Source organism: Mustela lutreola, chromosome 1, assembly GCF_030435805.1.
Source record: "Mustela lutreola isolate mMusLut2 chromosome 1, mMusLut2.pri, whole genome shotgun sequence".
Lineage (NCBI taxonomy): Eukaryota > Metazoa > Chordata > Mammalia > Carnivora > Mustelidae > Mustela > Mustela lutreola.
This window is the reverse complement of record NC_081290.1, coordinates 116,287,803-116,431,981: the sequence shown is the minus strand read 5'-3', so window position 1 is coordinate 116,431,981 and position 144,179 is coordinate 116,287,803.

The window sequence follows — 144,179 nt, the reverse complement described above, 5'->3', positions numbered from 1 at the left end:
CAACCCAAAGCAATCTACACATTTAATGAAACCCTTATCAAAATACCAACTGTAATATGCTATGGTGAGTGCTGTGAAGTGTGTAAACCTAGCGATTCACAGACCTGTACCCCTGGGGCTAATAATACATTATATGTTAATTTAAAAAATTTAAAAAAATACCAAGAGCATCCTAAACAAGAGCTAGAACAAGCAATCCTAAAAACTGTATGCAACCACAAAAGACTCTGAATAGCCAAAGCAACCTTGAAAAAGGAAAGCAGAACTAGAGACATCCCAATTCTGGACCTCAAATTGTATTACAAAACTATAGTAATCAAAACATTATGGTATTAGCACAAAGGCAGGCACAGAGATAAATGGAACAGAATAGAAAACCCAGAAACAAACCCACAACTATAGGTCATTTAATCTTTGACAAAGCAGGAAAGAATATCCACTGGGAAAAAGAGTCTCTTCAACAAATGGTGTTGGGAAAACTGGACAGTGACATGCAAAAGAATGAAATTGGACCATTTTATTACACCAAACACGAAAATAAATTCAAAATGGATTATAGAGTTAAATGTGAGACAGGAAACCATCAAAATTCTAGAGGACAAAACAGGCAGTAACCTCTTTAACATCACTTAAAGCAACTTCTTACTAGATACATCTCCAGAGGCAAGAGAAACAAAAACAAAAATGAATTATTGGGACTTCATTAAGTTAAAAAGCTTCTGCATAGTGAAGGACACAATCAGCAAAACTACAAGACAACCTGTGGGAAGGAAGGAGATATTTGCAAATGACATATCCAGTGTAGGACTAGTATCCAAAATGTATAAAGAACTTATCCAACTCAACACCCCCCAAATGAATAATCTAATTAAAAAATGGGCAGAAGGGGGCGCCTGGGTGGCTCAGTGGGTTAAGCCGCTGCCTTCGGCTCAGGTCATGATCTCAGGGTCCTGGGATCGAGTCCCGCATCGGGCTCTCTGCTCAGCGGGGAGCCTGCTTCCTCCTCTCTCTCTCTGCCTGCCTCTCTGCCTACTTGTGATTTCTCTCTGTCAAATAAATAAATAAAATCTTTAAAAAAAAAAAAATGGGCAGAAGACATGAACAGCCCCATTTTGCTAAAAAAGACCTACAGGTGGCCAATAGAACATGAAAAGATGCTCAATATCAGTGATCATCAGGAAAATACAAATCGAAACTACAATGAGATGGAATGCCTGGGGGACTCAGTTAGTTAAGTGTCTGCCTTCAGTTCAGGTCATGATCCCAGGGTCCTGGCAACAAGTTCCACGGCAGGCTTCTTGTTCAGTGGGGAGCCTGCTCCTCCCTCTGCCTGCTGCTCACCTTGCTTGTGCTCTCCCTTGCTCTCCCCCTCTCTCTGACAAATAAATAAATGATTAAAAAAAAAACTATAGTGAGGTATTACCTCATACCTGTCATAATGGGTAAAATTAACAACACAGGAAGCAACAGATGTTGGTGAGAATGTGGAGAAAGGGGAACCCTCTTGCACTATTGGTGGGAATGCAAACTGGTACAACCATTGTGGGAAACAGTATGGAGTTTCCTCAAAAAGTTCAAAATAGAAATACCATATGACTCAGCAATTGCACTACTATTTACTCAAGGGATACAAAAATACTGATTTAGAGGGATACGCACACTTGGATGTTTATAGCAGCATTATCTACAATAGCCAGATTATGGAAACAGCTCAAATGTGCATTGACTAATGAATGCATAAAGAAGAAGTGGTGCACACACACATACACAGAACACACACTGGAATGTTACTCGTCATAAAAAAGAATGAAATCTTGCCATTTGCAATGACATGGTGGTGCTAGAGGGTATTATGCTAAGTGAAATATATCAGAGAAAGACAGACACCATATGATTGCATTCATATACAGAATTAAAGAAACAAAACAAATGAGCAAAGGGGGAAAAAAAAGGGAAAGAAAGAGGCAAACAAAGAAACAGACTCTTCAACTATAGAGAACAAAGTGACGGTTACCAGAGGGGAGATGGTTGGGGAGATGGGTAAAACAGGTGATGGGGATTAAGGAGTGCACTTTGTGTAATGAGCACGGGTACTGTATGGAAGTGTTGAATCACTGTATTATACACCTGAAACTAACATTACACTGAATGTTAACCAACTGGAATTTAATAAGACTTAAAAAAAATCACATATCACCTTATAGGATACAGTTGAAAGCACATTGTTACTTTAAATAATACTTTAAATATAATATATAATATATATAATATAGTATGTATTATATAATATATTATATATAATAATATAATATAAATAAAATATAATAATACTTTAAATATAAAAATATTTATATTTTTATTTATATATTTATTCATTCACTCATTCATTCATTTATTTATTTTTAAAGATTTTATCTATTTAAGAGGGAGAAAGAGGGAGAAAGAGGGAGAAAGAGGGAGAAAGAGCACAAGCAGGGGGAAGGGGCAGAGGGGAAGGGACAAGCAGACTCCCTGCTGAGCACGAAGCCAAACATGGTGTTAAATCCCAAGACCCTGAGATCATGACCTGAGAGAAAGGCAGATGCTTAACTGACTTAAGCCATGCAGGTGCCCAACATTGTCACTTTTATAATATTCCTCCAAAATGAGTGTAATCTGAGTACAAGAAAAACACAATTCAATCCCAAATATAGAGACATTTTATAAAATAACTTCAAATTCTTCAGAAATGTTGAGTGCCGCCTCCTGCGGGCGCACGGGAGAAGAATGAAGCACAAACAAGTCAGATGGAAGAGAATGGGAGCAGGGGGCGCCAGCAGAAAAGGCTGTCGCCCCAGACAACTCCTCAGTCTCCTATTTATTAGAAAGTGGGTAACAACCAACAAAGAAACCAGAGTAGATTACACATTGACCATGAGTCTTGTAGATACGGAAGAAGAAAGAAAGGCGGAATATGTCTGGTCACGTAGTACATGACCTATAGTGAGCAAGCCCAAACTAAAGGATTACCTAACTGCTGATGCTCTCCGGGGAAGGGGAGAGAACACAAAAACGAAGCAGGCGGCGTTCTGCCCTGAGTGAGCCAGGCACCCCCTGCTGCTCGGCCTCAAGGTCGTCTACCGTCCTTCCCCCTGAGACCTGTTGGCAGTATGTGTTTTTCTTAAAGCTATATCTAAGCATGCTTGGTAACTAGTATAATTTCTCATAGGTTATATCTTAAGCAGTACGTTGTTCTGAGGGACTATTACAGTTGAGGACATGAAAGGCAAGAAAAATCTGAAGAACTTCAGTAAACTGAAGAAGATAAAAAGAGGCATCGCCAAATGGAATATATTCTGAACTGAATTCATTTGCTATGAAGTACGTTATTTGAACAATAGGTGACATTTGACTGAGGTCTGAGGATTAGATTGTAGTCGTGTCAATGTCAGATAAATTCCATTATTAGTGATTGTATTGTGGTTGAAAAATGCCCCCTTTTTTGCGGAAAATACACACTAAGTATTCAGATGTGATGTGGCATCAGGTTGGCCATTTATTCCAGAATGTTTGGTAATAATATTACTCTTAGTATTGAACATTTTATGTGATTTCAACTTACTATAAATTGAGTAAAAAAGTGCAAATTGTGATGAAAAGTCTTTGGTGATTTTATTCAGGGGTGATATGATGTTCCTTACTTTTGAAAAGAAACATCAAGCCTGCTGTGTAGATGGCAGGGTTAGGGATAGAGAGGAGGAAGGTATTAAAAAAAAAGAAACAAACTGAGATGGCATTTTAATAATTTAAAGGAAGATAGCCGAACTAGGGATACACAGAGTTGCTGGTAAGCATCAAGTATATTTCAGTTAACTTTTAGAATAATGATCTACAAAATTTGCTGGATGTGCAGTATGGAAGACAAAGATGACTTCAGAGTTAGACAAAGGTTCTTAGACTCAGATGCATTGATTGCCTTTAGTCTATTCATTTTCCCCCAGCTTGTACTATTGCTCATATGTCTTAAAGGTGCGGTAACACTGCAACAATATTCTGAAACTAATTTAAATCACTGAGAGGGGTGCCTGGGTGGCTCAGTGGGTTAAGCCTCTGCCTTCGGCTCAGGTCATGATCCCAGGATCCTGGGATCAAGCCCCATCCGGGCTTTCTGCTCGGTAGGGAGCCTGTTTCCACCCCCCTCCCCCACCTGCCTCTCTGCCTACTTGTGATCTCTGTCTGTAAATAAATAAATCCAATCTTAAAAAAAAAAAAAAAAAGATGTTTAAATCACTGAGAAATAAATTAGTCATGAGTTATAGAACTATGGTGTTTACAAAAGCCTCAATGAAGAAATTACTGTTTATATTTTATCAACAAGAATGTGAGAAGACATTTGGCATAGTGATTGGAGTAAGTAAGAAATGTAATTTTGGACAAGTTGCTTAAACTCTAGAAGAAATTCAATGTTCTCATATGTAAACTGAGGTATTATATCTACTTTATAAAGTTGTATAAGGATTCTCTGATAATGTAAAGTGGTTAGGACTGAGCTGAACATAGTTGTAGTTACTATTAGTGACAGTAGTGGTAGAAGTTGCATTGTGTCCTATATCCAAAGACTGAATAGATTCTCTCTTTAGTTTGAGGTAAATATTAGGTTTAAAAATATGTGGAAGGAATGTGGAAGAAACATAGTAATTGCTATCAAGGATTATCTTTGAAATTTATGACAATGGTTAATCATGTTTTCAAATCTCTTAAATTATGCACATTTCTCATTGTGTCTTATATTTAAAGGATGAAAAAAAATTTTTTAGATCTTAATACTATGTTAGTCCAGGAAAATTGTCTTTAATTATATCAGTGTGTCTAATAATTTAGATACAAGCATTTGGTACGATATTCACTCTAGATAGGTGAATGTTCCTCTTGCTTAGAATAGAACGTACTTCTTTTAGGCATTCCTTCCCGATCCAATTTGTATTCTCTATTTACTATGCCTAATCATTATGCTAAGGCTCGTTTGAAAACAGTTGTTCTTAATTGTAAAATTGAACTGCGCCCCATTAAGCTCTTGCCTAGCTGCTTTTGAGATCCTTGGTGGTTTGCGGTGTGGGGATGCATCCGCATTTTCTCTCTGCCAGTTCTTTTATCTTTTCTCTCTAATGCTATCCCTTCAGTGTTTTGGCTGCTAAGTGGTTCTAACGTATGCCTGATACAATTTTCTAATGATGGATGCCTTGTTCTCACTACTGATCTGTCAGCGGGAATGCCACCTGTGTCTGAGAATCTGGGACCAGAAGGGTTGTGTATTTTACTGAAGCAAGAGGGAAAATGTAGAATTAAATAGAAAGAAGCATTCCTGTCTGTCCATGAACTTCTGATATCAAATTTTGCACCAACTATAATGTAAAGAGAAAAACAGTAGGAATTATGTGGGCTTTATAAATTAATCCACAAAGAGATTGAAATCTTTTTGACTGTTTTTACAAAAATTACAGTATTTCAACTTTTTATATGGATGCATGTACATTTATTTATTCAATATTTGTGAATGCCTGCTCTGTGCCAAGCATTTGTTCAGGTGCTAGGGATAATGTGGATATAGTCTCACTGTCATAGAACCTAGAGTATACTTTGCAGCAAAAATTTTACCCCAGATTCAAAAATACCAAGTTGTTTTATTGTGATATTAGAACTATTGCTGTTACCCAAATTCTTGTTAAAACTGGGTAAAATTCTTGCTACCTGTATAACCTTTGTAAATTACTTAGCCATTGTGAATTCAATAATGACAAATAAAAAACCGTGTGCGCTGGTCCACCCTACCAAATAAACACTGAATCCTAGGCAGACCTCTAGATGTCCACAGGCTTTTATGAAAAGGGGAGGGGCCCTGTGAATAAATCTGATCCAAGAGTCAACGTGCACAATCAAGGCAGTGTGAAGCTTGAAGGCTGGGTTTATAATTTGGGTTTCACAAACTCCATTTAAAGGCTGGGTTTATAATTTGGGTTTCACAAACTCCATTTATATGATACCAAAATAAGTGCAGCAATGAAAGCACATGGTCCTTAAAATCCACTGAGGTCAGGAACTCAAGTTTCTAAACCTGATTTTGGGCTTTACACTAATTCTGTTTCTTGGGGTTGGATATCATGCCATCTCTACCCTCTGAACCAACCACATTGTTACAGATTCTTTCTTGCAGAAGCTGTTTACCACGGCACCTATTAGCTTGTCTCACATAGTAGCCTTCCGATTTCCATGGAGATGCCAGAGAGGGTTTGTTTGAGTTATAAACAAGACCTTTCTAGGACTCAGCTGGATCTTGTATTTGGGTTCACTAGGAGTCTTTGGGGTCAGGAAAGAGAACAGAAATTCTACTCTTTTATTGTTTGCCTTACAACTGTCAGCAAAAGAAAACCAGAGGTATCAAAGAAAAGTGTGCAACAAGATAGGAATCAATCAGGAATCCTATATAAGTTTCGTTTTAGTCAAATTATCCTATCCATCTTAACAATATATTAAAGAATAGTTGTCTTCAGTTCCATAATCTTCATTCCCATGGAGATAAAAGTGTCCATTTATGTATCTAATTAAGCCACAGTACATTTTGTATGTGTGTTTTGATTGTACATTTTGTATTTTTTGTCATTTGAGATTAAATAACAAGTAAAACTATATTCCAGCATGCTGAGATATTCCTGAGCATTCAGTTCATTTCAGTACCTTTCCTCTATAAAGAGATTGTCACTCAATTAAAGTGGTTCCTACCCACCTCTATTACTCCTGAATAAACTATCCTGTTTTATACCCTCAAGTCCTCTAATTCCTGTTGAAATGATCTTATTTCTCTATTTGTTTATTGTTCATTTTCCTTAACAGTTTTCACTAGAGAAGTTACTTGTCTTTCATTAGAACAACTGTGGTAAGAACAGTGCCTAAAAGGCAGTGTACTTACTATTTTAAATGAATAGTCAGTTTTTAAATAAAATGAGACTATCTGGTTTAAACATGATTGTTTTCCAAAGAAAGTGAGAAATTTCTTTACCTACCATTTGCTTTAAAGAAGGCTTATTAGAGAGAGAGAGAAAAAATATGCATAAAAATAATTATTTTATTAATTTTAAAATGTGTTTTTATTTCAATCATTTCAGTTAAATCCTAGTTTATTTGCAATTTAATTAACCAAGATGTTCAGTTAGGTAGAACTTCATATATATATGAAGTTATATATATATATAAAATGGTTATTTAAATTCACAATGGAAGGACTGGGAAATCACAAGATCCTGAAATATTTTCTTGCCTACAGAAAATGAAAAATTATTTAATACAGTTTTAGAGGTAAGAGGAGTATTGAAATTTTTCATCATTGGTTATCAGCAACCCATTTATATATGAAGGGTACTCAGTGTCCTTTAAATAGAATATTTAATTGGTACATCCAATTTATTATGGTAAAATATAACAGTGCCTCATATTTGGTAAGCCTTGTTAAAAATGACCAATTTTCTAACATCATTGTTATTCCAGCACTAAAATATCAGACCACTTTGAACTAGGTCATCACAGCTGACAAATAGTATTTGTATTTATATTTCCCTTGAAAAACCCCATTGACAGTGATAAGGGAAATGTGACTCTAAAAAAGATATTATAAAAAAGGATGTTGTATGTTTATTAAATAGTTTAGCTAGGCAAAGCCCAAGAGAAATCTATGCAATTTTTAAGTTCTTCTGATAAATCACAAGCACAGGTGGTCATTATTCTCCTGCAGATTTCCCGAGATGCTAGAACTCTCTGAGGACCTGTAAACTACTTAATTCTTCTACCCCTAAGCCTTCAAATATAACTTCATCTGTCCCTTTCCATTTAATAATAAAATTGGCCTGTATTTTGAATCCCCTCATCTCTCTTGCAACGAATTTTTCATCTTGGGTTAGTAACTTTCTCTTGAGTCCAAGCCATTCCCTGATTCTTTGCTCAAACACTTCAATGAGATCCACACCTAAGCTTCTCAATTGATGTGACTCTTCAGACCTGCTAGTGTTCAAGGGAACCTTCCACGTCTGCCATCTCCAGGCCTGTCTCTGACTGTTGGCTCTGCTTTGAGTTTATCTCAGTGAGCACATAAGGTTTTCTATGAGCAACATGATGTGATTAAGTAGGGAAACACTAATTTTACCTGATGTCTTGACTATATGGATCCTATTGTCGTTTTTTATGTTCCAGACAGGTTTTTTCCCTTTAGTACTCTTCCCTAAACACATGAAAGAGTACATCCCTGTATTATTTTCCCTGTTGCTTTTTCAAAGTGCTTTTTTACACGCTGTAATTAAATACAAATATGTTAGTTTATTCACTTGTCTGTCTCACCAGTGAATGAATGAAAGGGGCAAATATACACATTTGATATGCTTCACTTTCATCTCTTATTTTTCACCTTCTTACTGTTTGGAACATATACAATATTGTTATGAAAAAGAGAAAAAGAGATATTACAAGGCAGGATTGAAGAAGTATGACTAAAAGTTGATCAACATAATTTTTATAAAATCTTAATATATGAGAAGTTAATATGTTATCACTGTTGGGCCTTGTAGAAATTTCATTCAACTGTTGGGTCTATCTCTCATTTTCGTATATGTAACATTCCTTCCCCTCTTTTCTGAAGACAAAACCCTTCTGTTCCTTTGGGATACTGCACTCTTGCCCTCCAGATAAAAATGTGAACTATCTTGCTTCACTTGTATTACCATGAATGAGCAAGGTTCATTCCTCAGATTATTGAACTTTGAGATCTGTGAATGATCTAGGACTGACAGGTACACTAAGCAGACCCAATTACAATCCTTTTCTTAGCGATTGGCATGATGTCAGCACTAAATACTTTATAAGCCTTAAGCTACCACAGGTCATTTTGCCACCACAAGAACACCTAAGAATTCAGCAAACACAGGGTAAAAATATGAGTTGTGCAAGGAAAAACTGCTCCAAATGACCTCTTTCCAACTCCATATCCAATCTAAGCCTAAATATTCCTAGACTTTTCAGTTATATAAATCAATCATATTAGCTTAACAAGGTTTCTTAAATGTATTCCAATGATTGCTCAAAACCCATCTCAAAAGTATGATTTTTGATCAAATATAATTATCACCAAAGCCAGTATGAATCCCGTGTCACAGATGATCTCTTCATTGGCCAATTTTTTAGGGCAATTGAAAGCAAATGGTAAATGTTTACACATTGACATTCAATAGTAATATTTACTCTTTTGATGAAAAGGGAAAATAAGAATGATCTATAAGGGCATCTGGGTGGCTCAGTGGGTTAAAGCCTCTGTCTTCGGCTCAGGTCATGATCCCAGGGTTCTGGGATCGAGCCCCGCATAGAGCTCTCTGCTCAGTGGGGAGGCTGCTTCCTCCTCTCTCTCTCTCTCTGCCTGCCTCTCTGCCTACTTGTGATCTCTGTCTGTCAAATAAATAAATAAAAATCTTAAAAAAAAAAAAAAGAATGATCCATGAGAATTTTACCTCAGTGACATCAGCTTAGGACAAGAGATTTCTGTTGATAGCATGTTATTTTTATCAGGACTGCTACTTCTAAAATAATATATTTATAAAAATTGTGGAGAATATACATTTCCATCAACCAGAATCCATTAATTTTAGTCACAAGCCTATGGTTGCCAGCATTAGTATTTGTCATGCATGTCTGTCTTATAGGAAGAAATTCATATGTAGAGCCAATTCCCATACTTTCGCTTGACCAATGTTTTCATTTGTTAATAACTTAACTTTTAAGCCAAAAGAACCTTTATTAACATGTAAACTTAGCCAGAAGACTGTATATAAATTGTTAGTTATTACTATAAATGATTATTCCAGTTAAGCCTGGGATAGTTCTTTTTTTTTGTTTATTTGTTTGTTTGTTTTTAAAAGATTTTATTATTTATTTGACAAAGAGATCACAGTAGGCAGAGAGAGAGAGAGAGGGAGGAGGAAGCAGGCTCTCTGCCAAGCAGAGAACCCGATGCAAGCAGAGAACCCGATGCAGGGCTCGATCACAGGACCCTGGGATCATGGCCCGAGCTAAAGGCAGAGGCTTTAACCCACTGAGCCACCCAGGCGCCCCAAGCCTGGGATAGTTCTGATTGAGGTGAGAGTGGTAGATTAAGAGTTTGGCTTTTTATACGTCTTCACCCCTATGCCACTTTTGGGAAGTGCAAAGGTCTAATGAAGCTGTTTGAAATCCACTGGGATTTTTTAAAATGTGGATCAAAGTGAAAAGGTGACAAGTAGATTAGTATTGCACCAAGGTAGTATATTTTTTTATCATCATCACATCTTTTGTTAAAGATTGTCTGTTTAATGTCATAAATCTAGGGACATATCTTTTATTTGTTTTGTTTGTTTTTCCATGAACAGTTGCCTGTGGAAATGTATGCTTGTTTCTTGCATGCTGGTCTGCTCACTGAAAAGGTGGCAATGACCTGACAGATCTGACATGGCATTTATTTTGCCTGAGTGATCACATAGGTAATGGAACATTAACAATTTGATTCTTATGATTAGGTGATTAACAAGAATAATTTCTTAGAAAATACTGTTTGCTAAGAGCAAGAATACAATAGAGGTTTAGAAGAGTTGCCTTATGTGCCAAAACAGAGTAATAATTCAGAAACATCCAAAATAAATGAAGTGAACTGGAATAGCATATGAAAATTCCTATTGGAAAGTAGTTTCCTGTTGGGTTAAGCAATGTGTTAGTATCACAGATGCCATAGCATGTCTCTCTGTTTTGTTTTCGGTCTACTTCACATTACCCCACAAGCAGTCTCCCTAAAGAATATGCTGGAGATAAAAAGACATTGAAGAAATTATGCTTTAGATCAGAGTATTCAGTGCCTGGGATGCTCTATATCTGCTAGTGGCCCTGATCAATAATAGAAGAGGGGCTAATTTGGCAAGAAATTTGGTGTTTCTTCTACAGATCTACAGTTTCCATTCTTTTATAACAACCCATGCAGATATGAAGCACCTGGGTGTTGATTATTATAAATGCTAACTAGGTGAGTTATCATCACTCCCTTATCATAAACCATGTTCCCACATAAGCTTCAATATCTTTCTGGGCTCTCTGTTTCATTGATTCTTATATCTATACCTCCAGCAATACTATAATGTTTGAATTATAAAACAGATAAGATAAATGAAACAGTTGTAGGTCAACCTGATAGACCTTAACCTGCATACTGGTTTACACAGCACAGTGCAGCTTAAGTAAATTTAAATTTATGCAAAGAAATAATTACATACTATTTATAAATAAACATATATAATTAAATAAGTCATTCTCAAAGTATGGTCCAAGAACTCTTGGAACTTTCATGATCTTTTTCAGAGGTCTGAGAAACCCTTCCTTTCCCATCTTCGTATCTATGCCAGAACAGATTTTCTTCATGTAGGGGCACCCTCAATGGGTTAAAGCCTCTGCCTTCGGCTCAGGTCATGATCTCAGGGCCCTGGGATCAAGCCCTGCCTTGGGCCCTCTGCTCAGCAGGGAGCCTGCCCCCCGCCCCGCCTGCCTCTCTGCCTACTGGTGATCTGTCTGTCAAATAAATAAAATCTTAAAAAAAAAAAAATGTCTTCATGTATTTCAAATAAGTCCTCATATCTCTGTAGATTTAATACAGAAACAGATATGGATCCTGCTTTCTTCCATCTAGCCGACCTTAAAAAATGCTTTCAAAAAGGTTTAAAAAACTACTCAGCACTATTTTCTTCTCTTGAAAAATTTATTTTTCATGATGATGCTACTCATGATAACAAGTCATGAATTCATTCATTTATTTAAGATCTATTAATAAATACACTTTCTAAATTTTTTAAAAAGATTTTATTTATTTATTTGAGAGAAAGAGAGTATAAGAAGGGGGGTGGTCAGAGGGAGAAGCAGACTCCCTGCCATGCAGGGAGGCCAATGCGGGACTCTATCCCGGGACTCCAGGATCATGACCTGAGCTGAAGGCAGTTGCTTAACCAACTTAGCCACCCAGGCGCCCATAAACTTTCTCAATTTTAATTTCTAGTGTGATGACTATAAATAACTAACATAAAGTAAATTTTGGGGGGTTCCTTAGTAATCTTAAATGAGTAAAGAGGTCCTGGGAGCAAAGCATATGAGAACTGCTGAGTTAAAAAATAAAAATGTAGAGGGCGCCTGGGTGGCTCAGTGGGTTAAGCCGCTGCCTTCCGCTCAGGTCATGATCTCAGGGTCCTGGGATCGAGCCCCACATCGGGCTCTCTGCTCAGCAGGGAGCCTGCTTCCCTCTCTCTCTCTCTGCCTGCTTCTCTATCTACTTGTGATTTCTCTCTGTCAAATAAATAAATAAAATCTTTAAAAAAAATAAAAATAAAAATGTAGATGTGAAGGATACACACCAAAATCTCTGATAATGATATATATATTTTTTTCTTTAGAAGGGAGAGAATTATGGGTACTGGGAAGGAAAATAAAAGGGAAAACTCAACTTTATCAATTTTGTTCCATTTCTTTATGAAAAAATTAAAGATACAGTGACAAAATACAAATATTTGCTATTCCAACTCATTTTGGGGGAAATTTGCTCTATTATTTTCTTGACTGTTTAGTTTGTTTTTCTTTTGTAAAATTGGTATGAGGAATAGTTCCTTTCTCTAAAGTACTCATGACTCACATGGTATATATTCTTGTCAATATTCTTTTTCTCAAACACTGTGTAGATCATCCACATGTTCCTAGTGCATGTGTGTCTGGGAGTAAATGGTTCCAGGGATCATAGCACTACAGCCAAAGGTAACCAATGATGATCTGTGTTCACAAGTCAACATTCTTTCCTTTTTGTTTCTTTTTTTTTTTCCTTTTTGTTTCTTCATATTAATAATATGTTTCCTGTTTAAAGACTACTCTGTTTTAAAATAAGAAGCCCTCAGAAATATCCAATATTAAAGCAACATAAATTACTTTTCAAATAAAAATCACATTTTATTTTCTGGTGCAGCATTCTGAAAAGATGTGAACAAAGTTTATTTTTTAGTAGCCTAGCAATAGCATGTTGGTTTGAGTGAGATAATTTTTATCTAGAATATTATTTGTATTTCAGGCAATGAAACTATATCAGGAATCAAACTTTTATATATATATATACATATACATGTGTGTGTGTGTGTGTGTGTGTGTGTGTGTGTGTGTATATTTGGATAGTGTCTTCATGAATGTATTTTTACAAAGCTTATGATATTGTCTGATTCTGAAACATTTCAGAGTGGAGGATTAGCCATATAATACCCTTTGTTTTGGTTACATAGGAAAAAATATCTAACCAGGAGAATGTTAATAGGGCGAGAGCCCAGGTTCTTTTCTCAGGTCTTCCTCCAATGAAAACTTGTTTTTGTCAAATCTCTTAAGTTGGAAGAATCACAAAGGTACTCTAACTAGCTCATACAGGAAGGACCTACAGTAAAGATTCAGTAGGGTAATCTCAGTAAACATAGAAAATGAGGTAGGCCTCATGGAACTAGGACCTGAAAATGGAAATTAAGAAAAAAGAAGTTGATTATATTTCTCTTTCTAGAGATTCAACTGCCTTTTGGCCTCTTCCTCTCTCTCTGTCTGACTCATTGTCTCCTCTCAAGACCACCTTCCTCTACTTGTTCACAACATGAAATTTTTTTATTTCACATGGCTTTGACACCCATGTTCCTTACATTAGCTTTGACCAGATATGTTTGGTCCATTTAAGAGTAAGGTGACTGGTATTGTTGGGTGGCTCCTATTCTTACCATGAATCATTGTATAAGAAAATAGCCAATCTCTAAAGTCATTGGCAACCAATGTAGATACCTATGGAGAAGGACATATTGGACTCTACCCGGTTAACTTAGTTGGATGTTCTCATTAGATACTATAGTTATTTCCCCAAAGTTCTCAGCCACCTAATTTGGGACTCTTTTTTTTTTTTTTTTTTCTCCCTTCTGTCCACCAAACAACTTCTAACATTCTCTCCAGTTTTCAGATCTCAGCATAGACAAAACTTCTGTTTCCTTCAAATTGCATATCACACACACACATACACACACACAGAGACATAGTAAAATTAATATTGACCATGCATTATTCTTCAAGCATGTCATCCTACAATAGAGGCCAAAAAGCTGATCTTGGTTCACTTTGTCAGTTATTTTCACAGAAGGTATTTATCACTTAATTCCATTTTGTTGAAGAGATGGTACTTTGGGATGAATGTATGCTATGGATGAGCTTCACTGGAGGAAAAAAACAGGACCTCAGTATAGGGTCAGTATATAAAGCATGTAGGAGAAATTGAGTGTGGCTGGAAATGATCTGATATATTCAAGGCAGATATAAGAACTTGGGTAAGTAAATTCACATCTCAAAGGATTTAAGCTATCCCCTGTGATAACTTAGAATCTTAAAATTCTGTAAGATAAAAATGTATAAATATATGTAATAACATCATTTTATTTTACATAGCATCTTATATAATCTGTCAAATCAATGTCAATTTTTTAGTAATTATATTTTTAGTGTTTTTAGTAATTTTTTAGTAATTTCTATTTTTTAACTATTTTCACATCATAATACAGTTATTTCTTTCAACATCTCAGTAATCATAACATAAAGTCAATTCATTTTTATTATATATAAGAAATAAGCTTTTGCTATCTTACTAACATTTCTTTAGATAAATGTTTATGAATTTCTTTTTTTTTTTTTAAGATTTTATTTATTTATTTGACAGAGAGAGAAATCACAAGTAGGCGGAGAGTCAGGCAGAGAGAGAGAGAAGCAGGCTCCCGCTGAGTAAAGAGCCCGATGCGGGGCTCGATCCCAGGACACTGAGATCATGACCTGAGCGGAAGGCAGCGGCTTAATCCACTGAGCCACCCAGGCGCCCCTGTTTATGAATTTCTTTGCTGAAAAGTCTAAGTATTGGAGTGCAACTCCTTTGTTTGGCTGACCATCATCTGTAACTGGCAATCTCTGTCTCCATTCCTAGAACACATAGACAGTATTGATCAAACCACATATTTACTAAACAAATTTATAATATCAAAGACTCCAAATGATAGGTTATATGCATTTTCTGAATACAATTAATATTTGAGTAGTATCAGTGAAATGAAAAATCCCTAAGCATGAATTGCAAAATAAAATTCAATAATATGTTTATCAGGTAATAAAAATATAATAACTTCATCCTTTCCTTATTATTATAATATTTTATTAGGTCAAATATCTATAGTTTAAACTTATCTTGAAAGTAATTACTATCTTTTTTATCAGGTATTTTAGTCATAAACTTAAAATTGAGGTAAAAAATATTCAAGTTCACCATCAATCATTGTATATATAGAAATCACCAAGTCATATACAACCGTTTAACTTACTGTACATAGGCTATAATGGTAGAAACTGACTATCAACAAACAGCTAGAGCACAATACAGTAAGTATATGGTCAGAGATACACATTATTTATAAGAGCAAATTTGGAATAAACACACTGTTTTTTTTTTTTTTTAAAGATTTTATTTATTTATTTGACAGAGAGAGAAATCACAAGTAGGCCGAGGCAGGAAGAGAGAGAGGGGGAAGCAGGCTCCTACTGAGCAGAGAGCCCAAGTGGGGCTCGATCCCAGGACTCCGAGATCGTGACCCAACCCGAAGGTAGAGGCTCAACCACTGAGCCACCCAGGCACCCCATAAACACACTGTTTATTAATAAAACTTTGTCTACCACCAGGCTCACCAGGTGGTGGGTATTATGAAGGGCATGTATTGCATGGAGCACTGGGTGTGGTACATAAACAATGAATTCTGGAACACTGAAAAGAAACAAAATCTTTAAAAAATTGTCCAAGTAGGGAATTATCAAAGAAATTACAAATGAGTTATTATACTTCACTGTAACTAAATATTCTGGATCTATTCAATATGTCTCCTAAATTGTGTACTATGAAGAAAATGCATACAATAAAGTTATGAAGAAAAGACAAAATAAGTTAAGACTATATTATCTCCGTCACACACACATGTATATAAACAGAGAGTGAATAAAGATGTGGGGGAGGGAAGGCATAGCAGCTTTTGTGGGCTGGCTGTTGAGATCCTGGAGGAGCACAGAATACTGCTCCACTAGGCTCCAGAAATAAGGCAGCAGATGCATGAAGAAGCACAGAGCAGTGAGGGGTGTCACTACAGACTGGCTGAGAGCATAATACCAGCTTTGATTCCAAATGCGTGGATCTTGCTCCTCTGGAGTTCAGCTGTTAATTACCATCCCTGAATTCTATAAAACCTCCCTGAATTATTAAAATGCTCCCCTTAAAAAATGTTCCCCTTTTACGTAAACTGGTTGCATTTATTTACTATTACTTGTAGTCAAAAGACCTTTAACTGAAGTAAAATTTTTAATTAAGTAGATAAAGAATGGAAATCAATAGTTGTTTCGGAGCTTATATGCTTGTACTACAACTTTTGATGCCCAAGAGTAGCTTGCAGATAATTTTGCTTAATAACCTCAAACAACTCTTCTATCATAATATTTATAGTGCTATCAAGTGCAGGGAGTACATTTCTAAATTCAACTTGAAAGCCAGACTGCTACTTTTCAGCTTCTAAGAAGATTGACCTTATAGAAGAAACGACCTTGAATTGAAGAACACATTCCTTGAGCATGCTGTCCAGTAGAAATTTCTGTGATGATGGAAATCTTCATTCTGTTATGTGCAGTGTGGTAGTTGGTAAACATAGGTAATTAGTGAGAATTTGAAAGGTATCTACTGTGATTGGGGAACTAATTTTTAAATTTTATTTAATTTTAATGAATGTAAAAGCAAATAGCAAATAGCTGCATATGGCTAGCTTATGTCAGACAGCATAACCTTTGAGTGTACCTAGGAAAATAGAAATATGATTAATGCTATATTAGTGTCAAAATCTCAAATCTCTCTTATATTCTTGTGCACATTGGCTGTCCCCTTGTATATGATATTTTTAGCAGATACATTACAAATAGAATCTTTAAAATAATGTCTTTTTTTCCTTAGCTTATCATATATCTAAAAATATGGAAAACTTAAAAGAAATCCAGAGTAGGGTTCCTACTTCAAATAATAGTCCTATTAAACAAAACAAAACAAAAGATAGAGGGAAAAAAAAACACAAGCAAGTGGGAAACAGCAAAAGCATATTAAATAAGCAATAGATAACAAGTGCCTACTATTTTCTAAGAAAGTAGTGATTGTTTAGAAAATCACATAAATTTTGAAAACGTGTCTGAAAAGCACTTTGTGGCTAGAAAACCATTGCAGTCAAATATAACTCATAAACATTGTTAGACAGTATTTCTGATCTTCAGTTAGTTAAGAAAGGACTTAGAATAAATAAAACAAATCATAATTATAGCTTATGATAGGAGAAATTGGATGAGATTTAAAAACCAGTTGTGTGCTATAATAATTCTAAAGGAGGAAATATCACTCTGGCACAAGTGGACTAGAAAAGTATAAACAAAATTTAGGTGAGACCTAGATGATTGGCAATGTGAAAAAAAGAGTGTGTCCAGAAGGGTAAATGTAGTAGAGAATGGCTAGTGAGTAGATCTATAAGGCTATGCAGGTGCAGTGGTAGAAATGTTGCAGAAGGAGTGCAGATACTTACTGGATGGACTGAGGAGCACTGAGGAATTTAGCCTTTATTGCAAAAGTGATATATGTCCCAGAAAGTGTTACACTTAACACATGGATCTACGGTTGTCCATTTAACACATGTAAACATGACTAGCATCTCTATATGGGTTTCTTAAGAATTTTTTCTTCAACCCAGGCAGACATACTCCATTCTATAAATATCTATAAATAATAAAGTTGATTCATTTAAAAATAAAATATTTATTGACTATAAAAAATTAATGACCAAGCTACTTTTTTAATAACTAAAAAATGCTTTCCAAACAATTTTCATATTTGAAACCTGAAATGCAGCCACTTGAGATTTTGGTTAAATTTGTTTTTTGTTTAGTTTAGTTTAGTTTAGTTTTGTTTTGGTGTAAGGTGGGGTTCAGATATTTGAGCTGTTCCTGAAAATAAATTTTTTACTAAATTTGAGAGAAAAAGCAAACAAAAACCTTATCTGGCTTAGAAAGCAAATGATCTAAAACATTGGGAGTTAACAATGGTCCAGATTCACTCACATCAGTCTACATTTATCTTTGGTGATGCTTATATACATTCAGCTAAATGGTAGTTTAATACAAAAGCATGCAGAAGTACAAACAGAAGAGCAAAATCAAATTGTAAGTACACCAGGAGGCAAAAAGATAATGCCCATGTTTTAGTGTTCATTCTAAGATAAGTCTGTGACTAAACAGTAAAAACCAAAAGGGTTTTTCATGTTCTTCTTAAACTTGTCCAGTTGAAGTTGTATGATATTTAAAATATTTTGTGTCTGCATTATCCATAGCTACTAATCACTGGTGACTGTTGAACATTTGAAATGTGACTAGTGTGACTGAGAGACTGAATTTTTAATTTTATTTAAATTTAATTAACTTAAATTTAAATAGTATAGTTATACATTTTTTCTACATTAACAGCCAATTCCTGTCACATAAGCCAAAAATATCAAGAATTAGAAAATCTGAAAGGCCAAATATAAGGTTTTAAATTAGTAGCATCATATTCCCTATACCCAATAGTATATTCCCCTTTAATTGTGTCCCCATCTATGCTAAAATAGTTTGGGCATTAAATATAGAGAATATTTCCCATCTAAACTCCTAGCCCATTTTTCCGATTGTAACATTCTTAAAACAATTTAGATCCTTCAAACTATAAGGAGAGACTATAAGGAGAAAGCAAATTTAACAATAGACTTGATGTTGACTCTCAGAATTAAGAATTAAACATATCTTTATCAGACAAATATTAGAAGAGGTAATGTCAGATATTTGCATTTATCCATTGAGTTCTATTTGGCTACCACTAGAAGGCTTCCTTCTTAAAAATGTTTATGTTAACACAGAATATTTTTAAGCACCTATAAAATTTCTTAACATTATTTGTAAAAATAACAATGTTTTTGGAAGTTCATTTCATGATAAGATAGAAGTCTTAAAACAAGATGTTATCAAGACAGGATTTTATCTTGAGGAAAGAGATATAAACACACATGTTGATCCTTGAACAACACGGGTTTGAAATGTGTGGGTCCACTTACACATGGATCTTTGTTCAATATAGTAAAGTACTGTAAATGTATTTTCTCTTTCTTATAATTTTTAAATAACATTTCTTTAGCTTGATTTTAAGAATACAATATAGAATATATATATAAAACACAAAAAATGTGTGTCCATTGACTGTTGATGTTACCAGGAAGGCTTCTGGTAAACAGTGGACTTCTAATAATTAAGTTTTTGGGGTGTCAAATATTATACATGGATTTTTAACTGTACAGGGGGTTGGCACCTCTGAATCCTGTGCTGTTCAAGGGCCAACAGCATATTTTAAAATTAAAAAAAAAAAAAACAAACCTCCGGTGTAATCATAATGGATATACACCTAGGTTTTTTTCTTTTATTTAGAAATAAATAAAAAAAACACCAAAGGTTTACTTGGTCAAGAGGATAAATGAAATACTCAGTTTTTAAAATGTGTTCTGACATAGATAACATTTTAGTTAAATACTGGCAAGAACCCAGGCTAGAAGACACAAGTTCTGAACCCTCTTTCATTGACATGTATGGTTATTGGTGGCTAGTTTTAAATCTCTTGTGCATTCATGTGCAGGTTTTATAGTCAGAATATAGTTTAAATCCTAATCCTGATACTTTTAATCTGCATGATATTGGGTACATTGTGTTACATTGTATACTCAGAGAAAAATTTTGAATGAGATTGGAAGGAGCCATGAATAAGTAATTATTTTGGCAGAGTCTAAGAACCTGACTGTTTGAGGTTTAGACACTGATACTGCAAGCACAGAGCAAAAAAGAGATAATATATAGTCCAGATAAGGGAAGTGGAGATAATTTGTAACATGGCAGACGAAAAATATAAGCAGGAAAAAAATCACTAAAGTGAATGAATAAGGAGAGTAAAAGAATAAATGAAAATAGATAATAGGAGATACATTAAAGAAGTGACCAAGGAAAAGATGCACGGCAGGAAATAATGGTGTCTCAGAAACAGGTGTCACAAAACATATGGCAGGGTGGACTAGTTAATTTGAAAGAATTAATCTATATATATTAATATAAGTTAATATATATCAGTGTATATTAATATGTATTGGTACTAAGTTTGAATTTTCGATGTAGTTATTTTTGTGACAGCTATGGTAAATCCTTGGAATTTGCAAAAGAGAAAAATTAAGTTTTAAAAATCTTAAACTAAAATAAAAAATGTTATCCCAGCCATTTAAACTAAAGATTATGTTATTGAATACAAATAGGTCAGATTACTACACTATTTAGTATTTGGGGGTTGAGCAGAGGGTGATGTGAATGATTAGATCTAAGTATATCTGAGCTATACTACTAATAGAATGCTCCTTATTAGGGTCATCAATGATAAATAATTTTGTAGTATAGTGATTAAGGGCAAGGATGCACTCTGAAATAAGACCTCAAATATGACTAACACTGGCTCTGTGACTTTAAACAATTCAATGTATTTTTTCTTCCCCTTGTTACTACTGTCAAGTAGTCAGATAAATCTAAGTACATATGAATTGCACATCGGAGCTCACTTTAAATAAAATAAATGGTGCGGTCCAACAGTTTGGAGCGTTACCTACTCTAGATCATGACTATCTCAGTTGGGAATATCACTTCAACAGTTCTAGTCATGTGACATTGAGCAAGTATGTCTCAGCCTCAGCTACATCTTCTGTAAAATGGTAATAATAATCATAATACACAGAGTTAGCACACAAATATGAGGATAAAATGAGATAATCCACATAACGCTTTTGCTAAAGTGCCTGGTATGCCTGCATACTCAAAATTTACTCCCTATAGTTTTACAGATTATAACTTATAAATTATATAGTGACCCATTATTTTATTTTTGTAGGCATAAGTTCCATTTCATATGGAACCTCAACTTACTAATGGGCTGTTTTCTATAATTAATTTTTAGTTATTTATCTAAAACATAAATAAATGCTAGTTTTATGTAGTAGTTCACAGTTTTTATGACCATAAAAGAGTTGCAAATACCTATAATTTAAACAGTGGATAATATTTAATAAATGAAGAAACCAGCAGATTCATCAACAAATAGAGTAAACAATGACACTTCGTGATTTCTCCTAACTGGAGTCTACTTATTAACTCAGAGAAGCACTTGAAAACATTTATTTGTAAGTGTGTGTGTGTCCTGGTTTTAATAGTGTTTTGTTATGTATGTCCATGAAGACAAAATTTCTGTTTTGCAAAAGAAAACTACTTCATAAAATATTTAGTTAAATGACAGACTCTCAAAATAGTGTCTACAAAATTGTTTGCTTTATAAAAATATACCATATATTTAGTCAATTTTGAGAATTAATCCCAAATTGATGCTAACTCCCTAGATCAGTTGGTTAAGGATTATGTATTTTACAGTGGGATCAATTTGAATAAGACAGGTTGTATACATAAGCAGAAAAAAAATAGCAAGAGAATATGTAGAGTCATCATTTATTTGTTCTATTTTAGTATATATTTCAGCCAGTCAGCATTTTCTTCTGGGTAGGCAGTTCTGTGATATTTTTCATTATTATTATTATTATTTTCTTTTTTCTTTTTTTTTTCCATGTCTGTCCCTAACCAGATTCGCTCAATTCTAGAGAACTTTCCACCTCCTTCTCCCATAATTAAAGGATCCCTATACTGAATAGGGAAAGGAACAGAATATACTTGGAGAAAATAGAAATATTGTCACAATTTGAGTAAATTTAGTTGGAGAATCCTCCACTTGGTTTCTTTAAGTAAGGTATAATTTTAAATAGCATAATTAGCCTTTATTATTGTAAACTAACACTTTTTAAAAAATAGATATTTTTAAAAAATTCCTATTTTTTTAAAAGCAAACACCTGTTTCTTTGGTTAAAAAAAACAGGTTTCCAGGATTGTTTACAAAAGAAACACACACACATATATAGACTAAAAATTCAAGTATTTTCAGCTTCTTACATAAAGTATACCAATATTAAATTTTACATAAGCATAGTTAATCTGACTAAATGTAACAATCTGAAAATAAATATTTTTTAAAGAAATATAATTCATTGTTTTTAAATACATTCTTTTGGAGGTTTATCCGCAGTGTAGATCATATATATAGTCTGTTAAACAGCAAAAAGCATGAGATATTTTTACATTTATATTACAAAAAATATTTTCATCTTTACTACTAGCAGCTTGGCCTATAGAAACCCTTTCTTTTTTTTTTTTATTTATTGTAAATTGAATAAAGATAGAATCAATCCCCTTTACCTCATAGCCAAAAAATAAGAAAAAATAAATACAAATATGTGGGAAAAAAAGTTGATATGTATCAATGAACCAAAACAAATGATGAACAGGTAAGAAATGCCTTGACAATAAAATGGGGTTTATGAAGATACTGTTAAGCTGGGCTGGGATGCTGACTTTAGCGAAAAGTAGCAAAGTACAGTTCTTTAATGTTTCTTCCAAGTCTTAGGCAGGAAAGATAACATTCCTTTATCTGGAATGTCAGGAAGCTGAACAGGGTAGCTTTGAGAGCTTTCTATAACCGATTTAGTAGCAAGACGCCTAGTGGAATAGACTAGTGATAAGACATGTTGAGTTACTGTTGGTATGGCAGACACACAACGTCTGCAGTGTCAGCAACATGCAGCTGCTCATCTCTGATGGCTGAGTAAAAATAAATGTTAAAAGAACATGTTCACACACAAAGCCCTGTGCTACCTGAAGCTTCAGAGTGAACTAGCTTCCTAGTTTATTGCTAATGACCACTACAACCCTGGCCTTAGCACCTCTCTCAAAGAAACAAAATAAAAGCATGCAAAAGAGAGCTCAAATAATGAATCATAAATACATTACTTCTATATACTTGTTTTTAAGTCCTGGAATTTAAAAAAGTAAGTAAATAACATAGAGAACTCTTTTGAGCATCTGGGGAAAATTTTCCAGTCATTTGAGTGTACAAAAATTATGTTAGTCTCAAACTTCTTCCTAATGGCATTCAGTTTTAGAATTTTGAGGGTCAACTACAAATTCCTAAAAGTTTGATCTGGTTATTTTATGCACAGCCAAACATTCATTCAAGTACTAAAGCAACAAACAAAAGTTTTCAAACATTCAAAAATGCAAACAGATACTTCCCATGAGCGGATAAGAAAGTTCTAGAGAATAAACTTCAGTCAGCCAAGTGATGGGGAAAGAAACTACACCAAACAAATCATAAAATGATTGGATCCTTTAAGTATAGAGCAGGAATTATAATAAATATGTGATTATAGAGTACTCATAAACACATGAATTCTTAAGTGAAATAAATCATATAGCTTATACTTATAGGATAAGGGAAGTAGAGATAGTTCTTTTTCTATAGTCAGAATAAACAAAATATTAGCTATAAGGCAAACACTGAGAAAAATTATTATGTCTAAAGGCAAATGGTTAATGGATATAGAACAGTGTAGAATAATTGGAAATACACTGACACTAATTGAAAATATCCTAATTGCTCATTATATTGATTAAAAAATTACTTCTTAAGAAAAAGAATTGTAGGGGTGCCTGGGTAGCTCAGTCAGTTAAGAGTTTGCCTTCAGCTCAGGTCATGTTCCTGGGGTCCTGGGATAGAACACCATATCGGGCTCCCTGCTCAGTGGGGAGCTTGCTTCTCCCTGTCCCTCTGCCCCTCCCCCTACATGTTCTCTCTCTCCCAAATAAATAAAATCTTAAAAAAGAAAAAAAGCAGCATTGTAAAATAATGGCCAAAACCAAAAGTATATATGTATAATTTTCAATTTTATATATATATGCCTATATATGTACGCATATGAAAGAGAGAGGTAGAGAGATGAGCAAGGAATGAATATGCTTGAGAAATACCTTAAAAAATACAGTATATAGAGAGGTATGACAGCAGAGTAGTAGAGGGTCTTAGATTTCCCTCATTCCTCAAACACAGGTAAAAATCAAATCATTCTGAATACCCAAGGATCTGAGGGCTGACAGAACAAAATGTCCAACTAGAGGGTGAGAAAGGGCCACATCACAGAAGGTGCAGCTTTTCTAGGGCAAGTGTACCTGAGAACCAGAGCAGTGGGCCCCTCCCCTAGAAGACCAGCACAAACCCCCCATATACAACAGGTATATTGACCATACAGTTTTGCAAAGATTCACCTTCAATGGAAATAGCATCAGGTTTCTTTTAACATGCAAACAAGCAGAGCTAGTTAAAAGTCATCACACTCTGGCCAAGGTCCAAACAGTCCCACTTCAGGCAAGGAAAAACTTTGCAGAGGACTGACCTGAAAGGATAGCCAAACACAGCAGCAGAGCACACACAGCATACACCAGAGGCACTTCTTGAAGCTCAAGGCCCTGAACAGCGTATGGCATCCTCTTTATAAAGCCATTACTCTCAGGAGCAAGAAACATAACAGGCTTTCCTAACACATAGAAGGCAGAGACCTACACAAAATGCCAAGATGGAAGAATTCATCCCAAAAGAAGGAATAAGATAAAGTCATGGCCCAGATCTAATAGAAATAAGGTGTAAGTAATATGCTCGATCCAGAGCTTAAAGCAACAATCATAAGGACATTAGCTGGGCTTGAGAAAAGTGTAAAAGACACTTATTGGAGGGACTTACTTACTGTTGGATCAAAATAGAAAAATGCTATAATGGAGATGTGAAACCAACTGGATATACTGGCCACAGGTATGGAAGAAGCAGAGGAACAAATAAGTTACATGAAAGATAAAATTATGTAAAATGATGAAATTGAAAAGAAGAGGGAAAGAAAAGTCACAAATGTAGACTTAGGGAACACAGTGATTCTATAAAGCATGTTAACATTCATATCATAGGAGTCCCAGAAGAAGAGAGGGAAAAGGGGCAGAAGTTTTATCTGAGAAAATTATATAACTGAAAACTTCCCTAATCTGGGGAAGGAAATAGACCTCCGAATACAGGAGGCACAGAAAACTCTCATCAAAATCACCAACAGCAGGCCAACACCAAGACACATCATAGTTAAGGTTGTGTGTGTGTGTGTGTGTGTGTGTGTGTGTGTGAGAGAGAGAGAGAGAGAGAGAGAGAGAGAGAGAGAAATAATAAAAGCAGCAAGAGAAAAGAAGATCCTAACATACAAGAGAAGACAAATCAGGTTAGCAGCAGATCTCTCCACAGAAACTTGCAGGCCAGCAGAGAGTGGCATATTATATTCAAAGTGCCAAATGGGAAAATATGCCACCAAGAATACTCTGTCCAGCAAGGCTGACATTCAGAATAGAAGTAGAGATAAACAGTTTTCCAGAAAAACAAAATTGAAGGAGTTTGTAAACACTAAACCAGCTGGCAAGAAATATTAACGAAGACTCTTTGAGTGGAAGAGAAAGACCAAAAACAACAAAGATTAAATAGAAGGGAACAGACAAAATCTCCAGAAACAGTGACTTACAAATAACACAACAACACTGACGTCATATCTGTCAATAATGACTCTGAATGTAAATGGACTAAACACTCTAATCAAAAGACATAGTGTATCAGAGTGGATTAAAAAAACAAGACCCCTGGTGATTCACAGACCTGTACCCCTGGGGATAAAAATATATGTTTATAAAAAATAAAAAATTAAAAAAAAAAAACAAGACCCATCTGTATGCTCCCTACAAAGGACTCATTTTAGACCTACAGACACTTGCAGATTGAAAGTGAGGGGATAGGAAATAATTTATCATGCTAATGGACATTCAAAGAAAGCTGGAGTAGCCATACTTATGCCAAACTAGATTTTAAAGCAAAGACTATAACAAGAGATGAGGAAGGGCACTATATCATAATGAAGAAATCTATCCAACAAGATTGAACAATTGTTAATATTTATGCCCCCAGCTTTGGAGCACCCAAATATATAAATCAATTAATAACAAACATAAAGTCATTGATAACAATACAATAATAGTAGGGGACTTGAACACCCCACTCACAGCAGTGGACAGATCATCTAAACAGAAAATCAACAAGGAAACAATGGCTTTGAATGACACACTGGACCAGATAGACTTAACAGATATATTCAGAACAGTACATCCTAAAGCAGCAGAACACACTTTCTATTCAAGTGCACATAGGATAGTCTCCAGAGAAAATAATTTACTGGGTCACAAATCAGGCCTAAGCAAGTCCAAAAAGATTGGGATCATACCTTGCATATTTTCTAACCACAATTGTATGAAACCACAGGAAAAAAAAAAATTGGGGAAGACCCCAAATACATGGAGATTAAAGAACATCCTACTAAAGAATGAATGGGTTAATCAAGAAATTAAAGATGAAATAAAACAATACATGGAAAAACTTATAATGAAAACACAACAGCCCAATACCTTTGGGATGTAGCAAAAGCAGTCATAAGAGGGAAGCATGTAGTAATATAGACCTATGTCAAGAAACAAGAAAAATCATATATACAACTAATAGTAAACCTAAAGAAACTGGAAAAAGAATAGCAAATGAACCCTAAAGCCAGCAGAAGAAGGGAAGTAATAAGATTAAAGTAGAAATAAATGATATGAAACAAAAATACCAGTAGAAAAGATTGATGAAATCAGAAGATAGCTCTTGAAAGAATTAATAAAATTGATCAGCCCCTAGCCAGACTTATCAAAAAGAAAAGAGAAAGGACCCAAATAAATAAAATCACAAATGAGAAAGGACAGATCACAACCAACATCACAGAAATACAATTTTAAGTTAATACTATGAAGAATTATATGTCAACAAATTAAACAATCCAGAAGAAATGGATGAATTTCTAGAAACATGTATACTACCAATACTGAAACAGAAAGGAGTAGAAAATTTGAACAGATTGACCAGCAAAGAAATTGATTCAGGATCAAAAATCTCCCAACAAACAAAAGTCCAGGACCAGATGGCTTCCCAGGGGAATTCTATCAAACATTTAAATAGTGAGTACCTGTTCTTAAAGAATTCCAAAAAATGGAAATGGAAGGAAGACTTCTAACTTCATTCTATGAGGCAAGCATTATCTTGATTCCAAAACCAGAGAAAGACCCAAAAAGAGAGAATTACAAGCCAATATTTCTGATGAACATGGATGCAGAAGTTCTCAACAAAACACTAGCAATACATTAAAAGAATCGTTTACTATGAACAAATAGGATTTATTTCTAGGCTGCAAGGGTGGTTCAAAATTTGCAAATCAGTCAATATGATACACCACATTAATGAAAGAAAGGCTAAGACACATAAGATCCCCTCAATAGAAGCACAAAGCACAGCACCCATTCTTTAAAATCTTTTTTTTTTTAAGATTTTATTTATTTATCAGAGAGAGAGAGGGGGAGAGAGAGAGAGCACAGGCAGACAGAATGGCAGGCAGAGGCAGAGGGAGAAGCAGGCTCCCTGCTGAGCAAGGAGCCTGACGTGGGACTTGATCCCAGGACGCTGGGATCATGACCTGAGCCGAAGGCAGCTGCTTAACCAACTGAGCCACCCAGGTGTCCCAGCACCCATTCTTAATAAAAACCTTCAACACACTAGGGATAGTGGAAACATATCTCAACATCAAAAAGGATATATATGAAAGACCCATAGCTAATATAATCCTCAGTGGGGAGAACTGAGAGCTTTTCCTCTATGGTCAAGAACAAGACAGAATGTCCACTCTCTAAAAATAATCCTGGAAGTCCTAGTCTCAGCAATCAGAAAATTAAAAGAAATAAAAGATGTCCAAATCCACAAGGAAGAAGTCAAACTTTCATCACAGATGACATAATACTCTATGTATAAAATCTGAAAGACTCCACCAAAAAATTACTAGCACTGATACACGAATTCAGCAAAGTAGCAGGATACAAGGTCAACATACAGAAATCTGTTGCATTTCTATTCACCAATAGTGAAGCAGCAGAAAGAGAAATGAAGGAGTTGATACCATTTACAATTGTATCAAAAAACTATAAGGTACCTAGGAATAAACCTAACCAAAGAGGTAAAACCTCTGTTCTCTGGGAACTATAAAGCATGGATGAAAGAAATTGAAGAGGACACAAAGGAATGGGAAAACATCCCATGCTCATGGATTGGAAGAGCAAATATTGTTAAAATGTCAATAGTACTGAAAGCAATCTACACATTAAATACAATACCTATCAAAGGAACACTAGCATTTTTCACAGATCTAGAACAAAAAATCCTAAGATTTGTCTGGAACCACAAAGGACCCCAAATAGTCAAAGCAACCTTGAAAAAGAAAAACAAAGCTGGAGGCATCACAATTCCAGACTTCAAGTTATATTACAAAGCTGTAGTCATCAAGACAGTATGGTACTGGCACAAAAGCACACATAGATGAATGGAGCAGAATAGAAAACACAGAAATGAACCAAAAGTATATGGTCAACTAATTTTCAACAAGGAAGGAAAGACTATCCAATGGAAAAAGGACAGTCTCTTCAATAAATAATGTTGGGAAAACTGGAGAGAAACATCCAAAAAAAATGAAATTGGACCAGTTTATTATACCAGACACAAAAATAAATTCAAAATGGATTATAGACATAAATGTGAGAGAGGAAACCATCAATATCCTAGAGAAGAATACAGGCAGTAACCTATTTGAAATCAGCCATACCAGCTTCTTACTAGATAGGCCTTCAGAGGCAAAGGAAACAAAAGCAAAACTAAACTATTGGGAATTGATGAAGATAAAAAGCTTCTGCACAGCAAAGAAAACAATCATCAAAACCAAAAGGCAACCTTTGAAATGGGAGATGATAGTTGCAAATGACATATTTGATAAAGGCTTCATATGCAAAATCTATAAAGAACTTTTCTAAATCCACACCCGAAAACCAAATAATCCAATTAAAAATGGCAGAAGACATGAATAGACATTTTTCCAAAGAAGACATGCAAATGGTTCATGGACACATGAAAAGATGCTCAGTATCACTCATCAGGAAATACAAATCAAAACTACAAATAGTTATCATCTCACACCTGTCAGAATGGCTAAAATTAACAACAGAGGTGTTGGTGAGGCTGTGGGGAAAGGGGAACCCTCTTACACTGTTGGTGGGATTGCAACCCAGTATGGCCACTGTGGAAAACAGTGTGGAGGTTCCTCAAAAAGTTAAAAACAGAACCGCCCTATTACAGAGCAATTGCACTACTAGGTATTTACCCAAAGAATACAAAAATACTAATTCAAAGAGATAAATGCATCCTGATGTTTATAGCACCATTATCAACAGTGGCTAAATGATGGAAAGAACCCAAATGTCAATTTGGGTTCAGCTGATGAATGGATAAAGAAGATGTGGGGTATATATATATATGGTGAACATTACTCAGCCATCAAAAGGAATGAAACCTTGCCATTTGCAATGACATAGATGGAAATATAGTATATTATGCTACACAAAATATCAGTTAGAGAAAGAGAAATACCATATGATTTCACTCATATGTGGAATTTAAGAAATGGAACACATATACATAGGGGGAAAATGAGATGGGCAAACCATAAAACAGATTGTTAACTATAGAAAACAAACTGAGGGTTGCTGGAGGGCACATTGGTGCAGGGATGGGCTAGATGGGTACTGAGTATTAAGGAGGGCACTTGTGATGAGCACTGGATGTTGTATATAAGTGATGAATCACTAAATTCTACTCTTGAAACCAATATTACACTATATGTTAACTAACTAGAATTTAAATAAAAAGTTCTAATAAAAGAAGAACAAAACAAAATAAATACATTATTATTTACATTAAAAAATGAAAAGAAAATACAGGATACATATAGGTTATTCACTTGTGTGACCTGGTGAGGGGTGGAGAAGTTGTTGTAGATGAAACTTATTGTGGGAGAAGGATAAATGACAGAGGATGCCATCAAAAAGGGGAAAAAAAAGATTAAGATTGCAAAGATTGCCTGCAGGGATCTTTTGTATGACACAATCCAATTTATGATATCATGCAAAGTTTTATAAATCTGCATTTAATTATTAAAATCCTAATGATAACTGGGTAGTCAAAGTTATGACAAGCTAGTAAGACCAAACAAACAAAAAAGCCAGGTCTTCTTACTTCAATATCAGATACTCTTTAATTTAGAACAAATGTCCCAACATGGATGGAACTAGAGTGTATCATGCTTAGCAAAATAAGTCAAGCAGAGAAAGACAACTATCATATGATCTCCCTGATATGAGGAAGTGGTGATGCAACATGGGGGCTTAAGTGGGTAGGAGAAGAATAAATGAAACAAGATGGGATTGGGAGGGAGACAGACCATAAGTGACTCTTAATCTTACAAAACAAACTGAGGGTTGCTGGGGGGAGGGGGGTTGGGAGAAGGGGGGGTGGGTTTATGGACATTGGGGAGGGTATGTGCTTTGGTGAGTGCTGATTCACAGACCTGTACCCCTGGAGATAAAAATACATGTTTATAAAAAATAAAAAATTAAAACAAACAAACAAACTAACGAATTTTTTCCCTTAAAAAAAAAAATGAATCTTAAGTATGTCAAAAGTTAGCTAACCTCTCTTATAATTAAAAACAAAATGACAGTTAAGTTGAGAGACAAATATAATTTTAGCTCAGATTATTGAACACTAAAAAGTTTGATAATTCACTGTTTTGGCAGAAATATGGGAAATTTTTATGGAACTTCGGATTGGTATAACTTCTATAGAGGATAATTTAATAAAATCTTTCAAAATTAAGAATGTGCCACCCTTCAACTCAGCAATTCTACTTCTAAGAACTTACCCATCAGGTACAGCTTTACACCTGTGAAATAATGTATGTATAAAAATGTTTAGTGTAGTGTTTGCAATAGAAGGAATTTGGAAACAATCTCAGTGTCCACTGACAGAGGGATAGTTCAATAAATTATATTAACATCCATATAGTAGAATGCCCTGCATTCTTAGACCAAATCAGATGGGTCATATGTAGTGATATGGAACTATCTCTGAGACATATTAACTGAAAAATGTGCAGAAAAATGTGTAATATAATATCATTTTGGCAGAAAGCAAATATTAATAATACAAATATGTTTGTAATAGCCAGTTGCTCTGGGACCCATATAGCTAGGAAATCAGAGTAGGAAGGAAGCCCATTTTTCATGGTATATATTTTATAACAACTGAATTTTATATCATGAATATTTATTAACTTAAATAAGATGATGAATGTATATGTATAAAATTTACAAGAAGAGTTCTCGAAGTATTAACAGTGGCAAGCTCTGGAGAGTGGAACTCTTTGCTACTTAGGGTTCAGGGGATTGGAAAGAGACACTTTTTGGTTACTGTATATCCTGTTGTGTTTGAATTTTCAAAATTAGGGACACGTTTTTCTTTTATGAAAGAAAGAAGGAAGGCAGGCAGGCCGGCAATGAATTATCCTACTTCAAAACAGTGAGACCAAACTTCTCTTCTTCAAGAAACCAAACTTTTGAATGTGCCTAATTTGTGCTCACTAGTTGATCAAGCCCTCTCAGGCCGTCTTTCTTAAAGAAAACAACACTATCTTATTTTATGAATTATGTTATCTTAAAAATAACACCTTTGGAAGGTGAAATGAAAGACATAATGAACTAATAATTTGCAGAAAGCATCCTCACTATAGGACGTCTTGCTGGAATTCAAAAAGGATTGCTGAGCATGGATTTTATTCATGTTATTCAATAGAATGTATTCTTCAAGTCTCTCAAGCACAAAACCTAATGTCTAATTTAAACAAGTTTGTGTAAAATGCTGATTCGGTCATTATCAGAATACACTATCAAATGCTATTAAGCTTTTTCTCTTTGCTAACTTTCCCTTTTACTAATGTGAAACATTGGAAAATACTGTCTAATAGAAAGGTTGATAATTTGAACCTCAGCTTTTCACTCAAGTACTGAAATCAAAGTCCAGCTTATAACCTAAAGAAAGGAAAACTGTAAACATATATTCTGGTCTCAACAGATGGTCTGTTTAACCTATGAATTTAGTTTAATTGTCAGCAAGTATCATTTAATGTACATTTTAAGATTGTTTTTTTTTGTTTGTTTTAACCTTCTTCTGTTAGATGCAACATCTGACCTCTACAAATGAATTTTAAAAAATACATCCTCAAAAATACCTTGTAACTTAGTGCAATACATTTTACACTCACATGTTCAAAATAAACTGTCAGTGCCTACATTTTGAGTTTATCACTTTCTACTATCAGGCATTCAATGAACTTTTCTAAGAATGCAAATATATTATGTTTTCTCATTTTATATTCCTAAAAAGTATTTTCTAACAGTAGACAAGAAATACAAACATTGGAGACACTATTTAAGAAAGCAATAGGAGAATGGAAATTCCAAAGAAAATGGGCAATACCTGTAATTTTCAATTATGTAAAAATCCACCTGTCAGAAGTACCTTGAGAATTTCAGCTTAATATTAGTTCTCCAGTCAGGTCTCTGTTCACTCCAATCTCATTCTCCTTCTTCTATTGACTATGATAAACAAGAATTGTAAACCTTTAAAATTCAATCTCACCATTCAACATTTACTCTGATTCTAATTTAATTCTTTAAAGCTACCCATCAGTTTGCTTTTTTTTCCTTCTTCTGCCATTGCTCTAATAGATGTTTCAATTAAAAATAAATCCTGCTCATAGCTCAATTAGAGGTTAACTAACAAAACCCAACACTCTTAACCCCAGAACAGAGTTTGTAGAATGACCTAAAAGTCAGAAATAGTTATATTTTAGAAGAGGTAGGCTGGATTTTATCTAATTAGCATAAACTAAATTTGAACACTGTAAAATAATTTGTGGAATATGAGACTACACACACAGTTATGCAGGCATAACATGTACTTTTTGCCATTTATAGGTCCATATGGAATTTTGAGAGTTTACGGGAAGCAAATTTAAATATTTTAGTGATATTATGAGTATATCTAATCTCTCTTCTGCCATTCCATCCTTCAAATCTGTGAAAACTTTAAATGTTTTTACCTTGCATTTTCCGTTTTAAAATCTGGCTGTTCCCAGTTCCTCCAAAATCCAGTTGACATGGCTTCTAGATTTTTTATTATGTATCTGAAAAATTATCATGTAATTAATCAGTGTTCCAGTGAAATTATGGCAAAAGGCATTCAACAATCATTAGTGGTATCATTAGTTCACAATTTTGTGGAGTGAGGGTAAAATCTTTTGAGAAGTAACATAGACTTGAGGCTAAGAGCACAAACTCTGGAGTCAGATTGACAGGCTTTGAATTTCAGTTCCATCATTTTCTGTTTCCTTAACAAAATGGAAAAACAAAGAAACAAAAATAATGCTTTTCTCATAGAGTGATGTAAAAATTGAGTGACTTGACATGAATCAAGTACTTAGAATAGTATTTAGTGCCTAACAAGCAGTATATTAGCCTTTATTTTATCCTTTGTCTTGGTGTTTTATCTTTAAAATCTAGGCTAAAATCATAGTTGTTTACCTCCTGTTTGAAGGGAGGTATACACTCAAATTCATATTGACTAAGGATACATTTATAAGAAAAAAGCTAAAATTTTTAGCATATTTTTATGTGAGTTACTGGTAAGCCAGGACTCTTACGTAAGAGCTCTTGAAAGTGCACTGAAATTGTGTGTAATTCTTGATGTACTCGGAAGGAATGCAACACTTTGGATCTGCATTCACTTGGAATCTTTCTGGTATTTTTGTTCCAGCCTAAGTTTGATAACTAAACATTCTTGAAATTGAGGAAAAATATGGAACAGACTAAGTTTTATTTGATCTTATTTGTCTACCACTGTTCTAGCTTTGTGATAGATTGGATTTAAATTGGGACAAATATCAACGTATCTATTTATAGTTTAAAGTAAAGGTTCATGTCCTGTACTTCTCCAAAGTAGGGCAGCCTCATTTTTTCTTAATAGGAGACTGGCCTGATGTTGAAACTCTATTGAGGTTATTTGGGAGTAATCAGGTCAAATAGTAGAAGACATTCTTTTGAACTCTGCATGAGTGTTTATTCATTTGTGATTTGGTAATATTTAATTATAAGAAATAAATATAACTCCATTTTCCCTAAGTGTAGAATGATCAGAAATATTGGGAGATTGTTTCACGTGCTGCTAGAGCAAAATAAAGTTGCATTTTATGATGGATGAGTAATAATTACTATTCAAAGGAAGATGAAAAGTTGCCATGGCAATAATTGTCTTCGTTAAGTGAGTTAAACACATTTTAAATGGCATATTAAACCAAGAATCAAAACTTTTAAAGTGGGCTGAATATGTTCTCTAAATGATGTGTAGAGGTGATGAGAATTGACGCAGTTGCTCCCAAAGTAACGTGCAATCTCACGTTACTCACAAATATCCCACATGCAGAATTACCATATTTCATCTAATTTCTACTTTGCCTAAGTGGTTACTGTCATCAATCATATCCTCATCCTCTATAAAAAATGACTTTCACCTGGTAACTTTGTAGGTAAATGTTAGCCTGTCTCTCCCTATAATTTCTCTTTCCTTCTGTCTCTTGCCACTATCCCTTTATTATTATTGTTTTTTTACTATCATTTTGTCTTCTCCTATTTTACCATTTCTTGTTTAATCAGTTATACCTCAGGAAATTTGCTTCATACATGAAGATAAAATCTGTTCAAGAGGCAAACTTTTTCTTTGTCAAAATCTTGAAGTAGACCGTGGCACTAGCATGTGGATTGTTTTCATTGAGGAAGCTAAAGTGATATAATTATCTAAAATGGAAATGTCAGTCTCTGGCATTCAGTACTAGACTTCTAGAGTTATTTTAAACATTATGGTGTGCATAAAAATCACTTTGAGAACAGGTTACAATGCAACTACCCTAAGTGACTTGGGTTCTAGCAATTTGGGAAGATCTGGCAATCTTTATTCTAAACAAGATATCACTTGTCATCAATCATATCCTCATCCTCTACTAAAAAAACTGGGTGGGGAAATGTTATCCTGTTACACAGGTAGCTCTGGACCTAAGGAAAAGTGGCCTGAGAAAACCAAGACTTTGATCTAGCTCTAGCTGGAGTAGCTGGCCGTCACATGGAATAACCACCAAGGAAATGCAGAGACTATGCAAGAGCAGGGTCTTTGGGCACGAGGGTAGTGTGACTCTGATTCTTTAAACTCTTGGATCTTTATTGATTAGGATTATTCAGCAGTTGAGTCAGAAAGTTGGGAAACTGAGGTCATTGTAGTTCTGGAAATTGCTCCATATGTTTCATAGACTCTCAGTCGGCTTGTACACAGAAATTTGCTGAGTAAGCTATTTTTGATCTAAGGAGGTTGGGGTGATGGAAGTTTCCATCCTTACAATTACGTAAGTTTTTCACCCTTAATAACAAGATTGTTACACAATAGAAAAATGAAGCTTCTGAAGAGAACACTCCAACTGATGAGTTTAGTGAAATCCCAACTTAGTGCATTTCCTGGCACAAAGTCTGGATGTCTTTTCAGCAATATACATGATATATCTTTCCCTGAATAGCTGGACAATATAGAACATTTAAGAATGTGCTTTTTAGGACGCCTGGGTGGCTCAGTGGGTTAAGCCACTGCCTTCGGCTCAGGTCATGATCTCAGGGTCCTGGGATCGAGTCCCACATCGAGCTCTCTGCTCAGCAGGGAGCCTGCTTCCCTCTATCTCTCTCTCTGCCTGCTTCTCTGTCTACTTGTGATCTCTTTCTGTCAAATAAATAAATAAAATCTTAAAAAAAAAAAAAGAATGTGCTTTTCAGGAGGCTGACATGAGTCACCATTGATGTGAACCAACAATGAATCCGAAGTATTTGTAATTCAGCCTATAATTAATTTCTTGGAAGACAAAGGGGTAGAGTGCTTTCATGGGGTTCTTTGTTGAGGGATATAGATTCTGCCTGAAGATGCTTTCATGTGAGTATGAGAATTAGGACAAGTCTTATAAGTTGAAAATAAGAAGACAGTCAAGAAGGAAATAAGGTTTGATTTATCTGGGTGAAAAGCAAGGCAACTACTAGCATATCATAACAAAATAGGGACTTAAAATACAGTGTCTAAAAATGAAATAAAATATTTCCAGAATCCCAAAAGTCAGGTTGTCAGCATAAAGCCAGCAATCACAATATAGAAGTGAACCTGGTAACCTATAGTTTGTCTGAAAAGTTATTTGTATTTCTTTCTGACTTTAACGAATATTGACCAGGTATGCACACTTCTGAGCCTACATGTGTAAAAGGAAAAAATAACAGATTTTGCACAGGAAAAGAACAGTGCCAATAACTGTTTTTATGCTTAGTAGGGTAAGGGTAAGAGAGAACATGGGAAGTTGAGTAGATCTGTATACTGACATATGTGTCAAATTAAAACGGGTTCATTTAGGGAGACAAACCATAAGTGACTCTTAATCCACAAAACAAACTGAGGGTTGCTGGGGGGAGGGGGTTTGGGAGAAGGGGGGTGGGGTTATGGACATTGGGGAGGGTATGTGCTATGGTGAGTGCTGTGAAATGTGTAAACCTGATGATTCACAGACTTGTACTTCTGGGGATAAAAATACATTATATGTATAAAAAAATAAAAAATAAATAAAACATATTCATTTAATAAAAAATTAAAATTATAGGGGTATAGCAAAGGCTTACTTGGAAAATTGCCTTAATAGAGTCTCATTGTCCCATACAAATCTTCCAGTTTGTAAGGATTCTTAGCTCTGTCATACTCTTCTCTACAGAAAAGCTGAGTGTATAACTGAGTGTATAACTGAGTCTCAATAAGAAGAAGTAATTGGTTAAAATTGGGTGAAATTAAAGGCTAGTACTTTGTACTACAAAAAACTCACGACTCCATCTCCACTGCAGGGATATAATTGCAAAATAAACTAGAATCATCTTGTCAGCTACCCTGGAGCCCTTCCCTGTCACTGGTATTCTTATGTGATTTCCTTTTTTCTAGTTTCCAGTCAGGTATTCTTTTTGGAATATCGGCATGTAATAGATTTTTTTTTTTTTCTTTTCCAGGAGTCATTCTTCTCACTTTTTAGATTGGATTCATTAGGGAACTTGTTTCAGATTTGGTTGTTCTGGTGAGAGGACCAGAGACAATGTTCTGAGAAATGCTACCCTAAGGATTTCTGTAGATAATTAATCTTATCCACAATATGTGATTTTACAACTTGAAGTCTGAGATTTGTCAACATGTCTCTGAAGGCTGTCCTGCCAGTGAAATTAAAAGAAAAAAAATGACATTTACTCATGGATAAGAATGGCTTAAATGAAGCCAGAACTTCAAAGTTTAAACAAACTACCTGATTACTTTTGTCTGCAGACAAGTAAAAAATTCAAGTCAATCAAATACCTTCTCTCCGGCTATGAACATAGGGTATATTTAATCGTTAGCTTGGAACTGTGTTAATATCATTAAGTCAGCTTTACAATTTGGGGACTAATCTTATAAACCATTGAGTTCAAAGCATTTCTCTTACAGGAGAGGGAACTAGTTGATTTTCCCATAGTGACAGACCTGGGTTATCAGACCTGGGTTTGAATCCAAACCTCATGATATTTAACTGTGTCATTTTTCAAATGTGGCACATTAAGGAGCCAGAGGGGAAAATTTAGAAAATGCAAAACTATTGTCAGAGCTAAATGTAGTTTTAAATTGACACAACATCAGAGGTTTGCAATGACCCATTTTTTAAGAAAATTTCAGCATGGGCAATACTAAATGTATTTTTATATCTAATTTTTTTAGGAATCTTGTTCTCAGAAACAATTATAGTATATTTCACTTAAGACAGAGAATTTACAAACATGAATAAATGGTAAAATGACTAAGGGAAACTAAAAGTTGTTATATATTAGATTGAGTTATTTGAGTTTTATAGGAATTATTATATTTACTGAAATCCTATATTAAAAAATTGCAGAAATTAATCCAAAAATAACTTACCTACATGTTGCTTATTTATCTGTGATGTTTAATAAGTCAATTAAAATTATTTACTGAGTGTTTACAAAGTATTATACTGTATGTTTTGGGAATAGGTATTTTGAGCCCAAGGAAGTGGGATAGTATATTTCAAATTATATTCCTACCTAATATATTATAGCGCCTCAGTATATATTTATTTAATGAATGCTTATATAAAGTTATAGGGTGCACTCCCTAGTTTTTAAAGTTTATTCTGTAAGTTATAAAGAGATATATATGTAAAGAAAATGTATACAAATTTTTAAATTTTAAAAGTCAATATATGATACTTGTTGAGAAAAATAGACAATAGTGAATATAGAAGTTCAAAGAGTTGGGGCACCTGGGTGGCTCAGTCACTTATGTGGTCTACTCTTGATTTTTGGCTCTGGTCCTGACCTCAGGGTCCTGGGATCAAACCCAATCTTGGGCTTCCTGCTCAGCAGGGAGTCTGCTTGGGATTCTCTCTCTTCTTCCCTGTCTGCCTCTCTCCCACCACTCATGGATATGCTCTTTCTCTCTGACTTTCTAAAATAAATAACTGAAATCTTAAAAAAATTTTTTTTAAAGGGACCAACTACATTTGAAATAATTTTCATACAATCAAAAAATACCTCTTGAACATGTATTATTGCTGGGCACTCTCTGAGGGATAAGGACAATTAAAATGGACAAGGAGCTTCTCTTGCATAGTGTTGTAGCCACAACTCAGAGATGACCCAGTGAGTCTCTTGAGTGTGAGTGAGACCTGTGAATATGATGTGAGATCAGTCCCATGATTGGGTTACTAATCACTCGACTGTGAGGTAATCTAAAGGAAGCTTATTCTGGACGGTCTTCACCTAGTAAGAAACCCTGAGGTCCTTGGTTAAACTGGATGACATTCAAAGAATGAGAATATCTGTGGCCTCTAGTTTCTGAGAAGGTCCTCAGGCAACAGATAGTAAGTCTTCTGACTGCAAAGAAATGAATTTTTCCAAAAATTTAAGGAAGCTTGGAAGTCTACAGCTGCAGATGTACCAGCTGACACCTTGATTTCAGCCTTAGGAGACTCTGAACAAAGAATTCAGACTCTTGGCCCACAGAATCTGCAAGATGACAACATTTTAAATTTTTTTTAAAAGGTTTTTATTTTATTTATTTATTTTAGAGAGGGGGGAGAGAGGGAGGGGCTGAGAGAGAAAGAGAGGGAGAGAATCTTAAGCGGGCTCCATGCTGGCATGGAGCCCCACTCGGCCTCCATCTCGCCTCTGGCTCCATCTCTATCCTGAGGTCATAACCTGAGCTGAAATCAAAAGTTGAGTGCTTCATTGATGGAGCCACCCAGGCACCTCAATAGCATTCTTTTTAAGTTGCTCAAATTGTAGCAATTAGTTTCAAAGGAATCAAAATCTAATAGGCACTTTTGCTGCCTTCTCTGTGTCTTTCCCTTTCTCTGTGTTGTTTTTATTATTCAATTTGAAATCATCAAATGAGAGCATCTACTTGTTTGTCCAATAATGGTTCAATACTGAGTACTATTAATGGGCCCCTCTACGTATGCCATTTCAAAATCTGGTTAAGCATACCCCATTATTTATTTATTTATTTTTAGATTTTACTGATTTATTTGAGAGAGAGACAGAGACAGAAAGAAAGCACAAGTTGGGGGAGTAGCAGAGGGAAAGGGAGAAGCAGACTCCCCACTGAATTGGGAGCCCAATGCGGAGTGCAGTCCTATGACTCTAGGATCATGACCTCAGCTGAAGGCAGATACTTAACCAACGGAGCCACCCAGGCACCCCTACCACATGATTAATAATAACAGCACTTATTGAATACTTACTACATGTTAGATACTGTTGGAACCGTGGTTTTTTTTTTTAATATATTGACTTAACTAATCATCACAAACATTATAATTAACCTCCACTTTATTGATGAGGCAACTGAAACAAAGAGAAGTTAAGTAATACTCCCAAGGTCGGGTCACTTTCTAGTAAGTGGCAAACCCAGGTTTGAAAATCCAGGCAGGAGGGCTTTACAGTGTGTGAGTTTAATTTTACATTTTGCCTCTCCTGTTTTATTAGAGAATGTTATTTGAACAAATCCTAGCCACCTTTAGGTATGTCATTTTGTGAAGTCAAAAGCCCTTTAAGTTTTCTGGTAAGTGGCAAAGGTTGCTGAGGAATTTTCTCACTACTTAGGGAATATTTTATAAGCCTCAAATTGATAATAATTCTGAGAAGCAATACCTACAGTAAAAATGACAGCTCTTAGCAAAGCTTTAGAGATGCAGGTAGAAATCACTGCTTCTGAAAATGTGTGTTTATAATTGAGTATTATTAAAAATAATAAGATCTTAAATTCTGAATGAGCATCATTTAAAATGTCACATAGGAAGAAATTCTTCCTTCCAACAAGAAGAAAATTATTCAAAATTAAGATGGAATAGCATTTCACCAGATTTTCAATTTGGGAAATTTTTTCATAAGTAAAATCTAATATTAATACATATGCAATTCATTATTGCTCTTATTTTAGAACTTTCTAATATGTCATTATGTAATATTGTCATCTGTCTTGCAACCATGGTTTCCTATTCTAAAGCACATCACTGACTATAAATTAATGAACATAAAAAATCAATTTGTAAAGAGAGAACACACACAGAGAATAATTTTTGCTAATATTATCTTCATGATAGCATATCAATTTGATCATAATAAAGCAGTGTGGCCTTGTCACTGAGTTAGAAAATATTTGGAGAGTATTGATTTTTTCTCTCTCTGCTAATAGTTAATGTAATGCACCTGTTCTAGAATGGCAGTACACTTAAATCTCTACTTATAAAATACCTTTCCTTTATTTTTGGTATAATTACTATTTTAACTGTACATATTTTCTTACTGGTTTTAATTTAATCCCTCTAATATGTTGCTGTATTTTGCTTTTTTTATTTTATTTAAACATTTATGCTCCTTATACATTTTAAAATGGGGTAGGAATTAACTCAAGTATATATATATATATATATATATGCATAAAATATATATTTTATATAAATATATAAAATGTATTGAAGCTCTAAAATGTGTTAGATATTGTGCTAGGCAATTGATAAATTTTAATAAAAATAAATTATTGATAGCATCATGGAGATTTTAGTCTAGAAGAAAACTCTGTATGTATGGAGGTTATATATATACGCAGGAAGTGTATGTTTGTATGCCATTATATATCTTCATAAGTGATACAATGGAAAAGAACCAATTTGATTTTAAAAGTATTAATACAGGGAAACTACTTTAGATTAAATAGTGGGTCATTAGAGTAGATTTTCAGCCAAAGGTAAAATTTAGGATGAGAAGAATCATTTGAAAAGCAGAGAAATGTGTTTGAAACAGAAGAAATGGAAGGTATCAAAATTCTGAAGGTATCAAGAAATTCTTGATATTTAGAAAAGTGTCCAGTGAGGTTGATTGAAGTGTAGTAGTGACCAAGCTAGTGAATACCAGGAAACTGATCTGGAGAGGGAAGCAAGCTCCTTTCACAGAGAACTCAGTGTACCTTCCTGTTACATAACATAAGGTTTTGGATATTTTCTTTTTAATACTGCAGAAGACAAACACTAAAATAACTTCAAGTTGGTCATCTAGCCAATAATTGTCTTCATCTGGGTATACTTTTAAAATTCAGTTTTCAAGGTTCTATACAAACCTTGCACTTTTCACAAAAATTAACTTGAAGTGGATTATATATTCCAATATATATTCCAATGTAAGAGAACTTTAAAATTTCTAGAAGTAAACATATGGGAAAATCTGTATGACCTAAGACCTTAGGTTTGCTGAGGAGTTGCAGATAAAACACTGAAAGGGTGGTTTGTGGGAGAAAAAAATGATATTTATTAAAATTTAAAACTTCTCTGCATAAAATACTAATAAGATAAAAATACAACTTGCAGACTGGGAGAAAATATTTGCAAAACACTTATCTGATAAAATATTTATATCCAAAGTATACCCAAAGTCTTTAAACTTAATAGTAAGAAAACAAACAACCCAATTGAAAAATAGGCAACATGTTTGAAGACACTTCATCAAAGAAGATATGCTAATGGCCAGTAAACATATGGAAAGGCACTCATCCTCATTTGGCATGAGGGCAATGCAAATTCAACAACAGTGGCAAACTTCTGTGCACCTATTAGGATGGCTGTGTTCCAGAACTTGATAATAAAAATTGTTGACAAAGTTGTGGAGGTTAACAATTCTGAAAAACAGAATTAAACAATTGGGTAAATGGATGGATAAAGATGAAAGCCAGGAATCTCACTACTGGAATAGGAGCTAACAGAGGAGGAAAAGGGGGTTCTGAAATGATCCATGTAGTAATGGATTAGAGTTGGAAACACAGGTCTGAATTCATGGTTAGCCAAATGGCTTACTCTATATCCATGTGTTTGCTTGTTTCATCAGCAAAGAAGAGGACCCAAGAGCAGCAACACTCTGACAAGTAGTCCTAGAGCACAGGTCTTGGTTTCTAACAGAGTTCCCAGTAAAAGGAAGCAGGTTTTCTGGGCATTATAGCTGATTCTAGGACTGAGGAAGGAACTCTCTAAGAGAAATCTGGAACATTTGTATTGTAGCACCAGAAGAAAGGACGTTCTCAGAAAACAACAACAAAACAAAAGCACACATTAATGGGAGTGTGTCCAAAGGGCACAGTAGCCAACTGAAAGAACCCCCAGTGGCAGTGCTGGAGCAATTTGAACAATAAAATACACAAAGTAGCATTGGCTTATAACTCAACATATAAAGCAAAGTGAATAAGTGAATAAGTGAATACTTTAAGAAACAAACAAATAGGGGGACAGCTCCGTGAAGAAGAGTTCCAAATAATTATTGTAGCCACTCCTCCCACAAAAAGGTGTGGTATAATCCCTGCACCTTGGGTTTAAATGTGGGCTGTAATAGGGACTTTCTCCTAAAAAAGCTCAGTCAAGAAAGGAGGGAGAAAAGATTCACTTTCCAGTGGAAGAACTGGAAAACAGAGCCTCAGGCAGGTGACGAAGGTCAACATCCAAAGTGGTAAGTCACATTTTATAGTTTGGACCCTTGTATATGAGGTGATGAGACTGGTTCTTCACCTCTATGGTTTTTCTCCAAGAAACCCATAACCTCAGTCTAATCATGAAAACATTACACAAATCCCAACTAAGATACAATCCACAATACACCTGATTAGTCCTCCTCAAAACTATCAAAGTCATTAAAAAACAAGGGATATCTGAGAAACTGCCACAGCTGAAGAGGAGCCTAAAGAGACATGATGACTATGTGTACTGTGGCATCCTGGATAAGATCTTGGAACAACAACAACAAAAAGACATTAGGGTGAAAACTAAAGAAGAATAAACTGGAGTGTGTTAATCATGTATCGATACTGGTTTACTAATTGTTACAAATATACTAAAGTAAGATGTCAGTAATGGGGCAATCTGGCAAATGGGAGTTCCGTATTATCTTCATGGCTCTTTTGTAAATCTAAAACTATCCTAAAATCAAAATTTCTTTAAAAATATCTCTGTGCTTAATGAACATAAAAAGATTTCTACACATATTCATTCCCTGACCTGCTCTAGGATAGGATGCTTTTTGTATCTTCTCTTTTGCCCTTGCTTCTGATTACCCTGTAGAATTTATTTTATCTTGCTTTTTTTTTTTTTTTACTCTGTAGAATTTTAAAAGTTGTATTGAATTTAATTAATTACAGTTTCAATCACATAAACTAAGTTGAACCTAACTTCAAAAACTTTTCTATAAGTCCAAAACTATTCTAAAACAAAATGTTTATCTTAGTTCATGATTGTAGTTTTATATTTTTTTTTCCAAATTTGAAAACTAAAGCTGGTTGACATTTTACGCCATTTCCACAATTTAGGTATCACATGTTTTGGAAGACTATGATAGTACCATGACTGTAGCCAGGAAAATAAAATGTCTTTTCCTTTTCTCTTTTTCTCATGAGGTTGTGGAATTTGTGGCTAAAAAAAGAAAATACATTTGACTTTAATCTTAGAAAGTCTCAAAGTACAAAAGCTGGCAAAACCCCAGAGGTGTAAGGTTTACTTTCTGTGGCCATTTCTTGAAAGTTGGCTTTTTAGGACACTGGCCTTCAATATTGTCCCACGTTCTGTTTCTAAAGGTGTATTGTCTTTATTTTACCTCACATTTAACAGTGTAATAAAACTTATCAGATCCGTCAGAATATTCTAGGTTTTGTGTTCCAGACTTTTACTTAAGTTGTTCCTTCAGTCTGAAGCCTCTCTTTTCCTCAGTTTTCATCTTTGCCAGAAAGTCTTTCCTGAGTCCTAGGGTTATAAATTTTTCTGCTGTCTTGGTAGTTTCCATATAACCAACATTCATTAAGTAAGCAAATATTTATTGAGCTTTGACTGAGTATCAGTTACTTAATATGCTGGGTTCATGGCTTCTCAGTTGGAACTGTCATCTCTGTATGTGATTTGGTGAGTGCTGTGAAGTGTGTAAACCTGGTGATTCACAGACCTGGGGATAAAAATATATGTATATAAAAAATATATGTTTATAAAAAATAAAAAAAAAAAAAAAAAAAAAAAAAAAAAAAAACCAAAAAAAAAAAAAAAAAAAAAAAAAAAAGAGAACATGTCCTATTAATCTTACCCCTCTGGACTTGGCAGAGTTCTTGGCATATAGTATGTGTTCTGGGGGAAAAAAAAGAAAAAGAAAAAGAAAAAAGAAATTGTAATTCTAAATGCAAACCTGTTCTCGGGAAATGCAAGATTTTCAAAAGTGAATTTTTGGGGGGGATTTATTCATTTTTGTGATTATCTGACACATAATTTTCTCTCAGACTATGATTTTCCTTAAACTCCTAGTTTTCAACAATGATCCGTTTTTGCTCCTGAAAGGCCAAGCGATGAAATTGCTTCACATAATAGCAAAATAAAATGGTTGCCCAAACCTTTCACATATTGAGAATTAATCTGGAGTTTCTCCCATTATTTTTTCAGATGGCTTGAGAAAAAATTGGAAATCCTTCCTCCCCTTTATTAAATAGGTTGGATATTCTGTTTCTTAAAGTTAGTTTACAACAAACTTTACTCTGTGTTTGATTGTTTGGAGCACTTCTATTACATATGTGTGTATGGGTGTGTGTGTATGCACTTACTCCTATGCAATCTCAGTTGAGTTTAAACAGGATTATAAATAAAATAAAAATGTATGGATATTATCATTTTCTTAATATTCCCTATTTAATTTCATAGATGTGTGTATGAGAGAGAGAGAAATTGAGAAGTAATTAGACAAGTGGGAATATTTCATTCACTTGAATTCTCCAAAATTCAGAAGTGTGTTTTAGGGATGCATGCAGATTTAAAACCAATTCTTGATATTGTGTCATCTGGCTCTGTTATAGGTCACTTCTGGTATATGGCAATCTGGACATTGGTCACATCCTAGTCATGTAAATGATACTTTTTTTTTTCTATTTCAGTTGTCAGTGTATCTTCTAAAGTGATACCATTGAGCTTGAGGAAGTAAAAAAATAAAAGTAATACAAACTTACATTGGATGAATAGTATTAAAATTCCTACTGTATTCTTCCTTTCAAATCCCTAGCAATTCTAGGCCATTGTGGTTAAAAGAAAAGAAAATAAAAAAGAAGTATCAATTGAAGCATCTGCAGAATACTCCAAAATAACCTTTATAACTTGGGGGAAAAAAAAAGCAGAAATTTGTAAAACCCATTAGTGATAACCATGGTAACATGTATAGAAAACTAGCTGTGTACTGATCAGTACAGATGGATCTGCTCCTTAAAATTTCCCAACAAACCTAGGAAGTAGACATACCGATTATCTTCATAGTGGCAGAGAAAACACTGAACCAGAGAGAATTTGTCGATGCACACAGCTAAAATTATGAAGGCAAAATTCCACCTTCAAAGTCTGACCCCCTAGACACCATGCTTCAAGAGATAAAAAGAATCCTGTTATATGTTATGTAATTTTAAGATAAGTATGACCTGGGGCACCTGGGTGGCTCAGTGGGTTAAGCCGCTGCCTTTGGCTCAGGTCATGATCCCAGGGTCCTGGGATCGAGCCCCGCATCAGGTTCTCTGCTCAGCAGGGAGCCTCCTTCCGCCTCTCTCTCTGTCTGCCTCTCTGCCTACTTGTGGTCTCTTTCGCTGTCAAATAAATAAATTAAAAAAAAAATCTTTAAAAAGATAAATATGACCCAATGTTTGATATATCATTAAGTAATCTACTTAGTATGCTTATGCATTTGTGGGTTCTCACATAAATGTTTATAATTGAAATTAGAAATTAAGTTCTATTATTTAATGCAAGCATGTGTTTGCATACATTTCTCAGTTATCTTTGTTCATTTAGTCCTATTAATAACAATATAACTTTCAAGTCACTGAGGTCCAAACTTCAAAATTATCTTGGATTTCATCTTTTCTTTGCCACCAAATCCAACAAATCGCAGAATCTTATTAATTCCATCTTCTGAATATACATATTTATCCCCTTTCCTACTGCCACTGTTAAATTTTAGGTCCTTATACATCCAATTCATTTCGGCTTCCCCTCTCAGCCTCACCTTCCCTTACTTTTTATGCATACCCTACACTTCAGCCAAATAATATCCCAATTCCTAGATATTGCCCTTATTTTTCATTATCCTAGCTTTATTCATGCCATAATGTCTTATAATTTCTTCTTCTTACCATTCTTTGCTCTGTCCTTCAAGATTTTGCTTAAGTTACATTTTATAAAAACACAAAAGTGAAACTCTGCTTTATAGGAAGGACTATAATTAGCCATTCTTAATCTGCTGTTAATACCTCAACTAGATAAACTTCCCTGTAAACAATCCTTGTAGAAATCATTTTCTGATTTCATTGGGTTCTCTTCTCTTTCCTGACTATCCTACTTAAGAGGCAAATACCTATCACTTCCTTACACATTATATATTTGATAATATTCATCCTTTCTCCTCTTGCTAGAATCTACAATAGATCCATGAGAGCAAAGCCTTTTTCTTTTTACCACTGAAGCCCCAGTCCTCCCAAACTGTATCTGGCATAGAGTAGCACACAAAATTTGTTTTCAGTAAATGTGTCCAGTCAGAAATAGTCTCCTTTTTGTAGTACTTCTTGTAGTACTTCGTATATCCTAGCTGTTTTAATGTTATTTTTGCCATTTTTGTTATTTTGTTATTTTTATTATACTTTTTTATAAGAGATTAGAAGAGAAGATTTTAATCATTTATTCTGCACCTGTCATAGTGCCTAACATGTATCAGGCATGCCCTGGGAATTTTAATATGTTTCTCTAGATGAATTTATTACAAGCAAATATTTATAAGAATTATTTAAAGATTGTGCAGTATTAAAGATTTACTAATTTATCCATTTATTTTACCCATTAATCTTAAAAAGAAAGCATGTTAATATGGAGCTACTCTCATGTAGCGGCAGTGATTAATAATAGATCTATGATTTCAGTTTCATAAAGCCCAGCTTTCCTATAGAAAGTGCTGTAGAAGTGCATGGAAGAGTGGATGAGGACTTTATTTTAAAAACTCTTGTAAAAATACCATAGTTTCCTTTCTTGAATTTTCTGCATCGCCTTTAAAATGTTTTAGGTCATTCATTCCCAAAATATATATTTTTTAAGATTTTATTTATTTATTTAAGAGAGAGAGTAAGAGAGAGCATGAGAGGGGAGAAGCAGACTCCCCACAGAGCTGGGAGCCTGACATAGGACTCAATCCCGGGACTCTGGGATCATGACCCAAGCCAAAGGCATGGCCCAACCAACTGAGCCACCCCAGGTGCCCTCCCAGAATACTTTTTTAAAAAAATTTTTTAAATTTATTTATTTTCAGAAAAACAGTATTCATTATTTTTTCACCACACCCAGTGCTCCATGCAATCTGTGCCCTCTATAATACCCACCACCTGGTACCCCAACCTCTCCCACACCCCCGCCACTTCAAACCCCTCAGATTGTTTTTCAGAGTCCATAGTCTCTCATGATTCACCTCCCCTTCCAATTTACCCCAACTCCCTTCTCCTCTCTAACACCCCTCACTCCTGGGTATTTACCCCAAAGATACAGATGTCATGAAAAGAAGGGCCATCTGCACCCCAATGTTTATAGCAGCAATGCCACGGTCACCAAACTATGGAAAGAACCAAGATGCCCTTCAACGGACGAATGGATAAGGAAGATGTGGTCCATATACACTATGGAGTATTATGCCTCCATCAGAAAGGATGAATACCCAACTTTTGTAGCAACATGGACGGGACTGGAAGAGATTATGCTGAGTGAAATAAGTTAAGCAGAGAGAGTCAATTATCCATATGGTTTCCCAGAATACTTTTAAATGTATTTCTATTCTAGAATAATTCCAATATTTGAATGGAAGTAGCATATTGTAGGATCTTTAAAACCAATATACATTACTAAATAATTACAAAAATAAAATTTTAATTTCTACTTCCTCATTATAAAATTGAATCAAGAAGTGCCTGGATGGCTTAGTCGGTTATGTCCATCTCTTGATTTCAGCTCAGGTCATGATTTCAGGGACCTGCGATTGAGCCCCGCATGGGGCTCTGTGCTCAACACAGAGTCTTCTTGAGATTCTCTTTCTCCTCTCCCTCTGCCCCAACCTGCTGATGGTGGATGCACATGCTGTCTCTTTCTCTCTCAAATAAATAAATAAAAATCTAAACAAAACAAAGCAGGAAGGGGCACCTGGGCGGTTCATCTGGTTAAGCATCAGCATTGGGCTCAGGTCACGATCTCAGGGTCCTGGGATCCAACTGCTTCTTGGGCTCCCTGCTCAGTGGGGGGCCTGCTTTTCCCTCTCCTCCCAATCTGTGCTCTCTCAAATAAATAATGAAAATCTTAAAATCAATAAAAGACTGCATTGAACTTTATGGAATTTTTAAAAAAAACCTCAAGGCCAAAAGACAAATTAAGCAGTGATACCAATGTTGATATTAACAAAGCTTCTAGAATCTTAATATTCATATTAATAAGAATTCTAGAAGTACTCTGCACAATTTCTGGAACCAGACATCCGAGTTTGATGCCTTCCTCTACTGTTTACTTCTCTGATTCCGTTTTTTTATATATAAAAAAAAGGACTGTAACAAAAATATTTAACCCAAAGATTTTTTTTTTATGAAATAGAATGTATTTGTATATCTAAAGAACTTACAACAGTGTCTCACTTGACATACCTATGTGTCTACTAACTTTATCATCATTATTGGGGGAATGTCACAGTTGATGGTAATTTTTCAGAAGTTCAAGTGTCTAAACATCAGCCAGCAGAATGATAAACTCTTTTTAGCACTTCCACAGCAGATTCATCACTCATAAGAAGACAGATTCACAAAAACTGAGCTCATGAGATTGATGTATAAATTCAGAATTCTAATTTATCCACATGCAGTAAGAATGCTAACTATACCACAGAAGCAGATAAATTATCCAATCTTGTGGGTAGCACAAAGGACGCCAAATTATGATCAAAATGGCTTAGTGGGAATGTGAATTAAGGAAGAAATCAGTTGTTTGATTTTGATGTTAAGTGGTTTTATGTTAAAGAATAAGCCTGCCCGGCAGAATTCTTGGAACCAAACATCTTTCCCTATGAGAATTTCATATTCACCCCTGTGCTATGCTTCGTGGCCAAAAAAAAATTCTCTTTTCTAGGTGACACAACTTTTAGCAAGTCAATCATGTTATATTCCTAAAAGCCTAGAAATATTTTTGGTCATTTTATGGAGACTTTTCAACATTTCAAGGTATCTGTACATCTTAAGAGAGAATCTTATTTTGCTCTAAATTCTTATGCAGGTAAAAGTATCACCTTAGCCCCAAATACTAACACCATTTGTTATGGATAACATAATGAAAAACATTATTGCTAAAAACATACAATAGAGGGAAGTATTGGTATATGCTTAGGAATATTCTGTTAGAGTAAACAACCTCTTATTAGCTTTTACTTTATTCTAATAAATTTTGACATGTCTCAAAGTAAGCCCACTGTTGCAGTAGAATTAATAGAAGACAGACCCAAATATTTGTTTCATTAAAATAGAAACGAAACACAGAAAACAAAACAAAACAAAAAATCAAACCTCATGCAATAATTACATGTAAGTTTTTTAACATTAAACTGAGCTCGACATGAAAAGTGTTTTTTTAATATTTATGGCTCAACTTGCCTATTCTGTTTGAATTATGTAGATTCGGTAAGTTTGAATATACTCATGCATGCACATGCACACATAGACATACACACACATTTCTGCACCTCTCAAACCATATTCTAATGGAAAGCAGATGGCCAAGCGTATTTACTCCAAAGAGGCTAACTGGCCTCTTCAAAATAAAACAAACCAAATTTTTCCAAAAAATATAAAGAATTAAAAAAGCCTCTAGAGATCTGCTCTAAAACATTGTACCTGTGGTAAACAATAGCATATAGTACACTTAATTTTTTTTAAAGTAGATCTCATAGTGTTTTTACCACAATAAATTAAAATTAAAAAAATAAAGGACATAATAAAATAAGCTTTTTGTGTGCGCTTAAATTTAGGTTTGGAAATTCATGAAGAAAACATTCAATTTATTCTGAACAGAATGGTTCGCCTGTTGTGTTAAATGCTCACTGTGAAAAATGCATATGTTTCTTTTATATGAGCTGCTAATGTGCCAAGAGACCACAAGTAAAATATTTAGTGCTAACTTTAAGATGGAAATATGTCTTCCTTATTGAGCTATAACTTTAAGAAAAATTTCTGGAAAGAAAAGATTTATTTTAATATTTCTGCATTTAACTGGTGGCTGTTCACGATTAATGATCTTATTTTAGTAGGGCATTATTTTCCAAAAGAAAAACAGGAAAGAAATAGGTAAGATAATCAGTCGGAAGTGAGATATGATGCCTACTATTTTAAACTATATAAATGTGTATTATTACCCTTTTTACATGGGATAAATTCTATGCTTTTTTAAAAATTAATTTTACTACTATAGATGTCAGTAATTCAAAATTTGTGACCATTTGAGTCAGCTGAGTAGAAATACACTTTTCTCAGAATGTGTGTGAAAGGCAAAGGGATACCATACATAAAATTGTAATGCACTAGATACTACTTAAGATAATCCTTTTTAAACATTTAGATAGCTAACATCTTGGGTGTAATAAACTGACATAAATCATAATTTAAAACAGTTCTGTCAGCAATATTTCCTGGTTATACCCTTGGGGCAAGATATCATCTCCCTGGGAGAGGATCTCAATTAACTCTTTCCCAATGCTGTGCTTCCTGGATTAAGCCAACTCCCTTCCGCTTGGCACATGAAAATACATTATAGACCAGTTGAGCTAATATTAATATTTAATAACTTGCATTTGTAAAGCACTTTAGCTTTTTTTTTTTTTTTTAAGATTTTATTTATTTATTTACGAGAGGGAGAGAGAGATCACGAGAGGGGAGAGGGTCAGAGGGAGAAGCAAACTCCACCTAGAGCTGGGAGCCTGATGTGGGACTCAATCCCAGGACTCCGGGATCATGACCTGAGCCAAAAGCAGTCGCTTAACCAACTGAGCCACCCAGGCACCTAGCACTTTAGTTTTTAAATTAGTTTCTTATATAACAACATTTGACTAATTGTCCTAGCAATCCTGTGATGCAAAATAGGTATTATAATCCTTGTGTTTAAGGTAAAGTTGTTGAAGCTCAAGATTATTTCATATGACACCAATAATTTGTTGTAGATATAAGTGATATCAAATTTATTCATTGACCACTTAGTGTATGTCAAGCCCTGGGCTGATATGCAAAAACAAAAACAAATTCATGGTGCTTATTTATATAGTTCTTAGTAAAACCAGACAATACTCTATGGCTTTACAAATATAATTCATTTTATCAATTTACAGGTGAGAAAATGAGGCAGAGAGAGGTTAAGTTGTCTAGAATTGCAAATGTTTTGAGAGGTAGAGCCAGGATAAGAGCCCATGTGTCCTTAATTACAATATTATGTTTCTTGTCTATAAAGCAGGAACCTGAAAGCAACTACACAAAATGATTTAAAATGTCAAGATAGGATGCAAATGAATATAAATTAAGGTTGCTACAAAACAACGGTACATTGTAAGTGAGAAAGACGTTCAGGAAGGTAAAGAAAAACCTTTTTAAAAGAAATTTTAAAAATTAAAATGAAGCTAATTGGAAAAAACAGTATGATTTAAAATAGTCTAGGTAGAAGCAATATCAAAAGCATCATGATGGAAGATAAAATATTAATGTCATCTTAAAGATACATATTCAAGGGACTTGGTGAATCCACTGACCTGTTCCTTTCTTTAAAAACAAAAAGATTTTGTATTAAATCCTTTGTATTGGGGGCGCCTGGGTGGCTCAGTAGATTAAGCCTCTGCCTTCGGCTCAGGTCATGATCCTAGGGTCCTGGGATCGAGCCCCGCATTGGGCTCTCTGCTCAGCAGGGAGCCTGCTTCCTCCTCTCTCTCTGCCTGCCTCTCTGCCTACTTGTGATCTCTGTCTGTCAAATAAATAAACAAAATCTTAAAAAAAAAGGAATAAACTATTAAAAAAAATCCTTTGTATTGGAATGAAATGGGATGCCTGTTCTCAAAGCATTTATGTAAGTTTTCTGGCATTTCTTTTCCTTGTAGTTCTCAAAGAGGCTGTGATATTCATGAAAGAATATGAGCTCATACAAACATGATCAGGATCTTGGTATTACAAAAAAGTGTGTTCAACTTAGAAACTCTTGGGAAAGGAAGCAGTTGCAAGATTAAAAACAAAGAGCAAGGATAGTTGAGCATTAAATATGTTTATATTTTCATGTGTCAGATTCACATGGGCACAAACTTCAAAATTAATCAGTTTAGTGCAAAATTAAAGTCTAGAGTTGCTGAAGATGTATAACTGATTGCTTATGTCCTCACATCCTATGTACTGCTACTTTTAATCACCTTGGCGAGCTTATATTCACCGTAAAAGTAACAAGAAACCAAGTAAGCTTGAAGAGTTTGAAAAATATGCAGTAGAAAACTTTGGAGAAGAGGATGTCAATAATTATCCAACAGCCTAACACACTATTCCCTCTATTAATCACCATGCCTCCCCCAGTATACACAAATACCCCCATGCATGAGCTGGGGAAAGAAAAATAGAGTTCTTCCTACCTTGCTGGAATTAATCGTACAAGTAATAACCACTAATTGCATAGATTTTGTGATAGATCTTACATTAATCCTCTCAACCATTCCATAAGGGGATAGCTGTGAGTATCTCACTGTGTAGATGAAACAACCAAGTCTTGGAGAGAAGACTCCACTGTGTGATTTCAAACATGTGCCCAAAACTTTTATACTGTGGAAATGGGCCCCTTGTTAAAAACCTGTGTTTAAAACTGTTATTGTTTGTGGTCCTACTGAATGGTTCATGCGTTGAGTCATTTTATGGCATTGTCCAAAAGACTCTCAAGTGATACCCTACCAAGTTTTGCTAAATGTTAGAACCAATTACCTGGGAAGTTTTAAAAGATCCCCATGCCTTTGTTCATGTCCTATACCATTTAAATCACCATCACTGAAGATGGTACTGAGGCGTACATACTATACTTTGTAGTTTTCCAGATGGTTCCGATTATAGACAGACTTGACAGCTGGTATTCTGGATAGCTCAGTTCTCTAGCATTACTGCTTACATAATCTTTACACCACATCAACATCCAGTCTCTATCCAAACATTTTTGTTAATAGTTTAGACTGTCATTAAAACTCTTAGGTTAATTCAAACTTCACCCATCTTTTGTTGATAGTCCTGCCTCATTGAAATAATACAATTTTTTATCTGTTTATAGTCCCCTAAGTGTTCTCTTTTCCAAGATAACTTTTTTATTTCTTTTAATTGCTTGTCTTATGACATGATTTCCAATCTCCTGATTTATTCTCTAGGATAAACTAGTTGTCAGTATGTCATCTGTGAAAGAACTTGGATTCTGGAGTCACAATACTTTTAGTTTATATTCCATATCTGCTACTAATTAATCTTGTAAACTTGAACAAGCTTCCCTTCTGTCACAAATAATGCCATTTCATGCAACTTTTATGAATATAAAATGAGTTATGTAGAGTAGGAGTAAAACTATTAGAAGTTCTGAGCACCGAAAATCGTAGTGTCTCATTATGGCCCACTTCACTCCCTACATAAATAAGTCAAATGAAAATAACACTAACTCAGAGCATAAGAACAAAGGAACCCAATTCATTTCAAGGTTTTCTTTTTTTTCTGTCCATTGGTAGCTCTGTAAATTTTTTAAATTATTAAACAAGAGGTATACAAATTATTAAATACATATGTTCATTTCTATTTTTATTTTGCTGCTGTTCCAAAGATACGCATAACCAGTCCGACTAATATAGTACTAAAGTGCTTGAAGATGACTCTGCTTAGTAGATCTGAGAGGAGAGCAGACATGTATGACTTTAAGGCTGTCATTTAACCTCTTCCACAAACTCCACTTTCCTGATTTGTAAATTGAAGATAATACTTGCTTGAGAGAATTATTGTGAGAATTGTGAAGATCTCTGAGGATTAAAATAAATGATGTATAAGAAGTGCTTATAAGTGATCAAAACTGGTAAATATAGTGGGTAAGAGCTTGGGCTCTGATGTGGAGCTATTTAGGCTCAAATGTCAAGTTAGTGTTTGCTGGCTCTGAAACCCTCAGAAAATTATGTAATCTGAATCTCACTTTTCTTCATGAAAAATGGGGATAAAAATATCACCTAGTAATGTTATTGTAAGTTTTAAATAACTAATTCTCTTAATGTGTTTAAGACAAAATAAGGACTGGATTTGTGTTAACTATTATTAAAATAATAGTTGGTATTAGACATGAACATTTCTGGCAGTTGGTAGGTATTGAAGGTAGAGTAATATAATGTTTTCTTTCGAAGTGAGATACCCATACTTGAACATATTACTGAAATACAGAACAATATCTACATCTTGTAGGTCCTCAATGAATATATGCCGAAGAATGAGTATGTGAAGGTGGTTCAACCACAAAGTATAGAAAGGATTCTATCTTTTATAACTTTCTTCATTGTAAATATAGATTGATCTGATTTGTGTAACTGAAAAATAGACTTTTATTTCATTCTCTCCAAATGACCTAAATTCCAACTAAATTTAAATTTTTGTTTTAAATTACAAACCTCTTCACTGATCTTTTATGATTTTCTAGTCGTATTTATGGTATTCTTAATATGCCTACATAGGACAAAACCATAAGAGAAAACTTTAAAAATATTTCTAATCTAACTCATCATGATGTAAAGTATGATACTACATTTCAATCCCTGTGACTCAAGCTTGAGATACTTATTACCTGAAAAAACAAAAGGAAACAATTTCTCATTCTAGCTCAGCTTAGTGTGGTCGGATCCCTTTACCTTCAAGCTTATCCTCTCTAGCAGTGATTAACAGCTATACCTATTCCAAGTCATTTAAGCACTCTGGACCTTGGCATTATCATCTCTTAATTGGAAGTAATGCAGGGACACCTGGGTGGGTCAGTCTGTTAAGTGTCTGCCTTCAGTTCAGGTCATGATCTCAGGGTCCTAGAATCAAACCCCTGCTCCGGCTCCCCACTCAAAGAGGAGTCTGCTTTTCCCTCCCCTTCTGCCTCTGCCCCCTCCCCAATAGTTCTCTCTCTCTCCAATAAATAAACTCTTTTTAAAAAATGGGAATAATATTACTTAGTTTGTAAAGTTTTTTTAAGAAACAAATGAAGTGGCATATGTGAAAATATCGTGAAATATATAATAAAATACATATATGACTGCTACATGTATGTGTTTGTATATGTATATATGTATACGTATATATATGAAGAAAGAGACAGAAATTTGCTGCTTATTCAGGCACATCCTGGACAAAAGGCAATCAAAGTAGCTATGCCTGAAGTTCACAGACTTAACTCAATGTTTTGAGTGATCTGACAGTCACTATTTTAGAATGCTTATTTTGCTGAAAATAAAACTGGTATGGGAATAAATTGTTTACATTTTCTCCTTGCAACTGGTCAGAGGATGTTATTTTTTTTTTATAAAAAAAAGGATGTTATTTTTAATTATGACATTCTGCACTTAGATTTTTATAGCCTATTGCCAAATTTTAAAATTCAAGTTTATATATTTAATATGCCTAAGATCTAAAATTACTGATTTTCCTAAATACATATCATTTGAAAGTTATATTACAAAACAAGCACCCAGACTGCACACTATTTCAGAGGGCACTGAGCTCTGTGAAATAACTGACCTACATTGTCCTAGCTGTTATCCTAGTGCACATCTCTGACAGAGTCCCTTAGCTACCTAACTTTGCTTCTACTTTTCTACTTTATAAGCCACAATGTCATTTGATATATGTCAAAATGGTGCTAAATATTAGACATTAGAAGATTTGAAAGATCAATATCTCTAAGAAGAGAATAGAAAACTTGAAGTAGTTTATTCTGAAAAGCAAAGTTGGGTGGAAAAATGGTAATGATCATTAAAATTGGAAAACCTTTTTAAAAATAAATAACACTGAAAAAATTCTCCTGGTTCCATTCTAGAAGTTTCTCAAAATGAAAGCTCCTTTTTTTTTTTTTTTTTTACTTTAAGATATAGAAAATAGAGCACAATGATATATTTTTCAAAAAGCCTGTGCTGTTTGTCAAAATGAAAAGACCAGTGGAGATCTCGTCCAACATGATCCATTTCACAACAATATTAGGCTATATTTTTACTTTTAAAAATGTGGACAAATGAAGGAAACAGGGAAATAATTATACTACCATGTACCAAAACCATAATTATGCTTCCTGCTGACTTTTAAAAAACCACCAGGATGAAAAACTAATGATGGGTGAGCAAGTGAGTGTCTGGTAATTTTCCTAAAGCACATTTATATTGCATTTTAGAATGTCTTCCTCAGGAGAGCACAAATTATATTTTATTAACAAACTGTAAGGAAAAAGTGCTACCCTCTTTGTGCTTTTTTTTTTTTTTTGCAAGTTTAAATGTTTCCTACAGCTTTATTATTTTAATACATAATAGAAAAAGTTACCCGCACAACAAGTGAGTAATGATTGTAGTTAACATTGTGTAGTTTGTAATCTTTCTGGTTTCTAATATTTTAAGGGCATAAAAAATTTTCTTGACAGTAAATGGCTTTGTGTTACTATTTTCTAAAATCATTCTAAATTAGTTTATCCTTTAATAAATAGAACATTTTCTGAAAAGAATTATCCTACTCTTCTCTCATGCTTAAAGTTTCCTTTGTTTTTTTACTTTAAAAAGCATAGTCCTCAATTTTTTCTCTATGAAACACTCTCACACTGCAACTGAGAGACCTGTATTTCATAAAACATAGTAGACTTTTAAAGTTTTATATTACCCTTGTTAGATTTGGAGAGTACTGGAAATAATTCTTAACTATTTTAATCATACTATTCATAGAAGTGGCTACTGAGAGTAAAAACTCATGAATAGAAAGGTTAATTCCCAATTCAGAAAACATTTTAATAAAATATTACAAAAGGAATATAACACTTATATGAATGCATATATGGCTAATCTGTGTATTTTTAATATTTTTTCTACATTTATTATTCTTTCTATTGATTGGCTAAAAAGACTTAAAAATTAGCTTTAAGTGTGTGAACTGATATTTCTTGATTTCAATCTTACTAACCATAAGATAGAACTATCAATTGTAACTTACTGACATTTCCTTAGAGATCTCAGTAAAATTTTCAATAGCCATTGACTTCCAGCTTTTCCCTCATGAGAAAAATGATAGGCTAACCTGACCTATCAAATACTAAAGTCCAATATTGGTCTTTATCTTGGGAATTTTTAAAAAAAATATTTTATTTATTTGACAGAGATCACAAGTAGGCAGAGAAGCAGGCAGAGAGAGAGGAGGAGGCAGGCTCCCGGTTGAGCAGAGAGCCTGATGCGGGGCCCGATCCCATGACCTGAGATCATGACCTGAGCCGAAGGCAGAGGCTTTAACCCACTGAGCCACCCAGGTGCCCCAATCTTTGGAATTTTGATTAATTTATACCTCTTTCAGCAAAAATAAATTATAATCTAGTGAATATTTTATTGAATATGCAAATAATTGAATTGAAAATTAGACTTTTTGAATTAACTTTGCCTTGCATAATCATTAACTCTTGTATATTGATATGTAAAAAAATCCCACTAATCTATCAACACAAGGATCTAAGGTACTGTGAATTAGGGAAATTTTTAGGATACATGAAGATTATTGTGTATATATCAGAAAATTAATTTTTATAGTACATTCTTCTGTCAAATTTTCCACTATCTTTAAAATTGGTTAATGAACATAATTCAGCATTCATTAGATCATGCAGGTTGTAGGAGGACACCACAACCTACTCAGTGAATTAATTTAGATGTGCATTCCCTCTGGAAAGCCTTGATGCTGATGGTGATAGGCATCTTTCACATTGTCCTGGATGCAACTTTCCCTTGAGTTCTTTGCCTCTAAACCTATTAAATTTGGTTGTAATTGTTATCTTAAATATTGTTATTATTAGGTGAACTAGTTAGGTATTAGGTAAACAGATCAAAGAGGCAAGTGAAAAGCATGAACAAAACTAAGTTGAAGGTTTTAGAATGTCTTGAAAACACTGAAAAAATTAGAATAAAAGAGTAAATCCATCAAAAGAATCAACATTCAGATTGCTTTGCAAGGAAGTTTAATCTTTAAACTTATTTTATATTCATTTAAGGTGGAATTTGTGGACGACGCACTACTCTGTGACTGTGCAAGAGATAGGAAGCTGAGGAACATGCATATCCTCTCACGCAAAGACAGACCTTGGTCCTGCGTGAAAATGTGGCTAAATGCATGAACTTTCATGTGTTTTTAGTTAAAATAAAATGTGTTTTATGATTCTTGGATTTATAAATTTTCCCTGGTTGAGGTCAACTGGTCCTGATTTTGCAATAGAGAAGGCATTGATTTAATGTGTTTTATTCTATGTCGTGTCCTAAGGAAGGCTATATTCTTTGGCTGTGGAATAGACTGTGATACAGTATTGTCCTCGCTGCTGAGGCACCATTGTACTTTCAGGTCCACATTGTGAATGCTTTGCATGTTTGATTCCAGGTAACTGGAATATTACTGTACTTTCAAGAGACAAACTTGGATGTAGTTCAGATGTGCCAGTTAAGGCATGAACTTTGCAGAATGATCTCCTTCCTCCCTGCATTCCACAATCTACTTAATTTTTCCATTTTCTCTTTTAGGTAAGCTAGTCTAAATGTTATTTGGGAAAGTGATAGTTAGATTTGAAGGACTAGGTGAATGTAAACTTGTAGCAAACCTGAGGGGTAAGCAAAGGTTTCTGAATTCTGCCAGCATTGGAGTAGCACTCAAGGGTTTTGATGAGTATTTGTATATGTTTTAAAAAGATCAAATTAATCTCTTATGTCTCTGCTTTTCCTATGTTTTCAGTCTTCTTTTTCTCTGTTTCTTTTTTTTTTCTATAAAAAGCATATAGTTCATCATAATGAGTGCATCTGTGTCAAATAAGAAAAAATTAGTTTAAAGAGAATGCTTCCATTTCTTTGAAAAAGATGGATGGTACTTTGATAGGAATTGCATTAAATGTGTAGATTGCTTTAGGTAGCATAGACATTTTCACAATATTTATTCTTCCAATCCAGGAGCATGGAACATTTTTCCATTTCTTTGTGTCTTCCTCAATTTCTTTCATGAGTACTTTATAGTTTTCTGAGTATAGATTCTGTGTCTCTTTGGTTAGGTTTATTCCTAGGTATCTTATGGTTTTGGATGCAATTGTAAATGGGATTGACTCCTTAATATCTCTTTCTTCTGTCTTGCTGTTGGTGTAGAGAAATGCAACTGATTTCTGTGCATTGATTTTATATCCTGACACTTTACTGAATTCCTGTATAAGTTCTAGCAGTTTTGGAGTGGAGTCTTTTGGGTTTTCCACATATAGTATCATATCATCTGCGAAGAGTGATAATTTGACTTCTTCTTTGCCGATTTGGATGCCTTTAATTTCCTTTTGTTGTCTGATTGCTGAGGCTAGGACCTCTAGTACGATGTTGAATAGCAGTGGTGATAATGGACATCCCTGCCGTGTTCCTGACCTTAGCGGAAAAGCTTTCAGTTTTTCTCCATTGAGAATGATATTTGCGGTGGGTTTTTCATAGATGGCTTTGATGATATTGAGGTATGTGCCCTCTATCCCTACACTTTGAAGAGTTTTGATCAGGAAGGGATGTTGTACTTTGTCAAATGCTTTTTCAGCATCTATTGAGAGTATCATATGGTTCTTGTTCTTTCTTTTATTGATGTGTTGTATCACATTGACTGATTTGCGGATGTTGAACCAACCTTGCAGCCCTGGAATAAATCCCACTTGGTCGTGGTGAATAATCTTTTTAATGTACTGTTGAATCCTATTGGCTAGTATTTTGTTGAGTATTTTCGCATCTGTGTTCATCAAGGATATCGGTCTATAGCTCTCTTTTTTGGTGGGATCCTTGTCTGGTTTTGGGATCAAGGTGATGCTGGCCTCATAAAATGAGTTTGGAAGTTTTCCTTCCATTTCTATTTTTTGGAACAGTTTCAGGAGAATAGGAATTAGTTCTTCTTTAAATGTTTGGTAGAATTCCCCCGGGAAGCCGTCTGGTCCTGGGCTTTTGTTTGTTTGGAGATTTTTAATGACTGTTTCAATCTCCTTACTGGTTATGGGTCTGTTCAGGCTTTCTATTTCTTCCTGGCTCAGTTGTGGTAGTTTATATGTTTCTAGGAATGCATCCATTTCTGCCAGATTGTCAAATTTATTGCCGTAGAGTTGCTCATAGTATGTTCTTATAATAGTTTGTATTTCTTTGGTGTTAGTTGTGATCTCTCCTCTTTCATTCATGATTTTATTTATTTGGGTCCTTTCTCTTTTCTTTTTGATAAGTCGGGCCAGGGGTTTATCAATTTTATTAATTCTTTCAAAGAACCAGCTCCTACTTTCGTTGATTTGTTCTATTGTTTTTTTGGTTTCTATTTCATTGATTTCTGCTCTGATCTTTATGATTTCTCTTCTCCTGCTGGGCTTAGGGTTTCTTTCTTGTTCTTTCTCCAGCTCCTTTAGGTGTAGGGTTAGGTTGTGTACCTGAGACCTTTCTTGTTTCTTGAGAAAGGCTTGTACCGCTATATATTTTCCTCTCAGGACTGCCTTTGTTGTGTCCCACAGATTTTGAACCGTTGTATTTTCATTATCATTTGTTTCCATGATTTTTTTCAATTCTTCTTTAATTTCCCTGTTGACCCATTCATTCTTTAGAAGGATGCTGTTTAGTCTCCATGTATTTGGGTTCTTTCCAAACTTCCTTTTGTGGTTGAGTTCTAGCTTTAGAGCATTGTGGTCTGAAAATATGCAGGGAATGATCCCAATCTTTTGATACCGGTTGAGTCCTGATTTAGGACCGAGGATGTGATCTATTCTGGAGAATGTTCCATGTGCACTAGAGAAGAATGTGTATTCTGTTGCTTTGGGATGAAATGCTCTGAATATATCTGTGATGTCCATCTGGTCCAGTGTGTCGTTTAAGGCCTTTATTTCCTTGCTGATCTTTTGCTTGGATGACCTGTCCATTTCAGTGAGGGGAGTGTTAAAGTCCCCTACTATTATTGTATTATTGTTGATGTGTTTCTTTGATTTTGTTATTAATTGGTTTATATAGTTGGCTGCTCCCACATTGGGGGCATAGATATTTAAAATTGTTAAATCTTCTTGTTGGACAGACCCTTTGAGTATGATATAGTGTCCTTCCTCATCTCTTATTATGGTCTTTGGCTTAAAATCTAATTGATCTGATATAAGGATTGCCACTCCTGCTTTCTTCTGATGTCCATTAGCATGGTAAATTCTTTTCCACCCCCTCACTTTAAATCTGGAGGTGTCTTCGGGCTTAAAATGTGTTTCTTGGAGGCAACATATAGATGGGTTTTGTTTTTTTATCCATTCTGATACCCTGTGTCTTTTGACAGGGGCATTTAGCCCATTCACATTCAGGGTAACTATTGAGAGATATGAATTTAGTGCCATTGTATTGCCTGTAAGGTGACTGTTACTGTATATGGTCTCTGTTCCTTTCTGATCTACCACTTGTAGGCTCTCTCTTTGCTTAGAGGACCCCTTTCAATATTTCCTGTAGAGCTGGTTTGGTATTTGCAAATTCTTTCAGTTGTTGTTTGTCCTGGAAGCTTTTAATCTCTCCTTCTATTTTCAATGATAGCCTAGCTGGATATAGTATTCTTGGCTGCATGTTTTTCTCGTTTAGTGCTCTGAAAATATCATGCCAGCTCTTTCTGGCCTGCCAGGTCTCTGTGGATAAGTCAGCTGCAATCTACACATTTAATGCAATTCCTATCAAAGTACCATCCATCTTTTTCAAAGAAATGGAACAAATAATGCTAAAATTTATATGGAACCAGAAAAGACCTCGAATAGCCAAAGGGATATTGAAAAAGAAAGCCAACGTTGGTGGCATCACAATTCCGGACTTCAGGCTCTATTACAAAGCTGTCATCATCAAGACAGCATGGTACTGGCACAAAAACAGACACATAGATCAATGGAACAGAATAGAGAGCCCAGAAATAGACCCTCAAATCTATGGTCAACTAATCTTCGACAAAGCAGGAAAGAATGTCCAATGGAAAAAAGACAGCCTTTTCAATAAATGGTGCTGGGAAAATTGGACAGCCACATGCAGAAAAATGAAATTGGACCATTCCCTTACACCACACACAAAAATAGACTCAAAATGGATGAAGGACCTCAATGTACGAAAGGAATCCATCAAAATCCTTGAGGAAAACACGGGCAGCAACCTCTTCGACCTCTGCCGCAGCAACATCTTCCTAGGAACAACGCAAAAGGCAAGGGAAGCAAGGGAAAAAATGAACTACTGGGATTTCATCAAGATCAAAAGCTTTTGCACAGCAAAGGAAACAGTTAACAAAATCAAAAGACAACTGACAGAATGGGAGAAGATATTTGCAAATGACATATCAGATAAAGGACTAGTGTCCAGAATCTATAAAGAACTTAGCAAACTCAACACCCAAAGAACAAATAATCCAATCAAGAAATGGGCAGAGGACATGAACAGACATTTCTGCAAAGAAGACATCCAGATGGCGAACAGACACATGAAAAAGTGCTCCATATCACTCGGCATCAGGGAAATACAAATCAAAACCACAATGAGATATCACCTCACACCAGTCAGAATGGCTAAAATCAACAAGTCAGGAAATGACAGATGCTGGCGAGGATGCGGAGAAAGGGGAACCCTCCTACACTGTTGGTGGGAATGCAAGCTGGTGCAGCCACTCTGGAAAACAGCATGGAGGTTCCTCAAAATGTTGAAAATAGAACTGCCCTATGACCCAGCAATTGCACTATTGGGTATTTACCCTAAAGATACAAATGTAGTGATCCAAAGGGGCACATGCACCCGAATGTTTATAGCAGCAATGTCCACAATAGCCAAACTATGGAAAGAACCTAGATGTCCATCAACAGATGAATGGATCAAGAAGATGTGGTATATATACACAATGGAATACTATGCAGCCATCAAAAGAAATGAAATCTTGCCATTTGCAACAACATGGATGGAACTAGAGCGTATCATGCTTAGCGAAATAAGTCAAGCAGAGAAAGACAACTATCATATGATCTCCCTGATATGAGGAAGTGGTGATGCAACATGGAGGCTTAAGTGGGTAGAAGAAGAATAAATGAAACAAGATGGGATTGGGAGGGAGACAAACCATAAGTGACTCTTAATCTCACAAAACAAACTGAGGGTTGCCGGGGGGAGGGGGTTTGGGAGAAGGGGGTGGGATTATGGACATTGGGGAGGGTATGTGATTTGGTGAGTGCTGTGAAGTGTGTAAACCTGGTGATTCACAGACCTGTACCCCTGGGGATAAAAATATATGTTTATAAAAAATAAAAAATTAAAAAAAAAAAATAAAGAGAATGCTTATTTCTCTCTCTACAAAAACAATTTCCTAAATAGCCTGTCCTGGGTATTGGCTTATCTTCCCTACATTTGTAGTGTGAAGAGTACTGGCATTTAAAAGGTTTTAATTTCTATTGATAATAAATGAACACACTGCCAGAGAAGAAGACTGAAATAATTAGAGGGACGTATGTCAAGTCTTTCAGGCCCTCAGATTCACACACAGTGTATGCCACTTCTTATTGTTGCAAATGTCAACTTTCTTCTTGGTAAGTGTCTTTTGGGAAATGGTTCACTCCATTTCAAAGGCTTATAATAAAGGAAAGGGCTTAGGGCAATATTTAAGGAATGAAAGAAACATAGGACATTTATGACTAGCTGGGAGGAACTGATTGCCTTTGGCTGTGCCTTGGGGAATCCCTAGGAAACACAGTGAGTTTGTGATTTCTATTATAAGTTAAAATGACTTAAAGCATGCAGAGGAATTTATGTTTTCCTATGGGTGTATTTCATATTCTTGTTGTGCCTTGAAAGTTCATCCTTACCTCCCGTGTTTCTTACTGAAGTACTAGCAGGAGATGTATTATTGAAAATTGTGTAAGAATGACTTTTAAGTGGGTCAATTTAAGAAATGAAAAAAAAAAATTAAAGCAAAGCTTACGTAAAAGAAACTTACGTATTTTCACATACCTCAATTAAATGTCTGTCATAAAACTAGTTGTGTTTTAAAATTAATGATACCAAAATTTGTATTGGAAACATTTGTTAAATATGTATGGTAAATTTATTACCATGTGTGTAATTATGGTAAATAGACAGGAGAGAGTTCGGTAAAAAAGAAAGGCATCAGTTTAATTTTTTTCAGTGCATTTTCACTGTGGTTATATCCTAAAATACTCAGATCCAGTAGCACTTCTTGGAGGCTCTTAAGGATGTGATTCATTATTAACATACAGTTTTTTTATTTCTGAGTTTTCCGGGTTGTTGAGAAAATAAAGTAGTTCACAAATCCCTGTAATTTTTTTCTTGTACTCATTCAAAAAAATTTTTTTTCTGTGTTTCCTTTCTGGTAGTTAAGGATCTAATACCTGGGGTGCCTGGGTGGGCGTAGTCGATTAAAGCTTCAGACTCTTGATTTTTGGCTCAGGTCATGATCTCAGGGTTGTGAGATCAAGCTTGGTGTGAGGCTCTGTACTGGCGGTGCACCCTGCTTAAGATTCTCCTCTCCCTCCTGCTCCTATGCACACACTCACTCTCTCTCTTCCTCAAAAAATCAAATCAAATCAAATCAAATCTGATACCAAATCCTACTTACTTTGTTGTCTCAATTTTACTACACTACCTTCGAATTTAAAACATGGCAGCAGAATTATTCTTGAAATGAGGTCTGAAATGCAAATAGTAGATAGTCAGCCTGGTTATTACTATTTTTAGTCATGTAAAGATGACAAACTGGGTACAGAAAGTGCAATCTACTTAAAGGCACTTTTATCTTGCAAGTTCTTTCTGCCTGGTTTGATTAATGAGCAAGTAACTCTATCGCCTGAGTCATCCAAGGTGGTAGATAGATCCAGGGCATACCCTGGGCAGCAGAATGATCCACGGGGGATTTAAAAATAGATAGTATTTTAATATATTCAACTTGGGTGTTTTAGTAAAAGTTTAAATATGAAAGCAAGAATCTATGTAAGCACAGAACTAAAAGGTTGTTTCTTGTATAATTTAAGTCCCTAAAATACATATACCTGAATAGTTTCCAATTTCAAGGAATTTCCAAGTATTTTACAACCTACATGTAAAGTAGTAACCCATCACTGTTAATTAGTCCTTGAGGATAGTTCTGAGTAGTATATATAAACTTGAAGCTTTACTCTCACAAGTTTAAATAGAAATGCCACCGACAAGCATAAAAGAATGTAAAAATATTGAAATTTATCAGAAATATCTTGCCATCATTTAAAATGATATTATTTCACCACTTAAAATGGTTATATTAACCAAATCCTACCATTTCCACATATATCTATGGTCAGGGGATGAAAGGTAATTTTATTTTATTTGTAATTATTCTAGAAGTTGAGTATTCTATAACTGCTAAATCTTAAATCTATTTTCTTGAAAACTAATTGTTTCTTAAACCATTTATCAATAGAACTTTAATTAGGAAGACCTAAGATAGGCAACTGAAATCCTAGTTTTCTAAAAATTTCATATTTTATAAATTATTAAAATAATTTAATTATGAGGACCTAAGATATGGCAATTAAAATCCTAATTTTCTAAAAATTTTATACCTCCTTGCTTAATAATTATACAATCTTTATGATTTTTATGGCCCTTTAATCTCTTACCTGCAGTTCTGAGATCCAAAACAAGCAAGCAAGGAAATAAAGTTCCCTGAAAACCCAGAGTTTTTCCAAGACTGATTTGGTAACTAAATCTGATCTGATCTAAATGAACAAGAAGCTAGTTATAATTTCTTTAAATCACAGTGGGGTTATCATATTTTTGTTGCAGAAATATTAAGGTCTTTGATTACTCTAGCCCTAGACTTAGCTAGAGGTGTTACTTTGCAAATCTAAATAATTCTGAATTCTGAAAAACATTTGGCCCAAGGCTTTGGGTAAATGGTTGTTTAAGAATTTTCTTAGATTCATATTTCCATTCTATGTCTGACACTGTTTTGCTTTTTGGTGTGTGTGCCTGAGGCCAGTGAATAAGTTCTAAATTCTTATTCAGTTATAGTTGAGATATTATTTTAACATTTTTCTCAGGTAAGAATGGTATTAGCTCTTTCTCCAACCAGTTTGTATATTCTTCTTTTCTATTTCTGTGTTCTGGACTATGCCTGCAATCTGTTTTTTGGTAAATGCTTCCAAAAGAGTAGGAAGGTATTAAGGAAGTTTATCATTTTTTTTTTTGTGCTTTTTAAGGCATATATTGCCTTTTTAAAAAATGATTTCTAGTTTTGGTATTTTTTTCCTGTTCCAGAATCTTGTGCTTATTTCAAGTCTTATTTACAATTTATTTACAACTAAAGGTGATTTATAATGAGAATCACCATATTCACATAATCCAGAGAATAGCCTCTAATGGAAATGGGAGAAAAATATATCATATGGAGATATCATGTACTTCAGTGAATTTTGTTGCTTCTAATACAGCAATACATATAAAATAAGCACATGGTATGCTATAAATATTAGTTAAATAAGTATAATGATATCCATGAACTTTCTTCCTGTGTAGGGGAAAAAAAAAAAGTATTTCTCTGCTGGATGTAATAAGCTCCTGTAATTAAATTGAATGCTGGCTTATTCTTAACCAAGCCTTGGATGGATAAGTACAATACTTTGATTTGGACATATTATTATATTTAATTATTATTAATTGTTGCTTCAATTTATAGTCTCAAATTATGGATGGAATTTTAAATCAACTATTTAGAGAGAAAATGAGTTTGAAAGAAAATTATGTGTTGAACTGGAAAATCTAGTCTTAAGTTATCATGTTTACCCAAATATTTTCTCTTAGTGGTTCTACACAATTTTATGCTAAGCAGTTTTCCTAAGCCTAATATATATTTTTTTAACAATGCTTAGTCTTCTTATGGTGATATCTGATGATTTACTGTTCCAACCCAAGTATTACTTGGAAAAAATAGTAATATTTGTTCTCCACTGTATGTGTGTGTATATACTGTATGTGTGTGCATGTGTGTGTGTGTATCACTATTATTAATGATAAATGGTATACCCCAAGTTAGAACAACTACTGCCAAATACTTCCTATATTCTTTCAGTTGAAAAAGCTCTGTACAAAGATTGTGATTCAAATTAGTTATTTTTTATTTCTGGCACTTATCTCCATCACAAAATTACATTATAGTATACTCAAGGAGACTTTTTAAATATTAGATAAACAGATCTCTATGAAAATCAATAGTTTCAATATGTATGTATATTTTAAATGTATATTATATATATATATATATATATATATATATATATAAAGTTTATAAAGTCAGGGCCTAATAAAATCAAGACTGGAAATGCACTATTTTGGATTTAGCATTTTGTTAAAAATAATAACTTTGTTCTTATTTGGTCTTTTTCTGACATTTGATGGCATTTTTAATTGTAAAAGATTCTACTGTGGTCATCCACTTTGTTGTTTTTTGGTTTGTTATTTAGGTACATCCACTTTGGAAGGCAGTTTGGCACTTTCTTATGAAATTAAACATATGTTTACTATACAGACTAGTAATCACCTCCTTGATGTTAACCCAACTAAGAGGCAAACTTATATTCATATAGAAACCTGATCACAGATATTTATAGTAGCTTTATTCATAATTTCTAAAACTGGGGAGTAGCCAAGATGCCCTTTAGTAAATGAATGGATAAAATGTGGTACATCTGGACAATGGAATATTATTCAGTGCTAAAAAGAAATGGGCGATCAAGACTTGAAAAGACATAAAGAAAACCTAAATGCCTATTACTAAGTGAAAACAGCCGATCTGAAAAGGCTGCGTACTGTATGATTCTAACTATGCGATGTTCTGGGAAAGGCAATATTTTGAAAGTATAAAGATCAATGGTTTGGGGGCAGCTGGGTGGCTCAGTATGTTGAGCCTCTGCCTTTGGCTCGGGTCATGATTCCAAAGTTCCTGGGATCGAGTCCCGCATTGGGCTCTCTGTTCAGCAGGGAGCCTGCTTCCTCTTCTCTTTCTGCCTGCCTCTCTGCTTACTTGTGATCTCTCTCTCTCTCTCTCTCTGTAAAGTGAATGAATAAAATCTTAAAAAAAAAAAAATCAATGGTTGTTATGGATGAGGGTGGGAAGTGGAAATAAGCAGAAGACTTTTAGGACAGTGAAATTACTATTTGGTACTACAGTGGTAGATACATGTCATACATTTTCCCAAATCCATTGAATACACAACAAATGGAGTGAATCCTTAGGTAAACTATGGAGTCTGGCGGACAATAATATGTCAGTGTAGGTTTATCAATTGTAACACATGTACCACTCTGATGGGGGTATTGATAATGAGAAGGTTATGCATGTGTAAGAGCAATAGGTATAAGGAATAACTTAAAAGATAAGTTTCCTTGTTAGTATACCTTTATAAGAACGAAGGCCATCATGTTAGCACATTCTACTTAGAAGGAAAATTCATTAAATGCTAGCAACAGGGAGTATTTTACAGATCTCTCATTTTAATTATTTAACTATCCTTTAAAAAGTAATAGTTCTTTAAGCTGATTCTCAATTACTTTTATTTTTTTTAAAGAATTTATTTATTTAGAGAGAGAGAGTGTGAGCAGGGAGAAGGACAGGGGGAGAGGGAGAGAATCTCTGAACAGATACACACTGAACAAGGAGCTTGAGGTGGACTCCTCCCACAATCCTGAGTTCATGACCTGAACTGAAACTGAATTGGCCGTTAACCTACTGAGCCACCCAGGTATCCCTTCTTTAAACTGATTCTAAACGGAATCTAAAGTTACTTAATCATTCTAGAAAGAGTTTTGTCATTAGCAAAAATGTGAATAGTAAACAAAAGTAAAAAATTATAACTATCTCCAGGATTTTGTGGAAATGAAATGAGATAATGCTTTTCGTGTGCTAAGGATATGCGCTTCACAGAGTAAATGTTCAATAAATATTAATCAATATTTTTCAAATATTCTTATCTTTTTAAAGTTATTATATTAATAATGAACTATTGATTTTCACAGAGATCTGTTTGCCTAATATTTAAAAGCTTCTCCTTGAGTGTATTATAATGTAATTTTATGACAGAGAACAGTGCCAGAAATAAAAATAATTAATTTGAATTACAATCTGTATTTGTACAGAGCTTTGTCTACTGGAAGAATATAACAGGTATGCAGCATGTGGTTGTTCTAACTTAGGGTTCTATCACACAGCATTAATATCTTTATTTAGTAACTTTCTCTTTCCATTTGATGATGCTGTTTTTCACTGATTAACTTTTATTGACGCACAGATGAGGGCTATTTTATTGAGGCCATTAGTTTTATTTTGTACAGTGTTTGAGGTAGAAATAGAAAAGAATAACTAGTAGTATAGTGCTTAGTTTAAGACTTGGGGAAATTTTTGCATCAGCTAAGGAATTGGTGCAAGGGAACCTACTTCTTAGGGAGGCCACTTCATAAACATCAGGTGTGTTCTACTTTTCACAAAACCCTCTTTCTGTCAAAATTAAATGTTCCCATCTTTTGCTGTAATTTTTACTTTCTTATTTTTTGGTGCATTATATATTTTTTTTCTTAAGTTCATCCATATATCATCTTAATATATATCCCTACAAACACAGTAACTCAAAGCCTTTTAAATAAATTGTTTTAGATCCTCCTTATTTATTTTGAATTTCTTTTCATAGTCTTTATTCATTTCTCCCCCATTTTCTATTGTTACCAATAATTAGTTGCTCCCAGAAAAAAAAAATGTGTTTTATTTACAGGGCACAGCTTATGGAAGTGCTCCTGTACCTTCTCGCAGGCAATTATGTGAGTCTCTTCAATTCAGCTCTGTGTTGTAAACATGACTATGTGTTCCTGTGGTGTAGCATGGCATGCAGAGACCAAAAAAAGCCCTCAGGTCAATATGCAATCCCCAATGTTGTATATTACCTAGGATGTGTTTGTAGCAAAGGGTTCTCTTTGCCTCTTCCTTATCTGTTTGTCATTATCCAGCCCATTCAAGGAAACGTCATTGCAATGTGGCCAAGTGCATGGAAGCTTCAGTTAACGACTCAAAGTCTGCGGCAAATATGAAGTGGCTCTTAAGTTGATTTTCGTTTAGCACCAATGATACTACTTTCTCTGTCAAAGGAATCCGTATACTTTCTTAAATCCTAACTCCTTTTACATTCTTGTTCAAAGAGCTCTTATATCCTACACAGCTGTGTTTTGGCCACACAGCTAATGAGACCTCTTTCCTGAGAAGGAAATCCATTGAAAGAAATCCTTTCTCTACTGAATTTAAAGAAAATGTGACTTTCTAACCACCTTAGTTTATTTCTAAGCCATCATATTTAGAACATTTGAAAATAGCCTATACATTTTTAGATAGAAATCCCGGATTTTACACCCTTGCTCAGCTGTATTATAAATACATGCACCTCAGCAGCGAGTCAGATATTTGCGCTTGGGCTCAGGAGATTTCTGTGACAGCTTGTCTGCTTTAACATGAACTTTTTTCAATGAGAGATGTGTATGTAAATTTAATATGTAGAATCTCCAAAGTGCCATCAGACTTTGAGAAAGAGCTATTTTCATTGCCCATTTCCATCCATGTCTTTCCTCTTTTTCCACATGTCAGAAAATCATGGCTGTTTACCACCATTATAGACCGCTATAGCTATGCACCACGTGCTTCTTATTGTTTTGCCAAGGAATAAATACCAAATAGATTCATCTTAATATGACAGTAAAGGTCATTCAGAGCTACAGTCCTGTTTTCATAATATCTTTCTTCCCTACTGGCAGAAGAAACATACAATTTAATCCCATTCACTGAAAAAGATCTGTGAATCAACTCAAAAATTGCAGCACTTTGCATCATTCTAAAGCTGCTCAAACCACAAACAAAAATATGCACTTTGCTATTTCATTTTTCATGAAACACTTTTGAAGATATGAATTATTATGAGTAAAATTTTGGCAAAAATAATTGCTTTAATGAATAGAAGGTTGCATTTAGATATATTAAATATTCTGCTAGAGTTACATAATCACAAACAGGTCTCAAATTATCCCTTGCTGTTGTTTCTTCTTATCTACTTCCCTGTCATTTAACTTTCTAAAGTATACTGATGGTATGGTTTCTTTCATGACAATATTGCTATGGTATTAATGTTAAAAATTGAAAACTATAGCAAGAACTTCAAATGAGATAAAATATTTTTTATTTGTCTCTTTATAAAATAAAACGTTATTTGTTATACATATAAGTTATATTGCAGTGAAGATAGAAGAATATCTATTGTTAGGGAGATAGAGAAGATATTGTTACTAGTAGAAATGAGTTCATTATAAATGCTCTGAATTTATGAGTGGAAGTATAATCTTAAATTTGGATTAATCTTATTTGTCACTTTCACAGAGTCAATGTACTTAATACAAAGATAATATTAAATATTTGAGATTTCAGATCATTTGTTCAGGAAAATAAAATGAAATGAAATAAAATGAAATAAAAATAAAATGGTGGGTGGTTTCTCTAATTGTGAAAATCTAAAGTGGAAATGTATTTAGATAGATAGATATTCATGTATATATGATATATTCATATATAGATAGAGTCATATATATGGAGAAATATATATATATTCATAGGCTTACTATTTCTATTTACTACTTTATATATATATATGTATATATATATATATATCTCCATATAGATATATATATCTCCATATAGATATATGGATCTCCATAATATGGCTATTACCCTCCTAAACATATGGACTTGGAAATAGTAAGCCTATGAATTTAGAATAATTTAGAATTTAGAATTTAGAATGCTAATTATTTAGAATTTAGAATTTAGAATGCTAATATAGAATGCTAATTATCACATTTCCTTTTGGTCAAGTCTTAGGCTCTCTGAGCTATATATTAGTAGAGACTCCTTAAGTATTTGTTTAATTGTGGTGCTTATGAAATATATTATATTGAAAGAGTGAATGTTTTATTCTATACATGAACATGAGAATACTGATATTAAATATCTCTATTCCTGCCCCTCCCCTAAAATCAATACCTATTTAGATATCTTACAGTTGGTTCCTGATTGTAGTATTTTCCATTTGTGACTGTGTCAGAAGTGGCGACTAACACTTTCTCGAGATTACAATTAACCAGGGTCATTTTTTTTTCATTCAGTGTGAAGGACTTCCCTGTTCTATGGCTGTCACTTTATTTCAAAAAATATATCCAGTTTCACAATTTCCTTTGCTGATAGCCCGAAACAGAATCTAGCGAAGAGGGATTGCTTAGATGATGAGGTAATTAGAAAGGCTATGAATCTACAATGAGAGAATTTACATCTCCATAAGCACTGTTTCTTCCAGAAGCACTCTGTAGCTTTTAATTATCAGACCCACTCAAATATGCGTATATGTGCTACTAATAATTGATCAAAGTTAAACAGATGGTAATATAGTCTGGGTTGATATTTTTCACTTTCAGAGAAATGCTTGCAGAATAATTAACCTGGGGAAGGGGGAGTCTTGAAAAGTTATTTGAATGTTAATAAAACAGTTTTTTATTTAAATGCTAAAAGGATACCTCTTCTATTCACATGATGTTGACTTTTTAATTTCAAGCTGGTTTCTGATTTAAAATTTATAATCACCTTTAGTGAGTGAAGTGCTATCTTATGCCTATAAGACCAACTCCAACTCTAACTTTGTGTGAGTTGAGATTTATAATATTTAAATAAAATTTTGCAAAGATTTAACCCATAAAGTATTATCTCAACATTTCAGAATATAAGAACTGATTCACATAGACTATTATTTTCTATTTTATGGCTACAGTAACTACTATAAATGTCCTAAATTACAGGACCATACGTCTCTAACAGGCATGTGTCTTGTTATCATTTTCAAATCAATATCCTAAAATTTCATAAGCCAATTCTAAAATTTAATAAACTATATTTTCTGTAGAAAAATTGTAAACATTATATTTCAAAATGCATACAATAGTTCAAAAATGATATGGTTAAAATAATAACATGTAGGTATTTTAATTTCATAGTTTGGCTTTATTATTTTCCAATTTATAAAAGAAAGGAGCATCAAGTGTTTATATGTAGTCTATTCAGATGTACTTACCTAATTTAGTTAAGTCATTCTCCAGCTAGTTGAATGTCATCCTAATTGAAATGACTACAACATGACATTAATATTACTTTCCTATTCAGAATCAGATGGCAGTTGCCTTTATAACACATACAGAATTAAATATTATGTTTAAAATGGAGGGCATAAATATAAAAACATACACATTTTTATTGTTTGATAAATAAGTCGTTAAAGAATTATCCTAAAAATAAAGGGGAATTAGTTAGCTACATGTAATTAAGAGATTAAATGTTTCCATAGGATTATGCATGTTGTACTTCATTCTATCCTTGAAAACATAAAAGTATTCTATGAAACAGCAATAGTTGTTATTCAGTTCATAAAATAAAGGTATACTGTCAATTTCCCAAGGTATATTTCCTTCTCCTTTGCCTTAATTTACTGCCCCTAATTTTCATTAAGTTTCTTTTTCTGCCTTCCTTTTAGAGCTAAATAGCAATTTTTAAGTTCCAAATTGATTTCTTCAACAAGTGATGAAAAACAACAAATTAAGAAGAAAGGCAGAATAGCAAAATTATTTACAATGACACTAATCTCAAAGAAAGAATGCTTTTAAGATGCTCACTATCTTTGTAAATAGATTTTTCAAGCTACTAGTTTTTCTACTGTGCCTTCTAATTTATTCCCTTTCATTCTTTGTTTAGCAGTTTATTTGTTGTCATTTCATTTTCTTTTCTATTATCCATACAATATTTTTGCATTATTTATCATTCTGTTTTAGATGTAACTTTGATTTTACTTGTTTTCTTCATTCTTCAATTTATTTAGAAATAATAGAAACCGATTTCAACAATAGTGAGAAATAAGAAAACTGTCCTATCACTATCTTTGAAATATACTTTCAGAAGTCCCACCTCATAGGGTTGCTTTAAATGCTACATGAGTAAAATGGCTTTGTATTCTTGGACAAGTACATTGTGTCTTTAAGCTCACAGTTAAATGTGCATGTATATCTGGGAATGAGAAAGTTCTTTAGAAGAGAGATTTTGGTCACAAAGAGAATAGCAAGGAAACATTTTAAGTGGGATGAAGAAACAATATACAACTAATAGAAGACAATCAAATACAATTGATTGCTAGAAAGTAGAAAAGATACAAAAGAAAACTGTAATCTGTGTTACCTTATGGAGGGAAAATTCTCAATATTATCATTTTTTTTAAACCAAAGTAGGGGTTTCACATGAGCTTATAATTTTGAGCTACTAAAAAGTGAAAGCTATATCAATTCATATATATATAGCATTTCCTTTGGTGTATAGACAATAGTGTTTGTTATTCTAGACTATTGAATTTATTGAGAAAATGAATATATGTTAAAACTATATGTAGATGTTCTGGTTTTTACATCTGGGATGTAAAAAGCTAGAAAAACCAGGCTTCCCACCTTTATGATAACAACAAAAACCCAGAAAAAATGTAAATCCACAACTTTTCTTGCAATATCAGAGAGCTAAAGTAATAGGGCAACCAACTACCTGACAGAGAAATGAAACAACATTTTGCTGGGAGAGACTAGATGTAGCAGACACGTCAAATAACAGTAAGAATTCTGTTAAATTCTGATTAACGAATTGGTAAGGTTGAATGTGGGCTAGCAAAAGAGTAAAATATAATGAGAATGTACACCTACTTATAGGCTCTTTTCTACAGATTTCATTAGATTCTCCCAAAGAAGTATTGGCAGGATTCCTGATAAAGTATCCCTTGAACTCAAGGTTTAAAGAGGAACAGCAACTACTATAAGAAAGGCACAAAACTACACCCAGATAGGGGAAGGAGAAAGAAAAACATACTTTATTTCTGAGACAGGGGCAGGAACAAATGATAAGTCCAGAATTACAGCCAGGTGGGAAGGCTGAAGCACTGAGAAGGCCACATCTCAAAGACCGAAGAACACAGTGTCTGCCTAAGATTTATGTTTAGTCACAGGAGAGAAAATGCCTTTCTTTCTGTTTTAGAGACCAGCAAGCATTGGGTTTTAAGTAATACTAGAAAATGGTTAAGAGTATTACAAGAATATGGGGAAAAATCCTCTCTGGGACACAGCACAAAGGAGAGACTAAAGCTGAAAATGGAGCACACACTTAGGAAAACCCTCTGGGAAACTGTCCAGGCCCTAAATGGAAGGTGTGGTTAGAGAAAATTGAATCCTGTGGGCAATAATAACAAACCCAGTTCAACTCTCCCTAGACTGACCCAGACTCCCAAACCAAAGCCATGCCAGAAGGAATGGCATGCCTATTTCCAGAAAAACAGTTTATTTACTTAAATCTCTAATGTCTTACACAAGATGTCTGGCTTCCCACAAAAATTCTGAGGCACCTAGAAAAGCAAGAAACAACACACTGCCTAGACATAGGAGAAGCAACAGAATCAGATTCAGATATTGGTGCAGACATTGAAAGTACCAGAAAGAAGAGTTAAAGTAACCATAATGAGGACATTAAATGCTCCAATGAAAAAGTCTGATGACATGCAAGAATAGATGTGCAATGCAGGCAGAGATGGGATTGTAAGAATGAATCAAATACAAATGCTTGTTATTAAAATCTCTGTAACAGAGATAAAGAATGCATGTGATGGTCTGATCTGAAGACTCAACATGGTCAAGGAAAGAATCAGTGAATTAGAAGATAGGTCAATATGAATTACCCAATCTAAAACAAAAAGGGGAGAAAAAAACAAGGAGGGGGGAAAAAAAGAACATCCAAGAGCTATGGTACAATATTAAGTGGTATAACTTAGGTGTAATTGGAATCTCAATGGGAAAAAAGAACAGCGCAGAAGAAAAATTTGAGAAATAATGGCCAGAAATTTTCTAAAATTAATGACATATGTTGAATTACAATTACAAAGAAACTTAAGAAAACACTGAACAGATAGAGAAATAACACCAAAAAACATACCCAGGCTTAATATATTCAGACTACTGAAAATCAAAGACAAAATCTAAAGGTAGTCAGAGGAGAGGAAATATACACATATACAGAAGAGCAATGATGAAAATTACAGTAGATTTCTCATCAAGAACCCTGCAAGTTAGAAGATGATGAAGTGATATCTTTAAAGTTTCAAAAGGGAAAAACAAACTGGCAACACATAATTCTATAGTTAGTGAATATATCCTCCAAAAATAAAGGTGACATAAAGACTTTTTCAGAAAAAATACTGAGAAAATTCACTGCCAGGACACCTCCATTACAAGAAACGTTCAAGAAATGATGAACACTGGAACTGGAATAAGCGAAACTAAAAATAAACTTGGCCTTAAAAAAAAAAATCATACGTAGAAAGATCTGTTCTATATTCGTACATGATTTGTGACATGATTTAATTTGTAAATCTTAAATGAAATTAAGTTATATTTACTACTAAGGTATTACCAAAATGAGCAGTATCTTAGTCTGTTCTGGCTGCTATAAAAAGAGTGCCATATAGATTGGGTGGTTTAAACATGAAACATTTATTTCTCACAGTTCTGGAGGCTGGGGATTCCAAGATTGAGTTGGTAGGTGCTGTCTGGTGAGACCCTACTTCCTGGTTCATACATAGCTGGTTTCTCACTCTACCTTCACAATGGCAGGAGGAATGAATGAGCTGGTCACCTCCCAAAGTCCCCAGTTCCAAATACTATCTCATTAGTGATTAGTTTCTGAATATGAATTTTGAGGGAATACAGGCACTTAGCTATAGAAGTCATATTCACAATGTTTTTGTAGTTTATGCCTCCTACTTCTGCTAGTTATTTTGTAGATACTTCTTTTGGTATATATATATATATATTTATACACTTATATGTCATAAAATTTTATAATGGGTATTAAAAGTTAATGATGAAGCAGAAACTGTGTACCCAGTATGGTACAGAAGAAAGACAGGAACCCATACTATTAAAATCTGAATGATCTATTAATTCATTTGCTATTCCACATTTCTATACTAAATGAGTATAATTTGTATTGTCATATTGTTGTGGTCTATTCTTACCAAAAACTAGTACATTCTTGTTGTAATTAAAACTATTAAAATGTTTGAACTGTTTTAGCCTGAATACTAATTTTACACTGTGATATGCTTTAACCAAGTTTTTTTGTTTCATTAATCCAGAGACTTTTGCCTATTCTGAAATAATTCTAAAACAGAGTGACATTTAAAGATTAGAAATTGAACTACTAAATTTAATAGACAAGAAATATTGTAGGATAATACTAGAATACAGAATATGAGGAATATGATTTTGCTTTCATATTTTCCTTTTAAATAATTAGTGAGCTAATTAAGTGAATTAAGTTACTGTTTGTAAGAATTAGGAATAATCAGCTCTTAGAACTTTGGAAGTTTCTGATCATTAAACTGGCATCTCATTACCAAAGTAGTTGATTTTTTTTCACTTGTTATTTTGTAATTCTTTACCTTCTATGTATTAATAAGTGTTTGTAAGTACTCACAAGGTGCTATATTCTGCCATTATTAAAGTTTACATTTAAGTGATAACATCACTAATGACCTATAAAGTTTAGATTAGGACAATATATTAAAGAAATATATTAGTAAGTATACTTAGGTTTAATAGTTGGGGCCCAGTGATATTATGGATTTTGAGAGTGAATTCAATATGTTATGATTTTCCTTGAAGGTACAAATAGGTTAAATGTTTCCAAATAGAGAATATAAGAGATTGTCATAGGTAACGATATGAAATTATAAATGGTCCTAGATATTATCTCTTCCAATCCATACAACACAAATTTTTTAATTAATTTATTTATTTGAGAGGGAGGGTGCACATGCACACAAGACCAGGAGGAGGAGGAGAAGGGGCTAAGGTGGAGGGTAAGGTAAGTTGGAAGAATCCAAAGCAGACTTCCTTCTGCAGAGCCCATCAGGGTTCAGCCTCATGACCCAGGAGATTATGACCTGAGCCAAAAGCAAGGTCAGATGCTCAACTGACTGAGCCACCCAGGGGTTGCAGCAAATAAATTCTTGAGAGACTAAGTGAGTTATCCGAAGTTCAAAGATTAGTGGTAAAGCTGGGGTTCTGATCTATTTTTCCTGTTTCTTCTTCCAAGGCTCTTTTCTTTTAATCTATCAAGATATCATGTCTTAAAGAAAAAAAAAAATACAATGTCTTTTTCTCCCTAGATTGTCCTAAATTCTGTGGAATGCTTTCTTCTTTCTGTCAAACTAGGAGTTGATGCCCAGTGCTTGAAGATTGAATAGAATGTGACCAAGAACAGGTTCAGGAGGATGGAGCATATATGGAAAGGCATGGCAGGGGCTAGAACACAACTTCTTTGAGCAGCTATATTTAGCTCATAAAACTGATGAACTGGGAATTTGTGCATTTGAGAAGTTTCCTTGCAGTGTTGAGGAGGGTCAGTTTCTCCTCATAGGTGAAACTAAACTCACATCAACAAATGTTATGTTTTGTTTTTGTTTTTTAAATAAGTTTTGTTTTTGGCAACAGACTGATTTTTTATTAAAATTTAGGGTTTTTTTCTTTATTTGTGTAAGGTTTTGTTTAAATAAGCAGTGTTGGATTATTCAGATAACCTGTAAACTATTTTAAGTCCATTTGTCAATTTGTTTATGAAATGAGGCAATTATTACTTATGATCTAATTTTTGTGTCAAAGAATTAGACATATTGGATATGAATATAGATTAAAAAATGGTTTTTGTTTATTTGTCTTTGCTTCTTTTTTTTTTTTTTTTTTTAAAGATTTTATTTATTTATTCGACAGAGAGAAATCACAAGTAGGCAGAGAGGCAGGCAGAGAGAGAGAGAGGAGGAAGCAGGCTCCCTGCTGAGCAGAGAGCCCGATGCGGGACTCGATCCCAGGACCCCGAGATCATGACCTGAGCCGAAGGCAGCGGCTTAACCACTGAGCCACCCAGGCGCCCTTGTCTTTGCTTCTTAAAGAATAAATATACCAAGGAACTCAACTCCTTGAACAAAGCTCAGGAAATCTCCATTTTAAAATCTTTTTTTGGATTACTTAGACCCTCATGAGGAAACAAATATCCCATTATTGCTAAAGTAATCCAGCATTACATATAAATATCAGTAAGTATCACAATTTTTCTAATTAAAATATTAGTTAAAATGGGTTCTTTTGTTATCACATATACAATCTCTAGGTGAGCAGTATTCTTCAGTTTACTAAGAATTGTATTATACAGGGGCACCTGGGTGGCTCAGTGGGTTAAGCCTGGGTGGCTCAGTGAGTTAAGCCTCTGCCTTCCGCTCAGGTCATGATCTCAGGGTCCTGGGATCGAGCCCCGCATCGGGCTCTCTGCTCAGCAGGTAGCCTGTTTCCCTCCCCCATCTCTGCCTGCCTCTACCTACTTGTGATCTCTCTATTTGTCAAATAAATACAATTTTTTAAAAAAAAGAATTGTATTATACAAACACTGCATTTGAACTCAGATGTTGGCCTAAAACAGGTAATGTGTTAAATATACCCCTTTACCTGTTCACTTAGAGATATGTGAATCATTAATTGCTTATAGCATGTTCATGTTGATCTGGTGTTTTGCCCACTCCTTAAAGAAGAAAATATGAATCCTATATAAATACATAATAAAACATCTTTCAAGAGATATAAACATTTGAAATTATGATTCAGCTCTGAGAGCTAAAATTAATACATAGCAGATCTTGGGTCTATCTATAAATGCATATTACCTTAAATTGGAAAAATGTGACATGACCCTAAAATATGGCTATATTAAGTCTCAATATAAAATCTGAGAAAAACTGGCCTCATCAACCATAAGTAGAGTGTTTGGTTATCATGGAAATAGACCAAAAAAGAAAACAAGAGTAAAGAGGTCAAGCATTTAAGTACACGTTTATGCATAATCCAGGAAGCCCTTGAATTGTTGATCTCCTTCGTATGTATAATTTATTGTGGAAATGGGCACGTTAGTTAACTTAGCTCAATATTTGAGCATTTACTTGTCTGCATTATCCCATGGTCTGCACTTAACCTTCTCATTATTGTTTGTGATCTACTTTCCCATGTGACGTTTACAGAAACAACATATGATTAGGGTCTGAGGACCTTAAACATCAGATTCCTTTAAACAGTAACAATTCAAATTGGAAATCAATAAATTGACCTTGCATTTTATACAGTTTTCATATGAATCTTGTTCAGAAGAGATTGTTCATAAAAAAGCAATTAATGCTTGATCGGTTTTTAAATCTGAAAGACTAAAAGTATAATTTCAGGAGACTAAAACTGCCTTGAGGAAAGGTTTCCTGGGAGACCCCATTAAAAATATTCCCTAGTAGCCCCTCTTATTCCTATCCCCTCCTCAAAACCCTTGCCATTCATTTATAGCAATGTTGTAAACATCTATAAATGGAACTTTTATTTTCTCAGTGTCCTTTTTTTGTGGGCTTTATAGTATTTAGGAAATTGATAGAAATAGTAGATACACAGAACCGACTTGACTGAGAAGCTTTTGTTGTTATCAATCTCTAGTCACCAGAATAAGGTAAATTCTTACGTTAAAGAATTTTTCCCTAGAGTTTCATTTATATCTGTAAATGTTAATTAATGCATGGAATTAATAAGTTATTGTTTTATTTTTTAATCACTGCTTTTGTTTTAACTTTATGGGAAAGAAAAAAATCATTCCTTATAAATAAACATGCAATGGACATTGAGATTCTTTTATAATTTATAAAAACTTGCTGATCAGAATACATTATATACATATTTTGAAGAAATTCTGAGTTTTGTAGCCTCTGTCTCTTTAAAATTTTGTTCTCTGCAAGATATTTAAATTAAAAAATATGTTATTCAGTCAGGCTTTTTTGGCCAAACTTTTATTTACAATTAATAAGTATATCTTCTTTGCTCTCAGGTAGAGAAATAGCCAAAAAAATGCAAAATATAAAAATAATAACAAAAGATAATGTGAGATCAGGCTGCCAAGATTAAAATCTTGTAAAAATTAAATGAGTTTTTTCAATCTCTAAGAATTTAAAGGCATAATTAGTCTTAAATTATGAACTATGAAAGCTTTCCTCTGGCTCTTCAGGAGTTAAGAGTTTAAAGTCCTTTCCCTTGTCTTTTCATTCCTCCATTCTAACTTAATGTTGAGGCCGGTGTGAGTAGTTGTGATGGAAGGGTCATGAATACAAACGTTCAGGCAGGAAGATTAAAATGTTCTATCTGACTTCCTGACATTACAAGAGATTTAAAAGTGCTGTGTAATTTCTTTATAACCAATGTTCACTGTGTCTAATTAAATTTTTGCATCATGCTGTTTCTAAATCATGAGCAATACAGGAAATACACATGAAAATTGCCTTTTAATGGATTATAGTTTATGTAAACTTATACAAATTATATTTATACTCGTTGCTAAGACATGAATATTTTAGAAATATTCCTTTGGGAAATCCTAGTAGAGACCACTCCTGAGTGGTTGTCAGGGGGGAGACCAATGTGTTTGAGTCCTACTGGATATCAGACACTAGGGTAAGTGGTTCATTTAAGCTATCTCATTTAATTTTCTCAACAGATCTAAAAAGTGGGCATTAGGCCCATTTTTTTTTTTTTTTTACATGAGAAATCTAATTATTTTAGTGACCGTATGCCTATAGTAGTTTCCTGGAGCTGCCATAACAAATGATCACAAACTTGGTGGCTTAAAACAACAGGAATTTATTTTCTCGCAGTTCTGGAGGTCAGAGTCTGAAATAGCATGATTCATTCCTTCTGGAGGCTCAAATGAGACTGTTCCATGCCTGTCTCCTGGCTTCTGGTGGTTGCTGACAATTCTTGGTATTTCTTGGCTTATGAACTTCTTACCCTAGTCTCTTCCTCCATTTTCACATGGTTTTCTCTCTAGGTGCCCCTCTGTCTTTTCCTTGTCTGTCTCTAACAAGGACATTAGATTTAGGGCCAACTCTAAATCTATGATGATGCTGTCTCATCTCAAGATCATTAACTTAATTGCATCTGAAAATACTTTATTTCCAAATAAAGTCATAGGATGAACTGGGATCACCACTTGGAAATAATATTTTGGGAGTGGCTGTTCATCCTACTACAATGTGCAATGACAGAACCAGACTTCAAATTCTGTTTTTATCTGACTTTATAATACAAAGGCTTTCCATTGTTTCAAACCAGCCCAATAAATATGGCCCCGGTTCTCTATTAGACATAAAATGATACTCTTAATAAGATAAAACAGTCTCTGACTTTGAGGGGTTTGCAGACAAATGAAATATGGCTGGCTATTTATTTTTTATGTTTTTAAACTTAGGTAAATTTTATATAAATAAATATATGCTTATTTTTAAAGAGCATATTTTCTTTTTTTATTTATTAATTATTTTTATTAACATGCAATGTATCATTTGCCCCAGGGGTATAGGTCTGTGAATCGTCAGGCTTACACACTTCGCAGCACTCACCATTTCACATACCCTCCCCAATGTCCATAACCCAACCACCCTCAGCAGTTTGTTTTGTGAGATTAAGACTTATCATTTGTCTCCCTCCCGATCCCATCTTGTTTCATTTTTTCCTTCCCTCCTCCCCAACCCCCCACTCTGCCTCTCAAATTCCTCATATCAGGGAGATCATATGATAATTGTCTTTCTCTGATTGACTTATTTCACTCAGCAAAATACCCTCCAGTTCCATCCATGTTGTTACAAATGGAAAGATTTCATTTCTTTTGATGGCTGCATAGTATTCCATTGTGTGTGTGTGTATATATATATATATATATATATATATACACACACACCACATCTTCTTTCTCCATTCATCTGTTGATGGACATCTAGTTTCTTTCCATGGTTCAGCTATTGTGGACATTGCTGCTATAAACACTTGGGTGCACGTGCCCCTTCAGATCTGGCTATTTATTTATTTATTTTTAAAGATTTATTTACTTATTTTAGAGAGAGAGTGTATGTGAGCAGGGGGAGGGGCAGCAGGAGAGAGAAAATCTTCAAGCAGAGTTCCCATGGAGCCTGCTACAGAGTTCGATCTCAGGACCCTGAGATCATGATCTGAGCCGAAATAAAGAGTCTGATACTTAACCAGCTAAGTTGCCCACCCTTCCCTGGCTGGTTCTTTAATTTAAAAAAACTAACAATGTCATCACATTGTAATTACATATTGAAAATACAATTTAAGTTGTCTAACAAAATATATTACCACATATCACCTCTTTGATTAAGTATATTTTCTGTATTACTTATTATTTAAAAACCAGCAAAATGAGAAAATTCAATTAAATAACATCAATGGATATTAATTATTGCAAAATTAAATAGTAGTTTTAAATTTCTTGTATCAGGCTATAGGGAAAATTAACTTTTAAAGAAATACTGTTTTTAAAGGGAAAAATAAAATATTTATTATTAAATAAACCCTAAGACAGTATAAAGATTTTAAGTATGAAAACTTAGAGAAAATTATTCTATGATTTAAAAGGTTATATGGTGTTTGTTTCTGAAGGAAATAAATGTTAGTATTTAATTAATGAAATCTGGGAAATTAAATATTTTGAAAGATTAGAATACCAGCTACATTATTTTATAAGGATTATGAACAGTTAGTTGTTATAAAAATATATTTATATTTACAAATATTGCATACAATAAGAAATTCATGGGTCTCTTTTTCTTGTTGATGTTGCATTTTTTCATGATTTTAGGGTAGAGTGGCTTGTAAGTGATAGTGTCACAATTATCCTATCTGTTCTTTTGTGTTAAGTATCATAGCATGAATCAGCCAGCTTGTGTTTTTACATACATCATAGTAATTGGATATAAATAGCTCGCTTTAAAAGCCACTTGGGTATGTTTCATATTAGAATATTTCACAGCAAAAAAATCTAAATTAAAACAAAAAACTTTGACCTAGTGGCTTTATAGTAACTAAATGAAGATTTATGTCTTTAAAGTACCACATACTCTCAAAATCTTTGCCTGATAATGTGGCTTTTAAAAATGAAATACTGAGATTTTCTTAAAATGAAGTAACAAAAAAATTCAGCAACTAGAAAAAAAGCACTAAAAAACAGGATAAAAATGAAATATTGAAGTAGTTCCTCAAAACCTTTATTTGAAATATGGTTTGAGGTTATACACATTTTCAAGGAACCTCAGAGATGGAAGGGCAACTGCTTCTGAGGGGTCAATTCCATGTAAATTTCGCAAGAGGAAGAGAGGGCGTAAGAATGGCGAGGAAGGCTTGTAAGCTAAGAAAGATAAGGGAGCTGAAAGAATCTTTACCTTCTTCACATTTTCCACTCTAAAGATAATGCTTCTACTTCTCATCTCTGTCCACATTTCTATCTCCCTTCCTTCATGTTCCTACCTTTTTATTCACCCCCTTCTCTTGCCCATCTTCTCTCTTTGCCTAACATAGTAATTCTTAGGTTTAGATTTGGAAGACAATATGCATTAAATCAGACTTTTCTGTAATTAATTCTTAGGATAGCTTTAGGTTTCCTTTCTTTGGTTGATTAAAAACAAATTAGTCTTGCCAAGTAGCTCATAGGTACTACGTGGACTGGATAGAAAAAACGAAAAACAAAAAAACCCACAAAAACGAAATAATCACCAATAACCAGTTTTTTAGAAATCTTTATTTGGTGTTGATACAGAAATAGCCATTTCCTTCCCATGGTATTCCTATTTTTTTCAGCAACTAGAATCTGTTATTGATCAAATTTACTGCCATCTCATTTGTTCAGTCATAAGATGTTAGTCACTGCCCCTGGGAAATCACCTGGTTCAGTTGGGGTAGAAGGTAAGGAAATTAGTACTTATTGTCCTGGCATATTCAGCTACAAAATAGAAACATAGGGACACCTGGGTGGCTCAGGCAATTAAGCATCTGACTCTTGGTTTTGACTCAGGTCATGATCTTATGGATTGTGAGACTGAACCCCATGTCGGGCTCCACACTTAGCCAGGCATCTTCCTGAAGATTCTCTCACTCTGCTCTTCCACTAACTCATTCATGTTCACTCTCACTCTAAAACAAATAAAGCTGGGGAAAAAAAAGAAAGAAAGAAAAAGAAACATAAATGGACGGAGATTGCAGTCAAATGGAGGGTCAGCCCATATGTGTGGGGCATTTGAGTTCCCTTGAGAGGAACAAATAATTGAGGTACTCAAAAAATGATAGAAATGGCTCTTGCATTTTTCACAAATTGTAATTATTTTCATGATAACTCTTAGAATGCAGATTTCTGTTTACATTCATACCTTTGATTCATTTATTCACTAGGTAACTCAGAATGTAATTGGCATTTTAAGATAAAACACTAAGGTTAACTTTGATTTTAACTTGATAAGTTGAAGCATTTACAGGGCAATTTTGAAGAAAATCTATTAAAGAAATGTAAAAATAGTAAATACTGGATTTACATATTGATTTCTGCTTTAACTACACTTAAAAGGCAACTCCTTAACATACTAGATCACTGAAATGAAAATATACTCTATTTAAAATGCATAGACTTTCACATACATCAATGATATACTGTAGGTGAATTATGTATACTTTTTCTATCTGTGACATTTTCAGCCACATGATTAATGCTCTATTATTATAATTATATATATCTTTACGTTTAAAATTTAAAAAAAAAGTAAAGTGATCATGATTTCAAATTTGAAATTAAGTGGTTATTTTGATTACTAAACTATCTTTACATAATCCAAAAATAAAATTGAGTTTTGTTAGCTATTACTATAGACTGTAAAATTGAATAGTGTTTCATTCTGAATTTCCATTTTTTTTAGTTGCTGTGATTCAATTCTATTTTTTCTTTCATACAGCAAAAAATGTAACAGAATATGGGAAAACTAATTAATTTTTCAATATATGCATTACTAAAATTTACTAGAATACTTAGTTAGTCTTGCCTCTGAAAAAGGATGGGACTAGGCTTGTGTAATCCCCAGTAATACAATCCCCATTATCTGCATATGAGGTAGTTGAGGTACAGAGAGGTCAAGTAACTTACCCGAGATCACAAAGCCAACTCTCCAGGGATCCGGCATTTGATCCCATGCAGTTTATCTCAAGTGTACGCTCTCTTAAAATGTGGTGATCATAAGTGACGAGTATGAACAATAAAGGAATAGATGGATTTATATATCTGAGGTTAACGTTGATTATGGCTTAAGTTTTCTGGCATCCAGAAGAGAATGAAAAGCTCATTTTATTAAAGCAGGATTCCTCTAAGTGTTTCTTTTTTTTTTTTTTTAGAACACTACTCCCTTAAAGACATTCCTTTTAAATGGGGAGGAGGACAGCAAGATCAAATCACTTTGGAAAATTCCACATACTCTATTTTTTTTTTCTCCTAGAGATTTATAATGTATAGGAACAAGGTAAAATCTTAAAAAAATCTGGTGTAGAGACACGTTTATATATTATATATGATAGATACATAGGTAGATTCCCTAATAACACAACCCCTTTTATTTTAGGAACACATATCCTGTGGAATTAGAATTCTATGGAATATATATTGTTTATTTTTAAAGAACTTTATTGAGATATCATTTGTATACCATAAAATTCTTCTATTTAAATTGTATATTTCAATGAGTTTTAGTATGTTTCTTGAGTTGTACCAGTATTGCCACAATTTAATCTTAGAATATTCTCATCATCCTAAGAAGAAATCTACTCTGCCTATTTACAAATGCTCCTTTTTAAACCCTGATCCTAGACATCTGCTACTGTTTTCTGTCTCTACATATTTTTCTTTTCTGAATCTTGTATATAAATGGAATTATTCAGTATATCCTTCTGTATTTGACTTCTTTTACTTAGCATAATATTTCCAAGGTTCTTGCATGCTGCAGCATCTATCAGTATGTCATTCCTTTTCTTTGTTGAATATTATTCCATTATCGTGTATACCATGTTTTGCTTATTTTTTTAAGTTTTAAAATTCTAGTTAGTTAACATATGGTGTAATATTAGTTTCAGGACTCGAAGTTAGTTGTTCATCAATTACATACACCACCAGTGCTCATCACAAGTGCTCTTCTTAGTGTCCATCACCCATTTGGCCATCCCCCACCCCCCTCCCCTCCAGCAACCTTCAGTTTGTTCCTATAGTTAAGAATCTCTTATGGTTTGCCTCCTCCTCCTCCTTCTTCTTTTTAACCTTTCCCCTATGTTCATCTGTTTTGTTTCGTAAATTCATGTAAGAGTAAATATGCATTTAAAATCACTGACTAGATTGGGGGTTTTCAATACCTGGCCAGAGATTTTTAAAAATTTTTTAAAAAGATTTTTATTTATTCATTTCACAGAAAGAGAGAGAGCACAAGCAGGGGGAGTAGCAGGCAGAAGGAGAGAGAGGAACGGACTCCCAAGGCGGGACTTGATCCCAGGACCCTGGGATCACGACCCAAGTAAAGGCAGCTGTCTGGCCAACTGAGCCACCAGGCATTCCCTGACCAGAGATTTTTTTAAATCTACCAAAAATTGTACACAATGGTAGTAAGACAGTATGCAAGCTTATCTACTACAACCATCATTTTCATTTAGCAAAATTTTTAAAAATAATTTTTTTACTTAAGTATAATTAACATATACTGCTATATTAGTTTCAGGTGTATAAGGTATTAACAATTCTATACATTTCTCAGTGCTCATCATAGGCAAATGTACTCTTAATTCCCTTTATCTGTTTCATCCAGAAAACAGTTTGTTTTCTGTATTTTAAAGCTCTGTTTTTTGTTTGTGTATTTTTCTCTTTGTCCATTTGTTTCTTAAATTCCATAGGAGTGAAATCGTATGGTACTTTTCTTTGTCGTCTTATTTTTCTTAGCATTGGCCATCCCCCACCCCCCTCCCCTCCAGCAACCTCAGTCCATCCATGATGTTGCAAATGGCAAGATCTGATTCTTTTTTGTATTTATAAGTAATACTCTATTATATATATGTGGCACATCTTTATCCATTCATCTATCTGTGGACATTTGGGTTGCTCCCATATTTTGGCTATTGTAGATAGGACTGGAAGAAAATATGGAGATGCATGTATCTTTTCAAATTAGTGCTTTCATTTTCCTTGGGTAAAGAAAAATTCCTAATAAGAATTACAGGATCGTATGATAATTCTATTTTTAATTTTTTTTGAGGAACCACCATCCTGTTTTCCATAGTGGCTGTACCAGTTTTTATTTAGCACAATCTTTAAGGGGAATTTTTTATTGGTTTCTTATTCAGGTATTAGTGAATATTATATCTGTGTTTTTGCAAGATACATCAAAATATTATTAAGATTAGTGGTCAGTAAAGTTTTAGGACAGGGTGGTCGTGCTGGACCTTAAAGAGACTGGAACATTGCTCTACAGAGAAGAATATTCCAGGCAGAAGGTAAAATTAAGCATATAATCTAAATGAAGTACTCGGGGAATATGAGCTATGGAAGAGACTTCAAACACTCTTGACAAAAGAGTGTGTCTTCATCCTCTGAGAAATTTCCCAACTTTTCATTTCATATTTTTCTGCTTCTTTTTCAATAAGTGTGTCTTATGTTTGTAATTAAGACAATTACTTTTTTTTTCCTAAAGATTTTACTTATTTATTTGACAGAGAGAGGTCACAAGTAGGCAGAGAGGCAGGCAGAGAGAGAGAGAGGGTGAAGCAGACTCCGTGATGAGCAGAGAGTCCGATGCGGCTCTAGATCCCAGGACCCTGAGACCGGAGCTGAAGGCAGCTGCTTAACCTATCGAGCCACCCAGGTGCCCCAACAATTACATTTTAAAAACTGGGCATGCAGAGAGAACAAAAGCAGGGTAGCAGAAATTAAATTATTCTTCCTCCTCAGAGATAAAAGTAAAAAGGCCAAAAGTGTTCTGCTTACTTTGGGAGAATGGGGGTAGTTTGTGTGTGTGCATGAGAGAGAAGGAGAAGGTAAAAGGGAAGGAGGGAGAGAAAAGGGTGTCAGAGTGTGACAGTCACGTTTGGTGGAGTGAGAGTTTTCAGGGATGGAGGAAGAGAAAGAGAAAATCTTGTGCTTCTGAGAGTGGATGAGATAATTTTATATGGAATGAAAGATTTGAATTTCTGTTTTGATATACTGGAGAAGAAGAATTTCAGACAGTGGCAAGGTCCAGGTTGCACACATGAGCTGAGAAACTGATGGAGGTAGGATCAAAGGCACCAAAGGAAAGAGTTCAAGACTAGAATGGAGCATACACTGGTGGAGAAAAGGTAAATCTCTTGGGTTGAAAGGAGGAGTTAACAAGGGACTGGAAAACACTTGGCCATGTGATCAAGTTCTTACTAGAAACAACTGTGTGAGCGGACAGACAACCAACAAATATATATGGGGGAAAAGTGTGTAGTAGACTTTAAAGGAGAAGGAGATATTTGAGACAAAGTGGTAGACAGAAGTAAAAAAGGAGCACAAAAGAGACCAAGGAAGTCATTGACAAGGTGGGAACTCCATACAAACTAATGGTTTCCTTGGCCTAGACTTCACTTTCTCTTAGAGTAATTTTGTTGTCTTCACTTTGGAATAAAGTTTTAAAACTCAAGAAGTCAGTAAATCTTTGAAAGAGAGAATGAGGCAGTATAAGCAGTTGCAGTGATATCAGTGGGGCCTATTATAAAATTATTACAGGCAATTTATAACCTCTTATCTGAACTATAACTACTTCAATTTTATTTTTCCGTTATTTTCTCTGTAAGCAGTTTTTTTTCCCCTTTCCTTTTCTTTTCTCTCTTTCTCCCTCCCTTATCCCCTCCCTCATTCTCTCCTTCCTTCCTTCCTTCTTTCCAAAGTTAAAGAAAGGAGGTTTGTTCAGAATCTCCCCAAACTAGCTATGTGTCTTCATTCCTCGTCCATTGAACTTTCCTCCACACAAGTACATGGTTTTACTGTTCCCAGACAGGTAAACAGTAAGACTTGATTAAAATGCACATAGTCATATAGATCAAATACTTGAGCACAGAAAGGTGTTTCAGTAAAATTTGTTCCAGTACCTAGAACAGTAATCAGGAGTCATCTGATATTCCCATTAACTTTCTGGGGATTTTGAAATTGCAAGCAAGTTTCTGGGAGTGAAATTTTTTTTTAAAAGATTTTATTTATCTATTTGACAGAGAGAGAACACAAGTAGGCAGAGAGGCAGAGAGAGAGAGAGAGGGAAGCAGGCTCCCTGCTGAGCAGAGAGCCGATGCGGGGCTGGATCCCAGGACCCAGAGATCATGACTTGAGCCGAAGGCAGAGGCCTAACCCACTGAGCCACCCAGGTACCCTCTGGTAGTGAAAATTTTGTAAAAATGCTTTACTAAAATATCTAGTTTGGGTATCTACTCATTATCTTAGATAAATTACAACTCTGAATAAGACTTAAAGGTACTATTTTTTATTGCCAAGAAAATACAGTAATGTATGTTCATGGCAGTGAAAATGAAGCCTCTATCATTTCTATTACAGAAATAATATATAAAAGTGTTAATTGCTTTCAGAGACTGAGACATTTGTGGCTTAGGTATATACTAATTTAATGTTCCTTAAAATAAGGTTACTTATTCGAACACAAAAAATAAACTACTCAGATATTTTTTTATAATAATGATTTTTCCCAACCCATGTTTAGAAGAGTTCTTTAAAAAAAAAAAATTTGATTTTATTTATCATGAAAAATGGTATTATTTTTTGAAGTATTTCTGAAAGATCTTAACTAAATTCTACAGACAGCTGAAAAAGAAAAGAACAGGTCATGTGTTAAACAGTAAAGATAATTATTCTAAGAAATGTCATCACCAGGGGCACCTGAGTAGCCCAGTTGGTTAAACATTGGTCTCTTGGTTTTGACTCAGGTCATGATGTCAGGGTCGTGGAATCAAGCCCCGTGTGTGGTTCCACACTCGGCATAGACTCTGTTTGAGATTTTCTGCCTCTCCCCTTCCACCAGCCTACCCCCTACTGCTCTGTCACTCTCGTAAGGGGAAAAGATTAGACTTAGCTGGGAGCAAATATTTTCATATGAGATTCTCAGCAATAGGAGGGCAAGACGGTTTTGCATGGTTTTTGCATTTGTATTCTTTAACAGTTTACAGATGGATATTGATAAGTGCTCTATTACCTGATAATGAAGTGAAAATGTAAGCATAAAGTGCTTATGCAGAGTATAGAAAGAAGATCTTAATTATCTGATTGTCAATACATGGGTTCTCTGTAGATACTCTTCTTTAATATAGAGAGCACATGTATTTTCTACATTGTCTACTGAAATAATAGAAATTCTCTTTCCTTTTAAATTTGTAATTATAACAGTTTCTTTATAAAACTGAAATATTAAAAAAGGGAATTAATATAAGATTTATCTGCTATATGTCTGTCATGCATGATGTGTTTCCCTAATAAGTATTTTGACACAGAGTTTATGAAAGGAAAAAAAAATCTGTTTTCCTTTATGAAGTAGGTGGGTCTAGACGGAGTTCTTATTTCCCTGTATTTATATACTGAAAAGCATTTTTACAAAATAGAAGGCTATATTAAGTAAGGACTTTACCTACCCTCTCTTGGAGATAAGAGCTGACATGTTTTTCTCTGTGCAAGCCTATGATGTTTATTGGCAGTGTCTTAATTCTTTAAGATTGGTACAGTACATTCAGAGAAAGCCTCACATTCACTGATGGCTGCGAATCAGTTTAAAAGCCAAGCATCAAAGCTTAGATTATAGTCCACCCACAACAACAACAAAGGAATAGGAAGTAAATGAAGCGACCAGTAATGATGAGGCAAGCAGGGCTTTGTGAGCAGTGAAAATCACTGAGGCAAAAATGGACCACTTTCCTCCCACTGATTTATCTCCTTTGCCTTTTGCTTGGAGCTGGACGCAACTGCTAAATTACCCTTTGATTTCTTCCTGTCTTCCCTTTCATTCTCTTTCCTTCCCTCCCCCCTCTTCCCCTCCTCTTTCATTCTTTTCCCCTTATTTTTTCTTTTCATTTTTTTTCTTTCTTTTCCTTTTCTTTGGTCTTTTCTTACAAGGTGTCATGGAACATGTTGCTCAATAACAGGGTTTGGACAAAGGTTAGTAGTGTCCCTGTAACATTTAAAATTGAATCACCAATTCTGACTTCCTCCCAAATTCTGGGTATATATTGAACTTCCAAATTGATATCTTACTATAGATGTGGTTATAATCATCTAAAATTGATGGAGTCAAAAATCAAACATTCAAATTCACCTTTGAACATATTCCTCCCCATGTTTCATCTTGGTAAACGGAAATTGGTTTTTAAGCCAAAAAATCTAGGAGACCTCTCCAATTCCTCTTTTTCCTTCACCCCAGCATTCATGTAGCAGCAAATCTTGTTAGCTCTACCTTGAACAGACATTCTCAGTCTTTCTGGTCATGTTTGTTTCACTGTGACCACCTTAATCCAAACCAACATCATTTCTTATTTCTACCATCACTTCCTGACTGATCATCTATTTTCTGCTATTGTTTCCCTCCAAATCTAATCTCCATAGGGAAAAGGAATATTTTAAAAACATAAATCAGAGCAGATAAGCCTTCTATATAAACTCTCTTTGAAATTCTCCAGTGGCTTATTTATTGTGATGTAAATCCAAACTTCTTGCCATGGCTTAAAGGGCCCAATTACTCTGCTCTGTTCTTTATTGCTTTTCTGACTTCCAAACACTTTCTCTTCTCTCTGCCACTACTTTTCTGTCACACTGTCCTGATTTCTTAACTTGCTTACGCCTTACAATTTTGCATTGTCTGGTGAGGATGCTTTTCCCTCAGACTGTTTTCGTCACCTGAGTATCAGTGCAAATTGTATACTTTCATTTCACATTTGTTAATATGTAACTTTATGTTCTCAATTTATTAATTCCTTGTTTATACTCCTAGCTAAGGTAAAAACTCAATAAAAGCAAGGTTTATTCATCCTCTTATATCAGTGCCACAAGAAGGTCTAGCACATAGTAATCACTAAAACTCTGTCACTTGAATAAATAACCATAATTATGTTTCAGTTTCACAGTTTATGAATATAACAAGTTTAAAGCAATTGCTGATGATCATACCAGGCATTGTGAGAGGACATATGATGACTCCAATAATGCAGCTAGTGTTAAGAATGTTACCCAATCAAGTGGATGGATCCATGGTGCATTTATAATTCAGTTGTTAGAGACATTTAAAATGCATACCCAAAAGCACTTCTGAAGTTAAATAGGTAAGCTTAGTCTTTGATACTGCCCCAGAGCTCCATGATGGTGGGTATTATACCAGTCTTTTATTAAGGAGTATTGTACAAAGTCCATGTCATAGGTGAGGGGAACCTAAGAAAACATGACACTTAAATGTGATGTGGTATGCTCAGTAGGATATTAGAATAGTAAAAGGGCATTAGATAAAAACTAAGGAGATCTTAATAAAGTATTGATATTAGTTAATACTGATGTATCAATATTTCTTTATTACTTATAACAATTGTACCATACCACAAAATGTTAATACTAGGGTAAACGGTTGGGGTAGGGCAGGAATGGGAGATTGTATAGGAATTCTCCATAATAGTTACTGCATTTTTCTGTAAATCTTATGCTCTCTAAAAAAAAATAAAGTCCATTAATTTAAAAAATCAATTTTCACATACTAAAAGAAAAAATTTCCGCTTGTAAATATTGTGGTAGCACTATTCCTGAGTCCATTCCATTCTATATTATGCCTTTTTGCCATTTTATAGAAACAAAAATTTACTAATGATCTTGCCAATTGTGTGTTTAAAATTGTTTAATATTCTAAAGACTAAACTGTTTTACTGATGGTATCTACATTAGTCTAGATTCTCTAGAGAAACAAAACCAGTAAGAAATATAAATATATGTTTATATTTATAGTATCTATATCTTGTATCTACCTATATATATTATACATAATATATACTATATGCATAATATATTTATTTATCTGTTAAATTTTTTCCTAAGGACATGGCTTATGTGGTTAGGGAAGCTAAAAATTTCTATGATCTGATGTCAGCAAGCCAGAGATCCAAGAAAGCTGGTGGTATAGTTCCAGTTGAAGTTCAAGTCTGTAGAGTCAGGCAGAGAGATGTCATTCTGCCTTATTTAGCCTTTTGTCTATTCAGGCTTTCATGAGATTGGATGAAGCCCGCCCACATTGGGGAGCTCATTCTGCTTTACTCGTCTTACTGCTTCCAGGGTTCATTTCATTTGGAAACACTCTCACACATGCTTAAAATAAAATATAACCACATATGTGGGCATTCAATGGCCCAGTCAAGTTGACATACAAAATTAACTATCGCAGTGATTATCTGGAAATTGTGAACTAAAATGAAATCCAAAATGTCACTGAAAGCTAGACTTTTGTAGCAAACCTAGTGAGCAAGAGTTTATTTTGGCACAAGCCAAGACAGCACTAGTATATTATGTTGTAATTACAAGAATGTATTCTCTTATAATTTCAATATATGTGGAAGAATTTTCTGAAAGGAGATAAGAGGTTTCTTTCTTTCTTTCTTTTTTTTGCATGTGGTTTCAAACTAATTGATAAAATACTAATTGAAGAGATAATATAACTACAAAAACAATCTATAATTTTAATATTATATTACTTACATTTAAGGGGAAAAAATTTCACTGGGTTAATATTTTGTTGACTAGGAATGCAAGACATGGTCTTGATCTCTAACATGGTTTTTGATACATTGGCTAACTTTACCTTTGCCAGACTAACTTGAACTCTCTGGCATACTATGCATATCTACATTCTGTGAGCCATATCCATTGATTTATGATTTCATAAGGCCCAGATCATCAAAAACAACTTACCTTAGCAACCAATATTGGTTCAAGGACTTATAGTAATCTAGTTTAATTTGCACATTTTCACACACCACATACTTTCCTTTTCCATAATGGAGGGCAGCCAGAATTTAATTAGATCACAGAGTTCACACCACAGGATATACAGTCTTTTAATTAGTAGCATATATTGTTTTGGATATTTACCTAGACACAATCATTAATTCTACGAACAAACCACAGAGAAGCCCAGAGTGTTACTGGAAACATATTTATTTATTACTTATTGTTTTCATTTATAAAAGTACATCTGCATTCTAAGTTATTAGGAAGATATAAAAAGAACGTTTTTAAAATTAAATGTCTTCTAACACTAATACTAAAGTACAAAATACAATTACATAGTGAGATGTATTGTTTCTTAGGACTTCTCAACTGTGGAGAGAACTGCAAAATTCTGTCATTCTCTTCCTTTGAAGCTAGATTATTTTTCTTTGTTTCAATGAGATATCATGCACAATTTATCCTTAATACTACATAAAACATCTAAAACCTTACACACACGACAATAATTTGCATCTTTTCATTCTTGCAAAATATAAACAGAAAGATAGTTTTGGTTCAGTTAAAGATGTCCATGTCATTATCATCTCAATGAATGTTTTGTTTCCCCATGATCTTTTGTCTTTTCAATTTGTTGGATTGTTTGTGGAGGTATTCAAAAGTTTGTTTTTACATGTAGAACCAAATTATTGCATTTTAACATTACATTAATTTCATAAAAGAAAAAAGAAAAAAGGCTTGCAAATGGAGCTCCAGAACACTTCAGTTACTAAAATAAAATGAATATAAGAGTAAATGGAATCCCTTTGCGATGTGACATATTTGTGGAAAAGTGTAAAAGGCACCATCTGCAATTTTAAGATGCAGAATTTTCTTCAGAAAAAAATACTTTTGTGTATCTCAACCTGGAATAAATTGCAAGATACTAAAATACAAATGACTTAAGAACAATATTACATAGGAAAACTATAACAACCTAATCAGTAATGGGTGCATTGTGTAAATGGTTTATGTCCGTATTTTATGTCTATTGCTTATTACTTAAAAGTGGACTAGTTAAATTGATTTTTTTTTTTTTTTGGAGAGAGGATAGAAAAATATTTACAGAAAATAAAATAAAAAAGATTCATTCAGGAAGTTTTTAAAGGAACATCCCTGACAACATTTCTTAAATGATTAATTTTCCTTTTTTTTTTTTTTTTTTGGTTGAGAAGTACTTGAGAGCTATTCAAGTTATTTCCAGAGTAGGAAGGAAAAGATGAGGGCATTAAAACAAAATCCTCATTTTCTTTTTTTAATTTCAACTTCTTGGTTCTTTTTTTTTTTTAATATTTTATTTATTTATTTGACAGAGAGAGGTCACAAGAAGGCAGAGAGGCAGGCAGAGAGAGAGAGAGGGGAAGCAGGCTCCCTGCTAAGCAGAGAGCCAGACACAGGGCTTGATTCCAGGATCCTGGGATCCTGACCTGAGCAGAAAGCAGAGGCTTTAACCCACTGAGCCACCCAGGCACTCCATCCGTTGCTTGGTTCTTATTTGAAGAGGTAAAGTGGTTTACATATTTGTTTTGATTTGGTTGGGTTTTCTCTAAAATAGAGATTCTTTTAATAGAAAAGAGAGAGTTTTTGAATATTGTTTGTGTTTGCTTTCACTTAATATAACTCATTTTTGAAAGCACAAGGAAACTAAAAAAAAATATTTTTCAGAAGCTCTTCTAAGCCTCAAATTTGTTAGCTTCCCTTTTACTAGCAGATACTATTAATAAAAGCTTCCATTTGAAAGCATGAGTCCCCCATTTGATCACCTAACACATCTATATTTTATTCATGGGTATATTGTTTAAGGAAGTCTGCAACTTGATTCATTCAAACCTGGAAGGAAAAAAGCAAAAAACAAATAAAATTCTTGTGCAACTCTAAAATCTTTGTCAACATTTCACTGTACTTCAAAGTTGCAGTAAAAACTTGGTGTTCTGTTCTCACAGTAAGGTATATGAATATTTGTCATTTTATAAGTAGCAGACACACAATACTCTGCAACTATTAATTTAGGTTGACTGTTGAGTCAACTATTACAGAACTTTCAGTTGGGTAACTTTTGTTTTTCTTTTTGTTGTAATTTAAAGAACATGTCACACTTTATTAAAGTTAAATGTGGACCGAGATGCTAGTGTTATCTTAGGAACATTCAAATAACTTTTTAATAGTAATTAGAATAGACTGCAGTTATTTTTGGCTGAAATACTTTAGAACTAAAGATCTTTCTTTAGGTATGATGTTCTATCCATGTTTCATCCCTAAATAAGCATAGCAACAGTTTATGATATTTTCAAAGAACGTATTAGAAATTCAATGACTTACGCCATCATGTTGTCAACTATTTCATTTCTTTCTAGTTTTATTAAGGTATGATTGACTAAGGTGTATATTTAGATTGTACAACCTGATTTTTTTTTAAAAACGTGATGATTTTATATATATATATATATATATATATACACACACACACACATTTGAAATACAGTCAAGTCAACACATCCATTAACACACCTCACATAGTTCCCTTTTGTGTGTGTGTGTGTGTGTGTTTGTGAATACTTAAAAATACTCTCCTAACAAATTTCAAGTATATATCAACTCTTAATAAAATACTTTTTTGCGTGTTTTCCTAGAGTACATCACTTTATAATCTCTCTGTGTAGTGACTTATAATGAAGAAAAATTAGGAAATAATATAGAAAGGGAATCTGAACAGATCCAGTAGAAAGTTTAGCCTTTGTAATCCTTTTTTACTTTCACTTGCTAAATCCTTTCCTCTTTCAAACACATTTCCCATAGCATCCTTTTTTGTTTGATGCCTAAAGGAGTGTGGGCTAATCTAGTTTAGCTGAATGTTTAACCCATCACAGTTGTAGTATTAAATTGTGAGCAAATTGTTAAATTTATTTTTGCTACTACGAGATATCCATATACCACGACTTTGACCTTTCTTAGATGAATCATTTTGCTGAATGGGTTGTAGGATATGATGAAAACATGGCACAACCTGCAGTGAGTAGGAGGAAAGTGGAAGAGCAATGTTGTGTGTACTGGAATGTGAAAGGCTTTAGCCCTTAGATAATAGAAGAGATCAGTTTCTTGGCAGAAGGTCAGCTTGGGTGTGTGTACAGAAACCACCAAAAAGTTGTTCTGGTGTCATAGCACTTGCACTGTAATCCTTGCTGGCTTGTTTAGTTTTGTCTTAAACCTTTAAACCCATTAAGAGCACTATAAAAATATTGGTCATTTATACCCCTTTTAGCAGGATCCAAGTATTACTGACATTTTATAATGCTCTGTCTTTTAATTAACTCTTTAAAGTCCACTGTAAGCTTACATTTTCCTAATGAACTGAGTGCTATGAAACGTTTTGAGCAAATAAAATACAATACTTCTGATTATTCAGCACTTTCCATCTATAGATATTAGCTCCCTTCTTTGCTAAGTCTTGGGTTCCTCTAATGATTGTTCCTGCCCTAATAGGTGCAGTTTATTCCCATTTCCAAAAATGTGTCCCCTTTTAGTGGATATGCATACATTTGAGAGTGTGTATGAACACACAGATGTTTTATACCATTTACCGATTGTGTCCTGCATAGTTTTCTGTTTACTGATCTGTGATTTCTCCACTTATATTTTTGTGAATCCTTTCATCTCATGATTGACAAAACGTGGCACAAATGACAGTGCTGACCCCATCCTAAGGTCAGTAAAGGCAGACAGTTTCATGCTAGATCATTTTAGGGTGCCTGGAAGTACTTAAAAGGAAATGTTCCAGAAAATAGTGAGTGAAGACTGATAAGCAATTAGGCAACAGTGAAAGTCCTTTGTCATTACAAAAGACGCCATAGACACAACCCTAGATTGGGGAGCTTTGCAAACACTTGGATGGAAATTATCTGCAAGCAATGTTCTCTGAGCCTACAGTGACCTCAGAGGATTAGTGGAAAGTAGAAGAATATTTGCTAACATACTGTGTCTAGTCTGCCACACATACATTTCCACAGTGGCTATGCTGTAACAACTTATTTGTTCAGTCATTCCAAATTCTTAAAAATGTAACCCTGCTGTTGCACGAGCATGCACCTATTTGAAAGCGTGCATGAACAAAGACGTTGAGAATTACTGGCCTAGGACTTCAAATTGTCATTAGCCTATTTTACAAAGGGTGTTAATCAAACATTGAGTGGAATGAGATAAAGTAATTAGCGAACAGTAATGTATAGCTAGGTTTATGGCACAAAAAGATGTAAGGAAAAAATATTTTGAAAGTCTAAGTGTTGCTTTTTTTTTTAAAACAGATAAGCAAATGTATAAAAAATGATATAGCAAAATTATTTTTCTTCTGTCTAGAAATGGGTTATTTAAAGCTTAGGTCTTTATAGAATGGAAAAATGTTAATGAAAAGCAATTTAGATAATTCAAGGCCAGTTAAAAAATGGTAATTTCTCTGGCTACTTGCTCAAACCCTGTGGGAAGGTGAGCAGCCCGTTTTTTTAGGACACTTTATTTAGTTGTTCTCATTTCATCCTGAGTTCTTCTCAGATATTACTCTGCAGTATGTTCCCCACCCCCTTTTTTAAAAATAGCAACATCTTTTTCAAATATGGCAAGTGAAAAATTTTAATGTCCTTCATTCTTTTTAGCTGACTGCTCTATTTTAATTCTGTAACTACTTGTCCAGACACCGGAATGCATGTAGGTATCTGGTGCACTAGGTACTTTACATTCTAGTGGAAAAATGATACCTAATACATCTATTTAAAACAAAGCAAGCAGTAACAACAAAAATCTTCAAAAAGGCCAGTAGTGATTCTGTAGAAAGGTGTGTGTGTCTGTGTGTTGAAGTGGATTTCTAGACAGATTTCATTAAATAGAAGGAAAGAGAAACATGCAATACATATCTGTTTGGTAGTATATTGATGTTTGCAGAAAATCCTTATCAAAATTTAATGACCCTAAAGGTAAATATTGATTTTCCTTTATCCTCAGACAATATTTCATTTGTGATATTGACTTGCCACAAATGAATGTTTGCTTAAAATACAGTGTTACAATGTTATCGAGAAATCCTATACAAAAGGCTTGCAGCCCTTTGTGCTCTGCAAGGAACAAAGCAGCTCTGAGCTAACAATGAAATGTAAAAGCAAAGACAACTCTTTTTTTTTTTTTAATCTAAAAAAAATTTAGATTAGAATTTGATTTCTTTCATTTTTATTTTCTTCGGTGTGGATTGGAGCTCTTAAGTGTCTCATCTGTGGATTTGGATTTGGAACTGAACAGATTAGTGCATCAGTGTCTTAGAGCTGTTGTGAAAGAGTACTACAAACTGGGTAGTCTATCCAACAGTAATTTAATAGCTCACCATTCTGGGGGCTAGGGGTTCAAGATGAAGGTACAGGCAGGACTATATTGGCCCTTAATGATTTAGGGAAGGATGCATTCTAAGCCTCTTAACTTCTTCTTTTTTTTTTTTTTTTTTAAGATTTTATTTATTTATTTGACAGAGAGAAATCACAAGTAGATGGAGAGGCAGGCAGAGAGAGAGAGGGAAGCAGGCTCCCTGCCGAGCAGAGAGCCCGATGTGGGGCTCGATCCCAGGACTCTGGGATCAGGACCCGAGCCGAAGGCAGCGGCTTGAAGGTACAGGCAGGACTATATTGGCCCTTAATGATTTAGGGAAGGATGCATTCTAAGCCTCTTAACTTCTGATAATTTCTTGGCTTGTGGTAAAACTCACAAGTCTTTGTTTGTGTCTCCCTCCTAAATTCCCTTTTTTATAAGGACATCAGTCCTATTGAATTAGTGGCCCTAATTCCTACTCTAGTAGAGCCTACCCCACTCCAGTATAATCTCATTTGAATTTAACTACATTTGTATGGACCCTCTTTCCAAAAATAAAGCCAAAGTTATTTAATTTAAATCATCAAACTTTTACAACAACAAGAAAATCAGATAGTGTGATTTTCTGTGGATCAGCTGGCTCAATCTATTGAAAAATCATATTATGAAAGAGGTGTGCAATACTAGATGAGAAGAGATATAAGAGAGCCATCAGATACATTTTATTGTCCTGAATTGTATTCAATTTGGACAGCAGCAAAAAAATGTCCCTGTGACAATTAAGGACATTTTGAATATAAATTGGGGATTAGAGAAGATGAAAATATTTTGATAGAAGAAAGTTGATTATAACTGAGAAAAATCAGTTCATAAAAATTAATGCACAATGTGATCTCGTTTTGGTGGAAAATGCATAAAATTTATATACACGGGAAGTTATCTGTAAAGATATACAATAATGTGTAAATAGTTATAGTCTCTGGGGATTAAGAAAACGTCTTTGAGGATTAAGAAAACTTGTTCACCTGTTTTTTGACTGTGTGTAATGACATTTTAAAATTTTGAGGTATGTATTATTTTAACAAAAATGTCAAACAATAAGTTGGGATAAGGATAAACAGAAGTATAGAGCACTTTATAGTGTCAATCCCGGTGTTTTTTTGTTTGTTTGTTTGTTTGTTTTTTTAATAACCTTTCAGCCTCCCAACACTTAAACCCCTTTGTTCACATCCATCTGTGGTTACATGATCAATATCTGTGAACCCAGCCCTTCCCAGACTCTGGACTATTTCTTTCATTAGTTGAGAAAAGTCATATTTCAGTATCTTGATGTTAACTATATTAATATTGTCATTTCTTCTATTTAATCCTGAATGTGTGCTCTTCTTCTACCAGAGACAGAATAAATTAGTGCCTTGTAGATTTCTTCCATGATTCCTTGATTTTATAATTTACATCAGGTTTAAATACAGGTCTCTATTTCATTCTTATCTCTCTTTTTGGGAAGTGGGGGATAGAACTTCATAACATCTTTGTATCCCACTCTGCAATGCAATTTTTACAGTAACTATCTGGAGATAAGTCAAATTTCATATAGGTTAAGGGCACAGTCCACAATGCTACTCTCACTTTTGCGACCAGCTTAAGTTTAGAAGGTGCTCGCATTTCTGGTAAACTGGTTACAAATTGAGAACTCCTACTACCCTTCAGATTTAATAATTTGATAGAGTAACTCACAAAATTCAGAGTATAACTGATGCAGGAAAGCTAGTTTTTTGTCTCACAGAGTTGAAGAATGAATCTCACAGACAAAGGAAAGTTAGTAAGCAATAGAAGTTTTTAAGTGAAGATACAGAAAAAGCTCTCAAGAGTGACAGAGGTCCGATAGGGTTGCCAATGAGGGCCTTTAGGATTGTTGGTCTTTTATTGAAAGCTAACTAGGGGACTTATAACCTTTAACATTTCTATTGATATCACCATTGAGCACCTTTAATTACTTACTTCCTTTTTAGGGTCTGATTGGTTATTCCTTATTATAGTAAAAAGATACCCCCTTGGGCAGAGTGGTCTGATTTGTCCCCTTATCTCTGGTTTCCCCACACCTCCATGTGTTTTTTTATTTCTCTGACCCTGGTTACATAGGCCCCTATCTCTCCCTACCTAGCTCCACTTGTCCCTTACTCACAATTATAGGATATAAATTATGACCAACAACCACAACAACAACAAAAGGGGAAAAAAAAAAAGAAGACCCATAGCACAGAGCGTAAGGTCTGATAGAGTCCTAAATGTGGCCTTAGTACATTTCACCTTCCCAGGTATCAATGTGTGTCTTTAGCGGGGAACCTCACTTAACCTTTGAGTCCATGTCGATGGAATTTCATTACATTGGCCTGGTTGATCAGATCATTGACCACGTGATTAAACTCAATCCCTAACTCTCCAAGGTACCTCAAATTCCTACCACTCTAATCACATGGTTGGTTTTTTCAGCAAGACTAGTCACCATCCTGAAACTCTCTTAGGGCAGGTCTAGAATCTCCTCATTAACATAACTGAGGTTTAGCCCTAGGGACACACCTACCATGAATAAAAAGACATTTCTATCATTTGGGAAGTTCCAGAGGTTTCAAAGCTTTCTTGCTGGAACTGGGGATAAAAACCAGTTGAATTTTTTATTATACAACATAGTGAAAGTGTTACAGCTATTTTAAACTAGTCATATTGTACATCTTGTGTCTGCACTCCAAGATGTGATCTGAGCCCTTTTAACTATAACATTGGCCTTATTTGCTGCCACTGTGCTTAACTTGCCCTACTATGTTTTCTCATCACTTCCAGCAGGGATTGTCCTTGGTGAACATGGCCATCCTGTTGCACAGACTATCTCGATTTTCTCATTTCTAGCTCTGATCTCTCTCCTCTTCCCCTGAACTCTACACCTCAATTCTGGTATTAGGATTAGGGAACATTGATTTATTTTTGTCCTCTACCAAAATGGATTTTGGTCAGCTAAATGTGATATTCTTTTGACTCAGTGGACCCATAGATCCTTTTTTCCACAAGTAGCTGTCACAAGGTATTGTCTTGAAATAAAATGCTAATCCATTATCAGCTAGAAGGAATAACTTTTTAAACAGCCCTGTTTCTTTGTAACATTTCTAATTATTGCTCTAATATAACTATTACTTTATTATTGCCATTAATTTGATACACCTATTATATAACTTTTCAGAATATGATGTGTGTGTGTGTGTGTGTGTGTTTAAAGATTTTATTTATTTATTTGATGGACAGAGATCTCAAGTAGGCAGAGGCAGGCAGAGTGAGAGAGGGGGAATCAGGCCCCATGCTGAGCAGAGAGCCCGATTTGGGGCTCGATCCCAGGACCCTGAGGTGATCATGACCTGAGCTGAAGGCAGAGGCTTAACCCACTGAGTCACCCAGGTGCTCCCAAATATGACGTGCTTACAGAAGATTGTATTATACATGTTAAATTCTTGTCTAGAACATATGCCATATGTAACTCTAGTTAGAAATTGTCTAGTTTCTAGCTTTCAGAACCTTTAGATATTTGCTAAAAATCCATATGTAATGCCTGTGCTGTTCAGCAAAGTGGTCTGAGAGCTTAGACATCAAACCTTAAGTTATCTGGAGTTGTGTTTCACTATTGGAGAGGGCTACCAGAATTACAAAGTTTTTCTCCCGCCAGAAAGGTGCTAGAGATTTTTATTTTTGCTGCTGCTAAATGAAGACATTTTAACATAGATTGTTTTTATCCCTTATAGTAGATGGGAAATATTTCCCACAACAACAAAAAGGCTACATTTTTATTCTTTCCTTAAACATATATTTATACCATTTGTGTAATTATTATCAGAATTCTGTGTCAGACACAAATGTAATCTTGATGTACTTACCTTTAATTTCTTTTACCCAAAGTAAGAGTTTATATTCTTTGTAAATAAATCCATAGTATTTGTTTATTTAAATACTTGGTAAATAAATAAATAAAATACAATCTATAAGACCACGGACTTAAATCTGACAGTAAGACTGACTGGTGTAACATCTTAAAGCCAGTGCCATGTGTTCCATGTGGTGAATTTAACAAATGTTCTAGTGGTGCTTTCTTTTTATAAAATACTGGTTACTGTTTAATTAAAATCAATGCAGAAATGCAGATGGACATTCTTGCAATAATCTTCCCTTTTAACAATAATCTAGAAGGGGTCTTGGGTGGCTCAGTCAATTAAGCGTCCAACCCCTGATTTCAGCCTGGGTCATGATCTCAGGGTCATGAGACTGAGCCCTGTGTGGGGCTCCATGCTGGGTGTGGAGCCTGCCTAAGAGTCTCTCTCTCTCTGCTTCTCCCTCTGCCTCTCTTCCTTCTTGCTCTCTCTCTTAAAGTAAATAAATAAATAAAATAATGCAGAACATGAGCCTTTTTTTAAAATAAATGTATAGGTTGTCACTCAATAGCATATTTATTTTCTCCTTTTGACAACTTTTATAATTGTGATGAGAATTTTTTGAATGAGAGAACTAATCATTAGGTTTTATAAGAATGAAAGTAAGGGAAAATGATTTTCTTTTAAAATACAGAAAAACTAAAAGACATTAAACAGGAAGACTTCAAAAACTGAAACAATTTTGGCGTAAGTAGCAGAATTCAGCTTATTAAAGTTATGGAAATTTATATTGTAGAACATTTCCTAGGTGTACATTAAGTCATCTCTAAAAATGGCAATAGTAATAAAAGGCTAATCGCTCGGTGTTAGTAAAAAGACAACTATATTACAAGAGTCATAAAATATAGGATAATACTAATTGCCACAGGCAGCACTGATTTATCTAGCAGGACTTAAAGGTATAGAAGGATATCAAACAGAAAGAGTCGGCGACTTTGTGTTGAGAGATGTTTTATTCTGCCTGGAAATAAGCTAAGTGAATAATTTAAATTACATACCAAGTATCTCTGATAGTCTAGGTTCTTCACAAGTTGTTGGAATAGACTGGTAAACATAACTAAGCCTCATTCATGCTATCATGAAACATACAAATTAGTGGGGAAGATTAATGCCATTCAAATATATGGAAATGAATTTATGAGTACAAACTAAAAGGGTTGAGGGGGTCCGGAATATGGACCTTCTGTGTTCTCACTATGGAATTAATATATTTAGTAAATGTGGAGATAGTTCTTAAGGAAAAAAAAAAAATCATCATAGAGACCAGGGTACCTGGGTGGCTCAGTCATTAAGCATCAGACTTCTGCTCAGGTCATAATCCCAGGGTCCTGGAATTGAGTCCCGCATCGGGCTCCCTGCTTAGTGGGAAGCCTGCTTTCCCTCTCCCACTCATCCTGCTTAATGTTTTTGCTCTTGCTGTCTCTCTCTCTCTCTCTCAAATAAATAAATAAAATCTTAAACAACAACAACAACAACAAAAGTAAAAACAAAAATATAATAGAGACCAAGGGGATCCAAACTCTTCATTCTCCAACCCCTAAAAGAATTTTGAATGTTCTTCTTTTTTTTCTTTTTAAGTCTTTATTTATTTATTTGACAGACAGAGATCACAAGTAGGCAGAGAGGCAGGCAGAGAGAGGAGGAGGAAACAGGCTCCCTGCTGAGCAGAGAGCCCAATGTGGGGCTTGATCCCAGGACCCTGAGACCATGACCTGAGCCGAAGGCAGAGGCTCTAACCACTGAGCCATTGAACAATTACGTCCCACCTCACACATCTTTAACTTGACATCTAAATTTATTCATCTTAAATTTTATATAGTTTTTAAAGGCCATTGCCTTCAGCATGTGAGTTATCTTGACTAAGAGAGGTGTTGTATCACTCTTCTAAGTGTATTTAATGAAATCTAAAAATCATTATCATGTGCTACTCTTCCAGTGTCACAAAATGCAAACCAGTTCTTCCATAACTTTTGAAAAATGTATTCCTTTCGCTGTTTGAATTGATATTTACATTCCATGACATTTAAATATTTTTATCAAAGTGCAACATATTTAAGGCTTATACTGAACTACAAATACATATCTATGAAAATTTTAAAATCTTATTTCCCATGTTCGTGAGATTCTAAGTGCTTAAAAATATTTTCTATGCTGACTTATCAATTCAATTTAGTATTTTTATATGATTAGTTATATTATAAATTTAAAAAAGTAATTGTGGGGCACCTGGGTGGCTCAGTTGGTTAAGCATCCCACTCTTGATTTTGGCTTAGGTCATGATCTCAGGGTCTTGAGATCTGTGCTGGGCATGGAGCCTGCTTAAGATTTTCTCTCTTCCTCTCCCTCTCCCCCCCACCCACTGCTCATGTGCACACATTTACACATGTGCATGCATGCACTAACACACATTCTCTCATAAAAAAGAAAACTGTAGGGGCGACTGGGTGGCTCAGTGGGTTAAGCCGCTGCCTTCGGCTCAGGTTATGATCTCAGGGTCCTGGGATTGAGTCCCGCGTCCGGCTCTCTGCTCGGCGGGGAGCCTGCTTCCTCCTCTCTCTCTCTCTGCCTGCCTGTCTGCCTACTTGTGATCTCTCTCTGTCAAATAAATAAGTAAAATCTTTAAAAAAAAGAAAACTGTAAAATATAAAAATTAAAATTTTATTTGAAACACATCTTATAAAATTAAACATGATCATACTTTTCCTATGTATTTAATGAAAAAGAAAGTTGTATAAAGCTTAAAATGAATTGTTCAGGCAGCTGGCAAATTATTGTTGTTAAAAGGAGAAAGACTATATTAAACATCTTTATGATTAAATAATATGAATATTGACCCAAATTAGAGCATTTCATAGTGAAACTTGTTTTAATAAACTTGAAAAACACTTTATTGCACAAGAAATCCTAAATCTGAAAAAAAAAAAAAAAAAAAACTTTTGTTGGTGGACTTTATCTGATAATCCTGATAAATTTTCTGTTCCTAGAAAGTATTGTGGCTATATTGAAAAGATTTTACATCATTACTCTACACTTTTGTCTTTTCTATTGTAATTTTTCCCCTTGTCTCATGACAAGCCCTAGAAATGAGTATTGAATGTTTCTGCAATGATTTCATTTAATTACCTGAACAAAAAAATGTCATGTTCAGTAGTTCTCTCCTATGTTCTGTTGGCTTTCTGCTCTATTGTGATGCTCACTCAAGAATAATGCATCTTTGGGCAGTGGAGGCAGGTAGAGAAAGGAAGTCGAAGAAGCTAAATAGGAAAACAAGTTAGTTATGGCTCATACCTTCCACACTTCCATATTTGATTTTCTAACATAAAGATTGTCTAAAACGCCACAATTTCAGTGGCACATTTTACCATAAACTAGAATATTTATTGCAGAAAGTACAGGAAGCTCAGCAATTCCAAGGCATCTGTTGTAGAAACTTCCCCTTTATTTAGGACCCAAAGGGCAGTGCAACATAACAAGTGTTGAGATGAGTGTGTGTGTGTACACGCATGACACACATATGTGCCTGTGCAGTGGGAGGGATGTGGGGTAGAGTATTAGGTGTTTTTTAAAAGCTGGTAGGATGCATTTCAGTACTCAAGTGCTTTCTTGGTATTATTCCCATAAAGTGATTAAGAAGTTGTTTTTGAAGTTGAGATCTGCAAACTGATACCCTTAAAATTATCTGTCTATGTTCACATATTTTCTGGAAAGTACTCCAGTTTGAGAATCACTGAGCTAGGCAGGATGTAATACCTGATCTGAGGTCTGAAGATCAGCATGAAATTATCCAAAAATAAAATAACTTGATAGTCTTTACTGGTAACTATTCTTATAGCATCTGAATAGACTGACTTTATATAACTGCTTATGTAATGATCATATGGTTATGATAATTCTTTTTTTTTCATTAACTGTATTCATCAAAATTTGATTGTCATTTAACTCTGAAATTCTAAAATATGGTTAATTTTTATAACTTTTTTCTAACCAGAAAATCCATTCTGACATTGCCATTCATAAAACTGAGATTAAACTTGGATATTCTTAGAATTTTGACATAAATCAGTATATGTAGTAGTATTTGACGGCTATGGGGGGGGGAGTTCAGGATTTGGAAATGAGCAAAGAATTACTGGGTGTTCTTTCAGTACTCAGCATTTCTACAGGACACTCTGGGAATCATATGAGGGTGGGGAGAAAGATGTATTTTTGATGGTTTTTCTATTAAGTAGGCTATTTTACAACTCTGTAGGTGTAGAAGGTAATTTGTAGAAAATTGATAGTAGTACAGTGATTCTTGTCCATAGTAATGCAAATGAATCTTCTCCTGTAGAGACATGTTCATATATGCCTAATAGAAAAGATCACTCCAAACACAATGATTTATTGCCCTATAGGATACTAACTCATTTGCATCTATTAACAACTTCATTTCAGCATTCCTTATTGCCATACATACAAATTCTTCTGTGTATTGTTCCTAACATCTGTTTCCATCTATTCTGGCTATCATAATACACATCATTAGACTGGTAGCTTAAACAACTAACATTTATTTCTCATCATTCTAGAGGCTAGAAATCTGGGATCAGAGTGCCAGTTTGATGAAGACCTTCTTCTTGGTGGTGTTCTCCCATTGACTTTCCTTGGAGCGTGCAGACAGAGAGAGCGAGAGCAAGAGTAGGAGAGAGGAAAGGGGGGAAGGAGGTAGAGCGGAAGGGAGGACCTTATTTATTTGCCATTTCTTCTTGTTTTTTATATGGACATTAATCCCATCACAGGGGTTCCATTCTTTTTGACCTCATCTAACCCTAAATATCTTTCACATGTTCCACCTCCACACACTATTACTTTGAGGTTTAGGGTTTCAATATATGAACTGGGGCAGGATACAAATATTCAGGCCATAGCAACATCTTACTGGTTGTCTCATTAATTGTGTCAAATGAAGATGACCTTGACACTTTACATCTGCACTAGAATCATAGTTTTTAGTTTTTTGTGTTTTTTTTTTTTTTGAGAATATAACATGAGAAATATCGGGGGAAGTAAACATTGAATAGTAGACTGTGGATATCTTTATCAAATTATTAACAATGAAATGTTAAAGTGTATCCTTCATGGACTATTATTATTCTCAAAAAAACTATAGCCAACTAAGTGCTACATACATTCTTTCATTATGCTTATTTGCAGCATTTCCAATTTATGGTTCTAAATACTTTTTAAAAATAAATTAACTGGATAAGGGGCATCTGAGTGGTTCAGTTAGTTAAGCATCTGACTTCAGCTCAGGTCATGATCCCAGAGTTCTGGAATCAAACCCCACATCATGCTCTGCTCAGAGGGCAGACTGCTTCTCCCCCTCCGTCTGCCTGCTGCTCCCCTGCTTGTGCTCTCTCTCTGTCAAATAAATAAATAAGATCTTTAAAAAATAAACTAACTTGATAGAAGAATAAATAGATATTCATATCCACTTATTCTTCAAGCCATCACAATAATGTTTCTGTCTCTAATGACACATTGTATCACTGAAACCACTTTGGCAAAACTGCTGATGATTTTCTTTTCTTTTTTTTTTTTTAAGATTTTATTTATTTATTTGACAGACAGAGATCGTAAGTAGGCAGAGAGGCAGGCAGAGAGAGAGAGGAGGAAGCAGGCTCCCTGCTGAGCAGAGAGCCCGATGCGGGGCTCAATCCCAGGACCCTGGGATCATGACCCGAGCCGAAGGCAGCGGCTTAACCACTGAGCCACCCAGGCGCCCCACTGCTGATGATTTTCTAATTGCCAAACCTAACTGATTTATTGTTAGCTATCTCTGAAACTTCAGATCTGCTACATACTCCTTTCTTCATGAAAGACTTTCCACCTTTGACTTTCTTGTCCTTCCTCTGTCTTGGTTTGCATTCTTTCTGTGACTCATCTTTGAATTTCTTATCTGGCTCCAGATCCTCTGCTCCCTTGAATTCAGTTCCTACCTATAAGGCTGATATATCTGAGATGTGAAAACCATTTCAAAGTTGTCTGTTATACTAATGGCACCTAACGAATCCTGCCTGTCCGTGTCTGTCTGCTGCACCTTTGCACGTGTTATTTGTCCACCAACCCATTAGGTCTTGTCTGCCTTTGCACCTGGCTTAGAACAATACAAACACAGATGAGACATTGCATGTGATACAGGGTTTTGCTTTAAGAGACATTGCAGCTTCCACTCTTGCCTCTTGGGATTCTCTTGTGAATCCAACATATGAAGCAGCTGGTGTGAAGGAGGTAAAGCCACATGGAGGAAATAAACGAAGTCCAAGGCCTCTCATGAGGCCATTTAGTATCTTCCAGATCAGCTAGACTGTTAGCTGAAAGCAGCTACATGAGTGAGTCTAGGTGAGATAGGTGGAAATGCTGCCCAGCCAAACTACAGAACTGTGAGAGATCATACATCATGTTTGTGCTAAGCCACACAATTTTAAGTTGTTATGCAATGATCGATGATTGATACATAGTTATATTAGGCAGTCCCCAAATCTCTCTTTTTCCCACATGTGGTTGTCTACTGAGTAATTCCCAGATGTTCTAGAGATATTTCAATGGCATCTTCAAAGCTGAAATGATGATCTTGTAGTGTTTCCCTTCTACTCCATTAATTAGTGCCTATTTCCTCTGCAATATGGGATGCTTCCCATATCTCATGGTCAGAAGATAGAGAAGTTGTCCATGTTAGTGTCTTCTCCCATCCTCCATCTCCTCACCAGGTGACCAAGGTCAAGTGACTCTACCTCCCTAATAGTACACTAATCTCTATTCACTTTCTTATTTTCATTTCTTTGACTGATTTCCTGCTTTCCTCATATCTTCTTAGACTTCTTAGTCTAAAACTTCTTAGACTTCGTACTTCTGATGGACTCTCTTGCTGTTTTTTTATGGCTTTGTGTAATTTCTCTTTTGTGTTGCTGCAAGTTTAACTTTTCCAAAATGCAAGCTACGTATTATCTGTGGGGTGTCCCAGTCAGATGGAGGGGCCACCAAATGTGGGCTACTCTGATCAGTTAGATGCTGGCAGTGCAGGCAGTGAAAGAATTCACCCAAAGCAAAACAAAAGAGATCAAATTTTTGAATATACCACAAGGGAGCTGTGGACAGGACAGCAAAAGAGAGACTGTCTGCAAGGAGGCATTGGTGAGAAGCCACATTTATAGAGTCAGCTGAGCAAGGGAATATGGGGTCCTATGGAATTTTCCTTTTTTTTTTTTTTTTTTTTTTTTTTTGGTGACCTTAAGAACTATGCCTGGGTGTAACTGATCCATTAGGGTCTGTGGTTATTTTGAGATGGTTGTTGAATGAGCCTGTTTGCATTCGGCTAGGTGTTGCTGTGGGCCCTTTTACCTTGCTGTATGTTATCACTTTACTTAATTGATTAAAACATCGATTAAGTTTGACTGAAGTACTCACCATTGCCTACACAGTTAAGGCTAACCTCTTCCTCAAGACAAAGATGGTTCTGATTTATCTCAAACTACCTCTCCAGCTTCCTTCCTCTACCTCGTACTGTTCTGTAGCCATATGGAACTTCCTAATGTACCGACAGAGACTTTCTCACCTTGCATCTGCTTAGGCTCTCCACTTTTCCCAGAGTACTCTCTCCTCACCACTGCCTTTAAAAATCCTCAGGATAAACTAATATTTCTTTCTTTCTTTCTTTTTCTAATTTTCACTGTATTCCATATCTATGTATAAGATCAGTAGCTCTGTTTTTGCTATTTATGTACATTTATACTTCCCTGTATCATATTTAATATTCTCCCAGAAGCAGAGCTCTCTGAAAACAATGACTCAAATACAAGTAGGTGACTTAGTAGGTCAACCTGGGATGATATTGTAAAGTAGTGGGAAAGTGAGACAGTGAAGAATAGCCAATAAAGTGTGACTATCAAGCCAGATACCACTGTGGCAACCGGAGCTTAATCATATAGGAAAAATCTGCAAAATGGTAGAACACAAGTGTCAAAATTATCTCTCCTAAGAGATGAGAGAACTATGTATTTACATACCAACTTCAGTTATTAGATATGAGCTACCATTTGAGGAGGAGATTGTGTATGACCCGAAAATGGATGGAGATGAAAACCAGCCCCTACATGGAAATGGAATGGCTGCAGCGGTAATAAAAAGTGCTACACCCTGTTATAAATTTTTCAAAGGCAGGAAAAAATGCCATATTTGCCATTGTATTTCTAGTGCCTAACCTAGTCAGTGCCTTGCGTTATATTAGGACCACATTATGTGCTATGTGCTTGTGAAAGAATAAATCATAAAGTGAAACATCATTGGTATCAGTAGTAGGTTACAGTTAGCACTTAGTGAGTATTTTCTATATGCCAAGCACTGCTCTATGTTCTTTACAGGCGTAGGTGCATTGGAACTGAAGTGGGACAAGAAGAAATAATTTAAATTATTTTTGCTGGTGAAAATCTGAGGAAGAAAAAACCACATTAGTGAATCGATCAACTTGATCAGTTATAATTAATTTTCTAAGAGGAAGGATCAATTAACATTTTATTGAGTCACAGTAAGCCTAGGCATTTTCAGTTATTTACAACTAATAATGAAGCCTATCAAGAAGGTAGGCTCACTACTAACTGTCTTGATATAGTTGCTAGTTTTATCAACCATGTGACCTTCATCTAGTTATTTTTATCTCTGTTCTGTGAAGGAAGCATATTAATTTACCCCAAAGATACAGGTGTAGTAAAAAGAAGGGCCATTGGTATCCCAATATTCATAACAGCAAAGGCCACATATGACCTTCAACAGACAAATGGATAAAGAAGATATGGTCCATATAGACCATATAGACCATATAGACCATGGACGAGACTGGAAGAGATTATGCTGAGTGAAGTAAGTTAAGCAGAGAGAGTCAATTATCATATGGTTTCACTTACTTGTAAAGCACAAGGAATAACGCAAGGACATGGGGAGATGGAGAGAAGTGAGTTGGGGGAAACTGGAGGGTGAGACAAACCATGAGAGACTGTGGACTCTGAGAAACAAACTGAGGGTTTTGGAGGGGAGTGGGATGGGGGGTTGGGTGAGCCTGATGGTGGATATTATGGAGGGCACATATTACATGGCACACTGGGTGTAGTATATAAACAATGAATTTCAGAACACTGAAAAAAGTAAAATTAAATAAAAAAAAACAAAAACAAAATAAAAAATTAAAAAAAAGAAAAAACAAAAACAAAAACAAAAAAGCCCATTAATAGTTTTTAAATCATAGGATTATGAAGGCCATATCAATGAACATCTCCAAAGAACATAGAACAGATGTATTATAAGCACTTGATAAAGCTGTACTCTCAAGTATTTCTTTGAGGAGAATAAATTCATTTTCGAAGACTCCAGGGCTATAGATCTATGCCTCCACTTACAAGTAAGAGCTATATTTGAAAATACAAGGTAATAATAAGATATAAAATAAAATAAAATAAGAAAAAATAATAAGAAAAACAGGGTAATTACTGTGGGGCTTCCTATGAATAGCTTCACACCAAAAGACCATCTTCATATTAGGAAAAGACCTTTATTGTGTTATAAAACAAACAAACAAAAAGAAGCACATTAATAGTTTTTAAAATCATAGGATTATGAAGGCCATATAAATGAACATCTCCAGAGAACATAGAACAGATGTATTATAAGCACTTGATAAAGCCCCGAAGACTCCAGGGCTATACATCTATGCCTCCACCTACAAGTAAGAGCTATATTTGAAAATATAAGATAATAATAAGATATATAATAAAATAAAATAAAATAATAAAAATAATAAGAAAAACAGGGTAATTACTGTGGGGCTTCCTATGAATAGCTTCACACCAAAAGACCATTTTCATATTAGGAAAAGACCTTTATCTGTGTTATATTTGCCTGCTGTAATTATGCACAACAATGTCCAATTAAAGCAGTGGCCCTAGGCCATATACTTCTTGGTGTTCCAATCCTACAGTGCCTTGTGGGAAGTTAGATCATAAAGGAAGTAGCTGACAGGTGGGTAAGCAAGTGTGCTTCTGCCATCAGTGCTAGAGAAACCTGAGGAACACATACAAAGACCAGAAAACCAAATTAGAGAGGGAGAATCAAGGACTGGGTTTTATAGGTCATTGTTTCCTATCACTCCTTTATGATCCACTTACTTTCACATAAGGACTGATACATTTTATATATTTTAGCTGATTTCTTCTCTCTAAAAATGCTCCATGAACAATGTCAAAATTGATTAGGCATGGCAAAACCTTTCCACGTAGTGGACATGGTGTATTTTGTTTGGTAGCAGTAGCACATGTGAATAGGCACTAGACCCTTGATGAACATTGAGGTTTTCTTTGATAAATTTGTCTTTAAATCCTAGAATAGTTCATTCAGTTCAGTAGTTCATTCTGCTAGAAGATAGTCCTGTCATTCTTGAGAGAGTGCTCAAATCAATCTGAGAATGATGATAAAAGCTTGTTCCGTTTTGCTTTTAACTTATTCTTCCTCCAAGGTGGTATTCTAGTCTCTGTAGCATTCTTCATGTAAACTTTATGCATCATCTAGTTTTATTTTTCCACCTTAGAAAAATTTATTCAAAAAAATTTATTTATTTATTATTTTTTTTCCAATAAGAAAAAAGCATTTACCTTTGCTTGCCAGAGATTTAAGAAAAATAAATAAATAAAAATAAAAATCACAGGCTTCACCAGGAATCGACCTTGCTGAAATACACTGGTGATTGTGGGTGCTTTTTCAGTTGGCTATTCTGTTTTAACACAAAACTGATCTAGGAGACAGATAAGCCTTAACTGGATCAGCTCTTCTGGTGGGGCCTCATCCAGGTGCTTGGTTCTCCCCATGATGGGCAGAGTGTTACGTGTCCGCTATGTACAGGTATTAGCAAGCTCTGCCTCACTTGAGTACCATGTTCTCCTCTCTCATTTTGGTGGTCTCCCTGCCAACTAATTAATGTAATGATAGGACCTAGATTCTCCTCAAATCTCTGAGTGCCCTGGCTTAAACCTGACTCTCACATGGAAAGGCACTTACCTCTTAACAGTTAACCACAGTTCAGCCAGTTTGATAAATGTTGTAAAGTTTTATAGCAAAAACAAGTTCGGGAGCTCACTGGAAATGTGACACTGGAGGAATCCTAATGTCTTCTTCCTGACAGTCATGAAATTTCTGAAAAGTATCTGCTACCCACATGATATATTCCCTCTGGCCCAGACCATGCATGAGAGCACCTCAGCTTTTTCTCTTTGTGAATTTTTTTTTTAACAATGAAAATAAAGTACTTCAGGGACAAAATGCACAATCTGAAGGTTGAGAAGGAAGAGATGTAATCCAAATCTAGAGTAAAGCCTAAATCATGATAAGGACTCAAGAACTTAGCAAATGATATAAGAATAACGTACTGTGTTTATACATTTGGACAGAAAGAGCATTCAAAAAATTATACCATAGAGAATGACAAAATCTCGAGGCTCACTTACTCCGTTTACCCTCTAAAAAAGTAACATACACAATTCTGATAAAGAAAACTAGTTCTTTAACTCCTGTCAGATACCAGAGCCTTCACATAAGCTTTCATTTGATCCTCACAACAATCTTATTTGGTTAGTATTGCCTGCATTTTACTACAAAAGACTCTTTCTCTCTTTTTTGGTCCTACTACTGATAGTAGAGTCACAATTTAAACCCAGGTGTTGCCCTCAAACTGAAACTTTTCCTGATATCTTATTATCTTGTTATTCAGACCCAGTCAGTAATTAAAAATTAAGTCATGATAGTGTTCTAAAAAATCATCACAAAAAAGTGACACTTTATAGAGTTTTACAAATTTTTTCCCAAGGTTAAAATATGAAATATAAATATCAGTGACTCCTAAAGTACTTTGTCAGTTTGAGGACAGAACAATTCCTTGCTGATGTCAGAAACTGTTTCTTGGTTTCCTAAATGTATTGCAGCTACGGCTATATCCCTCACAAGAATCTCTAAGGATCTTCCTATGGAGAGCCCTGTAAATTCCTCCACGTGGTAAGTCACATATGATGACCAGTGACTCCCAGTGGTGGACTTTGAAGGCACCAGTAGGACAGCTGTATGCTTCACTGTCTACAACAAAACAAAACAAAACAAACAAACAAACAAACAAAACCCCCACTGCTTCTTTAAAAATATTGCCAACTATTTTCCTATGGAATGAAGATCATCTCTTTTAGATTGAAAACATCTGTCCCTCATCCTCATGAAGTGAAGCAGTGTTGGTACAGTACATAGACACTCTTACTCCAGGTTTCGTTAGCAGCTCTCACGTTCGTCTTTTATGTTATCATTTTTAGTAAACCTCCATTTATTTCACTGGTGTGACTGATGTCTCTTTCTCGAGACTGTTACTAAAATATTCTGCTATAATTGCTGGTCCCTTTAAGCCACTGCTCTGCAGAAAACAGTCACTTCTTTCTGATGACAATGGCCTCTAAGAACTCTTCTGGGAATGGCTGGGGTTCTTTCAAAGGGTTCCAATGTTCCAAGGCCAATATTTTCTCCAAAGTCTCTCATTGGTGTCTTTCCATTACAAGATTTGCTTTCCTTACCAACTTTATAGCTCAGATTTTGCCTGTACACAATTACACTCTTGCATACTTTGTTTACAAATGTTTGCTGAGCCTTGAAGATATGTTCTTTTTCTAGGTACACCTGAGACACTTCCCTGAAAAAAAAAAAAAATCAAAACCAAAGCCCAAAACAAAACCCAGAGATCCTATTCTGCAGCTTACAGTGCTTGAGAAAAGGAGTAGGAGAAAAACAATAGATGTGATAAATAAAGTGTAGGGGAAAGCAAAAAAGAATAAGGAGCTCGTGGCTTGAAATTTCAAATAGTGTAGTTACCTACCTCATTGAGAAGTTGAACTGGAACACGAATTTGACTGAGGTAAGAAAATTAGCCCTGAGAATATCAGGAGGGAAAGAGCAAAAGCCCCAACGCAGGGTCGTATTAGAGAAATAGCACTTATGCTTGTCTGACTAAAGTTTTGTGGAGAGGTTATGGTAGAAAAGTATTTCAAAGAGAAGACTAGGGTTGAGTCAGAAAGAGTATTAAAAAAAAAAAAAGAAAAGAGTATTTATTATACTAAGGGAAATGGAAAGCCTTTGAAAGGTTTTGAATGACAGAGGGATATGATAAGACTCCCATTTTTAAAGTATCACTCTGGTGATTGTGTTGAAGGTAGAATAGGGGAAGACAAGGGCAAAAAAGAATATTTTAGTAATTAACGGTGGTTCCTCCCCAGGGAGTAGCAGTGAAGGTGGAACCCAGAGATAACCTGACAGGTTAGATGGATGTTAGAGAAACGGAGTCAAGAATAACCACAAGGCATTGGCCTGAGCACCTGGAAAGATACAGCTGTCAGTAACTGGTTACATATGAAGCCAGATTTGGAGGGCAGAAGGGTTTAATTTTGGATATGTTAATTTTGAGGTAACTTTGAGTAATGTAAGTTGTGAGTCATTCAAAGAGGCATTTGAAAAAAATCTATGTGTATGTGTGTCTGGAATTCAGGATAGAGGTCTGGCCTGGAGATACATGTTTGGGACATATTATTACCAGAATGATAACATTTAAAGCCTATTCTTCTCTCTGCTTAATTTTTTTTTCCCCATTACAACTTATCACTATTAAAAAACAACAGACTATCTTCATAAAGAATAGCTTAAATACTTTTTTTTTTACTTTTTTACCTTGTGTTTTTGTTTCCTGTCAGAAAGGAATATCCATGTGGTGATTTTTGTTTGTTTTGTTCTCTGCCATAGCCTCAGGTCCTAGAAGAGCATATGGCAAATACTTTGTGTTGGGAAATATTATTTCCCATGATAGCTGGACATTGGAATACCTCTTACATTGCTAGGACTGAAATTCTTCCCAGAAATTTTCCCACATTTGTCCTTCTACCTGTATTATCTGGGATCCTGATCTAGAGAAATTTTCATTTGAGTCCTCCTTGTCCTCTTTTTCCTGAGGTTCAGATGCAGGATGATTCCTTGCTATGGACAGTTCCCTTCCATTTCCTTTTCTCCCACACACCCTCCAAGTTTAAAATGCAACAAGTTGTGGCCCTTTGGTATTTTTCAGTCACAGATTCAACCTTTTGGCAAACGATTGGGAAAATATATTTCCCAGCTGACAAGCAAAGGCTTCTGGAATGGAGGAATTTTTACACTTACAAATGAATCACCTATGCTAATAAAACCAAGAAAGTGTGGTTTTCCATCCCTACCTCTACCGACCTTTCTAGTACAATTGATTTCTGTTGCTCAGTAAATGTGCCTTTTTGAAAGATAATAGTTATGCTCCATCTATACTAAACCCAAGGCCAATTTTCCACTGTTAATAGTCACGAAAATGAAAGGTGGAATTGTTGTGTAGGTATGGTTTAGAAACGTGGTAGACTAAAAGCAAAACAAATAAATTCAGCCTGAAAACTTAAAACAAGCTTTAGAGTCACGATTTTTTTTTCTTTTTTACCTTATAATTCACGATTAGTTTCAGTCTTAACTTCCCTTGTTATTTTATAGGCCAGCCCTTGAACAGTTAATTACTTTGATCTGGGACACTGAAGTAGTTAGTAGCAGTGGTTGCACTTGGTTCCTGTTCCATAAATGTTACCACTCTAAACAGTCTTTTTCACTGCAGGTCCAACTAGGAAGGCTCTGATAATAACAGATTAATGGTTTTTCTTGATAATTTTATTTTGATTTCTATTTTGTTGAATTATGTCACTATTAATATTAATCATGAATGAGAGGCAGTCTGTAATTTGAATTCATTTGGGAATACAGAGTTTGAGTGGTCAAATTTTATTCCATGACCTGCCTTTGACAAAAGAAACTTGTTTTAGCAGCTCAATGCCCATACCATGTGGGAGGTAAAAATGATAAGAAAGGTACTGATTACAGCTTGACCTAAGCAATCAGGGATTTCTTAGGAAGCAAATGTACTGAATAGCAACAGTTTTGCTTTATTATTTGTAGTCGTGTTATTTGAGACCAATCAGTTTAAGTTACTGTCTTTATTGTTCGTGAGGTACTTTCCTTCTTAAATCCCTGTTTTTATTGGGAAATAGATACATTTAGCGTTCTGCTTAGCTTGGTTTTCCCTTTTATAATTTTTAAAAAATGAAATCCTACCTAATCTTAAATTTCTTCCTTCCTTTTCTCTCCCTCCCTCATCTCTCTCTTTCTTCCTTCTTTCTTTTTCTTTCTCTCTCTCTCTTTCTTCTTTCTTGATTTTTAGTTTCAGGAGTAGAATTTAGTGATTTATCGCTTACGTATAACACCCAGTGCTCATCCCTGCACACACCTCCCCTCGAGCAACCCTCAGTTTGTTCTCCATTCTGTCTATAGAGTCTCTTATGGTTTGCTCCTCTGTCTATCTTAGTTTATTTTTCCTTCCCTTCCTCTATGTTCATCTGTTTTGTTTCTTAAATTCCACATATTGCTGAAATCATATGATATTTGTCTTTCTTTGACATTTAGCATAATACTCTCTAGCTCCATCAAAGTTGTTGTAAATTTTCATTCCTTTTGATGGCTGAGTAATATTGAATTGTATACATAAATCACCTCTTCCTTATCCAATTATCAGTCAATGGACATTTGGACTCTTTCCATCCTTTAGCTGTTGTTGGTAGTGCTGCTATAAACATTGAGGTGCATGTGCCCCTTTGAATCAGTATTTCTGTATCTTTTGGATAAATACCTAATAGTGCAGTTGCTGGGTCATAGGGTAGTTTTATTTTTAATTTTTGAGGAACCTCCATACTGTTTTCCAGAGTGGCTGCACCAGCTTGCATTCCTACCAACAGTGAAGCAGGGTTCCCTTTTCTTTGCATCCTCACCAACATCTGTTATTTCCTGTGTTGTTAATTTTAGCCATTCTGACAGGTGTGAGGTGGTTATCTCATTGTGGTTTTGATTTGTATTCCCCTGATGATGAGTGACATTGAGCATCTTTTCAGTGTCTGTTAGCTATATAGATGTCCTCTTTGGATAATATCTATTTATATCTTCTGCCCATTTTTTAAGCAGAGTTTTTTGATGTTGAGTTTGATAAGTTCTTTATAGATTTTGGATACTAACCTTTATCCAATATGTCATTTGCAAATATCTTCTCCTATTCTGTAGGTTGTCTTTTAGTTTTGTTGATTATTTCTTTGCTGTGCAGGAGCTTCTTATCTTGATGAAGTCCCAACAATCCATTTTTGCTTTTATTCATACGTGGCTTTTCAAATGTGCTATCTTCTCTCCCAGAGTAGACAGATCTTTGTGCACAAATGTTCTGCCATCTCCCTCCTCTAACAGTCTTCAGATCTCAATATGCACAACCATTTCTCAGAGAAGCTTCCCAAGATTTCCTTGACCATCCATTACTCTTTTATCACATCACATATTTCCATAGTAAATATTTCATTTTACAATTACAACTTTTTGATATTATTTGATTAATGTCAGTTTCCCTTTCATACATGGAATTTCCCTAGAGACTAGAATCATGGACTTTTATTCCCTGTTTTATCTCTAGCATAATGGGGTAAATCAAGGAGGATTCAAAATAGTCACTGAATGAATATTGGATGAATAAATGAATTATTTAAAATACTGCTGAATATAGAATCATTTATAGCAAAAACAGTGTTTTCCCCAAATTCCCCAAAAACGAGTTACCAGTCTACTAAACTATAGTAACATAAGAAAAGAAAAAAAAGTGCCTTTTCTTTTTTTTTAAAAAAGATTTTATTTTATTTTATTTATTTGACAGAGAGAGACACAGTGAGAGAGGGAACACAAGCAGGGGGAGTGGGAAAGGGGGAAGCAGGCCCCCCTGCCAAGCAGGGAGCCCAATGCAGGGCTCAATCCCAGGCCCCTGGGATTATGACCTGAGCCTAAGGCAGATGCCTAATGACTGAGTCACCCAGATGCCCCCAAAAATGCCTTTTCTTTTTATTTTTCTTATAAATCATCTGATGTTCTTCAGGAATCTTTCACCTCACTGATTTGACCCTGGGCTACATGAGGGGCTCAATTTAATTCCTTCTTGGAAATTCATTCCAATTCAATAATTCAGTCAGTTTTAGATAGCTGAGTTTCTGTAGGTTTCAGCCTTTCCCCATTTCCTTCAGAAGTTGGTACCCAAGTATTTATTATAAGTTAATATGATTTGAAAATTTTGTGAAGAATTTATTAATGAGATGACTACTTCTAAGAGCAATTTCTATATAGATTTTATTCTAAATTCCTAAATTCCCTATGATCTAACCCAGTGGCTAGCACACAGTAATTGCACAATAAAAATTTTCTTGAATGAATCAAAAACACATTATATTAATCAAATGAAAAAGAAATATTAATATTTATGTTTCTGCCAAAAGTGTTATCTTTAGCTGTTATTCAGAATGTTTTTTTCAATATATGTCTTTACTTTGATTTAATAAATAGGTCTGAATAAATAAATTCAGTAGATATGGGGTCTAATAAACATGCCAAGTTAATGGAAAACACACAGAATAAGGTAGTATGCCTGGATTGAAAATCTCATTTTGTTTCACCAGCAAAAAAGAGCCCCTTGGTCAACTAAACTGTAAAGATAGAAATGGGTAGTTAAGAGGCTGATTCTATGGGCGCGTGGGTGGCTCAGTGGGTTAAGCCGCTGCCTTTGGCTCAGGTCATGATCTCAGGGTTGTGGGATTGAGTCCCGCATCAGGCTCTCTGCTCAGTAGGGAGCCTGCTTCCTCCTCTCTCTCTCTGCCTGCCTCTCTGCCTACTTGTGATCTCTGTTAAATAAATAAATAAAATCTTTTAAAAAAAAAAGAGAGGCTGATTCTAAAATAGACTTTTAGCATGACATCAGAAAAGTAAAAATATGACAGCAAAATAAATTTTATTATCTCCATTTAAGATATAGAGATATCTCTGTAGACAGAATTTAAGTACCGATAGTAAATGACTAAACCTGTAAAAATTGAATATCCATTAGACTTGACTAGGCACTGCAAGGCTAGACCTAGCTAGAGCCAACAGGAAGAAGTTCAACCAGGGCTGGAAGAGCAAGGTAGCTGGTAATTACGAGGACAGGTGTTTGGTGACTGTCTAGTTCCCTTTTCAGTGTAGATAAGCAGATGGTCTGTGTTATGAATAAATGAAGAATGGTAGTTCTCAAGCTTTAGAGTGTGTCATCCAGAAAGTTTACTAAAAATGCAGACTCACAGGTCTCATCTTTAGAGATTCTAATTCTGTCAGTTTAGGATTGACAGGACTCTGTATTTTAAGTTGGTACCCAAGTACATTGTGGTACCCCACCACTTTTTCAAAAACACTTAAGATCTCTAAAAAATTAATCTTTTTTTCAAATACATTAAAATTTACTAATGAGAGATGATGTAACATACACATTATGAAATAAACAGAATTCATCTGGATGACAAATACTAAAAAAGTACATACATTTAGGATATTTAGCTGAGATTAAATTTTGAACCATTTTTTAAAAATAAACAAAAATAGACTGTCTTTCATTTAAAGTTCCAACAATCTGAAGAGTCTAATTTGAAGCTGTTTGCCCCACATTATAGTCAGTTTGGCATAAATTTTCTGCTGAATACAATAAGGAAGATATTGCTGGCACAAAAGTTTATGGATATATAGCCCCATGGGGCTTTCCTTGTGTGGAATTCACTTTTCCTAAGACTAGAACTTCTTGTCCTATGCTCTAAAATCCTGCCTCAGAGGTGGAGGGACTTTCTTCTTGTTTCTGCATCTTTGAGGTCTGACTTGCATAAGACAGGCTTGATTATGTCTACTTCTCTCTCCTACCTTCCCCATCATTATGCAATGGATATTTTGCAAATACACACTGAACACATGAGTGAATTTTTACATACAATAGCATTAAAATTTCACTTATGATCATTTCAACTTCTTAAATATTTTTGTTAAAATTGGAGATAATCTTAAAATAATTAAATAAATTCGCTCACTTTACAGTGCAACCAGCAGAGACAGATATGCCTAAGATAACTCAGTATCTTTATGGTGACTTTGTCCATATGTTGTTTTATTGTGTCTTTATCTCCTCTTTCTCCCAAATTATATTTTTTCCTATATTATTTACTAGTTCTACAATTTTATAATTTAGAAAGTATCACTCCTTAGGGTCTATTTCATGGCAGTTTGCTATATATTAGAGTGTCAAAATGATTTAATTGCTTAGTGTGCTCAACAAAAGGTTTAGAAGGAAGTGCACAAATATTATTTGTGTGCACACATTTGTTCACAGGAGTGAAATGCTGGGTACAAATTTTAAAAACACGTTTGATTTTTTAAATTTAAATTTCTAATGAAATTTAAAATTTTTAAACTTAAAGATATTACATAGAGTAATATTTTATTTAGGACTATATCATTATGTTTTATGAATGTATATTCATTACAGATACATAACAACTATGAAATCCACGGGCAATGATATCAGTCAGGGATATATTTGGCTGTAAGCAATAAATAAAAACTGTACTACTGACATTTGTATAAACATAGAATTTATTTGTTTGAAGTACAGGAAATCTGGGAATAGCAGTCTAAGGCTGAAAGAGTGCCTTAGTGAAATTAGTCAGGTCCTGGACTTTTTCTTAGGACTACCATGCTTTACTGAGCAGTTTAGGTCCAGTGATAGGTCATCTGTGTGCAAAGAGGGGGACAGTGAAATCTCAGTTTTCTTTTGTTCCAGAAGAAATACCTTATTTCTGATTCCCAAGGTACTGGGTGGGTCAACAATTATCTTGCCTTTCTCACTCCTTGTTTCATTAATGTAATAGGAGGCTTTTGTTATCATGGTCACAAGAGACAACTATTGTACCGTTTGTGTCTTGGACTCAGGGCAGGAAGAAAAAAGAAGGGTTCCAAGGCTTATTTCCCAGAGAATTTTTACTTGTAAAATAAAAGTAATTTAACAGAGTCCAACTATTGCCATTAACTTATTGTCTAGAATTGGGCTAGGTGCCATTTATTAAAGCAAAAGAGCTAGGAGGAGCATATATGTTAAGCTGGTAAACCTGGTACCTGTACAGGAAGTTGGGGTCAGGAATCAAGATTCTCTCTATAAGTAGAAAGGGAAAACAGGTAACCAATAGCTAGAACTGGCTGTCTCAGGGAAAACTTTGATGAAGAAAGAAAAAAACCAAAACAAAAAAAAACCAAAAACAGATGAACATTAACCTTGGGTCAAGTTTAATAGTGCTGCAAGTTTTCAGCATGAAGATCACATCTCAACAGCAAAACTCTGCTGAAATAAAAGTCTCTTCTTTCATCCTTCTCTACTCCCAATACTGTTTAAAGCTTCCCAGACTTGGCTGCCTGCCATATGACTAATATGTGAACCGATTCCCTCATCTTTACTTTTGTACTCCTTCAGCTCCAGTAACAATATGCATTGCAACAGTCTGCTCCTTCTTCACAGCAAAGAAAAAGAGTTTGGAAATGTAATTAAATATTCATAGCTTATAATAGTATCATCACAGAATTAAAGATTTATTAGTTTTAGTTTGAGAAATGAAAATGTTTATTCATTGATTAAAAATGTATGAATCAATTTAGAAATGAACGTCTCTTTTCAAAACTTCTGGATTTTCCTTTGAGTGAGTGGCTTTGGTTTAAATGATGCAAAATTTGGGCGCCTGGGTGGCTCAGTGGGTTAAGCCTCTGCCTTTGGCTCAGGTCATGATCTCAGGGTCCTGGGATGGAGCCCTGCATCGCATCGGGCTCTCTGCTCAGCGGGGAGCCTGCTTTCCCACCCCACCCTGCCTGCCTCTCTGCCTGTTTGTGATCTCTGTCAAATAAATAAATAAAATTTAAAAAGAAATAAATGATGTAAAATTTGCTTTTCTGAGTTTTGAATTCTAGAATTTTGGATTTAGAATAAATACGTAAATTTAAAATATTTGTATATAACTTTGTTCATTAAAGTTATAACCACAGAGATATCATCTGAAACTTGGATTTTAGATTTCAGTAAAACTTATCTGAATGATTTGTCTATATGGATTTATTATATATATATATATAAATAAATATATATATATATTTATATATATATATATATATATATATATATATATATATATATATATATGACTAAGTGTATATGTGATGAAGGGATCCTATAAAAAAATCTAAAACATTTACGACCCCTGGGGGTGTAGGCATAAGCCATATTTAAATTTGTGTTAGTAGTAAAGATTGTGCTGAACTTTTCTCTATTTGCAGGGTCTAAACATGCCCTCACATCATATAGAGCTGTAGTTTATATTCCCCAGAAAGAATGGTAGTTAAAATACCTCTGAATATTAACGCATTGAAAGATAAAGGGAAAATATTTTTGATATATTAATCTTATATCCAGCAATATTGCCAAACAATGTTATTAATTTTAAAAGTAAGACATTATCTGTAAATAATGAGAACTTTATTCTAATTTTCTGTTGCTTTTATTAATCATTCCTATATAGTTATACTAGCTAAATTTCACAATACAGTATTGAATAGGAATAACATGGACATATGTTTTTTCATTCCTGGAATGCTTTCAAAATGTCATTATTGGGTATGATATTTGTTGGATAATTTAGTTTTGTTTCATAAACATATAAATTTTTTGTCTCTGATTTTTTTTTGCTTTTTAAAGATTTTATTTACTTATTTGACAGAGAGAGAGAGAGATCACAAGTAGGCAGAGAGCCAGGCAGAGAGAGAGAGGGGTGAAGCATCAGAGAGCCTAATGCGTGAGTCAATCCCAGGACCCTGAGACCATGACCCAAGCTGAAGGCAGAGGCTTAACTCACTGAGCTACCCATGCCCCCTGTCTCTGATATTTTAATATTCTAATTATATTAATAGATTTTCTAATTCTGAAGAAGTCTGTCATTTTTGGAATAAGCACAATATATTAGATATTTTCTCTTAGAAATTAATATATGTTTATAAAAAATAAAAAATTATAAAAAAAAAGAAATTACTGGATTTGGTTTGCTATTTTCTTTAGGATTTTGGTACCTATGTTATATGCGTGAGGTTCTTGTTTCTTGTTTTCACTTGCTCTGGTGGGTTAAAAACAAGGTTATATTGGACTTCAAAGATGATACTGTTTGTTGGGGGGATAATGTTACCTCATTTTCTTTTCTGAAAGAGCATAATTATTGGTATTATTCACTATTCATAAGAATTTCCCTGTAAAAATGTGGGGTTCTGGTGTTTTTCTGGGAAGATTTTATACCTATTTTTAAAATTATATCTATTTAAAAGGAAACATATTTTAGAACTAAACCTGTTTTTATTTTCTTCCTGAATTGGTTTTAGCAGTTTTTATCTTAGAATTTTCCATTTCACCTAAACTTTAAACATTTTTGACATAAAATTATTGATAATATTTTAATCTTTTTACTCTCTGCCACATTTATACTCATGTCCTGCTTTTAATTTCTAATGCTTTTGTTTGCCTTCTCTCCTTTGTTCCTGATTTTTTAGAATTTGCTGAAGGTCTGGCTATTTTTATTAGTCATTCTGCTTAATTGTTCCTTCTTTTTTCTTTTACTCAGTTTCTACTCTTAAGTGTAGTATTTTTCATCTGCTCTATAATTTGGGTTATTCTGTTTTGTTTTGTTTTTTTCCTTAGCTTCTAATTTTGGATTTTTAACTCTAATTCTTAGTCTTTACTTCTTTCTTTCTTTTTTTTTTTTAAGATTTATTTATTTATTTTAGAGAGAGTATGTGAGTGGGGGAAGGGATAGAAGGAAAGGGAGAGAAAGAATCTCAAGCAGACTCCCCAATGAGCATGGAACCCTATGCAGGGCTAGATCTCACAATACTGAGATTGTGACCTGAGCCAAAATCAAGAGTTGGATACTCAATGACTGAACTACCCTGGTGCCCCAACGTTTCCTTCTTCTGATGTAATCCTTTAAGTCTATATTTCCCTCTAAGGATGGCTTTTACCATATTTGTAGATTTACTAAATTGTATTTTCATTATTATCCGGAAGTAAGACTTTAATAATCTATGGGTCCATTATTATTTGGAAGTACATTTATTTTTTCCCCTTACTTATCTTTTTTGCTCTTATTATTGATGATTAAGAGGTTGTGGGAAATATGAGTTTGAAATTACAGAGATATTTTAAGATTAGAGGCAAAAATTGAAAGTAATACTCATTGTCCCTATACTTGAAGTCATGGAGTGGCTACACTGCTTACTGTGACAAATTTGGAGTGACAAAAGAGTTAAGAAATGACTCCAAAAGACTCTTGGGTAATTTTATATTTGTCCCTATTTTTTTTCAACCTGCAAAAAATTCTCTTATTACTCCTGAAAACATTAAAATAACCCTTTAGCTGAGTTAAAAGAAATGCATTCTTTCCCCTGGGCAAACTATATGCAGTTTGCTGAAAAGGTTAATTTGTTCCCTGAAAACAGAAATAAAAATTTTTCATTATCTTTTCAGTTTTACAATTTAAAATAATGTTGTTGCAATAGGAATAAGGAGACCATTTGCTCTGGAGAGCTGTCTGCCTCAGCTTTTAGCAACTTTACTTTCTATCACTAGTATCCTGGCCATTAAGTACAGATTTCACTTTCCAAATACCCAAATCATAGAATGTTAGATATGGAAGGGGAGTTTGAAGTCATACAGGACAACCCTTATTTTACATTTGAGAAGAATGGCATCCCGAGGAGTTGAGTGATTTAATTAAATATTTCATTGTTATTTCTTCAGTAGTCCAGGCTGACCTCTTTTCTTCTATTGTTACATTCCACTATGAACACTTCTGTTTTATTTTTTGTTTTGTGTTTGTTTTCACTGTTCTTTGAAATCTACGTCTAATCATCTGACTATAATTCTAGATTCACCTTTGCACACTTAAGAAAAAAATGTGTTCCCAAGGGCCTTTGAAATCTGGCCCTCCCTGTCCTTCTAGCCTCGTCTTGTTTCAGGCTCCCCCTGACTCTCTGCTCTGCCACAGTGAGATTTTCTTCCTGATTCTTCTCTGCCTCTTATTACTGAAGGATACTGGCAGTTAGCTCTTTCTTTCTTTCTTTCTTTCTTTCTTTCTTTCTTTCTTTCTTTCTTTCTTTTCTTCTCACCTAGCTAATTCCTATTTTTTTTAACTATTTTATTTATTTGACAGACAGATCACAAGTAGGCAGAGAGGCAGGCAGGAAGAGAGAGGAGGAAGCAGGCTCTCCATGGAGCAGAGAGCCCAATGCGGGGCTTGATCCCAGGACCCTGGGATCATGACCTGAGCCTAAGGCAGCGGCTTTAACCCACTGAGCCACCCAGGCACCCCGCTAATTCCTATTTGTTTTTCGGATCTTAGTCCTTGGGCAATTCCATAGGAAAATTGCATAAAATAATGGAAACAGAATCTCCACTTTTTTTTAATTTGGATATTTATTTTCACATTTGAGAAAAATCTGATTATTTGATATAGTACACCACCTACCAGGCTCGATCAGCACAGAGACCTTATGTCTTTATAATATAATACACTTTAGACATATAACATAGGAAACTTGTTCACTAATAAGTGTTGTCAGACTAGACATGAAATCATGTATCTTTCAAATATTGCAGCATTATGATCAGTGGAAACTCTTTGTAATTTATTTCTAGCATAAAGTTGTTTTCATCTCTATCAAAATTAGATTCATATATAAATACTTTAATGAATCTTCAACAAACTTAAGTCAAAAAAATGAATGATAATGAGACATTAGATTCTCATTAACTTACTGAAATCTTGATAATTTCTAAAAATGTCCTATGTTAGTTTACTTGACATGGTTTTTTTGTTGTTGAAACCAGTTAGGTCATTAAAAACTAATTTAACTGTATGATTAATCTTATTTTCTGGTTAATGCTATTTTAAAAATTATATAATTAGTTATAGTATAATTGAAAAAATTCTTGAATCAAAATCATAATTTCCTTGCTAATCAAAGTGTAATTTTCTTATTTTCAATCTGGAAATCATTGCTTCCATTGATAATATTATTATCATCATTATCTGCATTATCAAATGCTCATAAACCTTGTGCTACATTTATAAACTATAATATTAGATTGTAAACGCTTCAATTAGTATATAAAAGAGATTCACTGGTCTCAAGGAATGTATAATTAAAAGGGAAACATATCCAAGTAGGAAAATTTTATAGAGGAAGATGGTGGTGGAGTAGGAGGAGCTCAGGCTCATCTTGTCCCATGAACACAAATAGATGGCTTTCAGTTCATCCTAAATACCTCAGAAATCAACCTGAAGACTGACAGTATAAACTTTACAACTAATGGGAGAGAAGAGGCCACATTTAAGAAGGTAGGAGGTACAAAGATTTGTTTCAGGAAAGAAATGGATCATGGGTATTGTAGAGCAAAGGGAACTGTGGTCATGGAGAAGAGTGAGAGAGAGGAGAGCTTATAAGGGAATGGGCAAGGAGAATATTTCCCCAAAGCCATTGGCTTGGGAAATGAGAGGGATTGAATATCATGAATTCTTACAACAGAGGGGCTTAATGCCTGTAGTTTTAAAGATAAGCAGGCTTGTCTAGGATAGAGTCCGAAGGGCACTGTGCTGCTCCTGAAGAGAAGGCAGGCAAACAACCTGGGGTCAAACAGTTTGGAAACAGTGGTTTGAAAATGCTTGGAAAAAACTGAGAAGAGATTATCAGTCTTCTCAGAGCACGCCCCTGAGAGGCATCATTCTTGGAGATGCCTCTCTGGGAAAAAAGGAACTGGCTGGTAACATTTTCCTCCTGAGCACCTCGACGGGATTTACAGACCCACTTGAGGGAGGCAGCTAAGCACCGATGCTGACTGCCAAACTTACTTACACCAAGACCTACACCCCTGTGCTCTGGTGGGACTGCCCTTCTCAATCAAGCTTGCCTTAGTCCCAACATGGCAGGCCCCTCCACGAGAAAACCAGAATAAGGCCCTGCCTGCACCATTTCTAAAGTCTGAAGTTTTAAATGTCAGCCATTTTGGCTGGGATAGAGCTCAGAGGGCACTGGGCAGCTACTGAAGAGAAGGAAGGCAAAAAACCTGGAGGAAGACATTGTGGAAACAGTGATTTGAAGGATGCCTGGGCACAAGAGGATAGGGGGGTGGTGGTGGAGATTACTCACCATTCTAGGAGCACTTCCCTGAGAGGCAGCATTCACAGAGATGCGTATCTGGAAACAAAAGAGCTGGCTGGTATCGTTTCCCAAGACACCAAGATGTAATTATATTTGCAAAATATAGTGATAGGGAAAAAATATTAAAAGCAACAAGACAAAAGAATTCCTTTTAATTTACAAGGGAAAAATCCAGAAGACTAGCTAGAGATGTCTCAACAGAAACTTGCAAAGCCAGAAGAAAGTGGCATAATACATTCAAAGTGCTGAATGGGAAAAATTGGCAGCCAAGAGTATTCTATCCAGCAAGGCTATCATTCACAGTAGAAAGAGTGATAGAGAGTTTTGCAAACAACAACTAAATGAGTTTGTAACCGCTAAACCAGCCCTGCAAGAAGTATTAAAGGGGATACTTTGAGTAGAAAGGGGAGATCAAAACTGACAAAGACAAGAAAGGATCAGAGATACTCTCCAGAAACAACAACAAAATAATTAATAAAATGGCAAAAATACATCTATCAATAATTGCTTTGAATATAAATGGACTAAAGGCTCCAATCAAAAGACATACAGTGTCAGAATGGATAAAAATCAAGACCCATCTATATGCTGTCTACAAGAGACCCATTTTAGACCTAAAAACACCTGCAGGTTGAAAGTGAGGGGGTAGAGTAATATTTACCCCACAAATGGGTGTCAAAAGGAAGAGGAAGTAGCAATACTTGTATTGGACAAAGCAACTTTAAAACAAAGACTAGAAAAAGAAACAGGCATTATATAATCATAAAGGGGACATTCCAACAAGAATATATAACAATTACAAATATTTATGCCCCCAACATGGGAGCATGAAGTATATACAACAATTAATAACCAACATAAATTCTTGATTTTTTAATCAATTGATAATTAATAAAATAATAATAGTAAGGGACTTGAACACCCCACTTATAGCAATGGACAGACCATCTAAACAGAAAATAAACAAGGAAACAATGACTTTGAATGACACACTGCACTATATGCACTTATATGAAGAACATTCAATTCTAAAACAGAAGAATACACATTCTTTTTAAGTGCACATGGAACATTCTCCAGAATAGATCACATATTAGCTCTCAAAGCAGGCCTCAACAAATACAAAAAAGATCAGAATCATACCAAGCACCTTTACTGGCCACAATGCTATAGAACTAGAATTCAACCACAAAACAAAAACAAAAACAACAACAAAAACTTGGAAAGACCACAAAAGCAGGGAGGCTAAACAGCATTCTACTAAACAATGAATGGTCAACCAGGAAAGCAAAGAAGAAATTAAAAAAAAAAAAATCATGGAAACAAATAAAAGCACATCAGTCCAAAACTTTGGGGATCCAGCAAAAGTGGTATGCCAATGCAGGCCTACCTCAAGAAATAAGAAAAACCTCAAATAAGCAACCTAACTTTACACCTAAGGTAGTCAAAAAGAGCCTAAAGCCAGCAGAAGGAAGGAAATAATAAAGATTAGAATAGAAATAAATGATATAGAAGCTAAAATATAATAGAACAGATTGATGAAACCAAGAGCTAGCTCTTTGAAAAAATTAATAAAATTGATAAATCTCTAGCAATTATCAAAAGGAAAAGGACCGAAATAAATAAAATCACAAATGAAAGAGGAGCAATAACAACCAATACCACAGAAATGGAAACAATTATGAGATAATATTATGAAAGAATGTATGTGTTTGCATATAGACATTTTAACCTGGAAGGAATGGACAGATTCCTAGACATATACAGACTGAAATAGGAAGAAATAGAAAACTTGAACAGACTGATAATGAGTAAGGAAATTAATTGAATCAGTATTCAAGAGACTCCCAATAAACAAGTGTCCAGGGCTAGAGGGCTTCATAGAAGATACTACCAAACATTTAAGGAAGAGTTAATACCTACCCTCCTCAAACTATTCCAAACAATAGGGAAGGAAGGAAAACTTCCAAATTCATTCTATGAGGCCAACCATTATCCTGCTACCTAAACCAGATAAAGACTCCTCTAAAAAGGAGAACTACAGACCAATATCCTTAATGAACAAATGTAAAAATCTTCAATAAAACATTAGCAAACCAAATCTAACAATAAATTTTAAAAAATCATTCACGGGGCGCCTGGATGACTCAGTGGGTTAAAGCCTCTGCCTTAGGCTCAGGTCATGATCCCAGGGTCCTGGGATCGAGCCCTGCATCAGGCTCTCTGGTCAGTGGGGAGCCTGCTTCCTCCTCTCTCTGTTTCTGTCTGCCTCTCTGCCTACTTGTCTGTCAAATAAATTAATAAAATACTTTAAAAAAATCATTCACCACAACCAAATGGGATTTATTCCTGCTTTGGTAGCATGGTTCTGTATTTGCTAGTCATTCACCACCAAATTTACCTCTTTAGTAAAACAAAGGATAAGAACCATATGAATATTTCAATAGATGCAGAAAAAAACATTTGGCAGTGTACAACACCCATTCATGATTAAAACCCTTAACAAACTAGCTTTAGAGGAAACATACCTCAACATAATAAAGGCCATTTATGAAAAACTCACAGCTAATATCATCCTAATTGGGAAAAACTGATAGTGTTTCTTCTATGGGCAGGAACAAGACAGGAATGTCCACTCTCACCACTGTATTCAGCATAGTACTGGAAGTCCTATCCTCAACAATCAGATAGCAACAACAACAAAAAATAAATAAAAGGTATCCAATTTATTGATAGGGAAGAAGTGAAGCTTTCACTCTTCACAGATGACATGATACTTCTAGAACTGATAAATGAATTCAGTAAAATTGAAGAATATAAAATCAACATACAGAAATCTGTTGCATTTCTGTATACCAATAATGAAACAGCAGAAAGAAAAAATCAAGGAATCAGTCCCATTTACAATTACACCAAAAACAATAAGATAACATTGGAATAAACTTAAACAAAGATGTGAAGGAACTATACTCTGAACACTATAAAACACTGATGAATGAAATTGAAGATGGCACAAAAAATGGAAAAACATTCCACACTCTTGTATTGGAAGAACAAATCTTAAAATATCTGTACTACCCAAAGCAATTTATACACGTAAGTCAATCTCTATCAAAATACCAATAGCATTTTTCACAAATCTAGAACAAACATTCCTAAAATTTATATGGAACCACAAAAGATCCCAGGTAGTCAAAACAATCTTGAAAAAGAAAAGCAAAGCTGGAGGCATCACAATTCCAGACTTCAAGTTGTATTACAAAGTTGTAATTATCAAAACAATACAGTACTGACACAAAAACAAACACATAAGTCAATGGAACATAATAGAAAACCAAGAAATGAACCACAACTATATAGTCAAATTTTGACCAAGCGGGAAAGACTATCCAATGGAAAAAAGACAGGCTCTTCAACAAATGGTGTTGGGAAAACTCAATAGCAACATGCATAAGAATGAAAATGGACCAGTTTCTTATACCAAACACAAAAATAAATTAAAAGTGGATGGAAGACCTAAATGTGAGACCTGAAACCATTACTCCTAGAGGGGAAACTTCTTTGACATTGGCCATAACAACTTCTTATTACATAAGTCTCCTGAGGCAATGGAAACAAAAACAAAAATTAACTATTGGGACTTCATCAAAATAAAAAGCTTCTGCACAGCAAAGGAAACAACCAAACTAAAAGGCAATCTACAGAATGGGAGAAAATATTTGCAAATGATATATCTGATAAGGATTAGTATCCAAAATATATAAAGAACATAATACTCAACACCCCCAAAAATGAATAATCCAATTAAAAATGGGCAGAAGACATCAATAGACATTTTTCTGAAGAAGACATACAGATGGCTTATAGGCACGTGAAAAGAATCTCACCACTGTTCATCAGGGAAATGCAAATCAGAACTTCAGTGAGATATTACCTCACATCTGTCAGAAGGGCTAAAATCAACAATACAAGAAACAACAGGTATAGGCAGGAATGTGGAGAAAGGGGAACCTTCTTGCACTATTGGTGGGAATGCAAGCTGGGGCAGCTGCTGTGGAAAACAGTATGGAGTTTCCTCAAAAAGTTAAAAATAGAACTGTCTTGCAATCCGCCGATGGTATTTCTCGGTACTTACCCAAGGAACACAAAAATATTAATTCAGAGGGATACCTGCACCCTGATGTTTATAGCAGCATTATCTACAATAGCCAAATTATGGGAACAGCCCAAGTGTGCATCATGTGATGTATGGATTAAAAAAAATGTAGACATATACAATGGAATATTACTCAGCCTTAAAAACAAAACAAAACCAAAAAGAAAAACGAATGAAATCTTGCCATTTGCAACAACCTGGATGGAGCTAGAGAGTATTTTGGTAAGCGAAATAGAGAAAGACAAATACTGTATGGTTTCACTCATATGTCAATTTAAGAAACAAAAGAGTTATAAGAAGAGAGGAGGAGGCAAACCAAGAAACAGATTCTTAACTATAGAAAACAAACTGATTGTTACCAGCAGGGAAGTGAGTGGTAGGATGGGTAAAATAGGTGATGGGGATTAGGAGGGAACTTGCTGAGATAAGCACTGGGTGTTGTAGGGAATTGTTGAAGCATTGTATTATACACCTGAAACTAATATTACACCGTACTTTTAACTAACTGTAATTTAAGTAACAGCTTTAATAAATAAATGGAAAATTTTATATGTAAATAGTAAATTAAGATTTAGGAACAGGATGAATGAAAATAAAGTGGAATAGGATGGATGTAAGAATAAATACACTGGAATAATGGAAAATTGCCATTAATATCTCTGTAATTCTCTCAGTGCCAGAGTCTCTAATTCCTTTTTTTTTAAATAGAAAAACTATTTAATGGATTCATGTAATAGCATTTAGTAGATTCATATAATAGAAGTATGTTCTAATAAAAAAAGAGGGAACAGGGGCACCTGGGTGGCTCAATTGTTAAGCCTTTGCCTTCGGCTCAGGTTATGATCCCAGGGTCCTGGGATCGAGCCCCGAATTGGACTCTCTGCTCAGCGGGGAGCCTGCTTCCTCCTATCTCTCTCTGCCTGCCTCTCTGACTACTTGTGATCTCTGTAAAATAAATAAATAAAATCTTAAAAAAAAAAAAGGAGGGAACACTTTACCTCAATTGTGACTATTATTTTAGTGCTACAGAAGGAAATAGGGGAAAAACCAAGAGTATTAGCAGTTGCAACATCCATCAGGATCAACCAGTGTTGATGGCTCTAATGGCCAAATACAGGTTGGTGGATCATCATCAGCTCTTTATATTGCTAATTCAGTTTATGCTCACATTGTCTACTGTCGTGCTGAGTGGAACCTGGACCCATTTTTTAATATAATAAATTCTTGACATTTTCCCTGTAAAGTCTTAAGTAAAGCTTTGTTTCTTAGGGGAGATACTCTGCCCCATTAAAAATGGTGATATAATTTATATTATTCTGTAATATGGATAAAAACTTATTAAACTCAGTTTTCCACACTGAAACTTCAGTTCCAAACTACTTGAGAGGAGCAAATTTAACTCTCATGGGAGAATGTTTCTCCTTGTTCTTGTGTTAGATTTTTATGCTTATGAGCATCTAAACATCCATTCTTGTCACAAAAGCAATCTTCACCAAACATCTGCAGAAACATTTGGAATGCTATTGTTATGAGAGGAATTGTCCAAGTGTGCATGCTTTTATAACATACCATTATGGTTGGATTGATAGTCTTGAAAAAAGAATTCTGAATACAGTATAATGCACTGTCTTAATCATCTGTCACTGTATATCAGATAAAATAACTTGTTTATCATAGAATTCTTCAGAATGGAAATGTGAGTTGTCTTCTAGAGTTGCAAGTGTTATGTCACCTGAAAAATTATTCATTTGTAATCAACTTATTTGCTGAGGAAAGCATTATAAACTCTGGCAAGGACACTAGCTATCTGTGAAGCATTCTTCCCTTTTTTTTTAATATTTTATTTATTTATTTGACAGACAGAGATCATAGATAGGCAGAGAGACAGGCATAGAGAGAAGGAGGAAGCAGGCTCCCTGCTGAGCAGAGAGCCTGACGTGGGGCTTGATCCCAGGACCCTGAGGTCATGACCTGAGTGAAGGCAGAGGCTTAACCCCCTGAGCCACCCAGGGACCCCTTTTTTTAATCTTAAGACAAAGATCATGTTACTATTATGTTCATTTTCTATCCCTTTCTCCCTCCTTCTTTCCATTATTTGGGCTTAAACATAATGCAGATTTTTATTTTTAAACTCTTCTTCAAATGATGTCATACCTCCTACTTTCTTTGATCATGATTTTCAGTTATAGAAATGGAATAAGTTAGAACACCACCCTTTTGTTCATATATATGACCACATATACCCAATTTAATTATGGTACTCTCACGTACATCAATAAATGTTATCATTTCTATAGTAAAAATAATGCAATTTATATGTATAATTGAATAAGCCTATTAGAGGTTTAATTATAGTTTAAAACAACTAATTAAATATAGCTATGAGGAGCTGAGATCTGATATTATGAGAAAAAAGATATGCGAATAAAAAAAAAGCAGAATGAACTGCTTTCTGATTGAATTTAGGTTTGATGGATTACACTAAAACAGATTTAATATTAATTTTTAAAATAGATTAAGTGACAGCTTTTCTGCTTTTAAAATAATTTTTACTTGCAATACAAGTATAACAATTACTGAGAAGTTACTTATATGTTTTGGGAAATGAGCATGCATGATTTAGCCATTGCAATAAATTTTAAAATTTTAAGGTTTTTGTTGAGTTCAATCAAACAACTGGAAACTTAAAAGAGTGAGATGGAATGAATATTCAGTGTGATTTTAAATAGCCCGATGTTTATATAAATTAAGTAATGAATAATTTGAGAAAATGGAGTATTTAATCATCCTGTAGGCTTCCTGAGAATATTAATTCTGCCTGATAGATGCCAAAATCCTGGAGCTACTTTGTTAGACAACCAGTCTGTTTTAGCTCCCTATTTATTCCCAATCTCTTTTATTTTTAACCAACAAATCTCACTTGCTCATAGCTTTTCAAACTCAGGCTGTTATTCAGCATCATATTTCTTTCGGTTTCAGGTGTTTTGCCAGGAACATGTTCCTGGATCTTGCCTATGTTCCATAGGGTTTTCCTTAGATGTGTTTGTTAATATATTAACAATAAAATATTCAGTAAACATCTATGTGCACTGTACCATACAATTGGCAGTAGTGGGGGGGAAGACACGAGGAAAGTAGTGCTGCTCTCCAAAATCAGTCTAACGAGGAAGTTAAAAGGAGAACACATATACAACTGCCAAGAAAATCCTACAAAGTAGAAAACACTTTCTATGGATCAGAGACATTCAAATAGACCATTTAAATAAATTAATTAAAACCATTTAATTTGTGCTGACACGTACTCTTTTGCAATGTACTATATTTGTGTATTGATCTCTACCTTTAAGTAGGTAAATGTGACATTTAGTTGCCTGGGACGGTTTCTGTGTCCAGCTGTGCATGTGTGTGTGTTGTTGTCTATATTGAAATTATATCTTTTTCTCATTTCCTATACATGTAAAGCTAATTTAGTGAGGAAAATGTGTTTATGTAGGTTATTAAAAACTAAAATAAGCTGGGGTGTAAAAGTGTAAAATCAAACAATCTTTAGTGTTTGTATGTCTTGAATCGCCCTAAGGGTTTTGTTATTGAGATGAAATAAGGCTTCTAAGTGTATCTTTTTTTTTTTTAATTGAAAGATTGGTATTATTCTGAGTAAGATTAGTGTGTATTCTTTGTAATATCACAAGAATGAAAATAGGCTTTTCTGAGTTGGGATTTTTAAGCTTGGAGTCTCGATATTCTATATAGGCTAGAAGTGTTCTGAGCCAGTGGGAAAATAGTCCCTACACTGAGGGAGGAAATAATCAGATAAAACTGGAGAGGAGTCATAGGGAAAAACTGAGGCCAGAATGTACTTTCTGCTTCCCCACACCACTCCCATGTGAACTTACCCATTCTGTTACAGAATAAGCAGAGGAGGTCAATGGCAAGCCTCCCTACACCTGCTGTCCTCACTTTCTGGCCCCCCCTCTATTCCCTGGGAGCTTACTGTTCAAGGGGAAAAGATTAGGAAGGTAGCTCTGAGGGAGAGGAAAGAGGACCAAAAATAGTAAAGCAGGGCATTCATATTCAGCATTTTCCCAATGGCATGAATGAAACAATGACCTATTCTGTTCATTCTGTTGGGGGTAGGAAATAAGGCAGGCTAGAGAAAGGGACCTTTCTCTCATAGGGAATGGAGTGGAAATACTTTCCTTCTCTAGGCATAGAAAGACCATTATAATAATTATCCACAACATGACCAAAGAGAGCAAAAATGAGGACTTTTTTCAGTGGCACTGGATTTATGCCTATAGGAAAAGGAGGGGAAATTTTCAGGTGAAGAAAGACAGCTTTGGGATTGTCATGCCAAGTGTGATTGTGGACAATGGTGGTAATTTCTTTAGCAGCATCACAAAGAAATAGGGACATAAACATGCTTAAATCATGTTGACTTAGGAACTGATTCAGAGTTTAAAAAGACAAGAAAGACATGTGACCATCATTGCCAATGATGCAGAATCATTTGAGTTGTGTATACATTTTCACAACATACTGTGCGTTAAAAAAAATCACAAAGTTATTTTCTTGCCATATTTTACTTCCCATTTGCTGTGCTCTCATTTTCTCTTATTCATAGCTTTTAAGAACAAATTCAGCAGAACCATACTTTTATATAACATAGCAGAGAGTAAAGGAAGAGGGTGTGTGTAAGAGAAAAACAGATTTGAAGTTCCACTGTAGTGGTGTTTGTGTTTAAACACATCTATTAAATGTTGTTGATAAGAGAATCTCTGTTTCATCAAGCTACATTTTAATGCAGCTCTAAGAGTAGTTATATGTGCGTGTTGTTTGTGGTTCACCTTGCATATGTATAATTTACTCTACTTTGATTGAAGGTACATTTGAAAATTAGAATCCATCTTTAACTATTGGCAGAAGTTGATGAGCTGCAAGTATTTAATAATCTATAAAGCCATAAATCCTATAGCAGTGGTCAATAAAATCACTTATGTTTAATCTTAGTTATTGCATAAGAGGATATAAGCCAGTATTTGCTACAACTGGGCACATAATGAATGCCAGGAACATCTTTGATAAAATGCTATTTATACACAGCAAAGACTCAAAACTTTCATTGTAGAAGATATGGAAAAGAGGAACATTTTGACAGAATGATATGACATAAAAGGCTTAATGCCTATGCCGATTGATACTGTCATATATAATTTAAATAGATTCAGTAGTAGATGGGATGCCTGAGTGGCTCAGTCCGTTAAGCATCCAGTTTTTAATTTCCACTCAGATCATGATCTCAGGGTCGTTAGATCCAGCCCCATGTCGAACTCTGTGCTGAGCATGAAACCTGCTTAAGATTCTCTCTCTCTCTCCTTCCCTCCTCCCCTGCTGCTCTCTTTCTCTCTCTCTTAAAAAAAAAAAAAAAAAAAAAAAAAAAAAAAAAAAAAAAAGATTGTCAATAGTAGGTAAATAATAACTCAATAACTCTACTTTTTCTAATTACTCTAATTGAGTTAAGATGAAAAAAGACTTCTAGATTTATATTTTCATAAATACTTCTATATTATGATTGAAATTAATATCTGCCTACAAAATTGCAGAAACATGATGTTAAACTTGACTGAGCTCTAAATTTCTACCCTCAGAGAAAACTCCATTAATAGTTGGATAATATAGTACCTTGTGTTGATTTAATCATTAAGTGATATATATATATATATATATATATATATATATATATGATACCTTCCCTTATTAAATATATGGATGCAACCCCTTATTAAAAATGTAAGTAAAGTACATATAGACTAAGTTTAAGAGTCAGTTATACTACCTCTTTCATAGAAATTGTTACACAGTTACATGATGATCATACTAATTACAGTTCCTCAAAGGATATAAATGTTAGTTTTTCAACAATTATAAAGTCTGTTCCACCTCCAGAAAGTCAAGTTTAGATTATTGATGCAATCATAATGATATTGAGAGGAGAGTTGGTCTATCTTTCTTGAAAAATTAAGACAAATGTTTTTAAAGGAACTAACTTGAACTGAATAGATGTTTGAATGGTAATGCTTATTTTTGATGCATGAATATCCACTATAGAGTTTCCTAATTTAACACACAGACATTGAAGCCAAGTAATATACAAAAGAAGCATATTTTGCTTCACTGTGTCAAGTCTTGTTTAACTACCTTTTGATACTTAGGACTGTATCTGGTAGAATCAGCCCAGCCTATTTCCTTTTTTTTTTTTTTAAAGATTTTATTTATTTATTTGACAGAGAGAAATCACAAGTAAGCAAAGAGGCAGGCAGAGAGAGAGAGGGGGAAGCAGGCTCCCCGCTGAGGAGAGAGCCCGATGTGGGGCTCGATCCCAGGACCCTGGGATCATGACCTGAGCAGAAGGCAGAGGCTTAACCCACTGAGCCACCCAGGCGCGCCAGCCCTGCCTAGTTCCTTAATCAAAATTGTAAATATATTACACAGCCTGGCCCTTTAAGAATTATGTTTGAATGTAGTCTGTTTTGTTTTGTTTTGCATTTTCATTTTGGTGCCTGGTGCTTTTCTATCTTGTGAACTTTGAGCTGCAGCTTCACCTAACTCCTGTCCACTGTGACTGCTTTGCCTGCTGGGACTTTTGAACTCACCATATTCCTAGTTCCTATTCTGGTTTATTTCTAGGTCTGATTGATTTTGGGCTCTCTAAGCTCTAGCCAATTGAATCCCTCTTGTTCTGTTCCTACAAGGCTTCTCCTCCTCATTTATGATAGTTTAACATAGATGCTCTCAAGAACTAGGAGTATTTTTTCAACATCCCCTGGGAGAAAAGTTTAGGCCTTTTTATAAAGTTACCAATGTATGAGGGTTTTATATTAAAAAGTAAATCATGGTGGGAGACTCAGTACTTTAAAAAGATTATTTTATGTTTATTTAAGATTTTGTTATTGTCTAAAATTTAAATTACAGTGAAGGGAGGTTTGTGTGGTGGTAGAGGTGAGGGAAACAATATTTTCAATATTTTAGGTCCAGAGTCTTGCAAGCCCCTAACCAAACCTAATGCCTTTGTCCTTTTCCTCCCATAAACTGCTTGAGAAAAGCCCTGATCAGATTAAAGATTGTTGAGCCCCCTTGGACTTGAATGCTCTTTCCATCCTGTAGGTAGATAATCTTATTACCCAGATGAGTTTTGTAAATCTCAGATTGTTTCTGCAACTTCTTTCTCTCCAGCTTAGATGAGCCTGACAGCCTTGCACCCATGGCTTTGCTGCCTGTCATTACATTATAACAGTTACTACAAAACCTAAGTTGAGAATGTAAGAGTTTTATTATTGACAACCCTGCAAAATGTAGGATGAATCCAATGTGCAAGGAGTACACTAACCTCATGAAGGAGGGTATAGCAATGTGCACTGAAAAATCATTCTATTTCAGATTCTTAAAGGCATATCATCAAAGTTCACAGGATTGTCCCTGGGGACATGACTTCGGCTCAGGTCAAGATCTCAGGGTCCTGGGATCGAGTCCTGCATTGGGCTATCTGCTTAGCGGAGAGCCTGCTTCCTCCTCTCTCTCTGCCTGCCTCTCTGCCTACTTGTGATCTCTGTCTTGTCAAATAAATAAATAAAATCTTAAAAAAAAAAAAAACCCTTAGGAAAATTGAGAAAGTCCTAAACTTGTGACTGTTAGAGCTAGAAATTAAACCCAGGTATTATCCCAGAGTACATGCTTCACCTACTAAACAATTTATTGATTGTGCTATAAGATATTATTCCCATTTTTTTTTAAGGAATCTAATCAATCATTTAGTTCTGAAAAGTCTGTCTTAACTCTGGCTCTTTATTATTTTTTTTATGTTTCCATGTAATAAGACATTTTATGGAGGTGATTATTTTATGTGGTATCAGTGTATCAAACATGATTAGAGCAATGACATTTATCTATGAGTCTTCTATAAATCTTCTAACTCATAGAACCCTATTTCAGTGCTAAATTATTTTGGTATAGGAGACTTCAGATTATATCAGGCAAGTACATCTTTACTTTTTCCTAGGAAGGAAAAAGAAATGAAAGATAAAATCATTCAAAATGGATTCTAAATCATGTTTTAGCA